This window comes from Oncorhynchus kisutch, linkage group LG4 (assembly GCF_002021735.2).
Source record: "Oncorhynchus kisutch isolate 150728-3 linkage group LG4, Okis_V2, whole genome shotgun sequence".
NCBI classification, from domain to species: domain Eukaryota; kingdom Metazoa; phylum Chordata; class Actinopteri; order Salmoniformes; family Salmonidae; genus Oncorhynchus; species Oncorhynchus kisutch.
The window spans coordinates 72,555,478-72,699,656 of record NC_034177.2 but is presented as its reverse complement, the minus strand read 5'-3'; the positions used below and the strand labels follow the sequence as shown (position 1 = coordinate 72,699,656).

Here is a 144,179-nt window from a genome sequence, read left to right as displayed (position 1 = left end):
AGTGACTGACATTATTTCAAGTAATAAAACATTACTTTGGAACAGATTATAAGAATCTGAATAATCCGAATCCATTCTACTCCAAATGAATATTTTGAACAGGACCTGCCTTTGGTACAATTCCTTGACAGTTTTGAGTGGTGTTATTGAGGCTTGCTGTGTACACACAGAGGAGAAGGCACCCAATGTTTCTCTTCAGTCAGCGTGGCCTGGCTGCTAAGAAGCCTTTTAATGGCTCTGGCAATTTTCAGTCATTATGTGTTCTTCTTTTGTGAGTGTATTGAATATTTATCCATTCTGGTGTTTCTTAAATGAACATGAAGGAAACACAGAACACTCAAGTAGGATGCCCCAGAGATACACCTCCAATAAACCTATGGGCATTTCCATGTAAAAGGACCCATGAGCACCAACATGTGAAGTTCATAGGAGTATATCAAGTTGGGTGTCAAATGAAAGCTAAGTATATGTAACAGTATAACTTTAGACCGTCCCCTCACCCATACCCGGGCGCGAACATGGGACCCTCTGCACACATCAACAACAGTCACCCACGAAGCATCGTTACCCATTGCTCCACAAAAGCCGCGGCCCTTGCAGAGCAAGGGGAACTACTACTTCAAGGTCTCAGAGCAAGTGACGTCACCGATTGAAACACTATTTAGCGCGCACCACCGCTAACTAAGCTAGCGTTTCACATCCGTTACATATACATATCTGTGAAATGAAGGCATAGGTGCATTTTTCTAACATTTTCCATCTTCAAAAAATGTTGCATAAGTAAAGGCTTTGATTTCTGGATAAACAGATGGAAAAGAAAACATCTACCAGAAAGAGTCTTAATAGGTATCAGAAATAGATCAAAACACAATAATGCTGATGGAAAGACCCCTGCCAACTAATAGCAGCACTTATATTCCATTTTACCTTGTGTAAGTTTAAGAAATATTGCCTTCCACTTGTAATTCTGTTGCCAAAAAGCCACATATCTTTAAAATATTTGATCATTTCTCACCTACATGAGGAGGGAGGATATTGAAAGTTAACAGAAGTAACAAGTAATGGTAGATCTACTAATCAGTTAGTGATGTTACTGATATCTGTTTTGTTTATAAATTACTGAGTGATTAAAACTCATAATTGTGTTACAAAATCTGTAATGGAATTACTGCAACTGAATTGGTCACTTGCTACTCTCCTCCCTTCCACTGGCATACTGTTATGTTCAGCTGATAACAGTTTTCTTTCTCTTTCTGTCTTCTGGTGGCCAAAGCAAGAGAGTTTAAACCGTTTGAGTCTCTCCCTCTCTCTCTTGAGCTGCCTTTCTTTCTCTCCAGTTAATGTGACCTCTCCCAGCTCTTACTGACACCTACCCATGAGCCCCTTCTCTTTCCATTAATTTTAACCAGCATCCTCAGCCACTGAGCACCGACACCAGACACCCATGGATGCTGAAAAATAGTTTACATTTGGTCAGTCCACCCTGGACTTGATATTAATGTCCACATGCGGACCAGACTGGACCAAATCTGAACCTATCATAGACGTACAGTCCCAGTCAAAAGTTTGGACACACCTAATCATTCCAGGGTATTTCTTTATTTTTACTATTTTCGAAATTGTAGAATAAGAGAGAATACATCAAAACTATGAAATAACACACATGGAATCATGTAGTAATTAAAAAAGTGTTAAAAAAATCCAAATATATTTGAGATTCTTCAAAGTAGCCACCCTTTGCCTTGATGACAGCTTTGCACACGCTTGGCATTCTGGGGGTATGGCCTTTCTCTTGCACTTCAAAGATGATTGGGGAAAAAGCAGTTTTTTGTTGTTGTTGTTGTTTGTATTATCTCTTTCACTAGATCTAATGTGTTATATTCTCCTACATTCATTTCACATTTACACAAACTTCAAACTGTTTCCTTTCAAATGGTATCAAGAATTTACAAATCCTTGCTTCAGGTCCTGAGCTACAGGCAGTTAGATTTGAGTATGTCATTTTAGGCAGATTTTTTTTTTTTTAAGGGTACGATCCTTAAGATTTTTGAATGACTACCTCATCTGTACCCCATACATACAATTATCTGTAAGGTCCCTCAGTCCCTCAGTGAATTTCAAACACCGATTCAACCACAAAGACCAGGGAGATTTTCCAATGCCTCGCAAAGAAGAGCATATATTGGTAGATGGGTAAAACATAACGTAAAACGTACATTGAATATCCCTTTGAGCATGGTGAAGTATAAATACACCTAGTCACTACAAAGATACAAGCATCCTTTCTAACTCAGTTGCCGGAGAGGAAGAAAACCACTCAGGGATTTCAACATGTATGAGAGAACTGAGGATGGATCAACCACATTGTAGTTACTCCACAATACTAACCTAAATGACTGAGTGAAAATAAGGAAGCCTGTACAGATTAAAAAATATGCCAAAACATGCATACTGTTTACAATAAGCCATTAAAGTAAAACTGCAAGAAAATTTGGCAAAGAATGGAACTTTCTATCCTCTATACAACGTGTTATGTTTGGGGTAAATCTAACAAAACCCATCACCGAGTACCACTTCATATTTTCAGGCACGTTGGTGGCTGCATCATGTTATGGGTATGCTTTTCATCGGCAAGGACTAGGGAGTTTCAAATACATTTAAAATAAATGTAATACAGCTAAGCACAGGCAAAATCCTAGAAGAACCTTGTTCATTTTTCTATCCAACATATTCTGAGTCACAAATTCACCTTTCAGCAGGACAATAACCTTAAACAGGCCAAATATACACTGGAGTTGCTTACAAAGACAACATTGAATTGAATGTTCCTGAGTGGCCAAGTTAGTTTTGATGTAATCGGCTTGAAAGTCTATGGCAAGACTTGAAAATGGCTGTCTAGCAATGCTCAACAACCAACTTGACAGAGCTTGAAGAATTTAAAAAAATAAATAAAAAGTAAATATTATACAGTCCTAGTGTGCAAAGCTCTTAAGAGATTTACCCAGAAAGACTCACAGCTGTAATAGCTGCCAAAGGTGATTCTACCATGTATTAACTCAGAGGTGTGAATCCTTATGTAAATGAGATGTATTTCATTTTCAATACATATGCTAAAATGTATAACATGTTTTCACTTTGTCATTATGGGGTATTGTTTGTAGATTGGTGATTCAGGCTGTAACATAACAAAAATATGGAATAAGTCAAAGGGTATGAAAAGTTTCTGAAGGCACTGTATTCAAGGCCCAATGTCTGCCCTGTTTTCCCCCAACATGTACTAACCCTAAAATATAGTCAAATAAGCAGTGGACTTAAAATATAGGCAGCAAACATGAGCTGGTAGATTTGCATACATAACTTTATGCCCTGATACATGATTTATGATGATAGTGGAGAAACAATGACGTGAATCCATGGTTGTAATGTTGTATGGTTTTGGAGTCAGAAACTGTGCTTCAAATTCTATGTATGAATACCCTCTCTTATTTAACTGTGCTTTTTAAAAATGTAAAAATGAACTGGTCTAATATACCTTATCTTTGTGCCTAATGTACCCTATCTTTATATTGATGAAGACAGATACTGAAAGATTGTTGTTGTTGTTGTTTTCCCCTTACCATTGGTGATTCATGAATGATTATGATGCCAAAGCCTCATCACCTTTTGGCAACCTCAGTCAGTTTCCTGTTGCCATGAGATGCAGCCTACATGAAGAGTTAAGTATACGCATAACGAAAAGGTGAAGCCGTTGCCAGAGTCTGACATAACGCAACCTGCAGAGAGACATCAATGGACGGTTACAATAGAATCGCATGAGCACGCTATCATGGTGTCATGGCTGCCAATCTAGCTACATATAATCAACCACGTGATCACATTCAATACATACAGTCCAGTACAGCAGTCCTTTGAAATTAAGTTATTTTATGTCAAATACGGAAATGTTACTTTCGCAGTTATGTAGTGAACACATTCAGCTACTGAATAAACTATGTCGAAGCTAGCTAATGTACGTATCTAGCTTCCGAGAAAACCTAACAAGGCACGAGTGTCACTTTTCTCGTTGACAACAAAATCATACCTTGGTCTGCTTATTCTGATTTAACATCATGTTAATGACCATTACAAAGAACACTTGTTTTTCCATCCTGTCTGCAATTAATGTACAGTGAAAAATATTTAAAAAAAATAACAAATATCATATTTTCAGGCATTGTTACTGGTAAAAAAAAATGTTAACACAAACATTTAATTTTGGAACGTGGAACATAGAAATAATGCACATAGAACGGATCTAATGGTTCTCAAACTCGCTTTCGATGAGAATGACAGATCTATAACTCACATTCTATTGGAATTTGGTTGGATCGTCCAAAAAGCTACATACTACGCCTTTAATTCAAATTAAAATGTGTTTATGAATATCACACAGTTGAAAGGCACTTGCACAGAAGTTGAAAAGTTAATCATCATCTTGGCATGGAGCTCAAAGACAGCCGAATGGAACCACTGTGAATTTGCACAGACCACTAAGCCAAAGATAACCAAATGTGAAATGGGTCACGCTTCTTAGTTTTTTCACCTCCAGGTTCCAAGTGGGAAAATTGAATTTGTGTGTACCAAAAGGGGTAGTGCAGTCAAAAATGTAATTTCCATGTGTTAGATTTTTACACACTGAGGTTGGAATAATATTGTGAAAATTATGATAATGCACATTTAACAGAAAGAGCTGTTTGAAAAGACCGCCTGAAATTTCATCTTGTTTGGCTGGGTGGGGTTTTGGACCATGCGGTAAATTAGTTAATAGACCAATAACAAAGAGTTTGCCCTCTGCTCTGCCAATAACAGCTCATTTTCAGGTTACACATCCCTCCTATTAGGATCCTACAGTTAGGGCCCTTTCTCACACCACTCCCTGACAGTCCTAGCAAAATTCTTGATTGAGAAAATGCATTTTGCTAAAAAGCTATTTTGTTTATTTTTGATCATTTTAATTGAAAGCAATCACAGTAAGGTACTTCATTGTTACTCAGAAATTATTTGATATTATGATATTAACTGCTACTGTCACGTTCTGACCTTAGTTCCTTTGTTTTGTCTTTGTTTTAGTATGGTCAGGGCGTGAGTTGGGTTGGGCAGTCTATGTTTGTTTTTCTATGTTGTATTTTGCGTTTGGCCTGGTATGGTTCTCAATCAGAGGCAGGTGTCGTTAGTTGTCTCTGATTGAGAATCATACTTAGGTAGCCTTTTCCCACCAGTGTTTCGTGGGTGATTATTTTCTGTTCTGTGTTTGTATTTCACCGTTCAGGACTGTTTTCGTTGCGTTCTCGTGTTTTGTTGTTTTTGTTAGAGTATTCGTTTTCATTAAAAGAGAATATGAATACTTACCATGCTGCACCTTGGTCCGATCTCTCATACTCCTTGTAAGAGGAGGACGAATCCCGTTATAGAATCACCCACCAACAAAGGACCAAGCAGCGTGGTAACGGGCAGCAACAGCAGCAGCAGCGATCTCAGGACTCCTGGACATATTAGGAGATCCTGGACGGCAAAGGACCCTGGGCACAGGCTGGGAATATCGCCGCCCCAAGGCAGAGCTGGAGGCAGCGAAAGCTGAGAGGCGGCGGTATGAGGAGGCAGCACGGCAGCGCGGCTGGAAGCCCGAGAGGCAGCCCCAAACATTTCTTGGGGGGCACACGGGGAGAGTGGCGAAGTCAGGTAGGAGACCTGCGCCAACTCCCCGTGCTTACCGTGGAGAGAGAGAGGGACCGTGCAGGCACCGTGTTATGCCATGAGGTGCATGGTGTCCCCGATGAGAAGGCATAGCCCGGTGCGGTACATAGCAGCGCCTCGTATCGGCCGGGCTAGAGTGAGCATCGAGCTAGGTGCCATGAAGCCGGCTCAGCGCATCTGATCTCCAGTGCGTCTCCTCGGGCCAGGGTACATGGCACCAGCCTTACGCCTGGTGTCCCCGGTTCGCCAGCACAGCCCAGTGCGGGCTATTCCACCTCGCCGCACTGGCCTGGCTACGGGGAGCATTCAACCAGGTAAGGTTGGGCAGGCTCGGTGCTCGAGAGCTCCAATGCGCCTTCACAGTCCGGTCTATCCGGTTCCACCTCCACGCACCAGCCCTCCGGTGGCAGCCCCCCGCACCAGGCTGTCTCTCCGTCTCCTCCGTACAGGTGCTCCCACCTGTCCAGTGCTGCCAGAGTCTCCCGTCTGTCCTGAGCTGACAGAGTCTCCCATCTGTCCTGAGCTGCCAGAGTCTCCCGTCTGTCCTGAGCTGCCAGAGTCTCTCGTCTGACCTGAGCTGCCAGAGTCTCCCGTCTGCCCAGCGCTGCCAGAGTCTCCCGTCTGCCCTGAGCTGCCAGAGTCTCCCATCTGTCCTGAGCTGCCAGAGTCTCCCGTCTGTCCTGAGCTGCCAGAGTCTCCCGTCTGTCCTGAGCTGCCAGAGTCTCCCGTCTGTCCTGAGCTGCCAGAGCCGCCAGTCAGCCAGGAGCTGCCAGAGCCGTCAGTCAGCCAGGAGCTGCCAAAGCCGTCAGTCAGCCAGGAGCTGCTAGAGCCATCCGTCACGCCAGCGCTGCCAGAATCGCGCTTCACTCCGGAGCTGCCGGAGTCTCCCGTCCGTCCGGTGCTGCCGGAATCTCCCGTCCATTCGGGACCCGGGACTAGGGCTCCAGTCCGAGGTCGGCGGCGAGGGTCGCCGAGGCCACGGAGGCGGATAAAGAGGCGGAGAAAAACTATGGTGAAGTGGGGTCCACGGCCAGAGCCGCCACCGCGGACAGACGGCCACCCAGACCCTCCCCTATAGGTTCAGGTTTTGCGGCCAGAGTCTGCACCTTTTGGGGGGGGGGGGGGGGGGGGCTTATTTCTAACCTTGGTTCCTTTGTTTTGTCTTTGTTTTAGTATGGTCAGGGCGTGAGTTGGGGTGGGCAGTCTATGTTTGTTTTTCTATGTTGGTTTTTGCGTTTGGCCTGGTATGGTTCTCAATCAGAGGCAGGTGTCGTTAGTTGTCTCTGATTGAGAATCATACTTAGGTAGCCTTTTCCCACCAGTGTTTCGTGGGTGATTATTTTCTGTTCTGTGATTGTATTTCACCGCTCAGGACTGTTTTCGTTGCGTTCTTGTGATTTGTTGTTTTTGTTCGAGTATTCGTTTTCATTAAAAGAGAATTTGAATACTTACCACGCTGCACCTTGGTCCTCCTCTCTATCTCCCAACGACGAGCGTTACAGCTACATTGTACCTTTAATGCAAGATCACTCCTGGTTTCAGGAACGAACAGCAGTCATTTTCATAAGAGGATGTGCCAATTGGAAAGGTCAGAAGTGTCTATAGAAAACAAATTAAGCCAGTAATGGTCATTCCTCAAGCCTTCCACAGACAGATAAACACTAGCTGCCTGTCGGAATCCGGATGATCAGCTCGGAGACAAATAAAATAAAGGCACCTGGTTTTTAACAGCTCATCTTATACTACATTGAGCAAATCACACTGTTATACAGATCTTTTGAGTTTAAGAGTTCTTCATTTGTCGATAGATTATACAGCAGGAGTTACGCTTCCGCATGCAGGAAACCTACACTTCAGAACCAGAGATATACAGAATACCATTATCTAAGTGTCACAACAACAATGTTCCCACACCCCCAAATAATCTTTGCCCGCAGACAGTCACCAAGTGCCTCTCACATTTATATCTTATTTTCTAGAATTCGTTAACTATGTGACAAGACTGTTTACTATCAGAGAATGTGTTACCTGGCCCATGTCCTGCCTGGCGATCTCAAGGTCGTCAATGGCTGTGTGTGAAGCTGTTTGTTAGGGGGATTATGGACAGCGCTCAGCTCTAATGAAGGCCTCTGATGAGGAGGCTGCATTGTCCCCCAACCACAGATCACACGCTGCCATTTGCATTTTCATGGGTGCCCAGACGCATCGCCAACGGAATTTCCTTTCTGATTTGTTGATCTATGTGCACTAGCGTGTGTGTGTGAGAGAGAGAAATACAAGATGGATTAGTGTGTGATTCGGCCTAAAAAGAGATATTTGTCTTAGTAAAATGCATGTATAATCAAATGTGTAGGGATCTGTGCACAAAAATATGACAATACAGTGCATTCGGAAAATATGCAGACCCCTTCGCCTTACGTTACAGCCTATTCTACAATGAATTTAAAAAAAATTAAATCCTCAATTTACACACAATACCGCATCATGACAAAGAGAAAACAAGTTTTTAGAAATGTGTGCAAATTCATGTTTTTTTTTACCTTATGTAAATCAGTATTCAGTTTCCAGTGATCATCCTTGATGTTTCTACAACTTAATTGGAGTCCACCTGTGGTAAATTCAACTCATTGGACATGGTTTGGAAAGGCACACACATGTCTATTTAAGGTCCCACCGTTGACAGTGCATGTCAGAGCAAAAACCAAGCTATGTGTCACGTTCTTCGTAATGATGAGACCAAGGCGCAGCGTGAGTAGAGTCCCACATCATTTTAAGAAACCGAAACTCACTGAACAAAAACAACCAAACGAAACGTGAAGCTACTGTTGTGCACTCAGGCAACTAAATGTAGACAAGATCCCACACCAGAAAGTGGGAAAAGGGCTGCCTAAATATGACAAACAGCTGTCTCTGATTGGGAACCATATCAGGCCAACATAGAAATACACAACATAGAATGTATGGGGGGGGGGGGCTGCCTCTCGTGCTTGTCTCGTTGGTATAACTCCTCGTAATGTTGCCGTTCCGCTTTCGCTGCCTCCATCTCCTCCTTGGGACGGCGATACTTCCCGGCCTGCGTCCAGGGTCCTTTTCCATCCAGGATCTCCTCCCAAGTCCACTCCTCCTATACACGCTTCTTGGTCCATTTTTGGTGGGATCTTCTGTCACGTTTGCCGTAATGATGAGACCAAGGCGCAGCGTGAGTAGAGTTCCACGTAATTTTAAGAAACCAAAACTCACTGAACAAAAACAACAAACAACCAAATGAAACGTGAAGCTACTGTTGTGCACTCAGGCAACTAAATGTAGACAAGATCCCACACCAGATAGTGGGCAAAAGGCTGCCTAAATATGATCCACAATCAGAGACAACGATAAACAGTTGTCTCTGATTGGGAACCATATCAGGCCAACATAGAAATACACAAATCAAAATCAAATCAAATGTATTTATATAGCCCTTCGTACATCAGCTGATATCTCCAAGTGCTGTACAGAAAACCAGCCTAAAACCCCAAATAGCAAACAATGCAGGTGTTGAAGCACCTTCAATGCTGCAGAAAAATGTTGGTACCCTTCCCCAGATGTGTGCATCCACACAATCCTATCTCATCGCTATTCGGACAATTCCTTAGACCTCAACAGAATGCCCACCCCAAATGACACCCTGACTTAACCAAATAGAGAAATAAAACGGCTCTCTAAGGTCAGGGCGTGACACTATGAGGTCTAAAGAATTGTCCGAATAGAGATAGGATTGTGTCGATGCACACATCTGGGGAAGGGTACCAAAAAAATTCTGCAGCATTGAAGGTCCCCAAGAAAACAGTGGCCTCCATCATTCTTAAATGGAAGAAGTTTGGAACCACCAAGACTCTTCCTACAACTGGCACCCGGCCAAACTGAGCAATCGGAGTAAAGTGCCTTGGTCAGGGAGGTGACCAAGAACCCGATGGTCACTCTGACAGAGCTCCAGAGTTCCTCTGTGGAGATAAGAGAATGTTCTAAAAGGACAACCATCTCTGCAGCACTCAAACAATCAGGTCTTTATGACCAGACTGAAGCCACTCCTCAGTAAAAGGCACATGACAGGCTGCTTGGAGTTCGCCAAAAGGCACCTAAAGGACTCACAGACCATGAGAAACCAGATTCTCTGGTCTGATGAAACCAAGATTGAACGCTTTGGCCTGAATGCCAAGTGTCACATCTGGAGGAAACCTGGCATCATCCCTACAGTGAAGCATGGTGGTGGCAGCATCATGCTGTGGGGATGTCTTACAGTGGCAGGGATTGGTAGACTAGTCAGGATCGAGGGAAAGATGAACGGAGCAAAGTACAGAGATCCTTGATGAAAACCTGCTCCAGAGCGCTCAGGACCTCAGACTGGGGCGAAGGTTCACCTTCCAACAGGACAACGACCCTAACCACACAGCCCAGGCTTCGGGACAAGTCTCTGAATGTCCTTGAGTGGCCTATCCAGAGACCGGACTTACTTCCGGCGCCGATAGAGATGGCCGCCTCGCTTCGCGTTCCTAGGAAACTATGCAGTTTTTAGTTTTTTTATGTGTTATTTCTTACATTAGTACCCCAGGTCATCTTAGGTTTCATTACATACAGTCGAGAAGAACTACTGAATATAAGAGCAGCGTCAACTCACCATCAGTACGACCAAGAATATGACTTTCGCGAAGAGGATCCTGTGTTCTGCCTTTCACCCAGGACAAACGGAATGGATCCCAGCCAGCGACCCAAAAAAAACGACTTCGTAAAAGAGGGAAACGTAGCGTTCTTCTGGTCCAGTCTCTTGACAACAAGGTTGATGAAATCCGAGCAAGGGTAGCATTCCAGAGGGACATCAGAGACTGTAATGTTCTTTTCTTCACGGAAACATGGCTCACTGGAGAGACGCTATCGGAGTCGGTGCAGCCAGCTGGTTTCTCCACGCATCGCGCTGACAGAAACAAATATCTTTCTGGTAAGAAGAGGGGCGGGGGCGTATGCCTTATGGCTAACGAGACGTGGTGTGGTCACAAAAGCATACAGGAACTCAAGTCCTTCTGTTCACCTGATTTAGAATTCCTCACAATCAAATGTCAACCGCATTATCTACCAAGGGAATTCTCTTCGATTATAATCACAGCCGTATATATTCCCCCCAAGCAGACACATCGATGGCTCTGAACGAACTTTATATGACTCTTTGCAAACTGGAAACCATACATCCTGAGGCTGCATTCATTGTAGCTGGGGATTTTAACAAGGCTAATCTGAAAACAAGACTCCCTAAATTGTATCAGCATATCGATTGCGCAACCAGGGCTGGCAAAACCTTGGATCACTGCTATTCTAACTTCTGCGATGCATATAAGGCCCTGCCCCGCCCTCCTTTCGGAAAAGCTGACCATTTTGTTGATCCCTGCCTACAGACAGAAACTAAAGCAAGAAGCTCCCACGCTGAGGTCTGTTCAACGCTGGTCTGACCAATCTGATTCCACACTCCAAGACTGCTTCCATCACGTGGACTGGGATATGTTTCGCATTGCGTCATATGTTTCGCATTGCAACATTGACGAATACGCTGATTCGGTGTGCGAGTTCATTAGAATGTGCGTTAAAGATGTCGTTCCCATAGCAAAGATTAAAACATTCCCAAACCAGAAACCGTGGATTGATGGCAGCATTCGCGTGAAACTGAAAGCACGAACCACTGCTTTTAATCAGGGCAAGGTGACCGGAAATATGACCGAATACAAACAGTGTAGCTATTCCCTCCGCAAGGCAATCAAACAAGCTAAGCGTCAGTATAGAGACAAAGTAGAATCTCAATTCAACGGCTCAGACACAAGAGGTATGTGGCAGGGTCTACAGTCAATCACGGATTACAAAAAGAAAACCAGCCCCGTCACGGACCCGGATGTCTTGCTCCCAGGCAGACTAAATAACTTTTTTGCCCGCTTTGAGGACAATACAGTGCCACTGACACGGCCTGCAACCAAAACATGCGGCCTCTCCTTCACTGCAGCCGACGTGAGTAAAACATTTAAACGTGTTAACCCTCGCAAGGCTGCAGGCCCAGACGGCATCCCCAGCCGCGCCCTCAGAGCATGCGCAGACCAGCTGGCTGGTGTGTTTACGGACTTATTCAATCAATCGCTATCCCAGTCTGCTGTTCCCACATGCTTCAAGAGGGCCACCATTGTTCCTGTTCCCAAGAAAGCTAAGGTAACTGAGCTAAACGACTACCGCCCCGTAGCACTAACTTCCGTCATCATGAAGTGCTTTGAGAGACTAGTCAAGGACCATATCACCTCCACCCTACCTGACACCCTAGACCCACTCCAATTTGCTTACCGCCCAAATAGGTCCACAGACGATGCAATCTCAACCACACTGCACACTGCCCTAACCCACCTGGACAAGAGGAATACCTATGTGAGAATGCTGTTCATCGACTACAGCTCGGCATTTAACACCATAGTACCCTCCAAGCTCGTCATCAAGCTCGAGACCCTGGGTCTCGACCCTGCCCTGTGCAACTGGGTACTGGACTTCCTGACGGGCCGCCCCCAGGTGGTGAGGGTAGGCAACAACATCTCCACCCCGCTGATCCTCAACACTGGGGCCCCACAAGGGTGCGTTCTGAGCCCTCTCCTGTACTCCCTGTTCACCCACGACTGCGTGGCCACGCACGCCTCCAACTCAATCATCAAGTTTGCGGACGACACAACAGTGGTAGGCTTGATTACCAACAACGACGAGATGGCCTACAGGGAGGAGGTGAGGGCCCTCGGAGTGTGGTGTCAGGAAAATAACCTCACACTCAACGTCAACAAAACGAAGGAGATGATTGTGGACTTCAGGAAACAGCAGAGGGAACACCCCCCTATCCACATCGATGGAACAGTAGTGGAGAGGGTAGCAAGTTTTAAGTTCCTCGGCATACACATCACAGACAAACTGAATTGGTCCACCCACACGGACAGCATCGTGAAGAAGGCGCAGCAGCGCCTCTTCAACCTCAGGAGGCTGAAGAAATTTGGCTTGTCACCAAATGCACTCACAAACTTCTACAGATGCACAATCGAGAGCATCCTGGCAGGCTGTATCACCGCCTGGTACGGCAACTGCTCCGCCCACAACCGTAAGGCTCTCCAGAGGGTCGTGAGGTCTGCACAACGCATCACCGGGGGCAAACTACCTGCCCTCCAGGACACCTACACCACCCGATGTTACAGGAAGGCCATAAAGATCATCAAGGACAACAACCACCCGAGCCACTGCCTGTTCACCCCGCTATCATCCAGAAGGCGAGGTCAGTACAGGTGCATCAAAGCTGGGACCGAGAGACTGAAAAACAGCTTCTATCTCAAGGCCATCAGACTGTTAAACAGCCACCACTAACATTGAGTGGCTGCTGCCAACACACTGACTCAACTCCAGCCACTTTAATAATGGGAATTGATGGAAAATGATGTAAAATATATCACGAGCCACTTTAAACAATGCTACCTAATATAATGTTTACATACCCTACATTATTCATCTCATATGTATACGTATATACTGTACTCTATCATCTACTGCATCTTTATGTAATACATGTATCACTAGCCACTTTAACTATGCCACTTTGTTTACATACTCATCTCATATGTATATACTGTACTCGATACCATCTACTGTATCTTGCCTATGCCGCTCTGTACCATCACTCATTCATATATCTTTATGTACATATTCTTTATCCCCTTACACTTGTGTGTATAAGACAGTAGTTTTGGAATTGTTAGTTAGATTACTTGTTGGTTATTACTGCATTATCGGAACTAGAAGCACAAGCATTTCGCTACACTCGCATTAACATCTGCTAACCATGTGTATGTGACAAATAAAAATTGATTTGATTTGATTTGAACCTGGCCGGACATCTCTGGAGAGATCTGAAAATAACTGTGCAGCGACGTTCCCCATCTAATCTGACGGAGCTTGAAATGATCTTCAGAGAAGAATGTGAAAAACTCCCCAAATACAGGTGTGCCAAGCTTGTAGTGTCATACCCAAGACGACTCAACGCTGTAATTTCTGCCAAAGGTGCTTCAACAAAGTACTGAGTAAAGGGTCTGAATACCTATATAAATGCAACATCTCTGTTTTTTATTTTTTATACATTTGCAAAAATGACCAAAAACCTGTTTTTGCTTTGTCATTATGGTGTATTGTGTGTAGATTGATGAGGGGGAAAAAACGATTTAATACATTTTAGAATAAGGCTGTAATGTCACAAATGTAGAAAAGTCAAGGGGCCTGAATACTTTCCGAATACACTGTATATCTACTTTATCATTCACATGGTTAACTAGCAAATATATTTTGTTTTCCCCTCGCATCTAGTAAAGCTGCCTGATGAAGCTCGCCAGTTGATAGTGGCTAGGATGAATGTCAGAGGCCAGCTAGCTAATGCAATGGTGGCTGTCAATGCAATGACTGGTCTGGAGTTTGCCTGTAATGTATTATTCTATTTCACATGATAAACAAACTACTGTCAAGGCTTTTCACAAAAAAAGAGACAATTACCTTCAAGATCATTTTGGTTTTATTTACCTCATCCTCTTGCTCATGTGGGAAGCTACTTCCTGAGATTTGATTGGTGGAACTATCCAGCCAATGGTTTTGGCAGTGGGTATGAATTGGTCAGGAGTTAAAGGTCCTGCCCCCCGAGCAGCATAAAGCAAATTTTAACTGGCAAATCTATTTCTACAAACTTACAAAACGTTCTACAAATGATTTCTGCGAATCTGTTGGTAACGTGGCAACAGTGACAGAACTCGAGCGTGCTCAGATGCAACATTTGTAAGTGCATTTTTGATTCACAGCAGAATATTCATAGATGTAAATGGCCTAAATTCTGAAAATAAATTGCTCTTACAAATCTTATTGAATCTATTCAAATGTGAAGTTACAAGTTTGCAACGGTTGTTAAATTTTTTCACACATCACGATACAAGCTTGCAAAATGAAATGATACATTTGCGAATAGTACTTGCAACCACGAATCTCAATGTGCGACCACTAAATTCAAAATACAAACTCACATAGTTCTGTCATCATTATAATCCTATAGAAATGTAACAAACCTAAGGTGAAGTATGCAATATGTTGAATCATTATAATTATGTTGAAATGTCCACCTTGCATCGATTAAGGTTCAAAATGTTATGGCCCCCCTAAACTGGGTCTGTGTCCCACCTTGGTCACCATATTCAAATATACCCACACTGTGAAAGTTAAGAAAACACTTCGTCATCAAGCACAGTAACTTATGTCTGATCTGGCAGCTAAAGAACAGGGATTCGGTGACAATAGTCACTTCAGAACAACTTGTCTTAGTACCCTACTTCTGAATACTTTCATTGAGCATTACAAGTGAGCGTGGGCATTATATATACTGTAGCTCAGCTAAATATATGAGGTCTTTAAACAACAGTTTATTCTACCAAAAAGCAATCAGTTTTGGACCACTGGTTTGTTTCTTTGCTGAGGCCAAAACATGCAGCAGGTGTCATTGTGCCTTTTATATCACACATAAAAATGTAAAGCAATTTGCAATCTCCTACACTGAAAACACCCCCCTTTTTAGAAATAAAAAATATATATAACTCAGGGGATATTTGGGAGTGGAGTCTATTTGACATGCAAGTGGAACATACAGTACCAGTCAAAAGTTTGGACACACCTACTCATTCAAGGGTTTTTCTTTATTTTTACTATTTTCTACATTCTAGAATAATATTGAAGACCTCAAAACTATTAGATAACACATATGGAATCATGTAATAACCAAACAAGTGTTAAACAAATCAAAATATATTTTATATTTGAGATTCTTCAAAGTAGCCACTCTTTGCCTTGATGACAGCTTTGCACACTCTTGGCATTCTCTCAACTAGCTTCATGAGGAATTCTTTTTCCAACAGTCTTGAAGGAGTTCCCATATCCTGAGCACTTGGCTGATTTTCCTTCACTCTGCGGTCCAACTCATCCCAAACCATCCCAAATGGGTTGAGGTCGGGTGATTTTGGAGGCGAGGTCATCTGATGCAGCACTCCATCACTCTCCTTGGTCAAATAGCCCTTACACAGCCTTGGGGTGTGTTTGGGTCATTGTCGTGTTGAAAAACAAATGATAGTCCCATAAAGTGCAAACCAGATGGGATGGTGTATTGCTGCAGAATGCTGTGGTAGCTATGCTGGTTAAGTGTGCCTTGAATTCTAAATACATCTCAGACAGTGTCACCCAGCAAAGCACCATCACACCTCCTCTTCCATGCGTCACGGTGGGAACCACACATGCAGAGATAATCCGTTCACCTACTCTGCATCTCACAAAGACACGGCTGTTGGAACCAAACATCTAAAATTTGGATGTATCAGACCAAAGGCCAGATTTGTACCGGTCTAATGTCCATTGCTCTTGTTTCTTGGCCCAGGCAAGTCTCTTCTTATTATTGGTGTCCTTTAGTAGTGATTTCTTTGCAGCAATTCACGCAGTCTCCTCTGAACAGTTGATGTTGAGATGTGTCTGTTACTTGAACTCTGAAGCATTTATTTGGTCTGCAATTTCTAAGGCTGGTAACTCTAATGAAATTATCCTCTGCAGCAGAGGTAACTCTGGGTCTTCCTTTCCTGTGGCGGTTTCATCATTGTGCTTGATGATTTTTGCAAAAGCACTTGAAGAAACGTTCAACGTTTTTGACATTTTCCTGATTGACTGTCCATGTCTAAAAGTAATGATGGACTGTCGTTTCTCTTTGCTTATTTGAGCCATTCTTGCCATAATATAACTTCTGTATACCACCCCTATCTTCTGTATACCACCCCTACCTTGTCACAACACAACTGATTGGCTCAAAGGCATTAAGAAGCTAAGAAATTCCACAAATTAACTTTTAACAAGGCACACCTGTTTGCATTCCAGGTGACTACCTCATGAAGCTGGTTGAGAGAATGCCAGGTGTGTGCAAAGCTGTCATCAAGGCAAAGGGTGGCTACTTTGAAGAATCTACTAAATTAAATATATTTGGATTTTTTTCAACACTTATTTTTTTTGTTGGTTACTACATGATTCCATATGTGTTATTTCATAGTTTTGATGTCTTCACTATTATTCTACAATGAAGAAAATAGTAAAAAATAAAGACAAACCCCTGAATGAGTAGGTGTGTCCAAACCTTTGACTGGTAATGTATGTCCCTCTTAAAAGGTCTCCTGGGCCCTTAGGGGAGTGGATGTACTCCATTGCATCTCAATCCCTTTCTAGACCATGTCTTTCTCTACTGTAGTGATATTTCCACAGAGCCAAAGTGCTGTGTCACTGTGATGACCGTGTGAATGTCTCCACAAAAGTCTGAGTCCTTCAAATTTGCATCTAACTGTTTATGATGGGTAGGGCTGTGACAGTCATGGGATTTTGGATGATGTTAATTAGCCAGCTAAATGACCGCTGTCTCATTAATAATGTTTGAATATCCTCCTTTCCTCCGCTCCTGACTGCATCTGCTGCCATAGAAATATAATGAATTGAGCGGAGGTCCCCATTCAAGTCAATGATGACATAATGGGTGTACTGGCAGCCATTGCGAATGTACCCATAGGAGCAAAGCAGGAAGTAAAAGCAGGAAGTGTACCCATCCATATGTGCTGTGATTTGTTGATTCAACTCAACTGACATTACAAAAAATACATTCCATGCCAGATTCGTTAACAATTTGAATGAACATTCTACATTACATTGGAAATTATTGCCTCACAATACCAGTCAGCCATTGCGGTGTACCCATGAGTTCAATAGTCAAATTTCCAGGGTTAGAAGTTCCAAACCTTTCATTTTAATCATTTGCTACAACCCCTTGCTTGTTTAGGGACAGCAAAGTTTCATCGTGTTGTTAAGAGTCTAGAATGCCCGGCTGTCCCATCTTCAGTCAGCTGTTTTTTTTATGGTTATGATGGTTATTATTATTTTCATGGTCTTCATCCATAACCGTCAGTTATACAGTAATTGTGTCAGCCGGGGACATCGTTGCAACCCTTTGACCAGTGCAAGGTTTGCCACTGTAAATAACTGTGTAAAGGATTAAAAGTGTCTTACACTACATTATATTGGGATCATGGGTTAATGTTGTGCGTTCAGAGCAGGGGTGTTGATTCTCAGGCCGTCAGTGACAATAATTAGTTCATCACAAGTAAGAGATGGAATTAGAGTTGTAATTATATGGAATCAGCTGACACTGTGGCTCTCAGAAACTAGAGCTGAGGACATCAGACAGACGCAAGCCATAATAGTGTCACACAAATGTTGACCTCTACTAAATGCTGCATTGACATGGAATTATACAAAATACTCAGGGGAATCCCTATGCAATTCCTTACATGATCAAAATACATTATCAAAATGAGTAACCTACTTATCACAAGGTTCTCAAATAGTGCTTACTTATACTGAGTATACTGTTGAAAAACAGTTTTACTAGGTTAACACTGCCCTCGTCTGGCACATGTTATGTACTACAGACAAAATCATTCTGATGCCCTGAATGAACGTTGAATTTCTCAGCCATTAGACAGGTGCAACATCAATCATTCCAAGTCTGATATAGCACATATTTCAAACTGGTCTGGATGTATAATACTTCCACTCCCTGTCATTCATCTCCATTGCTGTCCTATTGTTATGTTTTTGTCTCTGCCTGAGATTGGTAGGTGGGTAGGTAGATATGCTGAATTGAAACCAGACAACCTGGAATTAACTCCTGGTATCAGAATGACCCTGAGAAGAGCACCTGGATTGGCTGTAGACTACTAGAGATTTGTTCTATGACATTGGAGTCTCAATGGTTTGTGTTATCCCTTATTGCATAAAGGCCTACAGCAAATTAGGTTTAGTACTAATCTGACTCTAATACAAAACTGTGCAGCTGTATTCATCGACCTGGCCAAGTCATTCGACTCTGTCAATCACCACATTCTTATCGGCAGACTCAACAGCCTTGGTTTCTCAAATGACTGCCTCACCTGGTTCACCAACTACTTCTCAGATAGAGTTCAGTGTGTCAAATCGGAGTTGTCCGGACCTCTGGCAGTGTCTATGGGGGTGCCACAGGGTTCAATTCTCGGCTCGACTCTTTTCTCTGTATACATCAATGACGTCGCTCTTGCTGCTGGTGATTCTCTGAACCACCTCTACGCAGACGACACCATTCTGTATACTTCAAGACCCTTCTTTGGACACTGTGTTAACTAACCTCCAGGCGAGCTTCAATGCCATACAACTCTCCTTCCGTGACCTCCAACTGCTCTTAAATGCAAGTAAAACTAAATGCATGCTCTTCAACCGATCGCTGCCTGCACCTCCCCGCCTGTCCAGCATCACTACTCTGGACGGTTCTGACTTAGAATATGTGGACAACTACAAATAACTAGGTGTCTGGTTAGACTGTAAACTCTCCTTCCAGACTTACATTAAGCATCTCCAATCGAAAATTACATCTAGAATCGGCTTCCCATTTCGCAACAAAGCATCCTTCACTCATGCTGTCAAACAAACCCTCGTAAAACTGACTATCCTACCGATCCTTGACTTAGGCGATGTCATTTACAAAATGGCCTCCAACACTCTACTCAGCAAATTGGATGCAGTCTATCACAGTGCCATCCGTTTTGTCACCAAAGCACCATATACTACCCACCACTGCAACCTGTATGCTCTCGTTAGCTGGCCCTCGCTTCATATTTGTCGCCAAACCCACTGGCTCCAGGTCATCTAAGTCTTTGCTAGGTAAAGCCCCGCCTTATCTCAACTCACTGGTAACCATAGCAGCAAGCACTCCAGCAGGTATATTTCACTGGTAACTCCCAGAGCCAATTCCTCCTTTGGCCGCCTTTCCTTTCAGTTCTCTACTGCCAATGACTGGAACGAATTGCAAAAATCACTGAAGCTGGAGACCCATATCTCCCTCACTAACTTTAAGCACCAGCTGTCAGAGCAGCTCACGATCACTGCACCTGTACACAGCCCATCTGTAAATAGCCCATCCAACTACCTCATCCCCATACTGTTATTTTTTTGCTCCTTTGCACCCCAGTATCTCTACTTGCACATTCATCTTTTGCACATCTATCACTCCAGTGATTAATTGCTAAATTGTAATTATTTTGCCACTATGGCCTATTTATTGCCTACCTCCCTTATCTTACCTCATTTTGCGCACACTGTATATAGACTTTTTCTCTATTGTGTTATTGATTGTATGTTTGTTTATTCCATGTGTAACTCTGTTGTTTGTGTAGCACTGCTTTGCTTTATCTTGGCCAGGTAGCAGTTGTGAATGATAACTTGTTCTCAACTAGCCTACCTGGTTAAATAAAGGTGAAATAAAATAACATAAAAAATACAAATTTAAACAACAACAAAAAACAGTCTAAAAACAGACCACAACAAAGCATTCATTTGACCTGGCATTTCACAATAGCATCTACTATCCATCAAGTGTTAATTGGGAGGTGTTGTGGCAACTCCAAGGGGACAAACTCAACATGAAGGCTTAATTCCTAACCGGACATGAGAGTGATGGTGTAACACCAACCCACTTGTGGTCTGACCTCAAAGTGTCCATTTGATTAAGGCAGCAAACTGTGTGTATGTCTGAGGGGGAGTCCGAATTAGGAGTCGGGTTGAAGTTTCAGTCTCTGTATCAGTGTTTGAATAACTGCTCTGCTGCTTGATAGTAAACATTGAATCTGTTATTTTCTGTTGGCATTATGAAGGTCATTTGGTGCCATAGATGTGTGCTCTCCACCTTTTCATACAGACTTATATCCTGGATATAAAGATGGTTGATTTGTGCATAAAAAACTAACATACAGGAATCTACAGTTAAGTTATGATGTACAGAATCTCTCTCCATTAAGATTCGGGTGACTTCGGGTGAAATTGTTGCTTCCGTACGACTAAGAAAATGATTCTCTAAAAAGTGATGATGCATTTATACATTTGGATTGGAGCAATTTCATGCTCCACCCTCTCACTCAGGTTAAAAAGCATATCAACCGCATATCAGCATTATGCATAATTACTGAACTCTGATTCTGTGAATATTCATAGAATTACTGCTTTTCAAGCAGCACGCAATTGCAAAATGATACTAATGATGCAGTGGGTGAAACTTAATCTCCCCAGTTTCAGTAAGATTCATCTAGAATGTTTAATATGAGTAAGGATGAGAATATTCAATATGAGAAAATCATGGTTGGTATGGTCTAAATTAGGCCAATACAATTTGAGAAGGAAGTGTAGGCCTGCAACGTCATCCATTTCACTTATATTTGCCACCAAGCAGATTGAAACATGCATAAGCTACAGGCCCATGACCAATGTAAATTGACTAAGTATTAGGCCTCTGATGTAGCCTACATAAATAAAGTGTGTGTATGCCTGTGATGACGGCCATCATCATGTGACTGTAGTGCACCATTTTCTCTACTCTGTGTAAGCTACACTTTACACTGAAAGTTGAGTGTTTTGCAGCGTTTTACCCCCGCTAATATTTTGTTGATTTGGCTACATTTTGCATAGATTTTTCAAATGCTTTTTGCAACTAATATGAGGAGACTGCGTTTGGCAACATTATGTCTCAGCCATATCCTTTGTAGCCCATTACAGTAATGTTTTTTTTTTGATATAGGACTAATTGCATTTGAGTCATTTGAGTTACCATTCCAGTATTTAAGAAAAAATCTTACCTGTATCATTACCTTGTTCCCCAGCGGTAATTTCCTTGGCGTGCACTCCCAGAAGAGCACAGGTAATAATTTGGGAATAGATGCGGAGTCAATGGAACACAGACGCAGACGTTCCATTGACCAGATTGGCACACAGTCAACAAATCTGATCTAGCGAAGTAGATATTCATTAAATCTGTCATGATTTATGTATTGTAACTGGCCCAGAACTTCCACCTAAAATGACATGCCCAAATCTAACTGCCTGTACCTCAGGACCTGAAGCAAGGATATGCATATTCTTGATACCGTTTGAAGGAAACACTTTTTGTGGAATTAATGTAGGAGAATATAACACATTAGATATAGTAAAAGATAATTACAAACAAAACATGCATTTTCAATTTTATTTTAATCTTAGAAATGCAAGAGAAAGGCCATTCAATCAGATATGAGTTTAGGTATAATTTAGAGTCTGACTGATCCTGTGAAGCATTACATTACTATACTATATTTTGTATCAAGTCTGCCAGGAGCTTGCCCAAATGTGCTGAATTGGTCAATTGATATGACTCACCACCTGGATTCGGTCTTATGTAGCAACATTTGAAATGTTTTTTTGTTTGGATTGGATAAAAGTAGACTCAGAGCAACAAAATGATATATCCTAAAAAGCATTTTTCAGGAACCATGGGAAAGTAATGATACTTTTAAAGTTGATACACTTGAAAGTCACCTATGAGAAAAGGGCATTTGAATGTTTTGGTACCTACTGGAGAGCTCTCCTTTGTCTACACCCATTCAGCATTGTTCAGATCCTCTTAAAACAGCCCCACTCATTTCTTTAAGGATTCACATAGTGAGTAGTGTAAAGATTAAGACTAAAAGTGGTAGTAACCTACAATAAGGAACAATTCCAGGTAAATGGAAAGTGTCCAGATAAAAATTACCCAGATACACTTGTCAAGATTGATGGGTCATGTGAAATAAATGCTACAAGCCCCAGCCACATCCAGCGGTGGAAATTGTCATACTTGAGTAAAAGTATAAATGATTTCAAATTCCTTATATTAAACCAGACGGCACAATTGTTATTATTGACAGATAGCCAGGGGCACAATGTACTTAAGTATCAAAAGTTTAATTACAAATATAACCCATTTCAAATTCCTTATATTAAGAAAACCAAATGGCAGAATTTAATTATTTTTTATTGATAGATAGCCAGGGGCATGCTCCAACACTCAGACATAATTCACAAATGAAGCGTGATGATGTGTTTAGTGAGTCTGCCAGATCAGAGGCAGTAGGGATGTTCTGTTGATAAGTGGACAATTGTCAAATTGTCCTGCCAAAAGTACTTTTGGGTGTCAAGGAAAATGTATGTAGTAAAAAGTACATTATTTTCTTTACAAATGTAGTGAAAAGATTAAAAATATATATAAATAGTAATGTATACCAGATACCACAAAAAACTGCTTAAGTAGCACTTTAAAGTATTTTACACAACTGCCCAAATACCTTCACACCAGTACATTAGCATACTTTATATACTGTTACACATGCACTTATCACATAGTATTCCAAACATAAGTTAAGGCCATGAAACCTGTTGAAACCCGAGTGAGTTGTTTTTTGCACATGTACAGTATATAAACAGATGCATGCACCATATATTTATGTGGACACTTGATACTTATACATAACACAAAATCATGTTACGACCAAACATATCAATATTCATTTTATATATCAATATTTTGCTAAGTCTTGCTAAGTGGAGGGTCTCTACAGAAGGTGTAAATGGTACAGCCAAATGGTTACTTGCATAGTAGCAATATCAGAAATAGTGTCATTATAAATCAAATATACAGTATGTACAATAACGATATCAGTGATAGACGAGGTAGTTATATGCATACAATCAGGGGTAAAGTGGTTGAGCAGCAGGATAAAAACAAATAGTAGCACCAACGTCTGGCTTGTGTGTTAGGAGAGAGTCATGTGAATAGAGGCACTGCAGATAGTGCTGATGACTGGTCCGTCCAAACCACGCGTGAACAAGGAAATCTATATTCGGAGAGCCTGTTTCTGTTCTGCCCTTTTTTTTGCTGCAGGGCATGTGAACTTGTCCCTGATCTTGTCAAAAATATAGTTTGTCTAGCTGTGTCCAGTCCAGATGATGCTTTTAAAAGGCAGACCATCTATGAGAGGAAGGATGTCAGCGTTGCGCAGCAGGTGAAACCTGGTGCCGACAGTCCGAAAGCACCTTGGCGACAACACCAGGAACCAAAGCATGAAAGCTGTAAAACAGGGAATAACAACAAAACAATCAGGAGACATTTACAATCCTGCACAACATCAATTTACCTCCCAAGTTTAGATAAGAATAACCTCATACAATGAAAATCATTTTTTACCTGAAGTGCTGGTACTGCTTTATCTGTGGCAGCGGCCTGAAGTACGGAGTCAGGTGTTGTTGACAGCCATAGCTTTCCACCAGCACCGTGCCATCCTCCAGTCCAACTAGATGTGGGATATTGACCCCGTCACAGTGCTGTCCTTCACAACACCAGCAATCTCAGACAAAGTGTTCACTCTGGTCTTTCTAAAGAGCTTCTTGATGAGGCCGAAGCACCAGTCAGGGACAAACTTGGTGTGGCCTATGATCCGGAAGTGAAGGTCCAGATTGTGGTGGAGCTTGTGCTTGGTCCACCAGGCACAATACCAGAGCACAAACTTGTTCTTGTTTTGGCCACTGCAGTTACCACATTTCAGGTCCACATGTGTTTTCCCCAACTCCATACTTGCATGCATAGTTGATGACTGCGCTGCTGCCTTTGCTTGCTTTTGCCAGCTCTCTTTTTGATGGCTGGTGGATTAGTCAGGCATGTTCTACTAATTGAAGCTGAAAGACAAATTCCAGATACAAATATTATTATACAAATAGATGTGAAATGGCATTCTGAGATATAAATACACTTGATTTGATTTGTAGTCATATAGCCCTTCTTACATCAGCTGATATATCAAAGTGTTGTACAGAAACCCAGCCTAAAACCCCAAACAGCAAGCAAAGCAGGTGTAGAAGCACGGTGGCTAGGAAAAACTCCCTAGAAAGGCCAAGTCCTAGGAAGAAACCTAGAGAGGAACCAGGCTGTGGGGGGTGGCCAGTCCTCTTCTGGTTGTGCCAGGTGGAGATTATAACAGAACGATCTAGAAGAAAAAGAAACGCACATCTATTTAGGAGAGGTGCTGGCTAGCGGAGTAGAAAACATGAAAATAAAAGAGAGCCGCACACTCTAGGAGCTCAGATGCAAAAATGTAATTTCCAACGTTTCGACAGCCAAGCTGTCTTCATCAGGGTATAATGACTATAACAGAACATGGCCAAGATGTTCAAATGTTCATAAATGACCAGCATGGTAAAATAATAATCACAGTAGTTGTCGAGGGTGCAACTAGTCAGCACCTCAGGAGTAAATGTCAGTTGGCTTTTCATAGCCAATCATTGAGTATCTCTACCACTCCTGCTGTCTCTAAAGAGTTGAAAACAGCAGGTCTGAGACAGGTAGCACGTCCAGTGAACAGGTCATGGTTCCATAGCCTCAGGCATAACAGTTGAAACTGGAGCAGCAGCACGGCCAGGTGGACTGGGGACAGCAAGGAGTCATCATGCCAGGTAGTCCTGAGGCATGGTCGTAGGGCTCAGGTCCTCCGAGAGAGAGAGAATTAGAGAGCATACTTAAATTCACAGGACACCGGATAAGACAGGAGAAATACTCCAGACAAGAAAGACCACGTCAGCAACTCAACGCACTCAAGTAACGCACCCCTCCTAGGGACGGCACACAACACACAGTTCACTTTACACAACTACACACAGTTCATACATGTTAGCTACTGTAGCCAGCCAGCCATCTAACGTCAGCTGGCTAGCTAACAGCAAGCATTAACTAGCAATACAAACGGATTGTCATAGCAGGCTAAAGTTAACCAATAGGTTCAATGGTAGCTAGTTAGCAATGCAAAATGGCATTCTGAGAAAACATCACTAATGTCACACCTCATGCACATAAGTTAATGTTAGCTAGCAAGCCAGCTACCTAACCTCAGCTAGCTAACAGCAAGCTGGGGACTTTTGTTTAGACATGGCACGTTGACATTAGCTAGCTAAAACATGAACTATAATCCCAATCCACAGAGTAACGTTACTGGCAATACAAGCAGATTGTCATAGCAAATTAAAATTAGGTTCAAATAACATTACGTTCAATGTTAGTTAGCAAGCCAGCCATCCATCAAACTCCAGCTCGCTAGCTATAACAGCAAGCTTTAGCCTGCAATGAAAACTTTGACAAAATTAGAAATGCATATTATCTGTAGCTAGATTCTTACCTGTATACATGGATGAAAGCTTCACGGCAGGCTGCAACCCCTTTTATAAGACATCCTATGTTTCCATTTAGTTTGCACAGCCTGTTTGGCCTGTTCCACTGATTTCAAAACGTGTTATTTTCAGGGTGAGAGAGTCAGCATTGCATGGCAGACAGCAGGGATCCGAACTGTAGATCCCAGTTCCTACATTTAGATATAAATCTCTTTATTATTTTGGTTAGGCCAGGGTGTGACATGGGTGATTTATGTGGTTTGTTTTGTCTAGGGGTTTTGTAGTTTATAGGATTGTGTTTAGTTATGTAGTCTAGGAAAGTCTATGGTTGCCTAGAGTGGTTCTCAATCAGAGGCAGGTGTTTATCGTTGTCTCTGATTGGGAACCATATTTAGGCAGCCATATTCTTTGGGTATTTCGTGGGTGATTGTTCCTGTCTCTGTGTTTTGCACCAGTTAGGACTGGTTCGGGTTTACACGGGTCTTGTTTTTGTAGTTTGTTCATGTATAGTTTTTCTTATAAACATGAACTTCAACCACGCTGCATTTTGGTCCGCCTCTCTTTCACCGGAAGAATACCGTAACAACATCGCGTAAAAATCAATACATAATAGTAAGTAAGGTTATCTAAACAATAATAACATCCCTAGACCATTAAAATAATAGACAGACAGAAAAAAAGGAAACAGAAGTAATTTGAACCCAGTCTGGTAAGAGAAGATTCATGTAGAAGTTGTCAATTTCAGGTTTAGAAGAAGTGACTGCTAATGTCACACTGCTTGCTTAGCGAGTACCAGTCAACCAGTCAACTACACCTCTTGCACTTGTGACTTAGACCACTGCGCCACTCAGGAGCCCCTAAATGCACGTGTGGATTAAATCGACTTCAGTACATGCTGTCAAAAGGCTGCATTCTGCAATAGGGACGGGAGTAACAGCAACCTAATTGTGTTGACAACGTTGTACATAAAACTACGGAAGTCCAGAGAGGTCATGAATAAAAAATTATTCCCTTTGCATGTCGAGATCACAATTGAATTATCTCATGATCACGACAAAACAGTTATGTTGTCTAGTTGTTTAACAAGATTACCTAGCTAGCTAGTTCGCTTATAAGACTAGCCAAATTCGCTGTTTGCTTGCATGTGATTGACTGTGGTCTTGGGGGTGCCTGGGAGACAGTGCTGCATGTCAGGCATGTTCACTGCTTAAATGCCCCATGAGGGCTTAGTTCCCCCATGAGCTCAAGGTAAGGGACATTTAGCTTGCGAACATTCTAACGTACAATATCAACGGATAATGAGCTCCAAACATAAATGAAAGCATGATGTTAGCATGAAATGTACCATCGCTAAGTGTGGCAAGCAATAAAAACGTATGCACTGATCGACCGTGTCCTCTGCTGCCTCAGCCATACTGTCATCAATACGCCCACTCCTATTTATAGTTTATCTCGTGATCTCGACAAAATAACTTTTGTTATGTCTTGATCACGAGAAAATTATCTTGTGATCTTGACAAAACAACTTTTGTTATGTTGTGATCATGAGAAATAATTTGATCTCGACATAACGAGGGAATCTTTTTTAAAATTCATAAGAGGGTCAAATGCGTGTTTCACGGCCAATGCGGGAGAGTTGGCAGCTCTGCTACTTAGCCTACCTGATGCAACATGTTTACAGAATGGGGGTAGTAGGCCTACAGAGTACCACAGTTTAAGTCATAATATCCATAAAACTGAAAGGTCAAACAGGGAAATGGTTCCAAAAACATTTCTCCAATAAGGGATTTTAGAAACAATTAAAATAAAGGTTGTGTTTCGTGTAGGCTTACCCTGGTGTGATGTTTTGATAACCTTGTAAATCTCTCTTGGATATCCTTGATATCAATTAGCATTTTCGATTCTAAGAGTAAATGGAGCTGAATATATTGATAAAAGTAACCTTATCCGAGAGGGATTTACATGGTTATCACAACGTCACGCCAGGGTAAGTCTACACGAAACACAGCCCATATTTTAAGTGTTTCTAAAATATCCTATGGGATAAAGGAATGGTGGAAAAATGAGGGAACCATTTCCCTGTTTGACCACAAGGTTTTATGGGTATTATGACACCTCCAATGTAGGGCCTATGTCAAGTTAGGCCAATTTATTTTGCTCCTTTTTTTCTTGCTTTCTCCTTGGTCTTGAGCACATTAATGCAGTTGCCAATGATAGCTCCCTAAACCTTAGTTCAATCAATTCGGCACCTATTGGAAATACTCTTGCATCCTGTTCTACCAACCTATCACCTCCTTTGGTCCTGAGACACTGGGAGATTGGGAGAATCTCAATTGTATACTCCTCACATCCTCTCTCCTCACCACCTTCTCAAAACCGATTTAATGAGAAAGCTAGTCCCTCCCCTCTGACCTTCTCCTCCAATGGGTCTTGAGAAGGAGAAGAGGAGAGGGGACGTATGCAATTGAGATTCTCCCACAGTAGGCCTATTGTGTGTGTGTGAGTCAAATCAAATGTAATTGTATTGGTCACTTAGGCTTACACATACTGTATTTTGCTGAAGCTATCAAAGGTAGCTCCAATAGTGCAGTATTACCTAACAATACACATAAATAAATAAATATCAGTACGAGCAAGGTGCAAGTCTGTAATAAAATGAGAGAAAAAAATAAAAAGATATATATATACAGTACCAGTCAAAGGTTTGGACACACATACTCATTCAAGGGTTTTTATTTATTTATGTACAGTATATATATTCGGGACTCGGATGTTTCTCATTCTAATATTTATTTTAAAAAATGTGTATTGTTAGGTATTAATGCACTGTTGGAGCTAGAAAAATAATAATTTCACTGAACCTGCGATAGCATAGGCAAAATACACTACATGACCAAAAGTATGTGGACACCTGCTCATCTAACATCTCATTCCAAAATCATGGGAATGAATATTGAGTTAGTTCCCCTTTTGCTGCTATAACAGCCTCCACTTTACTGGGAAGGATTTCCACTAGATGTTGGAACATTGCTGCAGGGGACCAACTGCTGCTTGCTTCCATTCAGCCTCAAGCATCAGTGAGGTCGGGCACTGATGTTGGGCCATTAGGCTTGGCTCACAGTAGGCATTCCAATTCACCCCAAAGGGGTTCGATGGGGTTGAGGTCAGGGCATTGTGAAGGCCATTCAAGTTCTTCCACACCAATCTTGACAAACCATTTCTATATGGACCTCGCTTTGTGTACGGGGGCATTGTCATGAAACAGGAAAAGGCCTTACCCAAAATGTTTCCACAAAGTTGGAAGCACAGAATCTAGAATGTCATTGTATGCTGAAGCGTTAAGATTTCCCTTCACTGGAACTTAAGGGCCCACAGTAGCCCAAACCATGAAAAACAGTCCCAGACCAGTATTACTCCTCCACCAAACTTTACAGTTGGCACTATGTGGGGCGACAGGGTAGCCTAGTGGTTAGAGCGTTGGACTAGTAACCGAAAGGTTGCAAGTTCGAATCCCCGAGCTGACAAGGTACAAATCTGTCGTTCTGCCCCTGAACAGGCAGTTAACCCACTGTTCCTAGGCCGTCATTGAAAATAAGAATTTGTTCTTAACTGACTTGCCTAGTAAAATAAAGGTAAAATAAAAAAAATAAAAAAATGTATTTGGGCAGGTAGCGTCATCCGCCAAACCCAGATTTGTCTGTTGGACTGCCAGATGGGGGAGCGTGATTCATCAGTCCAGAGAACGTGTTTCCACTGCTCCAGAGTCCGATGCAAGCTTTACACCACTCCAGCTGACGCTTGGCTTTGCGCATGATGATCTTAGGCTTGTGTGCGGCTGCGGAAACCCATTTCATGAAGCTCCTGACTAACAGCTCTTGTGCTGACTTTGCTGTTTGGAACTTGGGAGTGTTGCAACTGAGGACAGACAATTTTACTCGCTACATGCTTCAGCACTCGACGTTCCCCTTCTGTGAGCTTGTGTGGCCTACCACTTTGCGGCTGAGCTGTTGTTGCTCCTAGACATTTCCACTTCACAATAACAGCACTTACAGTTGCCCGGGGGCAGCTCTAGCAGGGCAGAAATTTGACAAACTGACTTGCTGGAAAGGTAGCATTCTATGACAGTGCCATTTTGAAAGTCACTGAGCTCTTCACTAAGGCCATTCTACTGCCAATGTTTGTCTATGGAGATTGCATGGTTATTTGCTCAATTTTATACACCTGTCAGCAATGGGTGTGGCTGAAATAGCTAAATCCACTCATTTGAAGGGGTGACCACATACTCTAGTATATATATTTGTATTTTATTTAACCTTTATTTAACTAGGCAAGTCAGTTAAGGACAAATTCTTATTTACAATGACAGTCTACCGCGCCAATCCTTAACCTGGACAACCCTGGGCCAATTGGGACTCCAAATCACAGCCGGTTGGGATACAGCCTGGAATCGAACCAGGGTCTGGCTCCCACTCGGGGGCCCCATATGTAGTGTATGTGTAAGCCTATGTGACCAATAAAATGTGATTTGACCCATGCACACTGTAGGCCTACTGTGGGAGAATCTCAATTGCATTCTCCTCGCATCCTCTCTCCTCACCGCTCAAACTCCATTGTAGGAGAAGATCAGAAGGGAGGGACTGGCTTCCTCATCCAATCGGTTTTGAGAAGGAGGCTTTTGGATGATGGTGTGTGTGTATACACAATATGGACAGCATATGAATAGAAAGTGTGTGTGTGTATGTGTGTTTTATAGTTGCTCTCGATTTTAAGTAGGCCTAATCCTACCAGCAGATGGCGCTGTTGACACTGTAGTATAGGTTTTGTATGAGAACTGGATGACAACATTAATTTACCTTGAATAAACTTGATTTAAGCTAATAATTAAGTGTGTCGCCTTAATTACTTATTAATATACAACATTTTAGATAGGCCTTTACATAAAACAAAAACGACACATTTAGGCTACCAAAATAATAATCTCATTTTAATTTTCTTCACTTTCGGCTAGTGTGCCTTGTGCCTGCTTATAATATCTTTATTACACTTATGCCGGTACTCGTGCGATATCACTTCAAAGCGTAAGGCAAGGTGGTTACAGCAAAAATACTTAATCATAGAGAAAATATTATCATAGAACGTCCAAGATCCTATCAACATCAGGAATGTGGATGATGCGAATGCTCTGCTGCGGTGCTCACTTACAGATTAATGTATGCACCCCGGGGAGGGACTAGTTCGCTCGTATTTCTAATGTAGGGACTGTCATAAGGCTTCTCTATCCGCCGAATAGCAAGATAAATCCTCTCCTAAGAGGTTTACGTCATGGAAGATAGGCTACATTTCCATATGCACTTCTCATAAACACCAGTGAATTAAAACATTAACGGAGCTTTTTTTTCCTCAGACACGAAACCATATCATTCCTCAAGACGCCGCGAGATCACATTTCCGACATCTACGGTAAGAATGCCTCTTCTTTGATGATGACTGTTATTCATATGCCAGCCTGAGCCTCGTTAGCATAAAACCAATTGAAATTGTATTATTGAGATATCACTCTAATGTAGGCTAACCATAGCCCACCCAATCATGTTTGACAATTAAATCCGCGTCAACGAGCTCTGTAAATAGGCCTACCGCATTAAGGCTAACGTTATATGGCAGATGTCAAAACATTTATTATCAGATTGTCCATGTAGCCTAGGTATATTGTGTGCTGTCTTCGAATGCAACATGAATCAATCGATATTTTGCATACCGCTGTTCCTTACATTGGCATGAGACAGAGGTTACCCCATGTAGGCAACGCCTACACACAGCCATACAGTAGCAGCCTACGCTACAGTAAATGTGGGTTAGTGGAGCAAGCCCGTGCCTCTTGCTCCCACCAATAATATTCACAAATGCATTCATTGATAACGTTGGATAACTGTGAATCGAAACATTTTTAAATGGCACATTTCTGAGCCTTCAGTAGCTCATATTCACCAGCAGTAGACTTTCACAAACAGGGCCGGCTCCAGGCAGAAGCGGTCTCTTTGGGCCCCCGCAACTCAGTTGGGGTCTCAATTTACAGTTGAGAGTTAGAATAGGAGAGTACACAAAGTTCAAGTTCAGAATTTGGTTGTGCATGAGAAGTTGTACTCTTGTTTTGTCAGCTACTGACAGTCGCTCAATAAGCCATGTCAGCTACTCATTATTAGATTGGTTAGTTAGTCAAGCCAATTATCTACACATCTAGTAAACATGCCCTAATACGGACCGGGCACACAGGGCACATGCCCAGGAGCCCTGACATCCAGGGGGTCCCCATTTTGATTTTGTGAGTTATCTCACTCAGATATCATTAATATGGCATAAGTCGTGGCAAAATGTGTAGAATTGCAGGAAATTTGCTTTAAAACTGCAAAAATGTCTCTCCACCCGATGGCAAAATATGTACAATTACAGGAAATGAACTTTAAAAATGTACATTTTTCTCTCCGCCGTCAAGAGAGGGACCACAAAAATATTTGCCCGCTTGATGGGAGGGCTTCTCAAACAAATATTGCTTAGGGCCCCCAAAAGGCTAGAGCCAGCCCTGCTCACACCTTCAGTGAAGGATGTTGAGGTTAGTCCACCTGGTCTAGACAGAGTTGTGAAGGGGTGAGGAGCAGAGAACACATTAATGCATATTTATTAGTAGGCTACCCAATACCGCAGGTTGCCTAATGTCTAGCTGTGCGTCTAAAAATGTGCTTGATACTGTAATTGTTAGGGGTGCAGTAGATATGTTATTTGTCAAATAAGTATTATACAAATTATTTCTGTTCATTTTTATTGTCAGTTAAGAACAAATTCTTATTTAGAATGACGGCCTACACCGGCCAAACCCGGACAACGCTGGCTGGGACAATTGTTCGCCGCCCTATGGCACTCCCAATGATGGCCGAATGTAATACAGCCAGGATTCGAACCAGGGTGTCTGTAGTAACACCTCAAGCACTGAGATGCAGTGCCTTTGACCACTGCGACACTCGGGAGCCCCAAGTACATAAGGACATGGAATTGTGTAAATACTTCAGCAATAACTTGTGCTCAACTCTGCATATGTTTATGTGCTCATCAGTGAGGTAATGTTGACTTTTCCATCTTGTGCATAACAGGAGCCTGCATTAAGCTTATCAGACAGCTTTCGGAGGGATTGGTTGATTGAATGAGTGAGTGAGTGGATTTGTTTGCATACCTTTCTGAAAATCCGATCCTCTTAACAAAGGCACATAATTGAAAGGATATACCATATGCAATGAGTAATTGCTCTGTGTAATGTAAGGAAAACTCTATTAGCCTGTATAACAGTAAATAGACTATGCGGCCCCATTTGGCAGTAATTGGTCCATTATTTGACGTAGGCCTAGCATTCAAATTAATCAATGTTCTCATGCATGAATTATAGATGTTGTTCATTCACAATATCAGTGTAATGTCCTTCAGCACTATCCCTGATCAAATGACCCAATAAAGCTATATAATTTTAGACTGATATACAGACACTTTATCCAGAAGTCTATGACTAATTTATTGGCTGTGACATTCTTTCTCAACCTGGAGATATGTGGGATGGAATTAGATACAGTGTGTTGCTCAAATGTAGATTATTCATTTCATGATTACTTTTTTTTCCCCATGTCAAGAATTCACAGTCCGGGGGTTGGTAATCACTTCAATAGCAGTGTCTTGCAGGTTTGTCTTTTGCTCAATTGCAATAAAGTTAGGCTGCGTTTAGACAGGCAGCCCAAATCGGATAATTTGTTTTTACTAATTGATATTTTGCCCAATCAGATCAGCCCTGAAAATGTGATTGGAGCCTTAAATACTTTATCTGAGACATTTCAAACAAATGGCATAATATGTGTATTTTGTGGGGAACTTGGACCTTTGCAAATGCGTACTATTCCCATGGAGTAACAACAATACCCTTCATGCTTTTGCTTGGACAAAATATTTTACCAACTGGTTTCTCCTCAGCATTCAATATGCTATGTCTACTCTTACAAGAAAGCAGAAGGAAAGGCTGATTGAAACAGCTTATCAGACGTGTCTACTGGTTTGAGTTTCCTCAAAATGGTTTAGCATTGAATATGTTTACAGTTTCTTCAGACAGTATTCACCTGCTTAAGAAGTCACATAATAAGTTGCATGGGCTCACTCTGTGTGCAATAATATTCCTTCATTTTTGAATGACTACCTCATCTCTGTACCCCACACAGTGCAGTCGAGCAGTGTATTTCAACCAGTAAGACCAGGGAGGTTTTCCAGTGCCTTGTGAAGAAGGGCACCTATTGGTAGACGTATAAAAATAAAAAAGCAGACATTGAATATCCCTTTGAGCATTCTGAAGTTATTCATTAAACTTTAGATGGTGTATCAATACACCCAATCACTACAAAGATCCTAACTCAGTTGCCGGAGAGGAAGTAAACTGCTCAGGGATTTCACCATGAGGCCAATGGTGACTTTAAAACTTAGAGTATAATGGCTGTGATAGGAGAAAACTGAGGATGGATCAACAATATTGTAATTACTCTACAATATTGACCTAAATGACAGAGTGAAAAGAAAGAAAATATCCCAAAACATGCATCCTATTTGCAATAAGGCGCTAAAGTAAAACAAAACAAAAATGGCAAAGAAATTAACTTTATGTCCTGAATACAAAGTGTTATGTTTGGGGCAAATCCAACACAACACATCACTGAGTACAACTTCATATTTTCAAGCATAGTGGTGGCTGCATCATGTTATGTGTATGCTTGTCATCGGCAAGGACTAGGGAGTTTTTTAGGATAAAAAAATGGAATAGAGCTAAGAACAGGCAAAATCCTAGAGGAAAACTTGGTTCAGTTTGCTTTCCAACAGCCACTGGGAGACAAATTCATCTTTCAGCAGGACAATAACCTAAAACACAAGGCCAAAAATATCCTGGGGTTGCTTACCAAGACAACATTGAATGTTCCTGAGTGGCCGAGTTACAGTTTAGACTTAAATCGTCTTGAAAATCCATGCCAAGACTTGAAAATGTCTGCCTAGTAAAGATCAACAACAAACGTGACAGAGTTTGAAGAATAAAACAAATAATAATGTGAAAATATTGTACAATCCAGGTGTGCAAATTTCTTAGACTTTACCCCGAAACACTCACAGCTGTAATAGCTGCCAAAGGTGATTCTAACATGTATTTACTCACGGCTGTGAATACTTACAGTTGAAGTCGGGAAGTTTACATACACTCAGGTTGGAAACATTAAGCATTATTTTTCAACAACTCCACAAATTCCTTGTTAACAAACTATAGTTTTGGCAAGTCTGTTAGGACATCTACTTTGTGCATGACACAAGTAATTGTTTACAGACAGATTATTTCACTTATAATTCACTGTATCACAATTCCAGTGGGTCTGAAGTTTACATACACTAAATCCAGAAAATTATGTCATGGCTTTAGAAGCTTCTGATAGGCTAATTGACATAATTTGAGTCAATTGGAGGTGTACCTGTGGATGTATTTCAAGGCCTACCTTCAAACTCGGTGCCTCTGCTTGACATCATGGTAAAATCAAAAGAAATCAGCCAAGACCTCAGAAAAAACATTGTAGACCTCCACAAGTCTGGTTCATCCTTGGGCGCAATTTCCAAATGCCTGAAGGTACCACGTTCATCATACAAACAATAGTACGCAAGTATAAACACCATGGGACCATGCAGCCATCATACCGCTCAGGAAGGAGGCACATTCTGTTTCCTAGAGATTAACGTACTTTGGGGTGAAAAGTGCAAATTAATCCCAGATCAACAGCAAAGGACCTTGTGAAGATGCTGGAGGAAATAGGTACAAAAGTATCTATATTCACAGTAAAACGAGTCCTATATCGACATAACCTGAAAGGCAGCTCAGCAAGGAAGAAGCCACTGCTCCAAAACTGTCATAAAAAAGCCAGCCTACGGTTTGTAACTGCACATGGGGACAAAATATCATACTTTTTGGAGAAATGTCTTCTGGTCTGATGAAACAAAAATATAACTGTTTGGCCATAATGACGATCGTTATGTTTGGAGGAAAAAGGGGGAGGCTTGCAAGCCGAGGAACACCATCCCAACAGTGAAGCACGGGGATGGCAGCATCATGTTGTGTTTTCTTTTTTGCTGTAGGAGGGACTGGTGCACTTCACAATATAGATGGCGTCATGAGGACGGAAAATTATGTGGATATATTGAAGCAACATCTCAAGACATCAGTCAGGAAGTTAAAGCTTGGTTGCAAATGGGTCTTCCAAATGGACAATGACCCCAAGCATACTTCCAAAGTTGTGGCAAAATGGCTTAAGGACAACAAAGTCAAGGTATTGGAGTGGCCATCACAAAACCCTGACCTCAATCCTATAGAAAATGTGTGGGCAGAACTGATAAAGTGTGTGGGAGCAAGGAGGCCTACAAACCTGACTCAGTTACACCAGCTCTGTCAGGAGGAATGGGCCAAAATTCACCCAACTTATTGTGGGAAGCTTGTGGAAGGCTAACCAAAACATTTGACCCAAGTTAAACAATTTAAAGGCAATGCTACCAAATACTAATTGAGTGTATGTAAACTTCTGACCCACTGGAAATGTGATGAAAGAAATAAAAGCTGAAATAAATCACTCTGCTATTCTGACATTTCACATTCTTAAAATAAAGTGATGATCCTAACTGACCTAAGACAGGGAATTTTTACTAGGATTACATGTCAGGAATTGTGAAAAACTGAGTTTAAATGTATTTGGCTAAGGTGTATATAAACTTCCGACTTCAACTGTATGTAAATTTTATATTTCTGGGGGTGAGGTGCTTTGGATAACTACTGGCTGTATGCGAACGAGTGATGCGCGTTTGGACCAATACTGGCTGTATCCGAGGCTCAGCCAATCATTCACATATAAATAGAATGCAGCATGCGACTGAAGAGAGAACAAACAATCAATTTGCTAGTTACAGCATCAGCGCCCGTTCTGGAAAGTGGAGAGTGGAAAGGCAGTTTGCCAGTATAAACCTGTTTGGGTGCATTGAACCGCTATAGCGGGACACCTACGACAACATCCGGTGAAATTGCAGAGCGTGAAATTCAAAATACAAAAATCGTAATATTAAACATTCATGAAAATACAAGTGTCATAAATCATTTCAAAGCTTAACTTCTTGTTAATCCAACCACATTGTCAGATTTCAAAAAGACTTTACAGTGAAAGCATACCATACGATTATCTGAGGACAGGGCCCCACATCAAAATACTTTTTCAACCATCACAGGCGTCACAAAATCACGAATAGCGATTAAATAAATCACTTACCTTTGAAGATCTTCCTCTGTTTGCAATCCCAAGGGTCCCAGCTACACAATGAATGGTTGTTTTGTTCGATAAAGTCCTTCATATCCAAAAAGGTCTGTTTAGTTGGCGCCAAAGATCTCAGTAATCCAGTTGTTCAACATGCATACAAAAGAATCCAACAAGTTACCAGTAAAGTTTGTCCAAACAAGTCAAACGATGTTTCTAATTAATCCCCAGGTACTCTAATATCTAAATAAACGATAATATTTAAGACGGAGAATAGTATGTTCAATAGGGAAGATAAATAACGAAGGGCACGCAACTCAAGACTACTTTTCTAATGAGAGACACCTTGTAGTTTTTCCAACTACATGCTCATTTTTCAAAAAACAAGCCTGAAACCCTTTCTAAAGACTGTTGACATCTAGTGGAAGCCATAGGAACTGCAATCTGGGTCCTATCTATTTGTATTTCCCATAGGCTAGCACTGAAATGGCCTGTGACCTCAAAAATATATATATTCCACATGGATTTTGCCTGCCATATCAGTTCTGTTATACTCACAGACATTGTTTTCTGTCCAATGCTACCAAATATATGCATATCCTAGCTTCTGGGCCTGAGTAACAGGCAGTTTACTCTAATCGAATTCTCCGTTAGCTAGCCAGAGAAATGTTGAGCAACATTAACCAACGTTACAACATCAGATGAGCTAATGCTAGTAACCTAATACTTTAATTCGCTATAGTTTTAACTGCAATAGGACTGCTTGCTGTTCCTCAAGTTATAACGCGTTAGTTGCTTACTGGACCCTGGCAATCTGTGTGAAAATTTAACTAGCTAATGAACTAATGTTTTCCCTCTACAGTATGTGGTTATTTTTAAGAATGAGAGAATTAGGTGAAAATGGGGCGTTGCTTGTTAAACAAGTAGATTCAGAGATCAAGCGGAGCTGGAGCTGTTTACTTTGGGCTTTGGCTTAAGCTGGATGTCACTATAGAGTTGAAACACCACACACTTTCCCTCTTTCTCACCTTTTCAATACAGTGGATGAAAAGGTGTATACTCTCTGCCTGAAAGAGATCAATTATGCCAACAAAGGTTATCATTCTCTGTGGCACATTGTAGAACAGATGTCCACAGGCAGAAAGTGTACAATGTAATAATGTGCAGTGTAGCCCAAATATATATATATTTTTGTGTTTAACTTGACAGTAACGTGTGTGTGATTGAGGGGGGATTATTCAATTTTTTACCCGGTGAACGTTATTTATTTTTTTGTAACACAACAAAATGTGGCGTAAATCAATATTAATACTTTCTGAGGGCACTGTATACACTTCCTCTTTTTGACTCAACTAACCAGTGACCACATTCAGGCTGAACCATCAGCTACATCCATGCATGAGTATGTCAAATGTTTTAAAAAGGAGCTTCCTGTCTTCATCTCCTTTTCTTTATCGGCACCAATTTGACAACACAGAATATGTTAAATACATGTGTAGTTGAATGAATCCCTTGTTGCTCTTATCTTGAGATACTCGTTGTTTACTACAGTTTGTTCATACACTGAAACACATACAGAACACGCCCATGGTTGCCTGCCTGAAAGAGATCAATTATGCCAACAAAGGTTATCATTCTCTGTGGCACATTGTAGAACAGATGTCCACAGGCAGAAAGTGTACAATGTAATAATGTGCAGTGTAGCCCAAATATATATATATTTTTGTGTTTAACTTGACAGTAACGTGTGTGTGATTGAGGGGGGATTATTCAATTTTTTACCCGGTGAACGTTATTTATTTTTTTGTAACACAACAAAATGTGGCGTAAATCAATATTAATACTTTCTGAGGGCACTGTATACACTTCCTCTTTTTGACTCAACTAACCAGTGACCACATTCAGGCTGAACCATCAGCTACATCCATGCATGAGTATGTCAAATGTTTTAAAAAGGAGCTTCCTGTCTTCATCTCCTTTTCTTTATCGGCACCAATTTGACAACACAGAATATGTTAAATACATGTGTAGTTGAATGAATCCCTTGTTGCTCTTATCTTGAGATACTCGTTGTTTACTACAGTTTGTTCATACACTGAAACACATACAGAACACGCCCATGGTTGCACAGAGTTGTTATATGAATTTCAAGATCCACTTCCATGCTCTGACATTGTTTGCTGAAAAAAATTCAGATTGCAGTCTGTCTGAGAAATAATTCAATGGTTGCCATAGATGTGCAATTATATTACAGCTATAAAATCTCTTCCTGCTACCTTTACAGTCCCATCAGGCATGAGGCTGGACAATAGAGCATTAGGGTTGGATGGATGAAAAAGGTATGGTAGGGGAGGATGACAGGGAGAGATTAGATGAGAGGAAGTGGATATCGATAAATTGGCCATCTCTAAGTAGAATGAGTCCAGAGAGAGGTCAAACAAGCCATTTTCCATGCTAATCTGAAATGTGAATTGGCTGTAAACTCAATCAATCAATCTAATGTATTTATAAAGCCCTTTTTACATCAGCCGATGTCACAAAGTGGTATACTGTTTAACATTCCATGATATGTTGTCAGTGTTATCAGATTTACAGACAATAACACTAGGGAGGACACTGAGAACCATGTTGACATCACTGTGTTTGTAAATGGCAGAAAATAAACAGAGGCTACCTCATCCATCTGTCATTATTCATATTTTTGAGTATGCAGAAGGGTTTTGTGTTTCAGTCATTCAAATCTTTGCAAAGATTGAGTTGCATAGTATTGGCAGGAAGTGTTAAGATGGCTCGTGTCATGTCTTTGGCTATGCCGGATTAAGTGATATGACTTGCTATTCTATAAAATCCTTTCTCTGTAATTAATATTACCTGATTGAGCTAATCATGTCAAATGTAATTAACTAGAGAGTCGGGGCACCACGAAATAATATTTATAGAGCTGTTATCTTCCGAATAAACTCTTAAAGACCTAGTAATATATAGCAGTCAATATTAATCGTCACCTTAATTCAGTCACATCTGAAAGTTGTAAATTCTTGGTTATCTCCACGAACCCTGGCTAACAAGATGAATCAGCAATACAAAATTGGGTTTAATTATTTATTTACTAAATAGCTAACTAATCACACAGAATTACATATACAAAGAATGAATCATACCTTGATTATAAATTACGTCATAAAGGAAAACGTCCCTAGCGGACGGAACAGATATGACAGCTGGTTACACAAAAGAAAAGGGTCTGGGTTTGAGTGAAAGAGCGGAAAGACTGAGGGACAAAGGGAGAAGCTGTGCTATTGTAAATCCAGTATCTTATGCATTCTAAATTACCGCCCATTTGGAAAAGGAAAATGCAATAAATATTTACTCTGAGCTGCGCCTCGATAGGTTGGTGGTAGATGGAAGGCCGTGTTGCCAAACCGAGTCCTTTGTCCTTTGAAGAATGTCTCTGGTGGTCAATTGGATACGTTGTAGTAACATCATTGTGTGGTAGACAGAATACTCTGTCTGTTCTTTCCTAGCCCGCGTTTGCAGCTGCTGTGGCTAACTCAACGGCTAGGAGGAATCACTTCTGTAGTGAATTACAGTTCAAAGTTCATACCATTCACAACCAAAGCTCACACTGAGGTTGGCTTAGTTCTGTAGTTGACATGTTAGTCCTTTTAACGCAGAGGCTGCAGACCTCACGTACTTGGAACAGGAGGTTACATTTTCGTCAACTTTATATAGTGGAGCGATAAGGGCGTGTCTGAAAAGTTTTATTATCCATGTCTCTTCACTGATTGAGCAGAGCCCTAACCATATGAAAATCCAAATCTCTCATAATGGAAGCTAAAATTACAGTTCATATCCTCACCAATCATTTTATATTCGAACATTTAAATTGAACAACAATTCCATGTGACTCCAATAACTACAATGTGCAGACATTCCACTGTAGAGTTTATGTCATACTGTCATTGATGAGAATGTCTCAGAGAACAACCGAACTGACATCATATTCATTAAGTTCCACCGCATATGTTCAATTGGTCTGATTACCAGAATATAGTTCATTTCCCCCACCTTCTGATGTTCCCAGAATCTCTATGTTAACCAAGGGGTTTTCAAATGTCACAACAGTAGGGTAGAGAGAGGAAAAACAGGGGGAAGAGGTATTTATGACTGTCATAAACCTACCCCCAGGCCAACGTCATGACCCTCGCTTATATCAAAATTGATTAATTCTCAAAGAAAATAGACCTTTTTTTATTTTAACTGCTCTGTATACCCAAAGGTGCTGATACAATCCACACTGTTTATTTTTCAACCCCTGGTAGTAAGCGATTTGGCAAATATTGCAGACCATACATATTGAGTGACGCTTGCAAACCACCCTGGTATGTGTTCTACTAAAGCTGACATAGGGGGTGCATCTGAGCTTATTGCTACTTTAAATCTGTCTTTGAGCGGCTGGTAATTACAATTGGGAGGATAAAGTTAAGAGGCTCTAGAATGTTATGCATTTGATTTAGTCTGCCTTGCGTCATTGAAATAAGATGCTCCTGTCAATAGGAGGCCTGTTGGCATGAGAGAAAAGAAGAGGGAGAGAAACCTTGTATGCATGTGCATAGGCTACATCTGTTTATGGGGGAGTGAAAACATGACACGTTGAAGTATCAACCTCAATGTGCATTTTACAATGCATTAGTCACCCTGGAGCAAACCAAAATAATGAGGTACGCCTGGCCTTGCACTGTCCCTGTAGTATAAGCCGTGGGAGGAGGTTGGCTTGCCAAAGGATCACACAACAAAGTTTCCTTGTTGTCATAATGATGCATTGTGTGGGAATGGATTTGCCTATGTTCCTTATATGGCTTGTGGGACTGGGATGTGTTGGTGATACCAACCCTATATCCTCTGGTATAATAAATGGACCTTGCCATAGCATTACTGTAATAAACGCAGCATCACAGTGAGAGGCAAGGTCATCAACAGGATGACCACCGTCAAGTCGTGATTTCATGTGTGTTTTACATCAGATATCGTTCAACAACTTGATGTGTGCTGATCTGACTCAGTGGAGAGGATGTTCATTAATAGGGGATGCCAGTGGTTTCAGTGAGTAAATGACGGGGGAGAGAAGGAAATGTCTATTCACTTTAATGAGCCCGTCTGCATCATAACACGAAGAGCTGTTTAGCAGTCATGAAACCCAACTTTGAGAAGCTAACTTGGAACATTAGCTTGACTTGAAAACTTGAAACTGTAAAGTGTGTTTTATGATTATGACACTAGTTACCATGCATTTCTGTTAAAGTTGGAACCCACATTGTAGGATGATTTGTTCAGTTGTTATGCTAATGATCATGTTTTTCGGTTCCTGGCCCCGCCTTGGCTGTGGCCTAGAAGTGTCATTTTTGGTCCGCAAAACTCGAGGGTGGGATCTCTGGAGTCAGTGGTTGAGGTTTGCTCTTCCATCCACACTCTAACTCAATCACAGTCATTCATGACATGATATGCAATATCTGTGATGATAAATATGTATCCCGTTAGCATTTCAAATGCACACATCCACTTTGCAAAAACTCCACAAACTTCTCCACACATCCGTGTTCAGTATCTTTCTGGAAACTGCATACCACAACTACAGATGTTAGTAGCTTATGTTATGACAAGGAATGTTAGACACCAGTCATTTACTGTAAAATACAGGTTCAGATCCTCCTCCACATGTACTGTGATGAGGAGAATCTGAACCTGTATTTTATAGTAAATTACTGTGTAACTTGTTTATTTGCATGTCACAAATTCTGCTTGGTAACTGCTATGCCATTTTTGCTGTCAAACTTCACTATCATTTAACAGGATGTAATTATATACACGCATTAATCAATATCGCAGTTCTTATCTTGTCATTGAGGTTTGGACCATGAGTAAAATAGCAAATCAAATCAAATTGTATTTGTCACATGCGCCGAATACAACAGGTGTAGTAGACCTTACAGTGAAATGCTTACTTACAAGCCCTTAACCAACATTGCAGTTTTAAGAAAAATGGCTACAAAAAATTTGAAATAAAAGTTCCAACTAATTAAAGAGCAGCAGTAAAATAACAATGGCGAGGAAATATACAGGGTAGAGATCGACCGATTATGATTTTTCAACACCGATACTGATATTGATTATTGGGCGGCCCAAAAAAGCCGATACCGATTAATTGGACGATTTTTTGAATATATATTTGTAATAATGACAATTACAACAATACTGAATGAACACTTTTATTTAATATATACTTAATATAATACATATATAATACATAAATAAAATAAATGTAGTCTCAACTAAATAATGAAACATGTTCAATTTGGTTTAAATAATGCAAAAACACAGTGTTGGAGAAGAAAGTAAAAGTTCAATATGTGCCAAGGAAAAAAGCCCTTTTAAGTTTTAACTTTTAAGTTCCTTGCTCAGAACATGAGAACATATGAAAGCTGGTGGTTTCTTTTAACATGAGTCTTCAATATTCCCAGTTTTAGGTTGTCATTATTATAGGAATTTATATAGGAATTATGACGCATCGACTATTTCTCTCTTATACCATTTGTATTTCATAAACCTTTGACTATTGGATGTTCTTATAGGCACTTTAGTATTGCCAGCCTAATCTCGGGAGTTGAGAGGCTTGAAGTCATAAACAGAGCTGTGCTTCAAGCATTGCTAAGAGCTGCTGGCAAACACAGTAAAGTGCTGTTTCAATGAATGCTTACGAGCCTGCTGCTGCCTACCACCGCTCAGTCAGTCTGCTCTATCAAATATCAAATCATAGACTTAATTATAATATAATAAACACACAGAAATACCAGCCTTTGGTCATTAATATGGTCAAATCCGGAAACTATCATTTCGAAAACGAAATGTTTATTCTTTCAGTGAAATACAGAACCGTCCCGTATTTTAACGAATGGGTGGCAACCCTAAGTCTAAATATTGCTGTTACATTGCACAACATTGTAATTATATACACTACTCAAAAAAATAAAGGGAACACTTACACAACACAATGTAACTCAATGTGAAATCAAACTGTCCACTAAGGAAGCAACACTGATTGACAATACATTTCACATGCTGTTGTGCAAATGGAATAGACAACAGGTGGAAATTATAGGCAATTAGCAAGACACCTCCAATAAAGGAGTGGTTCTGCAGGTGGTGACCACAGACCACTTCTCAGTTCCTATGCTTCCTGGCTGATGTTTTGGTCACTTTTGAATGCTGGCGGTGCTTTCACTCTAGTGGTAGCAACCCACACAAGTGGCTCAGGTAGTGCAGCTCATCCAGGATGGCACATCAATGCGAGCTGTAGCAAGAAGGTTTGCTGTGTCTGTCAGCGTAGTGTCCAGAGCATGGAGGCGCTACCAGGAGACAGGCCAGTACATCAGGAGATGTGGAGGAGGCCGTAGGAGGGCAACAACCCAGTAGCAGGACCGCTACCTCCGCCTTTGTGCAAGGAGGAGCAGGAGGAGCACTGCCAGAGCCCTGCAAAATGACCTCCAGCAGGCCACAAATGTGCATGTGTCTGCTCAAACGGTCAGAAACAGACTCCATGAGGGTGGTATGAGGGCCCGACGTCCACAGGTGGGGGTTGTGCTTACAGCCCAACACCGTGCAGGACGTTTGGCATTTGCCAGAGAACACCAAGATTGGCAAATTCGCCACTGGTGCCCTGTGCTCTTCACTGATGAAAGCACACTGAGCACATGTGACAGACGTGACAGAGTCTGGAGATGCCGTGGAGAACGTTCTGCTGCCTGCAACATCCTCCAGCATGACCGGTTTGGCGGTGGGTCAGTCATGGTTTGGGGTGGCATTTCTTTGGGGTCCACACAGCCCTCCATGTGCTCGCCAGAGGTAGCCTGACTGCCATTAGGTACCGAGATGAGATCCTCAGACCCCTTGTGAGACCATATGCTGGTCTCACAATCCAGTTGGCCCTGGGTTCCTCCTAATGCAAGACAATGCTAGACCTCATGTGGCTGGAGTGTGTCAGCAGTTCCTGCAAGAGGAAGGCATTGATGCTATGGACTGGCCCGCCTGTTCCCCAGACCTGAATCCAATTGAGCACATCTGGGACATCATGTCTCGCTCCATCCACCAACGCCACATTGCACCACAGACTGTCCAGGAGTTGGCGGATGCTTTAGTCCAGGTCTGGGAGGAGATCCCTCAGGAGACCATCTGCCACCTCATCAGGAGCATGCCCAGGCATTGTAGGGAGGTCATACAGGCACGTGGAGGCCACACACACTACTGAGCCTCATTTTAACTTGCTTTAAGGACATTACATCAAAGTTGGATCAGCCTGTAGTGTGGTTTTCCACTTTCATTTTGAGTGTGACTCCAAATCCAGACCTCCATGGGTTGACAAATTTGATTTCCATTGATAATTTTTGTGTGATTTTGTTGTCAGCACATTCAACTAGGTATTTAAAGTATTTAATAAGAATATTTCATTCATTCAGATCTAGGATGTGTTATTTTAGTGTTCCCTTTATTTTTTTGAGCAGTGTAATATTAACCTAATTGACAGAGTGAGAAGAAGGAAGCCTGTACAGTATACAAATATTGCAAAACATGCATCCTGTTAGAAGCAAGGCCCTAAAGTAATACTGCAAAAAATGTGGCAAAGCAATTCACTTTTTGTCCTATATGCTAAGTGTCCAATACAACACATTACTGAGTACCACTCTCCATATCAAGCATAGTGGTGGCTACATCATGGTATGCATATGCTTGTAAACGTTAAGGACATGGGGAGTTTTTCAGGATAAAAAAAACTAACGGAATGGAGCTAAGGACAGGCACAATCCTAGAGGAAGACCTGGTTCAGTCTGCTTCCCACCAGACACTTGGGGGATGAATTCACCTTTCAGCAGGACAATACTGCCCTACCAATCAAAACTGCAGTAACTGTTCATTTGGTCAAAAACTAATAACAAAGGAGTTGAAAACTCATTGACTCAAGACATTTCAGCTTTTCATTTTTAATCCATTTGGTAACATTTCGAAGAACAGAACATTGACATTATGTGTTATTGTGTGTAGGCCAGTGACCAAAAAAATCTAAATGTAATCCATTTTAAATTCAGGCTGTAACAACAAAATGTTGAAAAAGTCTAGGGGTGTGAATACATTCTGAAGGCACTGTGTATACACATGAATATTTGGTCTTTAATATCACTTGCACTTCTAGAGGCCTTAACAAACGCTTCCAAAGTTGCCGTGACTACAGGGCAAAACAAACCAAGGACATGGCAAAACGATGTGCATGCTTCAATGGGGCAGAAGGCTGTGTGTTGTGATTTTTTAATGGCAAGATCGGGCCAGATGGCTAGCAACAATGACAAGAAGCTGCCATGTGAGGAATCGTAGGTGGTTTGTTTCGGCTAGTTTTATCTTGTTCATGATAACATGTCTTGTTTTCAGGTGTTTTGACTGATGTCATGTCTATGCTAATATAGCTCAAATTCGCTATCTCAGGGGTCTTCAACCTTTTCCTGCCCAGGGACTCCCTCCCTTGCAAACCGGCGACCTAGCCCCATCATACCTTAGCAAAACATTTTTTTCACATGTCTTGTCATCAGGTGATTGATAATTTTAAGGAGTAATGAACATTTTAAAATGAATACTTTTTTTACTCACCACATTATAATTGGAAGAGGAAGTGTAACTCTAACATAGCCTATTAGCTAGACTGTTAACCCCAAACACATTTTCACTTATAGCAGCTGTTTAATCATAATCAGCCATGTGTTGGCAAAAATGTATGTTCAAGTCAAGAAAGCTTACCAGCAGCTAGCCTCTTAGCTACGGGAGACATGTATAACGTTACACATATATCTGTAGAGATCTCTCGGAGCAAAGAGGCTAACCAACAATCAGCGGCACTTGCCACACTCAGGGGCGTCATGCACCAATTATTTTAGAGGTGGCACGAAGTACGTGAGGATGGAGGGTGTTTTGGAGATTTTTTTTATTTTTAAACACCTGAAACAGCATTTTCTTGCAATCTAGAGCCACAATCATTATGCCTAATTCTATGTAAAAAATATATATTTATATTTTTCTCCATAGGTTATCTAGGCATACCTCTTTTCCTGTTCAATTGTGATTTTAATGAGGGTGTCATTCGGATTGTTATAAATCACACAGTATTAATCTGCAGGTAAAGTTAACCAACTTTAGCTAGCTTGCTAACAGTAGGCTTTAACTAACAATGCAAATAACATTGTAACAAAATTAGATACAAATAATATCTGTACACGAAGCTAAAGTTAGCTTTATACTTGGATGAATTCTTCCCCAGCAGACTGGAACTCATTTGATTAAGTAAAATGACCTCTGTCTGTTCAGCTTTTATCGTGTTTTTCCTTGCTTGTTATTGTTCATCTACAATTTAGTTTTTCACAGTCTTGTATGGAGTGTGTCAGTAATTACTATATTTGTGACTTTCAGTGCTGTTGTACTTGTTTGGAAAACTCACTTATTTGTCATGGGGCAATCCTTTTTATGTAATTATGTTGCCATTACAAAACCTCAACTCACAGAAAGTAAAATCACACCCATCTTTTTCTGTGGGGGGTCCAGGGAGATTATGTATGCTTTGGCTATCCAGAGTATTTCATTAATTGTTGGAAACATCCTTTGTCATGGTATAGAAACAGACATGCACAATAGACACAATGTTGTAATGTGTATATTTAAATCCTTAGGACATATACTAGGACCTCATTGTGATTTTTAGTAATGTTGCTTTATTTCAGACATGTATGTTGTAGTCTCAGCAGTAAACTGGTCAGATTAAGATATGGACTTAATCCACACTGCTTCAATTAGAAGATGTATACTTCAGCCCAAAAAATGATTAGTAGATGTATTAGTTTATATATTTTTGTTCTGAGATTAGTCAGTGTACAAAGATTCATTCAGAAACATTCAGCCAGGGTCAATCCACTTAAAACCATTTTAAGAATATTAAGTAAGTTTTATGTTTTCATACATTGAAGAATGTAAACAGCTGTCTTATGTTGTGTAAGCTAAATGTAGTGAAATCGGCAAGTATTCAGACCCCTTGACTTTTTCCACATTTTGTTTACGTTACAGCCTTATTCTAAAATGGATTAAATACATTCAAATCTTCAGCAATCTACACACAATACCCCATAATAACAAAGACAAAACACATTTTCAAAAATGGTTGCACATTTTTCAAAATAAAAACGGAAATACCTTATTTACATAAGTATTCAGACCCTATGAGACTCGAAATTGAGCTCAGGTGCATCCTGTTTCCATTGATCATCCTTGAGATGTTTTTACAACTTGATTGGAGTCTACCTATGGTAAATTCAATTGATCGGACATGAGTTGGAAAGGCACACACCTGTCTATATAAGGTTCCACATTTGACAGTGCATGTCAGAACAAAAACCAAGCCATGAGGTCGAAGGAATTGTCCGTAGAGCTTTTAGAGAGGATTCTGCCGAGGCACAGATCTGGGGAAGGGTACTAAAAAAATGTCTGCAATATTGAAGGTCCCCAAGAACATTGTGGCCTCCATCATTCTTAAATATAAGTTTGGAACCACCAAGACTCTTCCTAGAGCTTGGGAGATGACCAATAACCTGATGGTCAGTCTGACAGAGCTCTAGAGTTCTTTTGTGGAGACAGGATAACCTTCCAGAAGGACAACCATCTCTGCAGCACTCCATCAATCAGTCCTTTATGGTAGAGTGGCCAGACGGAAGCCACTCCTCAGTAAAAGGCACATGAAAGCCCACTTGGAGTTTGCCAACATGCACCTAAAGACTCTCAGACCATGAGAAACAAGATTCTCTGGTCTGATGAAACCAAGCGTCACATCTGGAGGAAACCTGGCACTATCCCTACGGTGAAGCATAGTGGTGGCATGCTGTGGGGGTGGTTTTCAGTGGCAGGGACTGGGACACTAGTCAGGATCAAGGCAAAGATGAACGGAGAAAAGTACAGAGATCCTTGTACAATTGATTAGCTGTTCAGCAGTCTTATAGCTTGGGGGTAGAAACTGTTACGAAGCCTTTTGGACCTAGACTTGGCGCTCCAGTACCACTTGCTGTGCAGTAGCAGAAAGAACCGTCTATGACTAGGGTTACTGGAGTCTTTGTCAATTTTTAAGGCCTTCCTCTGACACCGCCTAGTATAGAGGTCCTGGATGGCAGGAAGCTTGGCCCCAATGATGTACTGGGCTGTATGCACTAGCCTCTTTAGCGCCTTGCGGTCAGATGCCGAGAGCAGTTGCCAAACCAGTCAGGATGCTCTCGATGGTGCAACTGTAGAACGTTTTGAGGATCTGAGGACCCATGCCAAATCTTTTCAGTCTCCTGAGGCGGATTAGGTGTTGCCATGCCCTCTTCATGACTGTCTTGGTGTCTTTGGATCATGATAATTTGTTGGTGATGTGGACATCAAGGAACTTGAAGCTCTCAACCTGCTCCACTACAGCCCCGTCGATGAGAATGGGGGCATGCTCGGCCCTCCGTTTACTGTAGTCCGCGATGATCTCCTTTGTCTTGATCACTTTGAGGGAGAGGTTGTTGTCCTGGTACCACACTGCCAGGTCTCTGACCTCACTATAAGCTGTCTCATCATTGTCGGTGATCAGGCCTACCACTGTTGTGTCGTCGGCAAAGGAGGATCAGTGTGGCAGATTAGATTTTTTCTACCCTCACTATCTGGAGGTGGCCCGTCAGGAAGTCCAGGATCCAGTTGCAGAGGGTCCCAGGGTCCTTAGCTTAGTGATAAGCTTTGTGGGCAATATGGTGTTGAATGATGAGCTGTAGTCGATGAACACCATTCTGAACACCAGTGGATAAGAACACGGAAGCCCTTTCATGTGGAGGCATTTCAAATAAGTTAATGAAGATGGAGGGTATCAGTTAATGTGCAATTACTGCTCAAAAGAAGTTTAGCAAAAATGATACAAAGTTGCAGTTTCATTTGAACAACTGTAAAAAGGGCCCAGGAAGCTTTAAAGAGAAGTCACTACAACCCTCTACTTAACCTTCAACTCTCAGCACAGCATCAACTTCTGAGTCAGCAGCAACTACCCATGGTTTGGATAGGGCTCTCGAGTGGCGCAGCGGTCTTAGGCACTGTATCTCAGTGCTTGAGACGTCACTACAGACACCGTTGTTCGAATCCAGGCTGTATCACAACCGGGGGTGATTTGGAGTCCCATCTGTTGGCGCACAATTGCTGCAGTGTTGTCAATGTGTGTGGCTGATGTAGGCCGACATTGTAAATAAGAATTTGTTCTTAACTGAATTGCCTAGTTAAATAAAGGTTCAATATAAAAAAACAAGCAGAAAGCAGATGAATGCCTGGCTTGAGCCGTCTATGCCACATGCTCCCTTCTCATGCTTACAATCAATGTTCACTGGAAAAGATTCTTGAACATTCTAAGTCCTGCATACTCCCCTCCAACCAGGCATGCTTTGTCAACCAACTTGTTGCAGTCAGAACATGTCAATGCAAGAAAAGGTCACTATTGACAAGGCAGAATGTGTTGCTGTGATAAATGCTCCAATGTAAGTGGGGAAGGTATTATCGATGACATTTTTTTGCACTCCCCAGCCAGTGTTTTACAAAAGCATTGGTAAGTATGTTTTGCCGTAGTTACAGACAATGTGGTAAATATGAAAGCAGCTTGGAGACAAGTCGAAGAAGCCTTCCCTCACATCACTCCAATTTGCTGTGCAGCACATGGTCTCAATCTTCTCCTGGGAGACATCATGGGCCTGGAAACCATGCAGACCCTGTACAATAAAGCCTGCAAGGTAGTGAAATATGTCAAAGGGAAATGGATGGCCTTAGCAATGTTTAGAGAAAACAGTGTGAAAACCAGAAAAACACCTCTCTCAAACTGCCCTGCAAAACCAGATGGGGCTCCTCTGTAATAATGTGCACAAGCCTTCTAGTAGGGAAAGTGTCCCTGCAAGATATGGCCATCTCAGAGTCCATAGAAATTAATTCTACCATCAAGAAGACATTCCTTGAATATGTGTTTTGGGAGCACATTGACAACAACCTGACCTTACTCACCCCAATTGTGTCTGCCATTAACCAGGTGGAGGGAGATGGGGCAGTCTTATCAGATGTTTAATGGCTCTTCACAGATCTGCGTGAGCAGATTGGTGCTGCACTGACAATGTCTTTGCTGGATGAAGCAGAAGAAGAGGCAGTTTTGGAAAAGATTGACAAAAGGCAAGACTTCTGCACCAAGCTCATCCATGCAGCTTTTTGCTGAATCCAAAATGTGCCAGAAAGCCTCCAATCCTATCTGCGGAGCAGATAATGTCAGCATACGACATGACTTCAGCCATGGCACACCACCTTCAGCTGGATGAGGGAAAGGTTCTGGGGAGTTTGGCCATATTCAGGACGTAGGATGGCTTGTGGAAAGATGATGTGTTTTGGAATTCCGCTGAACACATCTCTACGTCAAGCTGGTGGAATGTACTCTGCAGCTTTGAAGCCTTGTCCTCCATTGCCTCAATTATACTGCAGATGTAGTATAAACCAGATGTAGTATCTGCTGCATCAGAGCGCAATTGGTCACTCTTTGGGATTGCGCACACCAAGGGAATTTTAGTTTTTATAATGAATTGATGATGCGCTGGTTTTATTGTCACTGTATTTGTGTATTTATTGGTGTTCTATGTATTGTACGCATTTTTTCTTGGTGTCCAATAAGGCTGACCAACGAAAGGATCCAGCAAATGGTGGCATTTCGTTCCATTCTGAAACTGTTTGAGCCAATAACAGATGTCACAACACAAGATGAATGTGACTCAAAAGAATATACACTTGAAAGTGACTCAGAAGAATATACGTACACTTGAAAGGGACAAAAGATACACTTGAAAGTGACTCGGAAGGAAATAAGGATGACGGAGGCCAATCCCCCGAGTACTAATGTCTGGAAAGGAGAATGCAATAAAAAAGTAAAGCCCTGAATATATTTGATTTAATTTAAGATTATTTTCAACAAGAAAAGCCACATTTCCATATATCAGAAATACCTGTACACTGTATTTCTAAAAGCTATTTTTGTTTTACTATGTTAATATATCTTTGTTGCAAAAGTTTTGTGGCTGCACTGGTGACAGTAGTTAAAATTCATGATGTTCTATATGATCTACCTATTCATGGACAAGATGGACACAGATGTAAATAATGTGATCAAAATATGAATAAATATATTTTTTTAAGGATTACAAAAGATTGCCATCAAGTCCATGTGAATTATCAAAGTTACTGAATATTCCGGTAGCTTTGGTAAACAACCGGTAGCTTTGTAACCCCAGTCCCACCCTTGTTCCTAGAGGCCCCATTCACCCATCATGGCTCTGTATGAGTGGGCTTCTCCAACTGGGATCACTGGTTCACCTCTGCTCTGACTCAGTGGCCGGTCACTAAACAATCTGGTTTTGTGTCTCCACCTGTGGGTAGAGGAACCCTGTGTTGGGAGAGAGGGAGTATGTGGGCACTCAGAGCCATGTTCTCTCCTTCATACATGGCTAGAGCCATAGAGTAACGTCACAGTCAAGGCTTTGTTTTGGGCACTCAGATTCCAAAATGCTACAATGTGTAGCAATACTTAGCTTGAATAGACCACATTGGAATGAAACACTGCCAATTCCAAATATGTATAGAATTGGATATGTTTTGTCTATGCCATGCCAATCACAGTATTGTAAAGGTGTTAGTCTTGGCTATTGTGTATATTTTTTGTGAGTATTTATTGTCTCTATTTTTGAGAGTTAACATAACGGATTTTATATTCCTCACACTTTTCCTCTGAATTTCTGTCCGTGGGTGGGATTAGATTGGTATGCTTAACAATTAATAGCTCTTGAAATTGACATGTATTGCTTTGCCATGCTGTGGGGGCTAGATTAAAGTGGTTTGTCACAGTCCAGACAAAGAAACAGAATAACACACACACAGAAACATACACACACACATGTGTGAACACTACACCACTTCTCTCTTTCTCTCGCTTTTACCACCCTCCCTTCTCTCTTACCCACAAAGTCTAGAATAGTACAATCTCTTTCTCTCTACGGTACAGTTCACTCAAGTAGACAGACTCCCACTCCTTCTGTACACAGGAAGTAGCTTCATTAGTTTGTTAATCCCTTAGACTTTTCCTCTGTCAGGCCCAAACAATGAACAGGAGAAAAATTCCTATGACTATCAAGTAAACAGATTGGAGTCCAGGTCATGACTTTATTAATTTAATTCCCCGGTCTTTTTAAAGCTACTTTGAATGTACTATTTCTGGGGGTGTCACCATGGTGAGGAAGTTATAGAGCTTTCTATAGCAGCAACCATGGTATTAACTGGGATCTAACCGTTTTTTCTTGTCTTGTCTTTCTTCAGGTGGTATGCATTTATGTAGGTCACTGAACTCGAGCCTACTTTACTCTGTGGCATGACCTAAAACCCTGAAGTCCCCTGAAACCCAGCTACTGGACCTTAGCTACAGGACTAGTGTGTCCTGATCACATCGACTACTCTCCCACCAGACCCTGTACCTCCCGAGACAATGTGAATGTGGACTGGGTTGTGGGTACTGAATCCCAAGGGGCCAGTCAGGAAGAGAACCAGACCTCTGGCTGCTATGGACTATTGGATTAACTCCTACTGAATCCGGTCAGCTCTGCTTTTAAACTGTGAGTAACCCCTGAGTCGATTTCATTTCAACTCAGGCCATTTAGGACATCAATCTAAATTCATTATTTTAATGTAAAGGGACCCTTGTTTTCCATTAGGATTTCAATTCAATTCCTGAATTGACTTTGTTGACCCTGACCATGCTCCCGACATAATGATTAGTGATGTATAGGAGATTACGAAAATAAGATTGTCACAGCTTCAATATTAATGCATATTATGCTGTGATGACTTGTATGTATGGATGCTTAGTGCATGTTGGCTGAAAACAAAGCCCATAACCGAGAGGCTCAATACAGTATCATGCTTCTGAACAGACAAATATTCAACCTTCCTTCATACCACAACAACAGAAATATAACAGTTCTTAAGACAATGGATTTCATCGAGTTATGATCTGGTGATCCAGATTTTTATCAGTAGCATGGCCTGCTACTTGCCAGTGAAGCCACCCTTCGCTTTAGTACTGTTGCTGTTTGTCTAATAGGGAAGTTTCTCATTATAGCTGCTAATACATAGCTTCTGAAGCCTCTCATCTCTCCTCTCATCCTCCCCTCCTCTTTTTACTCGCTCCACTGACATGTATTTGTTCTCCAGGTCCAGTGTCTGCTCTAGCAGACAGCCATGCTTCTGTGGTTGCTCTCCACTGTCTTTGTTCTCTCTCTCCCTGTAAAAAAAAAAAAAAAACATTTTGTGTGTCATCCATCTTTAATCCCTGAAGCAAAGATGCTGCTTTTAGGTTTTATTGATTCATGAAGAAACCTGAACTTCAATGGATGTGGGTAGGGATGTCACATAAAGATGAATGTTTTCTCTTTGTTTCCTAAGACAAAGGGTACACTAGTCTAGCCTGTCTGATGGAATCTCTTTGAAATTGGAGATAAGGAAAGATTTCAAGGGCAGTAAATGGATTGCTATATTTTGGGTGCCTTTTTTATGCTTGGATCAAATGTTGCAATCCCTGTATGCTTGTATCACCATGTTCATTGGTAAAGAACATACACAGAACATATTTATATGCCTGTGAGTACAGTATCCATTGTCCTCTGACATTGGAACCTGTAAAAATATGTTTTAATAATTTATAAATCATGATGTTTTTAATCTAAGGTTCACTCATCACTATGTGCTCTTCAGGTGGGTTCATTAGGATTCATGTCAGGCCATAAACCATATTATACCTATAGCCACTTCATGTCAGGGTGGATATTGTGGTCACAGTAATGTGCAATTCAGAATTCAATGCATCCTGTTTGTCAGATGAATGTGCCGTTCAGTTATCCATGCAATCCTGGTTGTGTGTGTTTGTGTGTGTGTTTGTGTGTGTGTGTGTGTGTGTGTGTGTGTGTGTGTGTGTGTGTGTGTGTGTGTGTGTGTGTGTGTGTGTGTGTGTGTGTGTGTGTGTGTGTGTGGTGTGTGTGCAGATGTGCAATAGCTTTTCAGGGCTTCCTGGAGTAAAGTAATGATGAAAAATAGGATTTTCCACTCAGGGTTATGGCTGGGATTAATATTTACCCACCTATAACCGTCAGTATTTCTGAAGGTCAAAATAGATTAGAGTGGATTCATCACATTTAAACAGTTACTTTCACATCATTTGAAGCACATACTGTACATTTGTCCACAGTACAAATTTACATAAACAATTTTTGCACAGCTTAGTGGTGAATCAAGTGAAATAAACCAGTCATTGGCCATCCAGAACGAATGAGATGAAATGTGACTAAAATATGAACAAATGTTCTGGGCGATTCCATGCCAGGATGGCCCGAAAATATTTTTGGGTATCTCAGATTGTTCTGGAAATGATCACTTAGAAACATGAGAGAAAGCATGTTTGATATGCTTTTATATTTGTATCGCAAACCATTTTTGAGAAAATCATGATGAAAGTGGCCATTTTAAACCTATACACACACCTCCTGTAAGACCCTAGGATCTTTGAACCGTACATGATACAGACAACATCATTGTGTCATTATACTCCATATAGTGTGCGCTAAAATATGGAGTATGTCTGGATTCTGAAACACAATTTTTCACATTAATTTATTCAACATCAAAACAATATACTCTACAAGTACATCACATTTCCAGAGTGGATGCACTGCGAATTTTGCAGTTATGATACATTTTATGAGCACCACCAACACAGTGAATGGGAAAAATGTATTCAAGGGTCTTTACACCCTCTGCTGGTGATTTGCTGAATGTGATTGGTTAATGACCTAATGTACATTTCTATGTAGAAAATGTAGAAAATAAGCAAAATCTAAAAAATATATATATATATATTAAAGAATAAGGCACAAGAGGTAGTGCTATGTAATGAATACAGTCACAGGTAAATGGTGTTGTTTGCATCAGGCCAGTCAATCCATTTACCTTACTGTATTAATTATATAGCACTGACTTGCATGCCTTGTTGTTTTTATAAAACTGTTTACCAACATATTAAAAGAACAATGATTTGCATATTTTCAGTAGAACTGTTATTTGGATAAGTTCATTCATACAATTTCATTCTTCTACCCGAAGTATTCGGGACAAAAATCTGGTTGTCAGTTTTTTGGGTTATGTTGCAATGCAAATCGTATCAAATCAAATAAGTGTATTGGTCGCGTACACAGTTTAGCAGGTGTTCTAACAGTGCAGCGAACTGCTTATGTTACTAGCTCCTAACAATGCAGTCAAATGGCAAACAGCTCAAATGTAAACAGAATTACAAAAAAGGAAGGCAATAAAGCAAGAAAGGCAGGACAAATCCAAAGAACAACCCAAATAACACTGTAGCAGTATCAAAAAATGCAATCTATTCATATATATACTGGGGAAATGTACACAAGATAAACTATGTACAGCAGTAGATATATTAGAGTGAGCTATGTCAAGAATCCCTTATATAAATAATTATGCGGTGCTTAAACAGTGTAAATACAATACAATGTACTGTAGTAGAAATATCAAAATAAGTTATGTTCCTCAGATTTCCTCAGAATAAGTGTTTTTCTCAGATGTCCTTTATTAAAGTTCCCAGCTACAATAAATGCAGCCTCGGAATATGTGGTTTCAAGTTTGCAGATAGTCCAGTTCCGTGAGAGTCGTTGCGTGTCTGCTTGGGAGGGTATGCAGGCTGACTATTCAGGCTGACTAACGTTCGTGTCATTTTCAAGCTAGCCAACTTCAGCTAGCACAGTCATGTCAAACATTGCACCTAGAATGACAGTAAACTAGCCGTATTTACTTGGACATATCCATAATAATGACATTGATGCGTGATTTCGCCTTGCTCAGAAAAAGTTAAGTACAGGGGAGATTGCATTTCAAAAGTGAAACATTGTTTCTGAGGTCGAACAGGCAGACAGCAAGGCTTATTTTAACCCCCGTTTATACAAACCAAATGGTAGCCTAGAAGCAAAGGGAATTAAAGATGCACTATACAGAAATCGCTCCACCATTTCCTGGTTGCTAAAATGGCAAACATTTCAGTTTGTGACAAAACAAGCAAGTATAGTGTAGATAATCATTGTACCATCTAAACTGATGTGAATATATATTTTCCATAACCAAAAATATAGTATTTTCAGCTGTTTGAAGCTGATGTACAAAACCGAAAGTAAAAGACGCAAAAACAAAACTTAAGAACGGGAAGTATAGAAATAGCGCACATCTATGTGAATTTGGTCATCATCCAAAAAGTGACATATTGCAGTTTTAATGTGCAAGTTGAGAGGTTATTCCAACAGCAACATGAACTAGATTATATTGTTATGGAGGTGCAGTGATAATTCAGATGGAACTGTTAGCAGGCATATGTGTGCCTGTGTTGCAAATACAGCTTGGCTTGGAATGCTGCTCGTCCAATCAGCATCCAGGATCCAAACAACACGTCTTTTGAATAATATGTAAAATACATTTATTTAGGAAAAGTTGTATTATTACATTTCCTTTAAAAACGGCTCATATATATTTTTGTACATCATTTTATACACCTAAAAACTGAATAAAAGCATAAAACACAGCATTTGAATATTACATTTAAGTTTCTTAAAAAGTACATGTTAAAGACAATAGAAACAACCATGAATAAAAGTATTTTTCTTTGTAAAAACCTCAAATCTATAAAAGCCATTTGAAATGTGTACAAATGATTTAACAAAAGTAAAACATTTTTAAGACATGAAAACATGTTTTAAAAAAGTCACATTGTTAAAAAGCTGTCCTCTACAGGAGCGGGGTGGGGTGGTGGTTATCAAACTCGCCTCCTCCTGCTCTTCCGAATCAATTACCATCCTGTCCTTCAGGGCCCAGAGGAGATCTCTCCCCTAGGCGTAACGCCCTAGGTGCCGCAGCGCTGTCAGCAGCGCTGTGGGTGTGGTGGAGGACCCTTTGCTTGGGGTCAAGGCCCCCTTTCTTCTGTAGCACCCCAGGGCTTCTGTGGCTACCATGGACACTGCCTGGGGGGTGGTCTCTACTCATTTAGCTACGAGCAGGTTGCGGGAGGACAACAGTGCTTCCTTCAGACACGTGAGGGTGGGCCAGAGCTTGGTGAAGGCCTTTTATGGAATAGGCCTTCGGCCCACCCCATACAGCATGAGCTAGGACGTTAGGTCCTCCCCTGCTGGCAGACACGGGGAGATCAGGGGGCCTGCTTTCTTCCACAGCTCCCTGGCGGCTGTGCACTCCCAGAGCAAGTGCCTCACTGGTCGGGGGCACTTGTGGTCGGGGGCACAGCCTGGTCGGGGGCACGCGGATATCCTCGCCATGCCCCTGGAGTGCATAACGGCCCTGACTGGGAGGATCTCGTGGGCGACCGTATATGTGTTTTATACCTTTTCTACATAGAAATTGACATTATAGGTCATTAACCAATCAAAAGCAGAGGGAGTAAGTACCCTTTGAATCTATTTTCCCATTCACTGTCTTGGTGGTGCTCATAACTCTTATCATAACTGCAAAATTAGCAGTGTAACCACTCTGGAAATGTAATGTCCTTGTAGAGTCTATTGTTTAAAACTATGTCTATAAAATGTTTTATTTTGAATAAATTAATGTAATAAAATTGTATTTCCGAATCCAGACATACTCCATATTTTAGAGCACAGTATACAGAGTATAATGACACAATGATGTTGTCTGTATCATGTACGGTTAACAGATCAGGAGGCATGTGTATGATTTTCTGTGAATTGGTTTGTGATACAAATGTAAAAAGCATGTCAAGCATCATTCCTCCCAATGCAGTTTCTATATGAGAATTGTGTCATGGTAAATTCCTGTATTACTAAACACTGAGAGAGCAAACCACACACAAGTCAGAGTATATTATAAAGTCCATCTTTAATTATATATGAGCTTCACCATAGCCCTGTGACTCTCAGATCAATTCAGTGTCTATAAACAAATTCTCTGAGAGTGCTTACAAAACAGTTCTTAGTATCATTCATAGCCAAGACACACCCATCTCAACTCACATGTCGAAACACAGATCTCAGGAACAGTTCACAAATAACCTCTTACTCGAAAGAGGAGTATCCCATAGCCAGATAGCATTAGCTATAAATTATCGTTCAGTTTGGTCTCCTAAAATAAGTTCTTGGTACAACATAGTACCAAACCATTACCTCATCCAATGGCATATATCAATTGTCAATTCTAGATACTCCCATCTCAAATACACCTCTCCTGGACAAGATCAGAAAAGACAGTGAGCCTCTTAGGTCATATACTAGATCAAGATAAGGGCAACTTCAGAGGGGACATACAATAGTTACAGACACATTCCCATAAGAAGACAAGCCTCCATTCTGTCCTCCTCCCCTTCTGATATTCTTCATAGCATCACATGGTTTAAGAGATACATTGACATATGAAGACAATCCTGACCTCTCCCCTCTCTGAGCCCCAAGTGACTAAGCCCTAGCAGAGAAGGGATAACTGCAAACGGCCAACAGTAGTATCCAAAATAAGACATCCTAATGACAAATATCTCACGTAAGCATTATAATGAAAATAAAACTTGTGATTCTGATTCTGCTACCACAATTGCCAGAACAATCTGACATAACCCAAAACAATGTGGGTCTTCCTGGCGTGGAATCACCCTTCTTGTTCATGGGCTCTAATGGACATGAAGGGAAAAACCTCTCAAATCTGAAAGCTCCTGTACAATACGTATCCAGTTGGAATGGAATGCATACTTTTAACTGCACATCTCTGCTTTAATTAACAATACAAATCTATTAAAAGGTTACAAGTCTGCTGTAGGGAAGGATACATTTGTATGACCATGCTATTTTTCTCAGGGTCCGTCATGCTCACTTAGGTTTGCGTGTAAGAGTTGAGGTGAGACCGAGTTGGTCCTTTTTTGGATGCGGCTTTCATCCATTTTACACATCCTCCGTCTTTCTTATAAATACCACTCATTTATTGAGTTACTTTATAATATTGAGTTTTGCAACTTTCCCCTTTTGTTTTTGATGCATTGTTGTAGATATATACATCTAATAATATTTAATGAATTACATTATGTATTAATAACATTACCTGCATGGAGAAATCCTTGTTTAGGTAAATGCATTTTTGATTATGGTAATAACATATCATGCAATGCTTGAGAATTGCTACTGCAGCATGCTAAATACCATTGAGGCCGTCTCGTTGAGTTTGGGAGCTTTTATAATCAGCAATAATAATTACATTGTAGTTCTGGGTCCAACTCTTAACATACTTTTGATAGCACTGAGAAGGACTGCTGAGTTGAAGGATTTAAATAATGTAGCTTTGCCCTCCTTCTTTCCAAGTTATCCTGCCATAGCCCAAACATGTTTCATTACGGGGCCGAATTCAATCAAACATGCACTCTGGCAAACAAAGACTGCAGTGCGGGAAGGAAGCCTAAATGTGCCTAAACCGTGTGATATACAGTGTTAGGCTGTATAGGAATGGCAGAATCATTATTGCCTTCATGGTTAATGTTGTGTGTAGCCCAGTATGGTGGAATGCCAACACTGTGAGTGAATGTGTTTTTGCCCAGTGGAGTTCTGCAGGGAGCAGGTGTTGACACTGTCAGCTTGTTAACACTGGGGAGAGATTGGGCACCTTCAGCACAGTGTGGCACATATGCAGTACATGCCCCTTGGCTTTGAACATATGTGTGTGTGGGGGGGGGGTGAGATTGAGAGAGGCATATGTGTTTCCAAAATGTCATGAATAAGGCCTTTCAGGATGATCCACTTCTAGTGAAGCTACTAGATATGAAGTATGAATGATGATGTCTATGCAAAACAGCTTTTTCTAAGGCTAAGGAGACATGTAATATAAAGTGATGCTCTCAAGTCTGCGCATGGATAAAACACTGGGCAATAACTGTTCTCGTATATAATACATTGCATTTAAATAGATTTGCCCAGGAGTGAGGGAATTATAGACAGACTGCCAGCAAGAAAAAGGCTACAGAGAGGTAGAACTGCATAGTTTGTGATAGAGATGCAATGCAGGTAATAGTGATGAAATAGAGAATTGCTTCACGCTACATAGTGCTACTCAATGGGACCAGGAGTTTCCTCATTCCTCTTCCTTCAGATGGATCATTCTGGGAAAATGATATTTTTCTCTCTGTTTTCCACTGTTTCTCACTCCCCCTATTCAAGCACTTCTCATAGCTATTTCTCTGTGTGTGAGACTGCAGTGTGAGATTCACATCCTTTGAGCTTGTTTAGCTCTTCTCCAGTCTGTCTAGGACTACAAGGGATCTGATTTCTGCCGTCTATGAGATAGTGCTTCCTGTTACCATGATATGTGTATTTTAGGGTTGTGAGATCTGAGGTGATGCACCATACTGCTAAGTGCATATGGACAGGACAGGGCAAGAAATGGATAGGATACAAGGAGTTACACAATCATACGGTCAGAGGGCCTGACATCATCACCTTATTTTCACAGACAGCACTGTCATCACCAGGCCAGGATTTGCTTGTATCGTGGACGCCCTCTAGTGGAATTAATGAAGCATCACAGCTTCTGCATTTTCTTACAGTGTTATGTATTCACTCATGTTCTGTTTATCTCCACAGTCACAATGGTGTTGTTTCTGATTGCAACTACAATAACCTTGAATAACTCCTCTCGTGAGAACCAGACTTTAGGTAACTAACTCCCGCACGAATAGTGAATTAAACAGAACAATCTGCATTAATGAACTTGATCATAACTTTAAACAACAGGTAGACCAATAGCTCAAGTATCTATTAAAATGGTTACATGTAAATATTGACAACACTTGTTGTATATGTAGTATACAAAATAATGTGTGTATCTTTGTTTCCCAGAAAACCCCACCTCCCAGGGTGCCCATGTCCTTCCCCCTACGCTGATCTCTCTTCTTCTCATCATCATCATTCTCCTGATTGTATACTTCCTAAGGTAACAAACAACACTGGATGGCTTCACCCCACCCCCACCGTGCTCTTATCAGCCCAGCCTACCCCCACTCTGTGTGTGTGTGTGTGTGTGTGTGTGTGTGTGTGTGTGCTCCAACAGCTGCTCTACCAGTTAAATAGACAACAAATGGCTAGCTGGGTCATATCAGACCATGCTCTCACCCATTCACTCACTCAGTATCCTCACCACTGAGAGAGGAGTTAACAATCTGCTTCTCATGAGAAAGAACAGCTTTCAGTTCAGATGGTGGGTTTCTATTTCTACTGACTTGTTGAGCTGAAATATAATTTTTCTGGGGTTATGGTCAGATAACGTTTCCTTTTTCTGTTCTCTCTCTCACCCTCTGGTTAGGTTTAGAAACCACAGGAAGGCTCTTATCTCTCAGAAGACTCCAAATGGCTTCTTGGAAGATCAAGGTATGTCTCGACTTCATTATGTTGCACATTGCCACGTACATCTTACGTATACAATATTGCATTTGAACCATTGAGTATGTGTTGTGGAATGTGATGCAAGTCTTAGGTTGTGTGTGTACAGTAGTCCTTTTTGAAATTCCATACGGATTGAATCTGTGCTCTAGATAAGTCATCACAATCAAAACAGAAAGTCAAGTCTATTCTGTAGAGATATCCTACTGTTGGCGTATGCTGGTATTGAGAGCTGTCAAGACATGAACCAGACAAGTCTAAATAATAATAAGATTCACAGTCTACATTGCCACAGTTGAAGCAAAATACCTTGTAATTAATGTAACTTTCACATGTAATGTACAATGTTGAGTAAGTGAAGTGTGAGTGAAGAATTGAAGGCCCAGACAGTTGTTTATATACATCTCTTGTATGAGGTCACCCTCCTTATGGTCGCCTCGTAATTTTTTACATTTAATCATTTAGCAGATGCTCTTATCCAGGGCGACTTGCAGTAGTCACCTGTGTGTAATGAGGTGACCTGGTTCTGTCTCTAAAAAGAGAGGCAGAACTTTATTTATTTATTTCACAATTCTTGTACTGAATGTAAAAACATTGACGTTCCAATGTTTTTGTTCCACACAGGAGAGCAGACAGTGGTCCTCCTCCCACGATCCCCTTCTCCATCCAAGAGGTACTTCCCCATCCCCCTGGACTTGCTGGAGGACGAGTTCCGAATACGCTCGGCAGACGACTGCAAGCTTTTCAGAGAGGAGTTCAATGTGGGTTGCTTTTCAAACAACACATAGTGCTTACAGTAGTAATGTGATACCTTCATAGTGTGATACCTAATAATGTCAGGAGGAGTTCATACTTCTTTATGCTGTTACATATCATGCTGCATGTCTGAAGGCTTCATGACTGGCTTAGTTTGAACCCCTGTGTTTGTGTCTGTATAGTCACTGACCTGTGGCTACCACCATGGCTCTTTTGAGGAGGCTAGCAGGGAGATCAACAGGGACAAGAACAGATATCCAAACATCCTACCATGTGAGTGATGGAATTGTTATGGGAATACGTTTTGTAACCATTAAACCCACTTAAAGGGCAATTGCGCTACTTTTCAACTTCCTATTCATTGTCTCAAAAACATACATGAACACGGCGCATTTCTATGGTATTTCTGCTTTTAAAAAGATGATAAGAAAGCTCCTAAAAAATGCTTGTCTGTGACATCACGTGGTAGGATTAAAAGTAAGAACAGGGATTTTTCAAAACCTGCAATGCATTTCTAGCCAGCGGGAGGGTATTTTCTTACTGATGTCATCGAGTAGAACTTTTTAACTTCATACTTTTTTCTACAAAACTTCGAAATGCGCCATTTTCAAATATGTAGACACTGTTATTGTGCTAGAGATAATGAAAATCACGTTGAAAATTGTGGAATTGACCTTTAAGAGTAGCTTGAACTTTTTAGAGATAAAGCAGTTTGATAACATAATGAACATTTTAAATAGGCATACTTATTTTCCTAGTACAATTTTGTCTCTTTCTTACATTTTCAACAGATGACCATTCCAGAGTATTGTTAACGCAAATAGATGGGCATTCTTGTACGGACTACATAAATGCCTCCTACATAGATGTGAGTTGTTGATATTTACTATGTATTTCGTTCTGTCCCATTACGGATAACTTAAATGCGTATAGTATAACTTCCTTTCTCACTATGGTCTAATAAACTCACCAAACACATTTTCTTTTTAACCAGGGTTATAAAGAGAAGAACAAATTAATTGCAGCTCAAGGTGAATATAACTTTGTACAAACATTTTGTGCAAAATACTGTACTACTAGAGGATTACGGAATGGAAATCAATTATATGCTTACATAAAATGCGTTTTTCTAGCACCATAGGCCTATTGTATAACTAGTATGTCCACTTACATCTATGTAGTAAGTGTCACTCTCTTTTCCATAGGCCCAATGCACGACACAGTGGCTGACTTCTGGCGGATGATTTGGGAACAGAAGACTGCTACTATAGTGATGCTCACTAACCTGAAAGAGAGAAAAGAGGTGAGTTTCTCTTCTCTCACTTTGGCTGCTCCATTATCTGCTAATACAACCAGTAAAGAATCTTCAGATTTGCTCATGGGCTCTCGTGTTAGATGTTCTTAAGGGGTCCTTTGCTCTTTCTTGTCTTCTCACACCTCAAGGTCATGAGTATAATTGATTTGACCCTTTCCTAACTTTCCCAATCCATACAATGTGTCACCCCAAATTACTTGGCATCACATTTTATTGAACCTCAAGGGGCTGATCAATAAAGAACAAAACAGGGGGCTTAGCTCCACCAAACAGAGATGGGGGATCGATAACTAAATAATTGTTGATAAAGTTGTCCAAGGCTTGATTATAATTAGTCTGAGACTCTCATTAACAGTCTAGAAGATCAGAGTGATGAACTTATTGACTGACAGACAATCACCTATAAATAGAGTTACTAGTCAGGAATATGAATTCCCATAAAAGTCTCTGCCATTCATATTGGTGAACTATAGTTATTTATTTTTTTGCTTTGCTGAATGTCCATTTTTCCTCTCTTCAGGACAAGTGTTACCAGTACTGGCCAGACCAGGGCTGTTGGATGTATGGGAGTGTGAGGGTGTCAGTGGAGGACTTTACTGTACTGGTGGACTACACCATCCGCAAGTTCTGTGTACAATATGTAAGTATCATTGTATGTGCCTACATGACAACCCTGCACAGGATCCCTCACTTTGAAATACACAATGTGAGAAACCCTGTGACATTTACATTATATTTTTCTAAACGATTGATGTGTTTTCCTGTTGTTGTAAACAGCAGGGGAATGATGGCCCAAGGGCCCCCCGCTTAGTCACCCAGCTCCACTTCACCAGCTGGCCAGACTTTGGGGTGCCCTTCTCCCCTATCGGCATGCTCAAGTTCCTCAAGAAGGTGAAGACAGTCAACCCGTCCTATGCAGGACCCATCGTAGTGCACTGCAGGTACTGAACCAGGGGAGGAGACTAGGGATTCTAACTGGGAAATCTTGTCTACATGCTGTACTCAATGAAGGCTATAGTAGTTCATTTAGTTCCTTATGACATGTATAACTTAACACAATCATAGTGTCAAATTGACCTATCGTGGTGTCTAAAAAAGTATGCCAACCCGCTTCCCTTTATTTTGTATTGGTATGGCTGGAATTTCAAAGCACATGTCATGTAATATGAAACCACCACACCACTGAAGTCAGAGATGTGCAGGAACAACTGTTGAAACAGGTGTTGGTATTGGGGCTTTGCTTTCTGAATGGGCCTCATTGATTGGTCTCCAACACCCTAAGCTGGCATCCCTGACTGCTGTCTGTGACACTGGTCCTTAAATCACTATGGATCTTGTTGGCTTGTAGACATGTAGCAATTTAGAATATTGCTGGTAGACGTAGCAATTTAGAATATCGCTTGTGGACATGTTTCAATGTAGCATTTTTATGCCATACCACAATCAACATTCCTGTGGAAAACTCAGCCACAGAAGTACAGTTGCATTTGCTTTGAATTGAATCATCAGACTTTCCTCGGAGGTCTATGACAATGTAAGGGTCACTCTTCTCTCCTGTCCCTTGTCTTTCCCTAGTGCTGGGGTAGGTAGGACTGGGACGTTCATCGTCATAGACGGCATGATTGACATGATGCATGTAGAGAAGAGGCTGGATGTCTTTGGGTTTGTGACCAGAATACGGGAGCAGCGCTCTCAGCTCGTCCAGACCGATGTAAGTGTTCCCTGACAGTTCAATGTGTTAATGCAGCACAAACCAGCAAAGATGCCTCATTTACCCTATCTCTCTCTCTCTCCCGTTCAGATGCAGTACTCGTTCATCTATCACGCTCTGCTGGAGTATTATATGTATGGGGACACAGAGCTGGATGTGTCCTCTCTGGAAGGCCACCTGCAGAAACTCCACAACACCAGAACACCCCTTGACAAGCTGGGCCTAGAGGAAGAGTTCAGGGTAAGTCCCAGTCACACAATTTTCTCACCTTTTTTAAGTTGTCTACCAGTTCTAGTCACATTTAAATGACGGAAGCCATCTCTCTCAAGTAGTCCTAATTTCACCCCATATCCTCTCCTCAGAAACTGACCAATGTACGCATAATGAAGGAGAACATGAGGACTGGAAACCTTCCTGCAAATATGAAGAAGAACCGTGTGCTTCAGATTATTCCATGTAAGGAATACTCTAACACTCTTAAATTTTCAGTAATACGTCACAACCCTACCACCATCAAACTCTTAGTGTTGTATCAAATATTATACATTTTAGACCAAGTTACCTCTCTGAAGTAGTTTTACTTTTGGAATGAATTTACTGTAGTTAAATGACACAAATGACACAAGTAATTAAACTATTGTTGGAAATAAAGTAAGTTGTTAAGTTATTTGCTTGAACACAGATGACTTCAACCGGGTTATATTATCAATGAAAAGGGGCCAAGAGTTCACGGACTACATCAATGCATCATTTATTGATGTAAGTATTTACTGAGCACATTTTAACACCTACGGCCTAACTTTCTCCAGAGCCCTTTATGTAAGTATATGATGCGCTAAACAGTATGTTATTTTCCAGGGATACAGACAGAAGGACTACTTCATCGCTACCCAGGGTCCCCAGTCTCACACGGTGGAGGATTTTTGGAGGATGGTGTGGGAGTACAGGTGTCACTCTATCGTCATGCTCACTGAACTCAAGGAGAGGGAACAGGTACAGACCCCACTGTGTTTTACTTTAGTAGCAGTCATCAAAATTGTTCATAGGTTGAAAATACAATTCTAATAAATGCAACAGTTGGACAATGGATGAAGATACTCCAAACTTTTGAATGTTTTTAAATCCATCAGATATTGACAGAAATATAGCACATAAAACATTGTACTAGCACAGACAAATAATTAATTGAGTTCAGCTATTTTGATGAATGGAAAAATGCTTTTCTAATGCACTCATATGTGACCGACCACCTTGATTCGGTCTTACAGTGGTTCCTCCTTTAAAAGTTGTGTCATACTGCAGCACACCTTGCAGGCTGCTGCAGCATTCTGTGGCACATTATTTAATTGCCAGCCATTTTTTCGGGAAAATGCAAGTTAGTGCTAGTTTGACCACTAGAGGGCATCTTTGAGGAGCATTTTATAGTCTTCCATATTGGCATTACCGGAGATTTTTAAACCTTTTTGTAATAACATAGTATATGGGATTGATTTTAAGAAATTTGTCTTAATTAATTTGATTAATATTATGGTGTTTCTTTCCGGTAATTTTTTTTACAACTAAAATATGGCGCTGTACAACGTGACGGTCAGGAGTAAGCTACAGCATAAGAGGATTGAAGGATTCTAAATTGTTTGCCTTCATTAGACAACTTTGTTCCAATATTTCTGTAAGTCAGTGATATTTATTCCCATAGTAATTCATTATGGATCCATAACTAAATCCACATCTGCATTTTGAAATAATATTTTTATCATTATTTATTATTTAACGAAAGCATAAAAATGCTGATGAAGAAATACAGTACTGTGCAGTATATGCTTTTACATTTGGATAATAAAGCATTTTGAAGATATAAGCCACCTGCATTTGTTTATTAGGCTACTGTGCAGTCTGACAAGTAACCGTAGCCTACCATACATACTGTAGTAAACATGGGAAAGTGCCTAATTCCTTAAATAAGGGAGAGCAGGCCATATCTGTACTAGAGAATACGGGCACGCGGGAGACTGGGGTTCAATTCCCTGTCGGGGAGGAAGGAGTAGGCTGTCCTTGTAAATAATAATTTGTTCTTAACTGATTCCATATGTATTATTTCATAGTTGGAATGTCTTCACTATTATTCTACAATGTAGAAAATAGTAAAAATAAATAAAAATAGTGGAATGAGTAGGTGTGTCCAAACTTTTGACTGGTACTTGCTTAATTAATTAGATTATTATTATGGTGTTTATATTCCAAGATAAATGAAAAACTCTCTGGGTTTCTGTTAGGATGGAAAGGAAAATATGGGGCTGTACAACGTGACGATCGGCAGTACTGAGATATTTAGCTAAAGAATCCCTGTGTCGTGCAGGCAGGGCACGCTGGAAACCAGGGTTCGACTGGGAGGAAGGAGTAGGCTGTCCTTGTAAATAAGAATTTGTTCTTATCTGACTTGCCTAGTTAAATAAAGGTTACAATAAGAGCATATAATTTCTGCACCCAAATTTTCTAATTCTAGTCTAACCAATACCCAAACAGAGATTAAGTGAAAATTAAAATCTCATTGATTTATCAAGACCAGTCCCCATGCTTGTCTCAGAGCAGCGCGAAATGGTGCTAAAATAGTTGTAGGCTTTTGCTTCAAATCCTACTGCTTCTAACTTCATTATGTTCTTTAAATAAATAAGACCTACACCACTTTTAACAGCACATTACTCAACACTAGTGAGACTCATTTCGCCTATGGTAGGCCTACAGTATATCTACAAATATTTTTTTCAATGACGTGACTCTCCGCCAATAATTACATTTAGAGGATTGGAGGACTCTTAATTAATATCTAAGAGGCAAGGGAAGCTGAGGGTTGGGATGTGGAATTGGAGACATGGTGGTCAAAGATATAGAATGATGGTCAAAATAAAGTATAAAAAATAAAGTCTAAATAAAACATAATAAAAAGTCAGTTTGAATGACACTGAGGGGCATTGTTTTCACAGCTAATGCCGGTTTGCCTGAGGCTGATGCTGTGCAGGTGTTTGTACACATGCATATACACTCTCATTCAAATACACACATACACGGACACACACATATGTAAATAGTGCCAGACATGCACTCAAACATATACAGTTGGCCTTGCTGTTATGATTTTAGTTGTCCTTGATGTCCTTTTTTTGCATTGTTGTTTTCTGTTTTTACTGTAGTCTTTTTATTTTTTCTCATGAGTTCATTTTCTTGCTTGTTGGTGCATTGGGGGGGTTCTTGGGGGTGGGGAATGGAATTAACTAACGTTTTCATTATTATTTTTTATTATTATTTTTTTTAATTTTTTTTTCTTGGGGGTGACTGTGGGAGGCTTCTCGGGTGGTTGAGGGACAGCTATGAGGGACTGTGGGGGGGTCTTGGAGGGCTCGCGTCCCTGTTTTTTTGGGCCTTGTGGGAGATCTGTCGAAGTGCCCTTGAGCAGGGCGTTGACCCTGGAGGCTTCTGTGTGTCGCTCTGAATGGGAGTCTGTTGGATGACTGGTGTGGTGTAGTTGTTGTGCGGCTTCACTGCAAGTATATTGTATGTTTTGAATATTCAATAAAAACTTTTTTTTAAATAACAAGAAAAATATATAAAAAATATCAAAGGGGCATTATCCGTTAGATATTCTCAGATATTTATAAAGGCCAAAATATAGCCTTGCAAATATCCATAATGGCACTGTACAACGTGACTGTGTTTGAAAGACTATTTTCCAGTCAGCAACCATTTGTTTACCTTTATTAGACAACGTTGTTCCAATATTTCTGTAATTCAGTGATATTTATTCCCATAGTAATTCGTTATGGATCCATAACTAAATAAACATCAGCATTTTGAAAGAGTATTTTTATCATTATTTTATTAACAAAAGCATAAAGATTCTGATGAAGAAATACTGTACTGTACAGTATAGGCTTTTACATTTGTCGATACAACAATGCAACAAATACATTGACCATCTCAGCAAGGTTTTACCTGTGGTCGTAGAGCTGGGTGGAAGTGCGACTAAAATGGAGTTTAAATAAACATCCACATTTGAATGTCTTTTTTCTCGTTATTTTATTAACGAAAGCTTAAAGATGTTGATGAAGAAATACTGTACTGCTGTTTTGAGTTAGAAATGTAACACTTTGGAGTACTTATGCATCAAATACATTGCAAGTTGAGGGATTTTCAATACAGTAGACGGGCAAAAAAAAAGTATGTTGTCTTTCTAATAGGAAACATTTGCATGATGGGCTACACCTGCTACAGTACTACAAGTGTTTGAAAACCTGTTTTCAAAATGCCTCCAGTTGTCCATCACTACTGTAATTAGTGTTTATATCTTGTTTTAATTCTTTATTGTAACCACAATGTCACAAATAATTTGTATCTACTTTTCCAATTACTTTTAGAGTTTGGGATTTACAAATGCGCTCTTTTCATTATTAGTTCATTTTTTTTAGTTTGAACGTGCAGACTTTTTTTCTTTAAATTATTGTTTTATGTAGAATGCTACATTTTTGATCAGTTGCAATTGTAAGTAGGCCTAATAAAAAAATCCTACTTCTATTAGACTGGTAAGCCTCACAGCCTACCTCAGCCAGTTGTTATATTATATAGGTCTAGGCTCCAAAGAAATAGACTCCAATTAAACCCTCTTGTTATTTGTAAAGTAAAATTAAAATGAAGATAATTGTTGAAATTAATTGCTCAACTGGTGTAGGTTTTCTCCGTCTGTTGGTGTGCAACACTTGCATAACAAGTTAGCTATATTTTCAGCGCCAGCCAATGTTCACCTCCTATTGATTGTGCTGCGGTTGTCGCTAGTTGTTTTTAAAATGTAACCTTTAACTAGGCAAGTCAGGTAAGAACAAATTCTTATTTACAATCCCAGCCTACCCCGGCCAAACCCGGATGACGCTGGGCCAATTGTGCGCTGCCTTATGGCACCCCCAATCACAGTCGGATGTGATACAGCCTGTATTCGAACCAGGGACTGTAGTAATGCCTCTTGCACTGAGATGCAGTGCCTTAGACCGCTGCACTATATGGGTGCCATGACCAATATAAACTCAGCAAAAAAAGAAGAAAAATTTTCAGTACCCTGTCTTTCAAAGATAATTTGTAAAAATACAAATATCTTCACAGATCTTCATTGTAAAGGGTTTAAACACTATTTCCCATGCTTGTTCAATGAACCAAAGAACAATTAATGAACATGCACCTGTGGAACAGTCGTTAAGACACTAACAACTTACAGACGGTAGGCAATTAAGGTCACAGTTATGAAAACTTAGGACACTGAAGAGGCCTTTCTACTGACTCTGAAAAACACAAAAAGAAAGATGCCCAGGGTCCCTGCTCATCTGCGTGAACGTGCCTTACACATGCTGCAAGGAGGCATGAGGACTGCAGATGTGGCCAGGGAAAAATTGCAATATCCGTACTGTGACATGCCTAAGACAGCCCTACAGGGAGACAGGATGGACAGTTGATCGTCCTCGCAGTGGCAGACCACGTGTAACAACACCTGCACAGGATCGGTACATCCGAACATCACACCTGCGGGACAGGTACAGGATGGCAACAACCACGGCCAACACCAGGAATGCACAATCCCTCCATCTGTGCTCAGACTGTCCACAATAGGGTGAGAGAGGCTGAACTGAGGGCTTGTAGGATAGTTGTAAGGCAGGTCCTCACCAGACATCACCGGCAACAATGTCGCCTATGGGCACAAACCCACCGTCGCTGGACCAGACAGGACTGGCAAAAAGTGCTCTTCACTGACGGGTCATGGTTTTGTCTCACCAGGGGTGATGGTCAGGTTCGCGTTTATCGCTGAAGGAATGAGCGTTACACCAAGGCCTGTACTCTGGAGCGGGATTGATTTGGAGGTGGAGGGTCCCTCATGGTCTGGGGCAGTGTGTCACAGCATCATCGGACTGAGCTTGTTGTCATTGCAGGCCATCTCACCGCTGTGCGTTACAGGTACCCTTCCTGCAGGCTCATCCTGACCTGACCCTCCAGCATGACAATGCCACCAGCATTGCTCGTTCTGTGCGTGATTTCCTGCAAGACAGGAATGTCAGTGTTCTGCCATGGCCAGTGAAGAGCCAGGATCTCAATCCCATTGAGCATGTCTGGGACCTGTTGGATCGGAGGGTGAGGGCTAGGACCATTCCCATCAAGAATTGTCCAGGAACTTGCAGGTGCCTTGGTGGAAGAGTGGGGTAACATCTCACAGCAAGAACTGGCAAATCTGGTGCAGTCCGTGAGGAGGAGATGCACTGCAGTACTTAATGCAGCTGGTGGCCACACCAGATACTGACTGTTACTTTTGATTTTGACCCCCCCCCCCCCCCCTTTGTACAGGGACACATTCTCCATCTCCTTAGCTATCATACTTGAATTACACTGATTTCAAAACTCAGTCTTCCAGAAAGTGGAGAGGAACACTTATGCAGTTTTACTACGCAATACATATTTTTAAAGACCGCGTTAGACAGGGTTACCTAGACATACTGACCAGCTCAAATAGACAGAAGCATGCTATATGGCAGACCAATCCATACTCATCTCTCGGCATGTCCAGCCCACTTATTATCTCAGCCAATCATGGCTAGCGGGAAGGTTGCTGACTTTCTTTGTGTCTAAACCAACAAGGCTCTTCATTTAACTATTTTATTTGTATTTACAAGTTTGTTGTTAAGACACATTAAAGTTTCTGACAAAAAAAACATATTTGGATCACATATATACATTTTCTTAGTATATCAGGTATTATGTTTTGTACTTTGTGATAAAATAAAGAATTATATGTGCCTCATTTGCATATAGACTGAGTATACCAAACATTAGGAACACCTTCCTAATATAGAGTCTAATATAGAGTTGCACCACCCCTTTTGCCCTCAGAACAGCTTCAATTCTTTAGGGCATGAACTCTACAAGGTGTCGAAAGCGTTCCACAGGGATGCTGATCCATGTTGACTGCAATACTTCCCACAGTTGTGCCAAGTTGGCCGGATGTCCTTTGGGTGGTGAACCATTCTTGATACACATGGGAAACTGTTGAGTGCGAAAAACCCTGCAGTTTTGCAGTTCTTGACACACTTCTTGGCTCCCGAGTGGCGCAGAGGTCTAAGGCACTGTATCTATATCTATGCAAGAGGCGTCACTACAGACCCTGGTTCGATTCCAGGCTGTATCACAACCGGCCGCTATTGGCCCAGCTTTGTCCAGTTTAAGATTTGGCCATGGAAGGCTGTCATTGTAAATAATAATTTGTTCTTTAACTGACTTGCCTAGTTAAAGAAAGTTTTTTTTTTTTAACTACACTGATTGAAGTGTATTTAACAAGTGACATCAACAAGTGATAATAGCATTATACCGGCAGCAGAGTTGCCACCAAATTACTGTGACATCAATAAGGGATTATAGCTTTCATTTGGATTAATCTATTCAGTCTATGTCATGGAAAGAGCAGGTGTTCTTAATGTTTTGCACACTCAATGCATATTTCCACACTGAGGTTGGAATAATACTTTGAAATTATGAACATGATGATACTACCCTTTTAGTGTAAGAGCTGTTTGAAAAGACCACCTGAAATTTCTGTCTGTTTTGATGAGATGGAGTTTTGGCCTTCCTGGTGACATCACCAGGCGGTAAATTAGTTAATGGACCAATAAGAAAGAGAGTTCCAAACCTCTCTGCCAATAACAGTTGTGGGACTATAGTAAATGAAGAATCAATATTTTTTAGATTGAGTATTTATTGGGTCATTATGTTAGTATATTATGTATGTTTGTAATAGTGTGTTATATGTGAAAATGTGTTTGTATTATAAATTGTATTTTAATGTTTAAGGACTCTTGGAAGATTAGTCCAAATGGGGACTAAAATAGATCCAAATCTAAATCAAATCAAAAAACAGCTAGTTTCCAGTTTTCCCCTCCCCACTCAGACCACTCCCAGACAGTCCCAACAAAATTCTTGCTTGAGAAATTGCTCTTTGTTAAGATGCTATTTTTGGTTCTTTTGACCATTTTAATTGAAAACAATCACACTAAGGCACTTAATTCTTAACCAGAAATGATTTGATATTGGGATAAAAAATGTCTGTGTTGCCTTCAGTTCGAATTAACACCAGCCCTGGTATAGAGGAACAGAGAGACTGTATAAATGTAGGTCCATTATCATTACCTTTTCTTTTAAACCATTATCATTTCTACACAGTTTTGATGTGTTATTTGTCATTTAAATGTAGATTGACGTCGTTTTTCCCACCCGTGGGCCATATGTTTGACACACCTGCCTTTCCTCAATCTGTCACTTTCCCCAGGACAAGTGTTTCCAGTACTGGCCAGCAGAGGGCACTGTGACATTTGGAGACTACACTTTGGAGCTGAAGGGGGATGCACTATGTGACACTTTCACTCTGAAGGACATGGTGCTCACATATGGACCAGTGAGTTTCCTTCACATAAACAAGCTACCTGATGTGCATTTTAAATATATTATTTGTGATGTAAGTCATTTTTGTCCTTGTGGATGACTGGGTTTGGTTCTCAATCAATGGCTTTCTGCTATCTCAATTTGTGTCTTATCTTGAGCATGTCAAGTTCAAGTTATGTTTATTTTTCATTATCAGGTATACTAATGTATATAATGATGAAACACATGTTTCCAATCACCAGGAAAAGCAGTCACGGCACGTCAGGCACTTTCATTTCCATGGCTGGCCTGAGATCGGAATACCGGCAGAGGGAAAGGGAATGATCGACATCATTGCTTCAGTGCAGAGACAGCAACAACAGTCTGGAAACCACCCTATTATAGTACACTGCAGGTAAGGAACGGATACTGTTAACACAAACCAAATCTGGGAGCCGCAAAACACTCCCATTACTCTTTCAACTGACCTTTTTTTCTGACATAAAATATTAGGATCATACCAAACACAAAATTATGTTTCAAAGAATATAGATTACTTTTTACATTTTTGGCACTCTGTAATATCGGTTTCAATACATTATACAGTACATTTAGCCTTTGTAGACTCTGTTTTATAGCACAACTCTTTATAAAGACTTTGCTGTGAAAGCTATGATCAGAACGTACATAGCTCCAGGTGAAGTACTTCTAATGCAGCACGGCCCACTGGGATTGATCCAATCCACTGATTCACAGTCAATTAAAACCTCTCAAAGTGAAATCTCCTACGACTCCTGCTTTGATTAATCTGATAGAATGAGCTAACGACAGGAAATGGTGTCTTCACTCTCTCTCATATTCATTCATCAGGGCCTGTCTAAAGAGGGGCTTTTTAAAGCTTTTTCTCCTCCGCTGGGAATGGGGGCTTGCCCATTACAACACCCCTCTCTCCTCTACCTCTCTCGCTGGCATTGTAAGAACAGACTCAATCCAAAGAGGCTGAGAGAGCTACCAGACACGTTAGTGTTAGTGTTATTAGTACTATTAGTCAAAGGTCACCTTTTCTCCAGCAAATTATTTTCAATATAAATGGGAAAAACTGGGGTAAGCTGTAGGGTTCACAGTATAGCCCTATGACTAGGGGAATGGGAGACTAGGAATCTATAGATCCATCAACTCTACTGTTAGAGATCTCTCCTATCAACCACCAACTAGACAACTTACCTGTGTTGTTGAGCACTAAGGAAAACCAGCACTGTAAAGACAAATGTTGTAAAATCGGTGCCTTTCTTTGGCGCTCAATGAAGTGCAATCGGCATGATGGCGAACTGGTAGACCCCTGACAGTGTACGGAATGTAGTATACTTCCTTGACTCACGTTCAGTTCTAAGCACATATTAAAGGTCCTCTAATGGTAGTTACTGGGTTTTAGAGCAAGCGTAGCTGTAGATGCTGATGGTTCTGTCCTGGGTTTATTTCTCAGTGCTGGTGCGGGTCGGACCGGTACATTCATCGCCCTGAGTAACATTCTGGAGCGGGTGAAAGCAGAGGGCCTACTGGACGTGTTTCAGACTGTCAAGAGCTTACGCATGAAGAGACCACACATGGTTCAGACTGTGGTAGGTATTATATATTGTAGTATAAACGCATTGTTTTTCTTGGTAGGATACCATTTAGTCATAGAGATTCAATGCATGAGAGAGAGGTGAAATACATTACAATTATCTTCGAAAGATTGACAATGATGCTTTATTCAAATATTGGTTTTCCAACTGTATTGTAAGTGATTTATGGTCATGTTGTTTGTAATTTTTGTCATTTCAGGAACAATATGACTTCTGCTACAGAGTGGTTCAAGATTTTGTTGACATTTTCTCAGACTATGCCAATTTTAAATGACAATATCTGCTATATACCCATGTATATTTCCACGTAACATATGCAATTTTGTCAGAACCTTCTTTTCTAAGCTCTTTCAAGCTCTTTTTACACTTTGCACTTACCCACAATACTTAAACATATTGTACCATATTTTATTATACAGGTAACTGCCAAAATAAGGAAATGAGGGATACAAAGTATATTGAAAGCAGGTGCATCCACACAGGTGTGGTTACTGAGTTAATTAAGCAATTTACATCCCATCATGTTTAGGGTCATGTATATTCATCCATTATTTTGGCTACCATGACAATGCCCCCATCCACAGGGCATGAGTGGTCACTGAATGATTTGATGAGCATAAAAACAATGTAAGCCATATGCTATGGCCGTCTCAGTCACCAGATCTCAACCCAATTGAACTTATGTGAGATTCTAGAGCGGCACCTGAGACAGCGTTTTCCACTACCATCAACAAAACACCAAATTATGTTATTTATTGTGGAAGAATGGTGTCGTTCCAGACACTTGTAGAATCTATGCCACGGTGCATTGAAGCTGTTCTGGCTCGTGGTGCCCAACACCCTATTAAGACACTTTATGTTGGTGTTTCCTTTATTTTGGCAGTTACCTGTATATGTTTGCTTATCTGTCTGTTTGTTAAAAAGAGCCCAAATGAAAATGGATTATTATCTCTATTTAGTCACGGACGTTTCATCATTCATCTAGCTTTGTCTCCTCAGCATTTGTATGTCAAATGTTTTGAATTGAAAACATAAGACCAAAACCGGCGTGAAGGGTTTAATTGAATAGGTTCTCGGACTCAAGACAATACTGAAAATTATGTTATTATGTACATACTGTGTGTATTAATTAAGTTATGCATATAATCTTTTTCTATTTATATAATGTAGAATTTTATGTACATTTTGAGTTTTACTGATAGTCTATGTTGAAGAAATGACCATGAGATTGCCTTTCGTTGCCTGTGGTCTGTACTGTAGACATGGCACATACTGTAGAACTCCTGCTGTTGTAAAAATACACAACCTGTCATGAGAGTTTGTGACAAGTGACTTAACAAATTAACATTCAGTTTTTGGTGTGTATGTTGTCTGTTTCATCATAACAGTCTATTGAGTATCCAATGGAAAACAATCCATTTGGACAACTTTGAATTGCCATCTGTTTCAAACAGCAATTTTGATCTGACCTCACTCACAAATGGCTGTTCATATGTACACGGTTGTAATAACTTTTGTACAACTTATTTTTTAAACTATGTTGGACCTTCCATTTCAGCATTTGCATGTTTGAATGAAACAGTGCCATACAAAGATTAGAAAAATGTTCTGATCAAGTTCAAATTGTCCCCAAGTGACTTCAACTTCAATATACATAACTAAGGCAGCAGATTGTTTAATGTTTCTCAAGACTAACCTAAAAAGGAATTAAATTTCAATCAAATGAGTTGATTTTCATGATATCCTTATGGTGTATAGAACATGATTGGGATTAAAGCAAATGATTATAATGCTCATATACCCCCCAAAATGTGTATTGAATGTATAGAGTTCTCAATTAGAGAAGTGTCATTTAGAGCCAGGCAGCAATTTTCTGCTTGGTAAGTATTTATAGCCACAGTGCTCTCATACCACTAAATAACTGGGTTATTGATAATAGTAATTGATTCATGGAAGTTTCAGGAAGATATTTTATTGATTTTCATTGTGCTGTAGTTTACTGTGAAATCTATATTTTAGCAATGATCATAAATAAATAGAATTTAAATCCAAATGACCTGGTTACCCAGTTATTAAGTGTTAAGGCACTCCACAGGGCTATCCTTTTCATGCCAAAGGTACATTTATGGATTCATAGCCTGTTAGGTAAAGATACAAGTGTAAGGATTATGTCTTCTTACAGAACATTTAGAATCAGTCTTGTGTACAGAGTATGAAATTGAGCCATAATGTAGCGCTCAAGCATCTTGTTCCTGTATATCTCTTGTCTGTATGAAGTAGAAATTTCATTTGTCAAATCTGTCTGCAATAAATGCATTGAAAATAAACAAATTTGCCATTAATTTCTGAATATTTGTAAAAGATACAAAACATGGGTATCAAAGTCACTTTTTTGTTGACTACCGTTCAAGTTTGAGGTCACTTAGAAATGTCCTTGTTTTTGAAAGAAAAGCAACATTTTTGTCCATTAAAATAACATCAAATTGGATCAGAAATACAGTGTAGACATTGTTAATGTTGTAAATTACTATTGTATCTGGAAACGGGCAGATTTTTTATAGAATATCTACATAGGCGTAAAGAGGCCCATTATCAGCAACCATCACTCCTGTGTTCCAATGGTATGTTGTGTTAGATAATCTAAGTTTATCATTTTAAAAGGCTAGTTGATCATTAGAAAACCCTTTTGCAAATATGTTAGCACAGCTGAAAACTGTTGTTCTGATTAAAGAAGCATTAAAACTGGCCTTCATTAGACTAGTTGAGTATCTGGATCATCAGTATTTGTGGGTTCGATTACAGGCTCAAAATGACCAGAAACAAAGACTTTTCATCTGAAACTCATCAGTCTATTCTTGTTCTGAAAGATTAAGGCTATTCCATGCAAGAAATTGCCAAGAAACTGAAGATCCTGTACAACGCTGTGTTCTACTCTCTTCACAGAACAGAGCAAACTGGCTCTAACCAGAATAGAGTGGGAGGCCCCGGAGCACAACTGAGCAAGTGGACAAGTACATTAGAGTATCTAGTGTCTCACAAGTCCTCAACTGGCAGCTTTATTAAATAGTACCCGCAAAACACCACATCTCAACGTCAACAGTGAAGAGGTGACTCCGGGATGCTGGCCTTCTAGGCAGAGTTCCTCTGTCCAGTGCCTGTGTTCTTTTGCCCATCTTAATCTTTTATTTTTATTGGCCAATTCTGAGATATGGCTTTTTCTTTGCAACTCTGCCTAGATGGCCAGCATCCCGGAGTCGCCTCTTCACTACTGACGTTGAGACTGGTGTTTCTGGCCATTTTGAGCCTGTAATCGATCCCACAAATGCTGATGCTCCAGATATTCAACTAGTCTAAAGAAGGCAAGTTTTATTGCTTCTTTCACTGGCACAACATTTTTCAGCTGTGCTAACTTAATTGCAAAAGGGTTTTCTAATGATCAATTAGCCTTTTAAAATTATAAACTTGGATTAGCTAACACAATGTGCCACTGGAACACAGGTGTGACAGTTGCTGATAATGGGCCTTTTAAGGCCTATGTAGATACTCCATTTAAAAAATTGCCGTTTCCAGCTACAATAGTCATGTACAACATCATTAACAATGTCTACACTGTATTTCTGATCAAATTGATATTATTTTAATGGACAAAAATGTTGCATTTCTTTCAAAAACAAGGACATTTCTAAGTGACCTCAAACTGTTGAACGGTAGTGTTCACTGACTTCACCTCTTAACACATTATAAATATGTTTGTTTCCATCAAATGCAGTTTGAAGCTTATGCACTAAGCAGGTGCCATTAGTGACATTTGGTGTCCATTAGGCACTTAGTGTGTCACACCTGTGGAGAAGGGATTCTAATCCTGATGACACAGACTGTTCCATGTCTAACGACCCCTATAAAAGGGACTCATGATATTCCCACCACAGTGTAGGAAGGAATACACAGAACGGAGAAAGTATGTGATTCATATAAGTATATTTAAAATTGTTAACTAATGTGCATTTGTGGGTAGTTCATATATACTGTACAATGTGCATATTCAATAGGTAATCATTGCAAGATGATCGCAAACTTCTGCTTGATGTAAAAATACATTATTTTTGACGATCACATTTAGCTGGTATTTGACTAGCTTTCTTTCCAGCTCCCATGGATCTTAGCAACAGAACGGTCGTGCGGGTGGTGGTGTTGGCGTTGGTAGCGCAGGTCACGCTCTCTCAGCACTGGTCGTATGGCTGGCTACCTGGAGGGAAGAGAAGTGTTGGGGAGCTGGAGGCCACCATCAAGGCAAGTACTATTTACCTCTACCTGTAACTACTGTTACAGCTATGTCTACATGTGCATACTGTACATGTAATTGTCCTTTAAGGAAATCTACTGTGTCTTGAAAACCTGTGAACATTTAAATGTGGCATTTATAGGGATAGTTTGTGTGGAATATTAGTTCAAGAGGCATTTTCAAGAGTATATTGGCAATGTATATTAATTCAACTCTGTAAGGGTGTTGCATAAAGGGTATATGGGTAATAGCCTTACAAATTCCTCCTACATATTGCTATCCAGATGATGGACACAGGAGGTGTAGTGGCTCTTCCTGAGGAGACAAGTGCACATGTCTCAGAGAGACTGAGACCATATGATGTAGTAAGTAGTCATATTAATTTATTAGGTTAGATATTGTATTCATTATATTCCTAATGGCCAATTATTTATGGTTCATCTGAAGATGCTAAATTTTCTCCTGGTAAAATATGTTGTAAACAATATACCAAAGTATCTGAAATAAATGTTTAGTTAAGAGTAATGGCTGACAAATGGAAATCTTCCCTGAATTTAGCAAAGTGATACCTATAAATGTAGGGAGACAATGTTGCTCATGTCTGACACATCAGTATAATATACAACATAAAGTAGACTTCTGAAGTTAACGCTTTGATTTCCCTAGATATTGAAGAAATGGATGCCCCATAAATAAACAACTGAGACCATTATTCACAAAAGAAGCGAGAAGACAACATCAAGCAGACATACAGCATCACTATCAACATCAATGATGGAGCATTCAACTACAGTTCTGTCCATATCCAACAAACATCACATTTAGATTGATGTTATTTACTTGAAGTATAACACTTTAACCTTCTGTAAAAGTGTAATAAAGAAGTGATTCAAAAGGAGAAGTATCTTTGTATGTCTATTGAACGTCCTTACAATACAGGAGCTTAAGTGTCCTATCCCAAATTTCAATTGATCAATTCGTGATCCATCCAAATCTTTAGGTGGAGTTGACAGACCATTAATTGATTATTAACATACATTTGCTTGCTATGACCGACAAGCATGATCAACTTGTGATGCAACGATCGTAGCATGGCAACAGCAGGTAATTAAGTCAATTTATAAAACATCTATGGTGTCATTAGATTGAAACAGGGGTTTATGTCCCTTTTGTAATTAGATTATAGATTATTGCTTGTCAGTCATGCATCATTTCAAAGGGAAAATCCACACTACCAGGACATTTGTTTCCCCTCAAATTTCTGTGAGAGTATGTCACTTGTTGAATAATTGAATTTGCATAGTTAAAAATAATTCTGAAATGTCATGAGGGTTGACATGTTTCTCATAGTTTTGCCAGGACCATAGGCATCACAAAAAGAAAATGTGTTAAAACTTTCATGTCGTTCAATAAATTGCTGTTAATTATAAAAATTGGAATTGCATATCAGGCAAGGAAAGGAATTAGCAGGGGCATATGTTTTAAAGAGAACTCATTTCTGGCAAAGCCCCACAGACAGGGTACCGTACTAATCGCGTAGTGTATTAGGGGCCCATGATTCATGAACTGTACTGACACGAGGGACACCCTACACTGTTAGCGTGTGGTTGTGATGCACACCAATGAACCCAGACCACTGGTACTTTTGGGAAAAGGTGAACCGTAAAAGCATGTAGAATTGGAAAGAAATAAAACCAATTTCCATTGCACTTTCAGAACAATGGTTATTAATTTGTGATCCCTCACATTGTTAGTTTAATATTCATGGTCCAATTTGCATAATGCAATACTTTTCTTTGATAGGGAAAGACATGTATTTTACTTTAAAAGCGTACTTTACTCATTTTTGTTGCTGAAGAACATGCTCCAACTATTGCAACTAAACACATCTATGATTTTGCCGGTTGTAGTGAAGTTATGCCTGTTTTGCCTGTGTGATTCTTGGGTTATGTTTCTCCAGCTCATATATTCTTGTTTTTTTTCATACTTTTTCACTCAAATAACACAGAATTGGTTCATGAGGCAGGTTAGTGGTATATATATTTGGTTAATATATGTTTAGGTCTACCCACACATTCATTATATAATGTTCCAGTTGTAACCACCACCTTCTTAAATCCCCCTTGCAATCTTTTGTTTGAAAATATAACTTTCTTTTCCAGTTTAATTGCACATCTTTTAATGCATTTTTATTTCTTTTTTTAGCTGGTTTCTATGTTCCCAAATTGGATTTAACCTCACTTTCTCCTTCCCAGACCCCCGGGTGGATATTCACTTTGTTTACCTCAAATTAAACTTCATATTGTTTACAACCTCTTAGTCCCTGAACATTTTATAGCATTTTGGAATTATTTATTTATTTATTTGTGGTAATGATTGGAGTGTTGGGATTCATTTCAATGTTGCCCTCATCTGCATGAAAATTATATAATTAACTTTTGATTAACCAGCTCGGCAGTTTGCTCCCCTATGCACACTGGTGAATGGTACCCACCGCATTCTAATGACTGTTTTCCAATTGAGTGGTGACCTTTTCATCAAAGACCTGCAACCGGAGTTAAACAACAGTGGCAAATAATCATAGTGGAGACAATGGTAGAGGCCGGCAGGCTAGGATGTCATCTTTAAATATAACAACAGAGATGAAAGCAACCTTATTGGGCTTTAGTGATGGTGGCGGAAAGCCAAGTGCTTGTTGGTTGGCCATTGTTCAAGCTTTGGAGGTCACATCCATTGGCGCATTGAGAGGGAAAGGACAGGAAGGTAGAATGGTGCATTGTTACTTGTCCTCGCTCGGAGGGAATACTATTATGAAGGGCAATACATTTTGATTCTTTGTGCCATTTATTAATCTTCAAAACAATACTTTTTTTTGATAATAGCTTCAGGGAAGAAAAAAAAAAGAGTCTGAAAACCCGTCCATCCAAGGCTAAAGCATTTCATAGAAGTGTATCCGTCAATCAAGTACATCCAACAAACATCCATAATTTCATAATCAGTTTCGACGATTATCTACAGTATAACATATTGTCTCAATATGCTATTTTCATACATTCATCACTTAGACCAGTTAAGATTGAGTGTATGATAAAGTTGTATTCCATAGTAGGTGACTTATTACAATGTCTCTTATTATTAACAGCTTGGTGAATATCCCATGAGGTAACTGTGAGACGGAATATGAACTGAAGTTTCATGTGGGTAGTAGGCTACTACGTTCCCGCAGGCTATAGAGAGAAGCAAAGTCAGTGTTCAGAAAGAGTTTAAATGCCAGAAAGGTCTTGATACTTCAGAGGGTACTTAAAGGGATTTTAGCAACTCATAGTCAGGATGTCCATCAAGGAACTTGGGATGACAAGGTTATGTGGTGGTATGAGGACTTTGTGAAATCATTAGCCTATTTGATGAGACAGTCTATATTATTTGGCATTTCAACTACGACAGCAGTGCTGAAAAAATTAGAATAATGATTATGTTATTGTTATACTTTGGACTGTGAACAACGAAGCACCATTGCAATAATGTAGTTACTATGCCCCCCTCCAAAAAAAAAAATTTGCTCAATGAATGAAAATGGTTTCATAATGTGCCACATATTTATGTTAACGTTTTGTCATATCCACATTTCCCCACATGGTGACACTCTTGAGCTGTCTGATTATGAATCTGGTTTGTACCTCATCCAGCACTTCAATCAATACAAGTTGAACATTCCTCAAAATCAAACAAAGAATTCAATCAAACGACTGTCACTTCAACCGATTGCAACATGCATGTTGTATATGTTGTTGAAAACATGAAGAATACACACTATATATACAAAAGTATGTGGACACACATACAATTAGTGGATTCAGCTCTGTCAGCCATTCCCATGGCTGACAGGTTAATAAAATCAAGCACAAAGCCAAAAATTGGCAGTAGAATGGCCTTACAGAAGAGCTTAGTGACTTTAAACATTGCAACGTCATAGGATACCACCTATCCAATAAGCCATTTCGGCAAATTCCTGCCCTGCTAGAGCAGGGTAAGTGCTGTTATTGTGAAGTGAAAATGTCTGGGAGCAACAACTGCACCACTGTGAAGTGGTAGGCCGCACAAGCTCACAGAACTGGACCGCCAAGTGCTGAAGCTCATAAAAATTGTCTGTCCTCGGTAGCAACACTCACTACTGAGTTCCAAACTGCCTCTGAAAGCAACGTCAGCACAAACTATTCGTTGGGAGCTTCATGAAATGGGTTTCCATGGTCGAGCAGCCGCACACAAGCCTAAGATCCTGCTCAATGCCAAGCATCAGTTGAAGTGGTGTAAAGCTCTCCGCCATTAGACTCTGGAGTAGTGGAAATGCGTTCTCTGGAGTGATGAATCACACTTCACCATCTGTCAGTCCGATAGACGATTCTGGGTTTGACGGATGCCAGGAGAACGCTACCTGCCCCAATGCATAATGCCAACTGTAAAGTTTGGTGGAGGAGGAATAATGGTCTGGGGGATGTTTTTCATGGTTCGGGCTAGGCCCCTTAGTTCTAGTAAAGTGAATTCTTGACGCCATTCTAGACGATTCTGTGCTTCCAACTTTGTGGCAACAGTTTGGGGAAGGACCTTTCCTGTTTCAGCATGACAATTCCCCAGTGAACAAAGCGAGGTCCATACAGCAATGGTTTGTCGGGATCGGTATAGAAGAACTTGACTGGCCTGCACAGAGCCCTGACCTGAACCCCATCGAACACCTTTGGGATGAATTGGAACGCTGTCTGCGAGCCAGGCCTAATTACCCAACATCAGTGCCCGACCTCACTAATGCTCTTGTGGCTGAATGGAAACAAGTCCCCGTAGTAATGTTTCAACATCCAGTTGAAAGCCTCCCTGGAAGAGTGGAGGCTGTTAAGGCAGCAAAGGGGGGAGCAACTCCATATTAATGCCCATGATTTTGGAATGAGATGTTCAACGACTAGCTGTCCACATACCTCTGGTCGTGTAGTGTATTTTTTAATTGTTGAGGTAGGGTTGTACTCCGCTTGCAATCCGTTTGAGCGGCACAGGATGCTGTTTTCACAGAAGGATTTGCAAAGCTGAACAAAAGTACATAAAATACGTACTATAAATGCACATGTTCATTTCTTAGTTACTGTAACGACAGGGCATTTGCTACAAGAGGAATGTTCTACGGCATACGGCAGTTATTACACTAGACTAAGGCTCCTTTATACTTCTATGCTGCCAGGGAACCTTCCCGTTGAGAACCGAGTTCTATCCTTTGATCACAGAACAGTGTTAAAGCACTGGGAGAAGGAGTAGGTATGAAATATGAATGAATACAGCTGTGTTCTGATGGATATGTCTCAAAGTACCCCAGTAAGGCACTGCTAAAGGCAAGGAAATCTGTGTTTTGGAAATATTATCTCACCAGTGTGTTTCTTACAACCATCCTAATGTGTGGTAGTTTTTTAACGTATGTTAGCATTGTTTTGTTTGCACATACAGTGCATTCAAAAAGTATTAAGACTTGACATTTGACCCTTGACTTTTTCACATTTTGTTACATTACAGCCTTATTCTAAAATTGATCAAATATTTTTTGCCCTCATCAATCTACACACAATACCCCATAATGACAAAGTGAAAACAGTTTTTAGAAATGTTTGCAAATGTATTACAAATAAATAACAGAAGTACCTTTCTCAGACCCTCTGCTATGATACTTGAAATTGAGCTCTTTGACTTGATTGGAGTCCACCTGTGGTAAATTAAATTGATTGGACATGATTTGGAGGCCCACACCTGTCTATATAAGGTCCCACAGCTGACAGTGCATGTCAGAGAGAAAAAAACAAGCCATGAGGCACATGGTAACTTAGTGGTTAGAGCGTTAGTGGTTAGAAGGTTGCAAGTTCAAACCCCCAAGCTGATAAGGTACAAATCTGTCATTCTGCCCCTGAACAGGCAGTTAACCCACTGTTCCTAGGCCGTCATTGAAAATAAGAATTTGTTCTTAACTGACTTGCCTAGTTAAATAAAGGTTAAAAATATATATTAAAAAATCTGGGGGAGGGTACCAAAAAATGTCTGCAGCACTGAAGATTCCATCATTCTAAATGGAAGAAGTCTGGAACCACAAAGACTCTTCCTAGATCTTGCCACCCAGCCAAACTGAGCAATCAGTGGAGAAGGTTCTTGGTCAGGGAGCTGACCATGAAACCCAAAGGTCATACTGATAGAGCAGGAGAACCTTCCAGAAGGTCTACCATCTTTTACCTTTATTTAACTAGGCAAGTCAGCTGAGAACAAATTCTTATTTACAATGACAGCCTAGTGGGTTAACTGCCTTGTTCAGAAAATCTGATTTTTTACCTTGTCAGCTCAGGGATTCAATCAAGCAACCTTTCGGTTACTGGCCCAACGCTCTAACCACTAGGCTACCTGCCGCCCCTGAAGCACTCCACCAACCAGACGGAAGCCACTCCTCAATAAAAGGCACGCCAGCCCGCTTGGAGTTTGCCAAAAGGCACGAAAAGGACTCTCAGACCATGAGAAACAAGATTCTCTGGTCTGATGAAACCAAGATTGAACTCTTTGGCCTGAATGCAGAGGAAACCTAGCACCATCCCTACAGTGAAGCATGTTGGTGGCAGCATCATGATGTGGGTTTGTTTTTCAGTTGCAGGGACTGGGAGACAAGTCAGGATCGAGGGAAAGATGAACGGAGCAAAGTACAGGGGGATCCTTGATGAAAGCCTGCTCCAGTGGGCTCAGGACCTCAGACTGTGACAAAGTTTCATTTTACAAATAACAATCCTAAGCACACAGCCAAGACAACGCAGGAGTGGCTTCGGGACAAGTCTCTGAATGTCCTTGAGTGGCTTCAGCCAGAGCCCGGACTTGAACCCGATCGAACATCTCTGTAGAGACCTGAAAATAGCTGTGCAGCGATGCTCCCCATTCAACCTGACAGAGCTTGAGAGGATCTGCATAGAAGAATGGGAGAAACTCCCCAAATACAGGTGTGCCAAGCTTCTAGCGTCATACACAAGAAGACTCGAGGCTGTAATCGATGCCGAAAGTGCTTCAAAAAATTACTGAGTAAAGGGTCTGAATACTTATATGAGATACATTTGCATACATTTAAAAGCCTGTTTTTGCTTTGTTATTATGGGGTATTGTGCGTAGATTTATGAGATGTTTTATTTTTTTAATACATTTTAGAATAAGGCTGTAACAACCAAATGTGGAAATAGTCAAGGAGTCTGAATACTTTCCAAATACACAGTAGATCAGACATGAAACATCCAGAGTGTGGAAGGAATTGACCCAAAATGACTGTGAATAACAGTACAATTCATTTTTGTTTGATTTTGAAATCTCTTTTAGACAAATGGAACATGAGTTTTAAGAACAAGCTGTAGTGCCAGAGTTCCTATATATGGTATGAGATCACTTAACAGAGGATGAGGTGTTTGAGGCGTTGTCACCACCGTGTGTAGCTTTTCATTTCCTAATGCCCATTAGAAGCTGTGACTCATTGGAGGGTATAAGTTAATAATGTACTGTAGAACTGATGATGTAATCTGAATTAAGGGGGATATCATCATCACATTAACTTTTTGGAATGAAACATTAGTATATGCTGGTGACCTCGTACTTTTGAGACATATCCTTCTCTTGTTGCCCACTCTTTCATCTTTTCAACTTGAAATGCCAGCCTTTGGACCAGAGATTAGATAATGTCCCTGTACTGTTAGAGGGAAGCTCTGTGCCTGGCTTGATTACCCTTACTGACTGTGTGGCTGCCCCCATGCCAGGGCCAAACCACGCTTAGATCCTTTCAGAGATAGGTCATAACAGTAACAGTACTTACGTGATAATTTGGGTACACCAATTCCCATGACCCACTACATCTAACACTGGGCCCATGCCATAAACCTTCCTCCCAAGACTCTTCCACCTACGCTGGCCTCTATGGCATGTCCCCTAAGTATGTTTTAGCCCGTCGCTACACAGCAATTAGCAGTATATTGCAAGCTGTGAGGGAAGACAGAATCCCTGTCCACGTTTCAACTCCAGATCACGAGTCTCCAACCCGACTTCAAGGCAAGCCATGCAATTAGCCACATAATGATAATGTGTTATAGTGGAACAAAGATGGGGGGAAACCGTGCTGGGGTGAGGGCGAGGGGGATGCTAATAGGGGAGGGGGATATGGAGACAAAATGAATGGGATTATCAAACATACAGTATGCAGTGATGAATTACATTCTGGCCTCTAATTATCCATTCCTTTTATGTGTGGACCAACAGTGTGTTTTTTGTATACTAGCCATCTGTGGCCATTGGTCTTCAGATAGCACACTGGGGTTCTGGCTTTTATTTCTTGTAAGAAAGTAGTTCTAGAGGTAGCTCATGCAGCTAGGCCGCTGAGAAGAAAAGGAGAGATCCACTGACACGTCTCTCATTTGACCTTGCACAGCTAATGAAACTCATTTGAATATATTTTGTATTAGTGCAGAAATATGAGCGATGTGAACCATTTTGTATGAATATTTGACCATTAGAGATGTTGTATGTCGATTCTATGTCCCAACATGTTTCAAATGACCCAAACTGTTACCACTATATCAGAGGTTCAACTCCAGCTTGCCAACAGAAAGAAGAACAGACTGCCTTGCTCAGAACACTAAACACAGCTGTATTCGCTGTGCTCTGAGAACAGACCGTTCTTCCAGTCTAGCATTGGACTTTATGGATGATATTATTTCACTGGGTGTTGTGCAAAACGAGTCCATTCCCCGGAGTGGTTGCAACTTCACCTTGGTGGGTTAATGCTGTGATATTCTGTGTATTCTTCACTCACTTCATTTTACTCAGAGCAAAGCCCCTGGAGATGGCTTATCTTGGAGCTGGAACAGGTGCACTCTAATTTACTCCTATTGCTTGGGGAGCCCAGGGGCCCCTGTAAAGAAAAAAGTAGCGATATAGCTAGTGCACTCCACTGTATGCCACAAACAGCCAGAGAAAGAGCATTTAATGGAAAACGAGCAAACTGCTGCTTTTAAAAACACTTTATCCTTAGAATGCGGAAGTTCTTTCCAAAATGTTCTATCTAATCATTTTAGTGAGCTACATTCACACAACACAGTCTGATTGTGTCCCCGTCCACCCATTTTTAAACAAATGTCAACTCCCAGAACAATGTAGAGAAGGTTCAGAGGAAACCATACATGGAAATGTATATTTTTTGTATATATGTATATTTTACACTTTGTCCTACATGAGCACATTACACAAGACAAATTGGTGTGATTTTGTTTCCCAGAAACCAAACTACTCCCAATATTTTGATCTGCTAAATTGTCTTGATGTGACATTAGGAAGGTGACTTACAGTAGTAGTGGAGCTTTCTGTCCTATTGGCTTGTATCACAGTGTTGATCCTATTAGGCAACAGACAGTCTGGGTTATGGCCTATATGCTTTTCAGAGGGGAGAAAAAGTTTGGATCTCGTGATTATTCTCCAGTGCTTTCAGAATGAGCAAAGCTTTCAAGTTAGAATTTAGTTTCCAATTCCTTCTCTTTAAGGAACCATGGATTCGAAGAGTAGAGCTGGTTTGTTATTTGTTCGGTATATTATAGGTCTGAATTCAGTCAGTATTTTTGTTTTGTGTTGTTCTTCTCTGGGGAATTATGCAATCAAAGCAGACGCTTCAAGCAGTCTGGAAAGTGCCCCTTGTGAATAAGAGAAAAGCTTGTACACAGCAATTTTTGTGTGTGTGTGTGTGTGTGGGGGGGGGGGGGGGGGGGGGGGTGGCAACAAAGCAAACATATATGTTATTGTTCCATGTACAATATAAGCCTACCTGTATACTGCTTGTTTTTCAAAGAGATACGGTATGCCAACTCTCTACATTATGTGGAACAGTCCATAACTGTTTGAGTATAAAAGGAATACACATTCATCAAATAAAAAAACACAATTTGCTTTTTAATTATTTGTATTACAGTGCTTGTTTTCTCAAGGTTCTCACAGATGGCAAATGTAACTTCTTCAAGGATGGCTTGGTAACCTAGGATGTCAGTGTGAAAAAGTAGAGGACGTTCATTTTAAACAAGACAGATTCATTCAGGACAAGAGAGAATGTGTATGGTGTGTGTGTACGTACGCACGTGTTTGTATGTGTGTGTATGTGAGAGATGAAAGATTATATGCACTTTTAATGAGTGTATGTACTCTAAGCTCTTGTTTTTAATTACCTTGCCATGACATAATTTGCTGGGAGTTTATATATGCCTGAAAGGTTTTCACTTTCGCTGTTGTCAACTCAACAGCATTTGAACCAATCAATACCTGTCTGTCCTGTGGCACACTCATAGTTGGCCATTAGGAGAGAGCTGCTTATAGTAAGCTCAGCCAATACCATTAGCCCTAGCCTGAGGGCAGTTCCATGCCTTAGTCAGGGTAGGCACCTGCCTCGTCACCCCCACCGCACCCCCTTATCCACCCCTCACCCCTCCACCACCATTAAGCAGCTCCCACTGGACATCATTTGGACACATCGGCCAAAGAGCACTTCTTTATTCCCTCTCTTTTCTTTGCCTGGCTCCACCAAAAATCAATACATCTCCCCTTTTTCTTAGTTTCACAATTTTGCCTCAATATGATTCACCTCTCAGCTGAATACAGGATCAGCTTATTTTATCTACTACTTCCTGTGAGTAATAGGTCCACAGCTCTCAGTTAAAGAAAAATAAATAGAGAAATTAATACAAAACAGATCCTATAATCATTATTTTATAAAGCTACTAGGTAGTTCATTTTCTCCTTACTGGCACCTTGTGGACCGGTCTCTCGGAACATTTGATGTTACCATTGGAAATACACAAATGACTGCCATTGTAACAATACTAATTCAAATCATCATGAAAAAATAATAATCTCCAATGATAATTTTACCAACACTTTGTTCATGGCATATGAAATCCATCAACACTCAAATATATTCCCAGGGATTATTAGACTCTAGTGTCCTGGGCACTCTCACTAGGGCCAGGATTCAATCCATATAACCCTGTTGACATGCATGGTAAACACTGCATATTTCGGCTCAATCGGATATGACCTTTAATTGGCGCATTGTCCACAATGTGCGAACACATTAAATCTCAGCCTAGTTTTCTCTTTTCCTAACGATGTGACATACCAAACCCCATAAACAAGACAGGAGACCAGAACACCTACTTATTACATCCATTTTTTATTGCAGGGTGCCAATACACTTTTGCAGACCATAACACAAAAGAGTAGTGTATATATTCTCATTATGGTAGCTACAGTCATTCACTTACTCAAGTCAACCTTCCTCATTTACAGCCCTAAGTCTTGGACACTCCTGTTTACAATAATAACTCTGAACAGTGATATAGCTGGCTGGTGGTTTCGCAGCGGTGGCGATCTCTTTGGTCGCCTCTATCGATCGGGGTCCTAATGAGCAGCAGTAGGGTTGTGGCTAATGGTGTTGTGTCTGGCACCCGTAGTAAACGCCCACACTGAGATGATCATTCCCAGTGGGCTGTGGGAAAGGTTGGGCTGAGCCAAACCCTCAGGGTGGTGGCGACACACTTCATGGGTCAAGGTAAAGGATCAAAATGAACAGTCAGGGCTTCCCTTGCTGTCTTGAGAGGGAAAAAAGATCTAGTACTGTGTACGCAGTTGTCTATCTCAATCCTACAGTCCATATTCCCAGGATATAACTACGCTATTTGGTTTCACAGTAATAAGAACAAAGCTCGGATTTGAGATGAATTCCCTCTATCACACAATTATGATGGTCACATTTTCTCCCTCTAAACAAGTCTAATCTTTTATTAAACCATCATTTTCATAGCATTGTGGTATTGTTTCGTGCACGCCAAAAATGACTTATCCACTGTTGCATTCCAGTCTTTGAAACGAATACTGCACCAAAGTGAACGAGATTCCACTAAACTTTCTAACTGGTATTAAGAGACCCTGAAAGAGACCTGTCTTGACAGACTGCTAATGGCTTATATGACTTCAGAGATTGTCCTGGCACAAACACAGTCATCCCCTTCAGATAGCAGGGGAGTCTTTGTGCTTTTCGATACATGGACATTCTGTCTTTGTTGTGAGACAGCCAAAAAGTTCAGTACAATCGGTAATAAGTACACATTACACAACGGGTGGGTCTAATCCTGAGTGCTGATTGGTTAAAACCACATTCCAGCCTGTGTCGATTCCACAAGTTACCACCGGCTAAATCTATGATGTTAAAATGCCAAGAATAAAATATATTCTGTGTTTTTTCAATCAAACCTGCACTTTATAAGTAAAATAAGCTTTTATGTTTCTGGGCCCTGTCAAATAATTGTTATCATAATCAAAGTAACCTTTATTTTTTTGTATTACTCTTCCTATGAAGTGTACTCTACTCCACGGTAACAGCAACCTTTCCACCAGTGCAAGTTTGATTGAATTCATCCCCATAGTGTATTAGTATGCCTCCATTGTAATGAAGTCAGCCTACCCCATGCCCTGATGGAGCCAGTCATGCCCCATTCGGAGTCACACTGCCATGTCCTAGCAAATGCTGAGCATGTAAAACAGATCTGTCAATTATTCAACATGAACAGGAGGATGTGTGGAGTGACATGGGGGATGGACTGTGCCTCGGGCAGATGGGGGTACCGCTTTGATGTGAGCGTGTGCAAGGTGTGCTGGGTAATCTGGTTGCCCCCTCAACAACTCTCTTGCTCACTCTTTATAATTTCTCCCCCTCTCCCTCTATCACTCTTTCTCTCTCTCTCTCTCTCTCTCTCTCTCTCTCTCTCTCTCTCTCACTCTCTCTCTCTCGCTCTCTCTCTCAATTCAATTCAATTCAGTTTGCTTTATTGTCATGACGTAACAATGTACATAGTATTGCCAAAGCTTACTTTGGATATTTACAATATGAAAATAATAAGAATCAAAAGTGTCAACGGGACCAGAGTAACAACAATAACCAAGGGTCAAAATAACCATACATTGAACAATGAGCATAGAGTACATGTGCAGGTTGGTTGGTCTGTCAGACACTGTCCCACATCTTATGGCTGGCAGCAATGCAGTGTGCTGCCATCCCACAGCTCTCTGCATCCTCCCCCAACAGGACGGTTAGCCTACTCTCATCAGAGAGGTCTTTCAAATTTGGGGAAATGACACTCTCTAATTGTTTTATATTTTTTACATTTTGTCAGGGAATGCAGCTCCGTCTCAGGTTCTGCTGTTGTGCAGTGGTTTCACAGCCTTTCCTCTACAGGGAGTCAGGTTTTCCTGTGTCTACCCTTCTCAATGGTAAGGCTGTGCTCACTGAGCCTGTACTTTGTCAAGGTTTTTCTAAGGTTTTGATCAGTAACCATGGTCAAATAGTTAGCCACGGTGTACTGTCGATTTAGGGCCGGATAGCACTGCATTTTGCTTTGTGTTTGTGTTTCCCAATATGCAATGTAGTTTTGTTTTGACTGTGTTGTAATTTGGTTTATTCTGATTTATTGGATGTTCTAGTCCTGAGGTGAACTCAGTCCCAGGACCAGCTGGATGAGGGGACTATTTTATTTTCTTAGCTCTTGACATTGCAGGACTTGGTGATGATATGAGAGGGGGTTACTGTATTTTAGGTGTTTCTAAAACTTAATTGCTCTTCTTTGAGTTTTTATTATTAGTGGATATTGGCCTAATTCTGTCCTGCATGCATTGTCTGTAGTTTTTCTCTGGAAATGTAGGAGAATCTTACAGAACTCTGCATGCAGGGCTTCAATGGGGTGTTTGTCCCATTTGGTGAAATCTTGTTTTGCAAATGTACCCCACACCTCGCTGCCATGAAGTGCAATTGGTTCAATGACACATTTAATTCATTTTAGCCAAATTTTAATAGGTATTTCAATTTGAATTAGTTTTTTAATGGCATAGAATGCCCTGCGTGCTTTCTCTCTCAGTTCATTGACTGCCTCATTAAGATGTCCAGTTTAGCTTATTTTTAAACCTAAGTAATTGTAGTGTGTGCAGTACTCCATATATTTTGTACAAATTGAGAACTTTGGTCTAATTCCCTGAGATCTGGATCTTCTCTGGAAAATCATTATTTTAGTCATTTTACTGCCAGGGCCCAGGTTTGGCAGTACTGCTCTCTGCTCTAGCAGATCCAGGCTCTTCTCTCTCTTTCTCGCTCTCGCTCTTTCTCTTTCTCTTTCTCTTTCTCTTTCTCTTTCTCTTTCTCTTTCTCTTTCTCTTTCTCTTTCTCTTTCTCTTTCTCTTTCTCTTTCTCTTTCTCTTTCTCTTTCTCTTTCTCTTTCTCTTTCTCTTTCTCTTTCTCTATCTCACTCTCTCTTTCTCTCTCTCAGTATCTCTCTCTCTCTCTCTCTCTGTCTCTCTCTTTCCCTCTCACACACACACACACACACACACACTCTGACTCTCAATTTCAATTTAAGGGATTTATTTGCATGGGAAACATATGTTAACATTGTCAAAGCAAGTGAACTAGATAATTTAAAAAAGTGAACTAAACAATATAAATTATCATTAAACATTACACTCACAAAAGTTCCAAAAGAATAAAGACATTACAAATTTCATATTATGTGCAAATAGTTAGAGTACAAAAGAGAAAATAAATAAACATAAATATGGGTTGTATTTACAATAGTGTTTGTTTTTCACTGGTTGCCCTTTTCTTGTGGTAACAAGTCACAAATCTTGCTGCAGTGATGGCACACTGTGGTATGTCATCCAATATATATGAGAGTTTATCAAAATTGGATTTGTTTTCGAATTCTGTGTGGATCTGTGTAATCTGAGGGAAATCTGTGTCTCTAATATGGTCATACATTTGGCAGGAGGTTAGGAAGTGCAGCTCAATTTCCACCTCATTTTGTGGGCAGTGTGCACATAGCCTGACTTCTCTTGAGAGCCAGGTCTGCCTACGGCGGCCTTTCTCAATAGTGAGGCTATGCTCACTGAGTCTGTACATAGTCAAAGCTTTCCTTAGTTTGGATCAGGCACAGCAGTCAGGTATTCTGCCAGTGTGTACTCTATGTTTAGGGCCAAATAGCCTTCTAGTGTGCAGAGTTTTTTTTGTTAATTCTTTCTAATGTGTCAAGTAATTCTCTTCTGGTTTTCTCATGATTTGGTTGGATCTAACTGTGTTGCTGTCCTGGAGCTCTGTAGGGTGTGTTTGTGTTTGTGAACAGAACCCCAGGACCAGCTTGCTTAGCAAACTATTCTACAGATTCATCTCTCTGTAGGTGGTGGCTTTTGTTATGGAAGGTTATTGTTTCCTTTTATGTGGTTGTAGAATTTAACGTCTCTTTTCTAGATTTTGATAAGTAGCTGGTATTGGCCTAATTCTGCTCTGCGTGCATTATTTGATGTTTTACGTTGTACACAGAGAACATTTTAGTAAAATTCTGTAGGTGCACAATTGGCCCAGCATCCTCCGGGTTGAGCCAGGGTAGGCCGTCATTGTAAATAAGAATTTGTTCTTAACTGACTTGCCTAGTTAAATAAAGGTGAAATAAAAAATAAAAAATTAATGCAGTCTCAATTTGGTGTTTGTCCCATTTTGTGAATTAATGTTTGGTGAGTGGACCCCAGACCTCACAACCATAAAGGGCAATGGGTTCTCAAATCAAATTTTATTTGTCACATGTGCCAAATACAACAGTGAAATTACTTGCAAGCCCTTAACCAACAATGAAGTTTAAGAAAAGAAGTGTTGAGTAAAAAAATAAAAATAAAAGCAACAAACAATTCATTAAAGTAAAAAATGTGGAGGCTGATACAAGGGGGTACCGGTACAAGAGGTCATATGTGGAGGCTGGTATACAGGGGTACCGGTACGAGTCAATGTGGTAGGCTGTATACAGGGGGTACCGGTACAGAGTCAATGTGGAGGCTGTATACAGGGGGTGGTACCGGTACAGAGTCAATGTGGAGGCTGTATACAGGGGGTACCGGTACAGAGTCAATGTGGAGGCTATATACAGGGGGTAACCGGTACAGGGGGGTGAGTCAATGTGGGAGGCTATATACAGGGGGTACCGGTACAGAGTCAATGTGGAGGCTATATACAGGGGGTACCGGTACAGAGTCAATTGGAGGCTATATACAGGGGTACCGGTACAGAGTCAATGTGGAGGCTATATACAGGGGTACGGTACAGAGTCAATGTGGAGGCTATATACATGGGTACCGGTACAGAGTCAATGTGGAGGCTATATACAGGGGTACCGGTACAGAGTCATGTGGAGGCTATATACAGGGGACCGGTACAGAGTCAATGTGGAGCTATATACAGGGGGTACCCAGTACAGAGTCAATGTGGAGCTATATACAGGGGGTACCGGTACAGAGTCAATGTGGAGGCTATATACAGGGGGTACCGGTACAGAGTCAATGTGGAGGCTATATACAGGGGGGGTACCGGTACAGAGTCAATGTGGAGGCTATATACAGGGGGTACCGGTACAGAGTCAAGTGTGGATGCTATATCAGGTGGTACCGGTACAGAGTAATGTGGAGGCTATATACAGGGGGTACCGGTACAGAGTCAAGTGGAGGCTATATACCGGGGGTACCGGTACAGAGTCAATGTGGAGGGCTATATACAGGGGTCCGGTACAGAGTCAATGTGGAGGCTATATACAGGGGGTACCGGTACAGAGTCAATGTGGAGGCTATATACAGGGGTACCGGTACAGAGTCAATGTGGAGGCTATATACAGGGGTACCGTACAGAGTCAATGTGGAGGCTATATACAGGGGGTACCGGTACAGAGTCAATGTGGAGGCTATATACAGGGGGTACCGTACAGAGTCAATGTGGAGGCTATATACAGGGGGTACCGGTACAGAGTCAATGTGGAGGCTATATACAGGGGGTACCGTACAGAGTCAATGTGGAGGCTATATACAGGGGGTACCGGTACAGAGTCAATGTTGAGGCTATTACAGGGGGTACCGGTACAGAGTCAATGTGGAGGCGTATATACAGGGTACCGGTACAGAGTCAATGTGGAGGCTATATACAGGGGGTACCGTACAGAGTCAATGTGGAGGCTATATACAGGGGGTACCGGTACAGAGTCAATGTGGAGGCTATATCAGGGGGTACCGTACAGAGTCAATGTGGAGGCTATATACAGGGGGTACCGGTACAGAGTCAATGTGGAGGCTATATACAGGTACCGGTACAGAGTCAATGTGGAGGCTATATACGGGGGTACCGGTACAGAGTCAATGTGGAGGCTATATACAGGGGGTACCGGTACAGAGTCAATGTGGAGGCTATATACAGGGTACCGGTACAGAGTCAATGTGGAGCTATATACAGGGGGTACCGGTACAGAGTCAATGTGGAGGCTATATACAGGGGTACCGGTACAGAGTCAATGTGGAGGCTATACAGGGGGTACCGTACAGAGTCATGTGGAGGCTATATACAGGGGGTACCGGTACAGAGTCAATGTGGAGGCTATATACAGGGGGTACCGGTACAGAGTCAATGTGGAGGCTATATGGGGTACGGGTACAAGTCAATGTAGAAAATAAAGGGGGGGTACAGGGGGGGTCGGGGTGGTGGAGGGGGTATACAGGGGGGGGGGGGGGTACAGGGTGTGGGGGTCATAGGGGGGGGGGTGTAGAGTCAATGTGGGGGTATATAGGGGGGGGTGGGGGGTATATGGGGTTGGGTGGTACGGGGGTACCGTAGGGGGGTTGGGGTTATAGGGGGGGGGGGACGGGGGGGTCAATGTGGGGGGGTATATACAGGGGGGTGGGTGGGTACATCAATGTGGGGCTATATACAGGGGTACCGGTACAGAGTCAATGTGGAGGCTATATACAGGGGGTACCGGTACAGAGTCAATGTGGAGGCTATATACAGGGGTACCGGTACAGAGTCAATGTGGAGGCTATATACAGGGGGTACCGGTACAGAGTCAATGTGGAGGCTATATACAGGGGTACCGGTACAGAGTCAATGTGGAGGCTATATACAGGGGGTACCGGTACAGAGTCATGTGGAGGCTATATACAGGGGTACCGGTACAGAGTCAATGTGGAGGCTATATACAGGGGGTACCGGTACAGAGTTCAATGTGGAGGCTATATACAGGGGGTACCGTACAGAGTCAATGTGGAGGCTATATACAGGGGTACCGGTACAGAGTCAATGTGGAGGCTATATACAGGGGGTACCGGTACAGAGTCAATGTGGAGGCTATATACAGGGGGTACCGGTACAGAGTCAATGTGGAGGCTACTATACAGGGGGTACCGGTACAGAGTCAATGTGGAGGCTATATATGGGGGTACCGGTACAGAGTCAATGTGGAGGCTATATACAGGGGGGCCGGTACAGAGTCAATGTGGAGGCTATATACAGGGGGTACCGTACAGAGTCAATGTGGAGGCTATATACAGGGGGTACCGGTACAGAGTCAATGTGGAGGCTATATACAGGGGGTACCGGTACAGAGTCAATGTGGAGGCTATATACAGGGGGTACCGTACAGAGTCAATGTGGAGGCTATATACGGGGGTACCGGTACAGAGTCAATGTGGAGGCTATATACAGGGGTTACCGGTACAGAGTCAATGTGGAGGCTATATACAGGGGGTACGGTACAGAGTCAATGTGGAGGCTATATACAGGGGGTACGGTACAGAGTCAATGTGGAGGCTATATACAGGGGTACCGGGTACAGAGTCAATGTGGAGGCTATATACAGGGGTACCGGTACAGAGTCAATGTGGAGGCTATATACAGGGGGTACCGGTACAGAGTCAATGTGGAGGCTATATACAGGGGGTACCGGTACAGAGTCAATGTGGAGGCTATATACAGGGGTAACGGTACAGAGTCAATGTGGAGGCTATATACAGGGGGTACCGGTACAGAGTCAATGTGGAGGCTATATACAGGGGTACCGGTACAGAGTCAATGTGGAGCTATATACGAGCAGGGGTACCGGTACAGAGTCAATGTGGAGGCTATATACAGGGGGTACCGGTACAGAGTCAATGTGGAGGCTATATACAGGGGTACCGGTACAGAGTCAATGTGGAGGCTATATACAGGGGGTACCGGTACAGAGTCAATGTGGAGGCTATATACAGGGGGTACCGTACAGAGTCAATGTGGAGGCTATATACAGGGGGTACCGGTACAGAGTCAATGTGGAGGCTATATACAGGGGGTACCGGTACAGAGTCAATGTGGAGGCTATATACAGGGGGTACCGGTACAGAGTCAATGTGGAGGCTATATACAGGGGGTACCGTACAGAGTCAATGTGGAGGCTATATACAGGGGGTACCGGTACAGAGTCAATGTGGAGGCTATATACAGGGGGTACCGGTACAGAGTCAATGTGGAGGCTATATACAGGGGGTACCGGTACAGAGTCAATGTGGAGGCTATATACAGGGGGTACCGGTACAGAGTCAATGTGGAGGCTATATACAGGGGTACCGGTACAGAGTCAATTGGAGGCTATATACAGGGGTACCGGTACAGAGTCAATGTGGAGGCTATATACAGGGGTACCGGTACAGAGTCAATGTGGAGGCTATATACAGGGGTACCGGTACAGAGTCAATGTGGAGGCTATATACAGGGGGTACCGGTACAGAGTCAATGTGGAGGCTATATACAGGGGGTACCGGTACAGAGTCAATGTGGAGGCTATATACAGGGGTACCGGTACAGAGTCAATGTGGAGGCTATATACAGGGGTACCGGTACAGAGTCAATGTGGAGGCTATATACAGGGGTACCGTACAGAGTCAATGTGGAGGCTATATACAGGGGGTACCGGTACAGAGTCAATGTGGAGGCTATATACAGGGGGTACCGGTACAGAGTCAATGTGGAGGCTATATACAGGGGGTACCGTACAGAGTCAATGTGGAGGCTATATACAGGGGGTACCGGTACAGAGTCAATGTGGAGGCTATATACAGGGGGTACCGGTACAGAGTCAATGTGGAGGCTATATACAGGGGGTACCGGTACAGAGTCAATGTGGAGGCTATATACAGGGGTACCGGTACAGAGTCAATGTGGAGGCTATATACAGGGTACCGGTACAGAGTCAATGTGGAGGCTATATACAGGGGGTACCGGTACAGAGTCAATGTGGAGGCTATATACAGGGGTACCGGTACAGTCAATGTGGAGGCTATATACAGGGTACCGGTACAGAGTCAATGTGGAGGCTATATACAGGGGTACCGTACAGAGTCAATGTGGAGGCTATATACAGGGGGTACCGGTACAGAGTCAATGTGGAGGCTATATACAGGGGTACCGGTACAGAGTCAATGTGGAGGCTATATACAGGGGGTACCGGTACAGAGTCAATGTGGAGGCTATATACAGGGGGTACCGGTACAGAGTCAATGTGGAGGCTATATACAGGGGGTACCGGTACAGAGTCAATGTGGAGGCTATATACAGGGGGTACCGGTACAGAGTCAATGTGGAGGCTATATACAGGGGTACCGGTACAGAGTCAATGTGGAGGCTATATACAGGGGGTACCGGTACAGAGTCAATGTGGAGGCTATATACAGGGGGTACCGGTACAGAGTCAATGTGGAGGCTATATACAGGGGGTACCGGTACAGAGTCAATGTGGAGGCTATATACAGGGGGTACCGGTACAGAGTCAATGTGGAGGCTATATACAGGGGGTACCGGTACAGAGTCAATGTGGAGGCTATATACAGGGGGGTACCGTACAGAGTCAATGTGGAGGCTATATACAGGGGGTACCGGTACAGAGTCAATGTGGAGGCTATATACAGGGGGTACCGGTACAGAGTCAATGTGGAGGCTATATACAGGGGTACCGGTACAGAGTCAATGTGGAGGCTATATACAGGGGGTACCGGTACAGAGTCAATGTGGAGGCTATATACAGGGGGTACCGGTACAGAGTCAATGTGGAGGCTATATACAGGGGGTACCGGTACAGAGTCAATGTGGAGGCTATATACAGGGGGTACCGGTACAGAGTCAATGTGGAGGCTATATACAGGGGGTACCGGTACAGAGTCAATGTGGAGGCTATATACAGGGGTACCGGTACAGAGTCAATGTGGAGGCTATATACAGGGGTACCGGTACAGAGTCAATGTGGAGGCTATATACAGGGTACCGGTACAGAGTCAATGTGGAGGCTATATACAGGGGTACCGGTACAGAGTCAATGTGGAGGCTATATACAGGGGGTACCGGTACAGAGTCAATGTGGAGGCTATATACAGGGGTACCGGTACAGAGTCAATGTGGAGGCTATATACAGGGGGTACCGGTACAGAGTCAATGTGGAGGCTATATACAGGGGGTACCGTACAGAGTCAATGTGGAGGCTATATACAGGGGTACCGGTACAGAGTCAATGTGGAGGCTATATACAGGGGGTACCGGTACAGAGTCAATGTGGAGGCTATATACAGGGGGTACCGGTACAGAGTCAATGTGGAGGCTATATACAGGGGGTACCGGTACAGAGTCAATGTGGAGGCTATATACAGGGGGTACCGGTACAGAGTCAATGTGGAGGCTATATACAGGGGGTACCGGTACAGAGTCAATGTGGAGGCTATATACAGGGGGTACCGGTACAGAGTCAATGTGGAGGCTATATACAGGGGTACCGGTACAGAGTCAATGTGGAGGCTATATACAGGGGTACCGGTACAGAGTCAATGTGGAGGCTATATACAGGGGGTTCCGGTACAGAGTCAATGTGGAGGCTATATACAGGGGGTACCGGTACAGAGTCAATGTGGAGGCTATATACAGGGGTACCGTACAGAGTCAATGTGGAGGCTATATACAGGGGGTACCGGTACAGAGTCAATGTGGAGGCTATATACAGGGGGTACCGGTACAGAGTCAATGTGGAGGCTATATACAGGGGGTACCGGTACAGAGTCAATGTGGAGGCTATATACAGGGGGTACCGGTACAGAGTCAATGTGGAGGCTATATACAGGGGGTACCGGTACAGAGTCAATGTGGAGGCTATATACAGGGGGTACCGGTACAGAGTCAATGTGGAGGCTATATACAGGGGGTACCGGTACAGAGTCAATGTGGAGGCTATATACAGGGGGTACCGGTACAGAGTCAATGTGGAGGCTATATACAGGGGTACCGGTACAGAGTCAATGTGGAGGCTATATACAGGGGGTACCGGTACAGAGTCAATGTGGAGGCTATATACAGGGGGTACCGGTACAGAGTCAATGTGGAGGCTATATACAGGGGGTACCGGTACAGAGTCAATGTGGAGGCTATATACAGGGGGTACCGGTACAGAGTCAATGTGGAGGCTATATACAGGGGTACCGGTACAGAGTCAATGTGGAGGCCTATATACAGGGGGGGTACCCGGTACAGAGTCAATGTGGAGGCTAGTATACAGGGAGGTACGGTACAGGTCCACGCTGTGGAGGCCTATATACAGGGGGTACCGGTACAGAGTCAATGTGGAGATATACAGGGAGGGGTACCGGTACAGAGTAGTCAAAGTGGAGGCTATATCCAGGGGGGACCGGTACAGAGTCAATGTGGAGGCTATATACAGGGGGTACCGGTACAGAGTCAATGTGGAGGCTGGATATCAGGGGGGACCCGGTACAGAGTCAATGTGGAGGCTAGTATACAGGGGTACCGGTACAGAGTCAATGTGGGAGGCTGTATACAGGTGGTACCGGTACAGATGTCACATGTGGAGGCATGTATACAGGGTGTACCGGTACAGAGTCCAATGTGGAGGGCTATATACAAGGGGGTACCGTTACAGAGTCAATTGCTAGGAGGCTATATACAGGGGTACCGGTACAGAGTCAATGTGGAGGCTATATACAGGGGGTACCGGACAGAGTCAATGTGGAGGCTATATACAGGGGGTACCGGTACAGAGTCAATGTGGAGGCTTATACAGGGGGTACCGGTACAGAGTCAATGTGGAGGCTATATACAGGGGTACCGGTACAGAGTCAATGTGGAGGCTATATACAGGGGGTACCGGTACAGAGTCAATGTGGAGGCTATATACAGGGGGTACCGGTACAGAGTCAATGTGGAGGCTGTATACAGGGGGTACCGGTACAGAGTCAATGTGGAGGCTATATACAGGGGGTACCGGTACAGAGTCAATGTGGAGGCTATATACAGGGGGTACCGGTACAGAGTCAATGTGGAGGCTATATACAGGGGGTACCGGTACAGAGTCAATGTGGAGGCTACCGGTACAGAGTCAATGTGGAGGCTGTATACAGGGGGTACCGGTACAGAGTCAATGTGGAGGCTGTATACAGGGGGTACCGGTACAGAGTCAATGTGGAGGCTGTATACAGGGGGGGGTACCGGTACAGAGTCAATGTGGAGGCTATATACAGGGGGTACCGGTACAGAGTCAATGTGGAGGCTGTATACAGGGGGTACCGGTACAGAGTCAATGTGGAGGCTATATACAGGGGGTACCGGTACAGAGTCAATGTGGAGGCGATATATATGGTGGTACCGGTACAGAGTCAATGTGGAGGCTATATACAGGGGGTACCGGTACAGAGTCCATGTGGAGGCTGTATACAGGGGGTACCGGTACAGAGTCAATGTGGAGGCTGTATACAGGGGGTACCGGTACAGAGTCAATGTGGAGGCTATATACAGGGGGTACCGGTACAGAGTCAATGTGGAGGCTATATACAGGGTGTACCGGTACAGAGTCAATGTGGAGGCTATATACAGGGGTACCGGTACAGAGTCAATGTGGAGGCTGTATACAGGGGGTTACCGTACAGAGTCAATGTGGAGGCTATATACAGGGGGGTACCGGTACAGAGTCAATGTGGAGGCTGTATACAGGGGGTACCGGTACAGAGTCAATGTGGAGGCTATATACAGGGGGTACCGGTACAGAGTCAATGTGGAGGCTGTATACAGGGGGTACCGGTACAGAGTCAATGTGGAGGCTGTATACAGGGGGTACCGGTACAGAGTCAATGTGGAGGCTATATACAGGGGGGTACCGGGTACAGAGTCAATGTGGAGGCTGTATACAGGGGGTACCGGTACAGAGTCAATGTGGAGGCTGTATACAGGGGGGGTACCGGTACAGAGTCAATGTGGAGGCTGTATACAGGGGTACCGGTACAGAGTCAATGTGGAGGCTGTATACAGGGGGTACCGGTACAGAGTCAATGTGGAGTGCTATATACAGGGGGTACCGGTACAGAGTCAATGTGGAGGCTGTATACAGGGGGGTACCGGTACAGAGTCAAGTGGAGGCTATATCCGGGGTACCGGTACAGAGTCAATTGTGGAGGCTGTATACAGGGCGTTGGGGGTTACCGGACTAACAGAGTCAATGTGGAGGCTGTATACAGGGTGGTACGGTACAGAGTCAATGTGGAGGCTATATACAGGGGGTACCGGTACAGAGTCAATGTAGAGGCTATCTACAGGGGGTACTGGGTACGGTACAGAGTCAATGTGGAGGCTATATACAGGGGGTACCGGTACAGAGTCAATGTGGAGGCTGTATACAGGGGGTACCGGTACAGAGTCAATGTGGAGGCTATATACAGGGGGTACCGGTACAGAGTCAATGTGGAGGCTATATACAGGGGGTACCGGTACAGAGTCAATGTCGAGGCTGTATACAGGGGGTACCGGTACAGAGTCAATGTGTGGGGGTAATATGTACACATAGGTAGAATTAAAGTTACTATGCATAAATAATAAGCAGAGATAAGCAGCAGCGTGGGGGGGGGTTAATGCAAAAGTCTGGGTAGCCATTTGATTAGCTGTTCAGGAGTCATATGGTTTGGGGGTAGAAACTGTTTAGAAGCCTCTTGTACATAGACTTGGCACTTCGGTACCGCTTGCCGTGCAGTAGCAGAGAGAACAGTCTATGACTAGGGTGGCTGGAGTCCTTGACAATTTTAGGGGCTTCCTCTAACACCACCTGGTATAGAGGTCCTGGATGGATGGAAGCTTAGCCCCAGGCCAGACGCACTACCCTCTGTAGTGTCACAGGCCGGCTCATAGCCTGTGGCAAAAATGAGGGGACGTGAGCAGGTATAGGCCAATTAAAAAATGTTCTTTATTGTAAACAAAACGATTAACTTTAATCTAAGAAAAAGGAATGAGGTGTGGAAGTATCATAATAAGGTGTATGTAAAGTGCATGGATGCTTGAATCTGTGTGTGTGAATGACTGAGTGAAAACTATGCAAAACTACAACAGAACAAACAAAACAGGTTCATACCTGGAGGAGCAGAGAGAGAGAAGTGATTAGTGACAGTTTAAATACTTAGAGCCCAGGTGACTCCAATCACTAACGACCCTCCTCTGCCTGCAGGAGGAACCGCCCCTGCACTGCAGAGGAGGAGCCGTGGCACCCCCCTCCTTAAAATGAGGGTCCCACCCTCAACCCAACTTCCTCCAACATATTAAAAACAATTCAACCCCCCCCCCCCCCCAAAAAAAATAGGATACCAGTCCCGGCTCCTAGTAGTAGCCCCGTGTCCCCCAACTGACTGTCCACCCCTCAAACTCGGCAGCCCTGGTACCTGGGGACCAATTGAAGAGGAAAGCGGCACAGACAGCCCGTAGGGGTCAGCAGAGAGAAGATACAAACTAGGTAAAAGGAGCACGGGACAGAGCATCAGCAATGATATTATCCTTACCACTAATGTGTCTAATATCAAGGTTGAATGGTTGCAAGAACAAAGCCCAACGCATCAGCGCTGGTTGGGATTTTGCAGGGACCTCAGAAAAATAAGTGGGTTGTGGTCAGTGAACACAGTTAAAGGGGTCAAACCAGAACCAACATAGACCTCGAAGTGCTGTAAAGCCCAAATGAGACCTAAAGCCTCCTTTTCAATTACAGAATAGTTTTTCTGATACTTATTACATTTCCAGGAGAAGAAACTGACTGGACACTCAACATTGTTGTCATTCTCCTGGAGAAGCACAGCCCCAGCGCCGATTTGACTGGCGTCTACCTGCAATTTGAAAGGTTTCCCAAAATTTGGTGCTGCCAATACAGGTGCCAAACACAAAAGAGACTTAACTGCATCAAATGCCTCTTGACACTGGGTGGACCAGATAAATTCAGCCTTGGCCTTCAGATTGGTCAGGGGGGAGACTACTGAAAAGTTTTTACAGAAAGCACGGTAGTACCCCGCCATTCCCAGGAATCGCATCAGTTCTTTCTTTGTGGAGGGCTGTGGGAACTGCTTCACAGCCTGGACCTTGGCTTCCACAGGACAGACAAAACCCTGACCAACAACCTTGCCTAGGTATGTGACTGTAGCTTTGGCAAACTCACCTTTTGCCAAATTAATAGTCAACCTGGCCCACACCAGTCTTTCGACCAGGACTTGCACTCTCCAAACATGCTCCTCCCAGGAGTCTGAGTAGATGACCAAGCCGAAAGGCATCACTGTATAAGAGAACAAACCAGATGAAGTTATAAAGGCAGCAATCTCACAAGCTCTTTTGGTAAGGGGTACTTGCCAATATCCCTTTAAAATATCAAATTTGCTAACATACTTTGCTGACCCAACTTGTTCAATACAGTCCTCCATCCTAGGAAGAGGGTAAAGGTCTGCTTTAGTAACATTGTTAACTTTTCTATAATCAGTGCAAGGTCTGAAAGTGGAATCACACTTTTTGACCAAAAGACAGAGTGAAGCCCAATTTGAACAACATGGCTCCGCAATACCATTGTCCAACATATACTGTTTCCAGTTTCAATCTCTTCTCCTCAGATACACGATAAAATCTCTGTTTGATAGGCTTAGCATCTCCGATGTCTATATCATGCTCAATTAAGTGGGTTTGCGATGGAGTGTCAGAAAACAAAACAGGGTAGTTTCTAATAGGAGCTACCAATTCATCACGTTTCTCAGTCTAAATGATCTACCAAAACCCCAAGGTTTTGCAAAGTCTGGGAGTTTTTCAACTGACCTTGTAAGACCTCATCCGAAACCCTAACGTCCTCCTCTTCTCCCCACTCCACCAAATTAAAGCCACAAGATACAGTGACTGGAGCAGCAGTCAAAAGCTGACCTCACAGCTGGAGTGTCTTCAACTTTGCTTAGATCACGGGCGTGACAACATTTTAACAGGTTCACATGGCATAATTTAGAGGACTTCCTATGACTAGGGGTTTCAATAAGATAGTTCAAATCTGACACTTTACGCAACACATTGAAAGGACCACAATATTTTGCCTGAAAAGGTGAACTTACAAGAGGCAGAAGAGCAAGTACACGATCACCGGGACTAAACTCACGCAGCTCAGCCTGTCCATCAGTTTCATTTTCCATTGAGAACATTTTAGTTTTTCTTTCGCCAGTTCACCAGCCCTATACAACTTCAACCTAAAACCATTTACATAGTCAATAAGGTTCTGAGGTGGTTCCTCAGGCAAACAACCATCCTGCAACCATCCTGCAACACGCACCTTATGACCAAACACAAGTAATTTGGGCTAAACCCTGTGCTTTCTTGCACTACTTCACAAGCAGCTAGTAACAGCCAAGGTAACCCCTCCTCCCAATCTGCAGACAGTTCTGTACAGTATGCACGAAGCAAGGATTTTAAAGTTTGATGAAAACGTTCCAAAGCCGAGGACCTGCCATCAAGAGCATACAGGTCACAGTGGTGGGTAGTATATGGGGCTTGGTGACAAAACGATGGCACTGTGATAGACTGCATCCAAATCGCTGAGTAGAGTGTTGGAGGCTATTTTGTAAATGATATCGCCAAGGTTAAGGATCAGTAGGATAGTCAGTTTTACGAGGGTATGTTTGGCAGTATGAGTGAAGGAGGCTTTGTTCGCGAATTTGGATTGGAGATGCTTAATATGAGTCTGGAAGGAGAGTTTACAGTCTAACCAGACACCTAGGTATTTATAGTTGTCCACATATTCTAAGTCAGAACCGAAGGATTCCCTTAATGATGCAGCTGTAGAACATTTTGAGGATCTGAGAACCCATGCCACATCTTTTCAGTCTCCTGAGTGGGAATAGGATTTGTCGTGTCCTCTTCACTACTGTCTTGTTGTGTTTGATGTGGACACCAAGGAACTTGAAACTCTCAAGCTGCTCCACTACAGCCCCATCAATGAGAATGGAGGCGTGCTCGGTCCTCCTTTTCCTGTAGTCCACAATCATCTCCTTTTTCTTGATCACGTTGAGGGAGAGATTGTTGTCCTGGCACCACACGGCCCGTTCTCCTCCCTAGAGGCTGTCTCATCATCGTCGGTGATCAGGCCTACCACTGTTGTGTCATCGGCAAACTTAATGATGATGTTGGAGTCATGCCTGGCCATGCGGTCATGAACAAACAGGGAGTACAGGAGGATCCAGTTGCAGAGGGAGGTGTTTAGACCCAGGGTCCTTAGCTTAGTGATGAGCATTGAGGTCACTATGATGTTGAACGCTGAGCTGTAGTCAATGTATAGCATTCTCACATAGGTGTTCCTTTTGTCCAGGTGGGAAAAGGCAGTGTGGTGTGCTATCTAGGGTTTCTGGGATTATCAAGTTGATGTGAGCCATGACCAGCCTTTCAAAGCACTTCATTTCTACAGACATGAGTGGTACGAGTCAGTTCTCATTTAGGCTGGTTACTTTAGTGTTCTTGGGCACAGGGACTATGGTGGTCTGCTTGAAACATGTTGGTATCACAGACTCAGTCAGGGACAGGTTGAAAATGTCAGTGAAGACACTTGCCAGTTGATCAGTGCATGCTCGGAGTACACATCCTGGTAATCCGTCTGGCCCTGCGACCTTGTGAATGTTGACCTGTTTAAAGGTCCGACTCTCATAAGCTACGGAGAGCGTGATCACACAGTCATCCGAAACAGCTGACGCTCTCATGCATGTTTCAGTGTTGCTTGCTTGCTTCTAAGCAAGCAAGCAACCAGCACACTGGTTCAAGTATTTTTAGCCAGATCCTAATTGGTATGTTTCAGTGTTGCTTGCTTGCTTCTAAGCAAGCAAGCAACCAGCACACTGGTTCAAGTATTTTTAGCCAGATCCTAATTGGTATGTAAACTTTTATATTCCTTTTGATTGCATAGAAGGCCCTTCTTGCCTTTTCTCTCAGCTCATTCACAGCTTTATGGAAGTTACCTGTGGCACTTACGGTATGTTTACGCCGAGGTATGCATTGTTTTTTGTGTGCTCTAGGGCAGTGGTTCGCAAACTTTTATAGTCCCGTACACCTTCAAACATTCAATTTCCAGCTGCGTATCCCCTCTCAATTTTTTTTATTTTTTATCTATGCATAGCCACTTAAATAATTCTACCTACATGTACATAATTACCTTAATTACCTCGACACCGGTGCCCCAGCACATTGACATGTTGACTCTGTACCGGTACCCCCTGTAAATAGCCCAGCTGTTTACTGGTGCTCTTTAATTATTTGTTATTCTTATCTCTTACTTTTTGTTTGTATTTTATTAAAACTGCATTGTTGGTTAAGGGCCTGTAAGTAAGCATTTCACTTTAAGGTCTACACCTGTTGTATTCGGCGCATGTGACAAATACAATTTTATTTGATCTGATTTGATTTATTGGAGAGAGTCTCAGTCTTAAATCCTTTTCCACACAGAGTCTGTGCCTGTATTTAGTTGTCATGCTAGTGAGGGCCGAGAATTCACTCTCACATAGGTTGCAAAGGGCATCAGAGTCTTAACAGCGCGATTTGCCAAGGCAGGATACTCTGAGCACAGCCCAATCCAGAAATCTGGTAGTGGTTTCTGATTCAATTCAATTTTCACAGAACAGCTTGTTGCAATTTTGGTGAGGCTCTCTTGTTCAGATATATCGGTAAGTGGACTGGAGACAGGGCATGAAAGGGATAACAAATCCAGTTGTTTGTGTCATCCATTTTGGGAAAGTACCTGCGTAATTGCGCACCTAACTCACTCAGGTGCTTCACTATATCATATTTGACATTGTCCATAAGCACACAAAACATCATACAATGATGGAAAGACCTGTGTGTTGTCCTTGTTAATGCAGACAGAGAAGAGCTCCAACTTCTTAATCATAGGCTCAATTTTGTCCCGCACATTGAATATAGTTGCGGAGAGTCCCTGTAATCCAAGATTCAGATAATTCAGGCGAGAAAAAACATCACCCAGATAAGCTAGTCGTGTGAGAAACTCGTCATCATGCAAGCGGTCAGACAAGTGAATATTATGGTCAGTTAAGAAAACTTTAAACTCGTCTCTCAATTTTAAAAAACGTGTCAATACAATGCCCCTTGATAACCAGCACACTCCTGTATGTTGTAAAAGTGTTACCTGGTCGCCGCCCATATCATTTTATAGTGCAGAAAATAGACGAGAGTTCAGGGGCCTTGCTTTAACAAAGTTAACCATTCTCACTGTGGTGTCCAAAACGTCTTTCATGCTGTCAGACATTCCCTTGGCAGCAAGAGCCTCTCGGTGAATGCTGCAGTGTACCCAAGTGGCGTCGGGAGCAACTGCTTGCATGCGTGTTACCACTCCACTATGTCTCCCTGTCATGGCTTTTGCGCCATCAGCACAGATACAAACATGAGCAGTAGCTACATTTGGCTACAATTCGTTGATATATATGTTGAAGAGGGTGGGACTTAAGCTGCATCCCTGTCTCATCCCACGGCCCTGTGGAAAGAAATGTGTGTTTTTTGCCAATTTTAACCGCACGCTTGTTGTTTGTGTGCATAGATTTTATAATGTATATTTTTCCCCCAACACCATTTTGATAAATTTGTATAACAGACTCTCGTGCCAAAATGAGTCGAAAGCTTTTTAAAATCAACAAATCATGAGAAGAATTTGTCTTTGTTTTGGTTTGTTTGCTTGTCAATTAGGGTTTGCAGGGTGAATACGTGGTCTATCGTACGGTAATTTGATGAAAAGCCAATTTTACATTTCCATTGTTTTCACTGAGGAAATGTACGATTCTGCTGTTAATGTTGATGCACAGGTTGTTCCCAAGGTTGCTGCTGACGCATATCCCACGGTAGTTATTGGGGTCAAATTTGTCTCCACTTTTGTGGATTGGGTTGATCAGTCCTTGGTTCCAAATATTGGGGGACGATGCCAGAGCCAAGGATGATGTTAAAGATTTTAAGTACAGCCAACTGGAATTTGTGGTCTCTATATTTTATCGTTTTACTCTCTCTCTCATTCTCTCTTTCCCTCTCTCTCATCTACTTCCTCTCACTCCGGGCCGCTCTCCCTCATACATAATGTTTTTGCTAAGCTTATATCGAAAATTTGACAGAAAAATTGCCAGCAGAGACATCAGAAGCAGAATTGTCAGAAGTTGACGTCTTATTAAGTACATTAAAGTTGATTTGGAAGGGAAGCTGGCAGTTTTACAATATCAGGCTTAATTACATTAAGTTCATAGCAAAAAAAAGTTGATGGTTGACATTTAGCTCCACCAAGAGTGCTCCTTTCAATTACAATAGAAACCCAAATAAGACCTAATTAATATGCATGACGGTGCCCATGAACTTAATTGTCAAGTTGCTTTTATCAACCTGTCTAAGGATTGACAATTAAAACAGACCCCTTTAAAACTTTAATGAGAAGCAAGTAAGAGAGAGGGAGGATGGAGGACTAAAAAAACGCGAGCTTCATCCGTCATGAAAGACGCTACAAGACAACCACCCATTATTATTTCCTATCAGGAGTAAAACTATGCAAATCATATTATGCATTTTTAAATAGTGAGTCAATGAGTAATATTTAATTTATTACCTATACTCTTAGAATGAATATTTAATGCTGTTTTTAAGTTGATGAATTCATTAGATAGTAAAGCTTTATCAGCAAGTTTCTTATTTCGCTTCCATGTCCTTAACGTCTGCCCCACTTGCTGAAATCCAGTTGTCCATAATAAAGTTAAACTGGCTAACTTCTGAACTCTATAGCATAGAGAAGGAATATCTCCCACCAACACATACTGAAAGCTAGAAGAATGGTAAAATCTTACACCCTACGAAGAAGACAGAGGCACCATTTTGATTTAACTTCTTCCCACATTGACTCCAGCATGTCTATTTTCCAGTAGGGATTTGGAAGTGCTGACTCACTCCCAGTGTGCTGGTTGTTGTGCTCCCTTACAGATGTGACCGTTAATAGGCTTGCATCCATAATCATTAGTGTGTCTCAGTGCACAGGTAACGGATGGGGCCCAGTGCGTCTGCCATTTTGTCTCGGTTCACTGTGCTCCCCTGCAGATGTGAGCGAGACACACACCTGCTCAGGGGCTCTCAAACGGACCGGCGCCATCCGTCACAGCTCACGCAATGCTTGCTCTGTCAGAACAAGGCTCTGGTTCCAGTCCAACAGCCCTCAGACTGTAGGTCAATGGCCGTCTCTGGTGGTAACCCTCCCACACCATGAATCAAATCCTATCCCTACACAGGCATGCAGTCTCACACACGCACACATGCACACACGCACTCACACACACACACAAACACACAAAACATACACACACAAACAGTCTTGAACAAATTCACTCCATTTCAAATTCCTATTTTCCCTAACCCCGAACCTAACTGTAACCCTTACCATAACCTTAACCCTAACCCTTAACCTAGCCCTAGCTCCTAACCCTAAACCTAAAACTAACCCTAGCTCCTAAACCTAATTCTAACCCTAACACTAATTCTAACCTTAACCCTAAACCCCATAGAAATAGCATCTGAAATTGTGGGGACTAACAAAATGTCCCCACATTTTGTTTGTTTACTATTCTTGTGGGGACATCTGGTCCCCTCTCGTAACAAACACACACACACAAACATCTCTTTCCCCAACTAAGCTCTCAGGTGAAGCAGGGAAGACAGAATATAAACAAATGAATTCACAGAGTCAAGGATGTTCTCCTCCCTGCTTGAGTAACTCAAACTTTTCTTCAGGTCTTTCATGGACATGAATGACTTGCATTCACATTTGTTTACACACACATATGAATGCAGCATATCTCAAGCCCGCTGGCTCAGAACCCAAACCAAACCAAACTGGTGACAGCACAGGACTGGCCTGCTCCTCACATCCAGATATCTTGGTGAACCACGTACCATTTGGAAATAAGACGTGTTTGTCTAAATGTTTGTCTCCAGCTCTCACAGCCAACTATAAGAATGTCCAGAAAGACATAATATACATGGCAGCCCATAGTTTACTGCCGCTCCAGGATCAACTTATCAGGTTGGAAAGTGTTGTTGAACAGCAACAAGGGGAGAAATACCCTAAGGCGTAGCCAAGGGAATTGCTGTCTGTGAAGTCACTGAAGCACTATCAAAGGATGCTACTGTACAGTACATGCTTAGACCAACAAACAGAAATCAGTCAATGATGTGCCATGCTTTGTTAGAAATACATTCATATGAAAATCCTGATAAAGGCATCAATGTCCTTTGAAAGGTGTTTTGTATCACTGATTCAACAATAAGATAGATCTAAGAGAGAGTTTATAGAGCCTGTGAATTAAGTCACAGGTAATCATTGTTAGCTTTAATACACTGTAGCTCTCCATTTGACACAACAGTAGGTTGGGGGGGACAACAGGGTGGCATTGGGGCAGGTAGACAGCTTCAAGTTCCTTGATGTCCAAATCACTAAAGGCTTAAAATGGTCCAAACACACACGCACAGTTGTGAAGAAGGCACAGCAGTGCCTCTTTTTTTTAAAACATTTTTTATTTCACCTTTATTTAACCAGGTAGGCCAGTGGAGAACAAGTTCTCATTTACAACACCGACCTGGTCAAGATAAAGCAAAGCAATGCGACAAAAACAACAACACAGAGTTACACATAAACAAACGTACAGTCAATAACACAATAGAAAAAAATAGAAAAATCTATGTACAGTGTGTGCAAATATAGAAGAGTAGGGAGGTAGGCAATAAATAGGCCATAGAGGTGAAAAAATTACAATTTAGCTTTAATACTGGAGGGATAGAAGTGCAGATGATGATGTGCAAGTAGACATACTGGGGTGCAAAAGAGCAAGAGGGTAAGTAATAATATGGGGATGAGGTGTGCTATTAAATGATTGGCTGTGTACAGGTACAGTGATTGGTAAGCTGCTCTGACAGCTGACGCTTAAAGTTAGAGAGGGAGATATAAGGCTCCAGCTTCAGTGATTTTTGAAATTCGTTCCAGTCAATGGCAGCAGAGAACTGGAAGGAAAGGTGGCCAAAGGAAGTGTTGGCTTTGGTTGTGACCAGTGAAATATACCTGCTGGAGCGCGTGCTACGGGTGGGTGTTGCTATGGTGACCAGTGAGCTGAGATAAGGCGGGGCTTTACCTAGCATAATCAAAACAAATCAAATCAAATTTCTACAAGCATAGACTTGAAGATGACCTGGAGCCAGTGGGTTTGGCGACGAATATGAAGCGAGGGCCAACCAACGAGAGCATACAGGTTGCGGTAGTGGGTAGTTTATGGGGCTACAAAACGGATGGCACTGTGATAGATACCATCCAGTTTGCTGAGTAGAGTGTCGCCGAAGTCAAGGATCGGTAGGATAGTCAGTTTTACGAGGGTATGTTTGGCGGCATGAGTGAAAGAGGCTTTGTTGCGAAATAGGAAGCCAATTCTAGATTTAATTTTGGATTGGAGATGCTTAATGTGAGTCTGGAGGGAGAGTTTACAGTCTAATCAGACACCTAGGTACAGTTGAGTCGGAAGTTTACATACACTTAGGTTGGAGTCATTAAAACTCATTTTTCAACCACTCCGCAAATTTCTTGTTAACAAACTATAGATGCGGCAAGTCGGTTAGGACGTCTACTTTGTGCATGACACAAGTAAAGATGCTGGAGGAAACAGGTGCAAATGTATCTATATTCACAGTAAAACGAGTCCTATATTGACATATCCTGAAAGGCCGCTCAGCAAGGAACAAACCACTGCTCCAAAACCGCCATACAAAAGCCAGATTACGGTTTGCAACTGCACATGGGGGCAAAGATTGTACTTTTTTGGAGAAATGTCCTCTGGTCTGATGAAACAAAAATAGAACTGTTTGGCCATAATGACCATCGAAATGTTTGGAGGAAAAAGGAGGATGCTTGCAAGCCGAAGAACACCATCCCAACCATGAAGCACGGGGGTGGCAGTATCATGTTGTGGGGGTGCTTTGCAGCAGGAGGGACTGGTGCTCTTTACAATATAGATGGCATCATGAGGCAGGACAATTATGTGGATATATTGAAGCAACATCTCAAGACATCAGTCAGGAAGTAAAAGTTTGGTCACTAATGGGTCTTCCAAATGGACAATGACCCCAAGCATACTTCCAAAGTTGTGGCAAAATGGCTTAAGGACAACAAAGTCAAGGTATTGGAGTGGCCATCACAAAGCCCTGACCTCAATCCTATACAAAATCTGTGGGCATAACTGGAAAAGCGTGTGCGAGCAAAGAGGCCTACAAACATGACTCTGACTCTGGGCCAAAATTCACCCAATTTATTGTGGGAAGCTTGTGGAAGGCTACCCAAAACATTTGACCCAAGTTAAACTATTTAAAGGCAATGCTACCAAATACTAATTGAGTGTATGTAAACTTCTGACCCACTGGGAATGTGATGAAAGAAATAAAAAGCTGAAATAAATCATTCTCTTAACTATTAAGAACATTTCACATTCTTAAAATAAAGTGGTGATCCTAACTGACCTAAGACAGGGAATTTTTACTTGGATTAAATTTCAGGAATTGTGAAAAACTGAGTTTAAATGCATTTGGCTACGGTGTATGTAAACTTCCGACTTCAACTGTATTTGTAGATGCCCACATATTCTACGTGTTTTAGGGAGCTTTTGACAGTGATCAGAGGTGGTAGTTTGACCGCGGACCCATTTCGCCCGCAGGCAATGAGGCAGTGATCGCTGAGATCCTGGTTGAAGACAGCAGAGGTGTATTTAGAGGGAAAGTTGGTCAGGATGATATCTAAGAGGGTGCCCATGGTTACAGATATAAGGTTATACCTGGTAGGTTCCTTGTTAATTTGTGTGAGATTGAGGGCACCTATCTTAGATTGTAGGACGGCCGGGGTGTTAAACATGTCCCAGTTTAGGTCACCAAACAGTACTCTGAAGATAGATGGGGGGACAATCAATTCACATATGGTGTCCAGGGCACAGCTGGGGCTGTAGGGGGTGTATAACAAGCGGCAACTGTGAGAGACTTGTTTCTGGAAAGGTGGATTTTTTAAAGTAGAAGCTCGAATTGTTTGGGCACAGACCTGGATAGAATGACAGAACTCTGCAGGCTATCTCTGCAGTAGATTGCAACTTTGCCCCCTTTGGCAGTTCTATCTTGTTGGAATATGTTATAGTTTGGGATGGAAATTTCAGGATTTATCGTGGCCTTCCTAAGCCAGGATTCAGACAGGCTAGGACATCCAGGTTGGTGGCGTGTGCTAAAGCAGTGAATAAAGCAAAGTTAGAGAGGAGGCTTCTAATGTTAACATGCATGAAACCAATGCTTTTACGGTTACAGAAGTCAACAACTGAGATCGCCTGGGGAATGGGAGTGATGCTGGGGGCTGCAGGGCCTGGGTTAACCTCTACATCACCAGAGGAATAGAGGAGGAGTAGGAGAGGAGTACGGCTAAAGGCTAAAAGAACTGGTTGTCTAGTGCGTTCAGAACAAAGAGTAAAAAGGAGCAGAGCCTAGGCATTGAGTGATGATGAGAGAGGTTTTGTCTCTAGAGACACCATTTAAGCCAGGTGAGGTCACTGCATGTGTGGGGGGTGGAAAAAAGGGCTAGCTAAGGCATATTGAGCAGGGCTTGAGGCTCTACAGTGAAATAAGACAAAAATCACTCTCCAAAACAGCAATAGATAAGGCATATTGACATTAGGGAGAGGCATGTGTAGCCGAGTGATCATAGGGTCCAGTGAGTAGCTAGGTGAGCTGGAGGCACGGCGATTCAGACACCTAGCAGGCCGAGACTAGCAGACTATTAGATGGGCCTCAGGGGGACGTCTCAATGGGAGAGCCTGTTGAAACCCCCTTGGACGGTTACGTCGGCAGACCAGTCGTGATGGATCGGCGGGGTTCTGTGTCGGCAGCAAAGGGTCCAGGCCAATTGGCAAAAGAGGTAATTGATGCCCAGGAATTGTCTGTTGGATCTCTTCAGCTAGCCTGGAGATGGTCCTAGTTCGAGGCTAGCTCCAGGCTAACTGGTGCTTGCTTTGGGACAGAGACATTAGCCATGAGTAGCTACTCGGATAGCAGCCAGCTTGCTGTGATTATCCAGAGTAAAGGTTCAGAACTTGCAGTAGGAATCCGGAGACGTGGTAGAGAAAAACAGTCTGATATACTCTGGGTTGATATTGCGCTGTGCAGACTGGCAGGAATTGACCGGGCTGAGGCTGGCAGATGTCTGAGTTAACTTCTTTGGGATAGTGGGTGGTATTTTGATGTCCGGATGAAAACTGTGCCCAAAGTAAACTGCCTGCTTCTCAGGCACAGAAGCTAGAATATGCGTATATATGGTTTTGGATAGAAAACACAACGTTTCTAAAAGTGTTAAAATAATGTCTGTGAGTATTACAGAACTGAAATGGCAGGCGAAACCCCGAGGACCAACCATAAAAAAAAAGAATTCAGCATACCACTGATTTCAATGGCTAGCACTTTTATAATAGGGTGAAATCGTCCCCGATTGCAGTTCCTAGGGCTTCCACTTGATGTCAACAGTCTTTAGAAATAGTGTCAGTCTGGTTTTTGGAATAATGAGGGAGAAGTTGTAGTTTTTCTAAGTGGCTCCCATTTTGGCAGTAGTGTTTCCAAGCGCATGGCAGAGAGAGCGCGTTCTATTTGTTTATCTCCACTAAAGACAATAAAGATTCTCCGTCTTAAATTTGATAGTTTATTTGCGGATTAGGGTACCTAACATTTGATTATAAAAGTTGATTGACTTGTTTGGATAAGTGTATTGGTAACGTTTGCGATTAGTTTTGTATGCATTTTGAAGGAGGGAAACCGAGTGGATATTGACTGAAGCGCCAGCTAAACTGAGTTTTTATGGATATAAAGAAGGACTTTATCGAACAAAAGGACCATTTGTAATGTAACTGGGACCTTTTGGAGTGCCAACAGGTCCCAGTTGTCGCAACTCCATGCAACTCCCTGGTTGAAAATGATTTGTTATGCATTTGTGAGCTGAGCGCTGTCCTCAGATAGTTGCATGGTTTGCTTTCGCCATAAAGCCTTTATGAAATCTGCTGCTGAATTAACAACAAATTAAGCTTTATTTTGATGTATCGTACTTGTGATTTCATGAAAGTTAAATATTTATAGTAATTTCATTTGAATTTCATGCTCTGCAATTTCACCGGATGTTGGCCAGATGGGACGCTTGCGTCCCAATGATCCACAAGAAGTTAATGGTGATGACCACTAGCAGTGGCTAACTGACTACTAGCTAGTAGCTAGTTAGCTGGATAGCTCTGAAGGGGGTTCCGGTTTCGGTTCTAAAGTATAAAAAATAGCAGATTCATACCACTTTGGGTGAGGCGGGTTGCAGGAGAGTATGTTCAGTCCTTTCGGAAAAGCTGACCACGACTCCATTTTGTTGCTCCCTGCCTACAGACAGAAGCTAAAACAAGAAGCTCCCGCGCTCAGGTCTGTTCAACGCTGGTCTGACCAATCTGATTCCACGCTCCAAGACTGCTTCCATCACGTGGACTGGGATATGTTCCGCACTGTGTACAACAACAACATTGACAAATACGTTGATTTGGTGAGCGAGTTCATTAGAAAGTGCATTGAAGATGTCGTTCCCATAGCAACGATTAAAGCATTCCCAAACCAGAAACCGTGGATTGATGGCAGCATTTGCGTGAAACTGAAAGCGCGAACCACTGCTTTTAACCAGGGCAAGGTGACCGGAAACATGACCGAATACAAACAGTGTAGCTATTCCCTCCGCTAGGCAATCAAACAAGCTAAGCGTCAGTATAGAGACAAAGTAGAGTCGCAATTCAACGGCTCAGACACAAGAGGTATGTGGCAGGGTCTACAGTCAATCACGGATTACAAAAAGAAAACCAGCCCCGTCACGGACCAGGATGTCTTGCTCCCAGGCAGACTAAATAACTTTTTTACCCGCTTTGAGGATGATACAGTGCCACTGACACGGCCTGCAACCAAAACATGCAGACTCTCCTTCACTGCAGCCGACGTGAGTAAAACATTTAAACGTGTTAACCCTCGCAAGGCTGCAGGCCCAGACGGCATCCCCAGCCGCGTCCTCAGAGCATGCGCAGACCAGCTGGCTGGTGTGGTTACGGACATATTCAATCAATCCTTATCCCAGTCTGCTGTTCCCACATGCTTCAAGGGGGCCACCATTGTCCCTGTTCCCAAGAAAGCTAAGGTAACTGAGCTAAACGACTACCGCCCGTAGCACTCACCTCCGTCATCATAAAGTGCTTTGAGAGACTAGTCAAGGACCACATCACCTCCACCCTACCTGACACGCTAGACCCACTCCAATTTGCTTACCGCCCAAATAGGTCCACAGACGATGCAATCTTAACCACACTGCACACGGCCCTAACCCATCTGGACAAGAGGAATACCTATGTGAGAATGCTGTTCATCGACTACAGCTCAGCATTTAACACCATAGTACCCTCCAAACTCGCCCCTACTGGGTCTCGACCCCGCCCTGTGCAACTGGTTACTGGACTTCCTGACAGGCCGCCCCCAGGTGGTGAGGGTAGGTAACAACATCTCCACCCCGCTGATCCTCAACACTGGGGCCCCATAGGGTGCGTTCTGAGCGCTCTCCTGTACTCCCTGTTCACCCACGACTGCGTTGCCATGCACGCCTCCAACTCAATCATCAAGTCTGTGGACGACACTACAGTGGTAGGCTTGATTACCAACAACGATGAGACGGCCTACAGGGAGGAGGTGAGGGCCCTCGGAGTGTGGTGTCAGGAAAATAACCTCACACTCAACGTCAACAAACTAAGGAGATGATTGTGGACTTCAGGAAACAGCAGAGGGAGCACCCCCCTATCCACATCGATGGGACAGTAGTAGAGAGGGTAGTAAGTTTTAAGTTCCTCGGCGTACACATCACAGACAAACTGAATTGGTCCACCCACACAGACAGCATCGTGAAGAAGGTGCAGCAGCGCCTCTTCAACCTCAGGAGGCTGAAGAAATTTGGCTTGTCAACAATTGCACTCACAAACTTCTACAGATGCGCAATCGAGAGCATCCTGTCGGGCTGTATCACCGCCTGGTACGGCAACTGCTCCACCCACAACCGTAAGGCTCTCCAGAGGGTAGTGAGGTCTGCACAACGCATCACTATGGGCAAACTACCTGCCCTCCAGGACACCTACACCACCCGATGTCACAGGAAGGCCAAAAAGATCATCAAGGACAACAACCACCCGAGCCACTGCCTGTTCACCCCGCTATCATCCAGAAGGCGAGGTCAGTACAGGTGAATCAAAGCAGGGACCGAGAGACTGAAAAACAGCTTCTATCTCAAGGCCATCAGACTGTTAAACAGCCACCACTAACATTGAGTGGCTGCTGCCAACACACTAACTCAACTCCGGCCACTTTAATAATGGGAATTGATGGAAAATTATGTAAAATATATCACTAGCTACTTCAAACAATGCTACTTAATATAATGTTTACATACCCTACATTACTCATCTCATGTGTATATGTATATACTGTACCCTATATCATCTACTGCATCTTTATGTAATACATGTATCACTAGCCACTTTAAACTATGCCACTTTGTTTACATACCCTACATTACTCAACTCATATGTATATACTGTACTCGATACCATCTACTGCATCTTGCCTATGCTGTTCTGTACCATCACTCATTCATATATCTTTATGTACATATTCTTTATCCCTTTACACTTGTGTGTATAAGGTAGTAGTTTTGGAATTAGGTTAGATTACTCGTTGGTTATTACTGCATTGTCGGAACTAGAAGCACAAGCATTTTGCATTAACATCTGCTAACCATGTGTATGTGACATATAAATTTGATTTGATTTGAGTCCGTAGATGGAAATTGAGATTAAAAATATAAAAAAATATATACTAAATATATACAAAGAAAAACGATATATACACAGGATGGGACAAGACAAACAAAACAGACATCCGACTGCTTACGCCATCTTGGATCTTCCCCTTTAGGAGGTTGAAACAGTTTGGCATGGGCCCTCAAATCCTGTAAAGGTTCTACAGCTGTACCATTGAGAGCATATTGACTGGCTGCATCACTGTTTGGTATGGCTATAGCACCGACCTCGATCACATGGCGCTACAGAGGGTTTTGCGGACAGCCCAGTACATTACCGGGGCCGAGCTCCCTGCCATCCAGGACCTCTATATCAGGCAGTGTGAAAAGAAGGCCCGGAAAATCGTCTAAGACCCCAACCACCCAAGCCATAGACTATTCTGTCTGCTGCCGCACGGTACGGGATGCCGGTGCATCAAGTCTGACACCAGCAGGCTCTTGAACAGCTTCTATCCCCAAACAATATAACTGATAAATAGCTAACAAAATAGCTACACGGACAGAGTTTATCTTGTGTATTTATTTACCTTTTATTTCAGTATTTTCTGTATGCACACTCACAGGGCCCTACACACTCACACACACTTTCACTCAAATACACACACACACACTCCATCATCTGCCCACTCACACATAATATGAATATATATTTATACTGACTCTACACACCGGCACACCCACTCACATATAAGCTGCTGCTACTCCGTTTGTCTATTATCCTGTTGCCTATTCCCTTTACCCCTATACATATCTACCTCCATCACTTCAGTATCCCTGCACATTGTAAATATGCTATTGAAACTGGCGTTCTAAAATATTTCCTGTATGTAGTATGCTTACTTACTTACTTACTTTATTGTGTATTTCATATTTCTTATTCTTATTTCTTGTGGGTTTTTTTTCTAGTGATGCATCATTACTGATTATTGCATTGTTGGGTTTTGAGTTTGCAAGAAAGGCATTTCACTGTACTTATGATTGAGACATTAAAACTTGAAACTTGAAACATCTCATCAACATCCAGGTCTCATTCAACAAGCTCTGGAGACACCTGACGACATGTGAGGTTCTCGCCCAGGAAGAAAGACCGGACCAGGGGATCACCTTAAGAGGTAGCCTTGGGGTAATGACCGGGGCTGGGGCAGCCGGGGGAGAGAGGCTGTACAACTGTACCACCACGCTGACTGTGTTTGTCTGTGTGTCTCTGTGTCTGTGTGTCTGTCCAGTGATAATGAACAGGTCCCAGACGGGTGCCTTCAGGAACCCCCCAGGCTACTCACAGCCACCCTCTCCTCTGCTACGCAATCTGTCTAGGGATTTGACTGAAGTATGGAACGTAAAGAAGTGTATTGGAGACAGACACAGAATTCTAAACAGGTAGCTACAGATGTAGGATCTTAATTTGAGACAGTTTGCTACAGCAGGATAACAACAGGAAATGTGAATTATTATGTGGATTATCATTCATATATATTTTTTGTGGGGTTGATACATTTTTGAGTAAGGCAAATCAAGTCTGATGTTTTAAAGTGGAAATTATAAACTTTAGAAGCCTTTGAAAACCTTGAATATACTACAAGTTTGCAAGTCAGCAACAAAAGAGTGATCAACTTAAGATCCTACATCTGTATATCAATACTTTTCTAGTCTTTTAGATTAATTCTTGATTATACATTAATAATATACATGGATATATATTATACATGAATCCCTATCTCTAATTCAGTAAATGTGCTATTTGTAATGTTTCGGTTTTAAACAACAGTTGGACAACAATAACCCTTCACAGACTGATAACATATCCAGCCTCACAGAGCCCTCTGGCTTAACAGTAACATGCTCTATTTATTATAGAATGTGAAAATCCAAGAAATCATAAGTAATGAGTCCATTTAGTGCCCAGCACCTGACTGGCCAGCGATCTGCAGGGGACATCACATGCAATTTTCCACAGACTTCAGGGCTCTGCTCCCAAACGTTATCAATGAGCTTGTCAGGTAAAGGCCTAACCTCCTTTTCTTCCCTCCACCTCTCCCCTGTCTTCTCTAGTCCCTGTGCCTGTTCCCCTGGCCCCTGAAGAGGAACCAGCGGCATGATGTCACACACCTGTTTGGCTGGAGGCAGGGGCCTGGAGACTCTAGGAGCTGTGGGGTGTCAAGTTGGCACCCCCGCTACGCCCTGTGGATGTGTCAAAATGGCAGATGATGGTCGGGGTGTGTGCAGCTGCTGGGGAACAAGAGTGCCAAGAGCGCACGTTTCCTGCGGTGAGTTTTAATTTGCTCTACCCACTCCTTCTGAAGAGCCCTTCCACACACACACACACATTACGCTGGCATACACCTTGCTGCCACCACTGAAGCTCTGGTGGGGGCCATCACCCAAGGACGCAGTAGTTCCATATGAACACATACAGCAGAGGATAACTTACCAATCTAAGATGAATCCAACTCAAAAACAAACTTGCTGGCCCAAATCCATGTTCTTGTTTGTAAGATACTTTTTGTGTCATTCAGTTGAAGCAAAAAAAGAAAAGACATCCCGAAACTTGCTCATAGAATTTGTGGCTGGCGTTGCTGTTATGCCAGTGGTGCATCTTCCCTGACTCCACTTATGCAGTTGTCGCTGGTAACTTAAATCCCCATTGATCAGACAGTGTCAGTGCATTTGTGTTGGTGTTTTTTTTTCTAACTCCCACTTTGCGAACAAACCCATTTTCACACGGGACACACACAGATACCTGACAGTTACACCCAAACAAGCCGTGCTGTTTACTCGAGAACAAACACATAGATGCCAACCAGCAAATCTATTCTCAATACACACATCACCCTAGACGTAAAGAGATTCCATTTCTGCCTTACTGGGAGTGTTCCCTATTTGTATTTTTTTTAGACAGCTACCTTTGATGCTAGCATCTACTATACAGGTCTAAAAAACTATAGTTTCCTGTGAGCTGACAGATAAAACAGAGCAAGACGCCATTACCCTGCAAAGCTGAATGATGAGGAGACCTGAACACGCAGAAGACAGAAGCCCAGTTGAATTACCGCGGTCTCTCATCCAAGGTGGGAGCTTTTTGACAGCTTTCCAGGCAGCACAACACATTTCCATACTGACTCTGCTCTGAAGTGCCAAAGAAAAGCTTTGATGAAAACATAACTGGGAAACTGGGAAATCTTTTTTTCTTCTTGCGTGGAACAACAAAGACCGAACGACAATGGGAAACCAAGCAGTGTCAAGCTGCAGCTTTCTGTTCTCTAATTACAGTGCCGATATGCACATACACTTGAATGTTTTCCTAGTATTGCACTCGCACACATAGTATACGGTTTAGCAATGTCTGACGTTTTTATGTATTAAAGTGTTTTTACACATCAGTTACATGAATAGAGAGCAACCGAACAACACATCTCTAGGCCTGTTTATACCTAGTGTTAACATGGGTCCTTTGTCCTGATCTTGTCTACATTTCCAGATATGTGTCTACACATGGTATTAAAATGTGTCTGTTATCCGTCCACTGTGTCTGCATTGTGACCAGATTTCCTGGTCCCTTCCTTTATGCAAATTATTTCACAGCTATACTTTGAAAATAATATTTATTTATTCATTGTAAGATCAGTCAATGGTGCCAAATGTCAATGATTTTAGAGGGGAGAATAAATATGATTTAAATGGTTTCTCTGTCCAGATCTGTCTACACTTGTAAGATATCCAGACACTCCCTCCGGAGGTGGGCAGGATGATCTGATCACAATCAGATCACAATGTGTCTTTTGTTTGTCCACACCTGTCTAAAAATGTGGGCACAATCAGAATGCGGACAAGATCAGGACAAGGGACGCAAGTTACAACTAGGTATAAACGGGGCTTATAAATCGTTGATTTCACTCCAATAGGAGACAGATATTAAACACTTAGTACATCACCATCGTATAGTGTAGTTAGCACCTATATTCTGTCTGGTTTGGATATTCGATTTTTGGCAAGGACGTGGTGTACTGTCTTGTTGGCAGGGTGCTGTGCCGCAGTATGTTGCTGACTCTGGGTCTTAACGACAGGCTAAACGAAGCAGGCGTTACGGCCCCCTGGATAGGTCATTACCCGTCCGTGGCCAAGAGCTAAACTGGAGCAGGGCTCTTTAAAGAGGGGAGCAGGTGTGTTTCACCATAGGGGCTGGACCCGGCCCAAGACCAAACAGCCTTAACAGTCTTTATCTCCTTCATAATGAGGCAATGGTCTCCAGTCTCCACAAACCCACCCTAACTCAGCCCACAAGGGCTAAGGAAGGAGGTGTGGACACCCCCAACCCGCTCTCTGGTTAAATGGTGACGGCATCAAATGATTTGCCTCCCATGCAACTAAATGACAATAGAATGCCATGAATACTATTATGCATGCTTACATAGAGTTGTTCACCATATGAGTCATTATTCAAGGAAGTTTTCCAAAAAAATGTCTATGGAGCGTAACATCTCAACACGTTATCAGGAGGTAAAATCCAATAAACCAAGATTTTATGTTAAATACCATTTGGCAGTGGGGAGAATTTTCCAGTTTACCGGTGTGTGTGTGTGACAGAGAGAGAGAGCGAGAGAGAGAGACAGAGAGAGAGAGAGAGAGTGTGTGTGTGTGTGTGTGTGTGTGTGTGTGTGTGTGTGTGTGTGTGTGTGTGTGTGTGTGTGTGTGTATGTGTGTGTGTGTGTGTGTGTGTGTGTGTGTGTGTGTGTGTGTGTGTGTGTGTGTGTGTGTGTGTGTGTGTGTGTGTGTGTGTGTGTGTGTGTGTGTGTGTGTGTGTGTGTGTGTGTGTGTGTGTGTGTGTGTGAGAGAGAGTGTGTTATTGTCCCTCTCTTCTTTCACCTGTCTGAGTGTGCTCTCTGGTATGGTCTCTCAGCTCCCCACAGTCTTCTCAGCCCTGTCAACCAAGTTGAACTTGATCAACATCAAACGGCATAGCATTCAAAAGTATTAGTGTTCCCTGTTGATGGGCGCTCTTGCTATCACAAATCAGTCCCTGAGCTACTTCATAATTTATGTCTAATTCATCAGTGCTGTCTACTTGTACGCATGCAGGAACACACGTACTGTACACACAGCCACACGCACACACATCCACCAATGCAACACAAACAAGCACCCCTACAATCTTAGACTTTGTTTCCATTTAGTATGATCAAATTTTTTTTTTTTATTGTCAATCTGTTTAATTTTCAAAAATATAACATGACTTCTGAATGCCTGAGATCCGTTACAGTATAAAGAGAAATATATTGAGGTCAATTGGGCCTATACACAATAGATCTAGATTAATTCATAGATCCAGCAGCTTTTGTGTTTTCCAAGTTTCCTGTGGTGTGAGTCCTTGGGTGTGAGTCCTGGGGTAGCCCCATGGTGCCTTGACCCCTGGCCTAGTGTGGGCGATCCCACCAGATGTGGAGTGTGTGTTGGGACAGAGGAGAGGGGCCTCTCAGTCTCACACGGTGAGGCCCTGTCTCCCCATTCTGCCACAGAGAGCATGGCCAGAGGGCCTCTGTCAGCACCGTTATCAATCATACCTTCTCCCTCTCTCTTTCTCCCGCGTTCCCCCTCTCACTTTCTGTCCTTCTCTCTTTCTCACTCTCTTTCTTGCTTTCTCTCTGTTCCTATCTTGCTCTCTCTCTCTCTCGTTTTCATTCTCTCTATAATTCTCTCAATCCATCACTTTCTCTGGCTCGCAAACTCTTCCTTTTTTTGTTTAACTGTCATTATTGTACTAGTATATGTTAAAGAGTGTCATAGTATGTGCTGATGAAGCATTCAATTATCAACCTCATTAGGAGATTTATAAAACATCTGAATAAAGTGCATCACCTGGTGAGGACTCTCTGTAACTGTGTGTGGAGGTCATGTGGGTTGAGGGATAGGTGCCAGTTGTCCCAGCCTACCAGTCTGGTGTGGTATGTTCTCTGACACATGGCTCTTTGAAGGCCTGGGGCCCCTCCTCACAACAACCCCTCACATCTGCAATCAGAGCAAATGGGTTACAGCCAGAGGAACAGACAACAACAAAATAAACAACATACCTGGGGTGGATCCCTTCCAATTCCGGCCTGCCAGTCTGGCTTTGGTGCATTTTTAAAACATCACTAGGTAATTGAAGCCGAACACTCCGACTGACACATTTGCATGGGGGTGTAGGCCGCAAAGCAGCTGGTACGTACCAGTACGACTCCGGCTCAACCAGTCCCTCTGACTTCATGTGTAGCACTTAATTGGTTCCCAAGGCAAGAATGAAATATTTAGCTCGCACGTCCTTTAAAATGCGATTGATTTTGATCTGACAGCTGTGCCTGTCCCAAGCGAGGGGGAGAGCGAGAGAAGGCAAGGAGCTGTCTGGGCTCATTGCCTGCCTATAGCACGACGTTGTCGCCCGCTCAATGGCACACAAACAACACCATGGCCATAGCGTGTAAAGGATCATTCATAGATGCCATAGGTTTTCAACTCAAACCTTTGTCTAATAGACTCTAAGGTGTAGACATGACCCATGCCCTTAGCTTAATACATAGTAAAGTATGCAATCAAGCCACGTTAATCCATGCATAAATTAATGCTTTCTCCAGATATTTGATACCTTTTGTTACTGCCTTGAATGTGCGCACTGAGCCAGAGCATGCAGACAAGAGAGTAAGATGTTACGTGAACTGCAAATCACTTTAGCAGCACTTATCCAATGTGCACTTATCATGAATCCACTATGCTCACAGAACATACTATTTACAGTGAACCAGACGTCTAGTCAAATTGGATTAATCCAATGAATTGTATGTGAGAAGTGAGCTACGCAAAGCAAAGGCATGGCATGACATAATAGAAGTGCATTAAATAGGATCCCATGCACGGAATCCAAACCTGAGACCCTCCCCCCTGTCAAATGTACTGAGCTGCAAATGACTTCGAAACGGATATATCCTTAGTTTAACCGCAGCCATTTCCTCCACTTTATCCTACCTGTCAAGCTCCAAACATCACAGGCTAATTCTTTATTAAGTGAAAGGGCATTAGGGAGCAGATGATCCAATTTAAGTACATTGGGCAGAATAGAAGACTAATTAAAACCCATATTTTTACATTATTAATTTTGGAGCTTCACTTTTAATGAATGTGAAATGACAGGCCTTCCATTTTTACACACACACTGTTTGGGCTGTCCAACAAGGGAATAGAGGCCAGGGTAAAAAGATTTCCAAACTGCTTTATGTTTTTGGAGTAATTGTTTATTTTCTACCATGAATTGAATTACGCCCTAAATGAAATTGAGAGGATCGCCAGAATGATGCATGCTTATATCAGAGTGGTATAAAGACCATGGGTAGATTGGTATAAAGACCATGGGTAGAGTGGTATAAAGACCATGGGTAGAATGGTATAAAGACCATGGGTAGAGTGGTATAAAGACCATGGGTAGAGTGGTATAAAGCCAATGGGTAGAGTGGTATAAAGACCATGGGTAGAGTGGTATAAAGACCATGGGTAGAGTAGTATAAAGCCAATGGGTAGAGTGGTATAAAGACCATGGGTAGAGTGGTATAAAGACCATGGGTAGAGTGGTATAAAGACCATGGGTAGAGTGGTATAAAGACCATGGGTAGAGTGGTATAAAGACCATTGTTAGAGTAGTATAAAGCCAATGGGTAGAGTGGTATAAAGACCATTGTTAGAGTGGTATAAAGCCAATGGGTAGGCTACTGAGGTGATTGTGAGACAAAGTAATCAGGACATGTGTAGCCGCGAGTGCGACCTTGTCATCGGCACTCATTCTTCCTGTGTACCTGGAGAGGCACCTGCATAGTGTTTAATGATGTGCCCCATTTCCACTCACCTCCGTACAAACCCTCTGCTATTTTAGCAGCGTCATCCTTAATGGTCCATCCTGCCCTCTAATGTGACCATTAGGAACATGACCCCATTTTAATGTTCTGCTTCATTATCTGGCTGGTCGAGCATTGGAAAATCTGCATTGGATTTCAGCACATTTTCTTCTAATTCCTGTAGAGCTTACTGTATGGTAAAGCCAATTAAAAGGGTGAAAGTAAGTAGTATTATGCTCACTGTAGGCATTCAAAGCCTTCAGTGTTAGTACTTATTGTTTAATGGCTAGACTGGAAACTGGAGGTAAAATTGTGAGCCGGAGTTGTTTTGAATGGGCGGCTGAAGCATTATTTCTGAATTGTATTGAACAGGAGGTGGGTGGATCTTGTAAACGCCCAATGTAGGAATAATTCTTCTTGTGCAACTATGGTCCCTAAGGTTCCCGCATCCTCGTTTCCACAAATAGGAACGAGTCAGAGCGTAGTACTGTACAGCGTACATTTGTAACGTGCGTAAAACATTTTTAATGGTATTTCTTTTTTAACATAAGCTGACCCCTGCATGGAAACAGATATTTTTTTCTCGAGTTTCAGGAAACTCTTGGAAGGCAAAAGCAACATCCTGAGTTGGTGAGGAGACAGGAGAGGTGCTGACACGTCGACAGGCAGGGGATCCTGGGAAAAGTCACAGACAGGAAGAGCCTGACTGACTTTGACCCCTGGGGTCAAGGCTGGGGGTTCGGCTAATGAAAGATGTTTCCAAGCCACACTCTAACTATCGTATAGTTTTACAGGAGAGAGGCTGGGAATATGGGAGATATTTTATTGCTTGTTTCTTTTGTTCTGCTCTGTGCATCATAAAACATGTTTTGCCACAGAGCTGTATTTAATAAAGCTGTGTATTGAATGTCCACTGGTGTATATTTGAGAAAATAGTATTAAGGTCAACTACACTTCTGTCCATTCACCAATGGGAATAAATACTGTAATACTTGATTATGCAAACTTTGATAAGAGACAAGAGACAATGTCAAAAGAAACGGCAAGGCACACTGTACCTTGCAATAACTACTTAGATAGACAAAAGCACATTGTGTTACCTTCTTGCTGTTTTGAATGGAGAAAGTGTCTCTACTTTTTCAGGACTGTTGGATAATTCTCTATAGGCCTTTCACATTGAAACCAAATTGGGTGGGAACTTGTCCTTACCCCAGTTAGGCAGGGGAACCCATAAATCAAGGCGTCTATCGTCTGTCACCTCTCTGTCTCGCCGCTTCTCAGCTGAGGTCCACCACGATCCAACCCAGAGTTTTTTGGGGTACAAACGTATCCATTAAAACCAGTGAGTGGCCGCCAGGCTGCTACAGCCCCAGCGATCGATGGGTGTGATGTTCTCTCCCTCTCGGCCGGTGTGTGTGCTTGCGTGTGTGTACGCCTCCCTCCATATGGGACGGGCACCTCATTTTAGCTGGTTTTAGCCTGGGGCCACTACAGTGATTTTACCCTGGCCTGACGTCATTAAAGATGCATGATGATGGATACCATGAAGTCAACCACTCCGAGGGGGTTGGAGGTGGGGGAAAACACTTTTTCCCTTCTTGTTGTTTTTAACATCACACTAATAATATATCAAGACTGTTTAGATTTAGAAATGGCAATGGAATACATGTGAGTAATCTTTTAGTGAATAGCATAAGAGGTAAAAGTCAGTTCGTTTGTAACGGTGAGACATAATTTGGCCAGTTGGTGGGGCTGCAGTTACAGTCATTGCATGGGTTCTTTTCAGAATCAGTGGAAGCTTAGCTGTAGAAAACTGCCTGACAAGATATGGAGTAACCATGCAAATTTTGATTTGAATATGAAGGATTAAGAACAGTTATTTCAAAACAATGTTTTCCGTGTACAATCCGAATATGTTTTGAAATCACCAACACAGGGCTTGTATATCTAACATCTAATGTCCTCCTCCCCTTGTTCTCCTCTTCCAACTTTTTAGTTGTGGGGTTATTCATGAAACTACATCCAATGTTTTCAAATAATTGTTGCTATCCACAGTATTCTGGGTTTTGTGGTCTAGTTTGGGGACTGTGTGTGCGCATTTGCCTGCGTCCGTGCATCTGGCATGTGTGCGGGGGTGCGTGTGTGTTTGGGCTGAGTGTGTGGGGGCCTGTGAGGAATCAGTGTGTCTCTGAAGGGAAAGGCAGGGGGAACAATTTGACAGCTGTGCTCCTCGGGTTCAAAGGTCATGTCAGATCCTCGATGAGCCCAAGGTAAAATGTTTCACAGGAGCAGAACCAGTCTGTGAGTATCAGTTGTCTCAATAGCTAACAGGGTGGCAGTAATAGGACCTCGGTCATGTGTCAGCACCTAAAAGGTAAGTCTAAAACCATGAGGCAAACCATACCCCTCGAAAACAAGAAGAAAAGTTAAATAAATTAAATGGTAAACTACCAAACTAATGTGTCATATGCATTGCAAACTCTCTCTCTCTCTCTGCCCCCTTCTCACCCTCTCACACACTGTCTCTCACCCTCTTTCTCTCTCTTTCTCTCTCTCTCTCTATCTGCCCCCTCTCCCGTTTCTAGTGTCAGCCTGCCTTAATGTCTGTCCGTGTCCCTTATGGGGAATGGGATACAGACTGACTGGAAGGCCCTGCAATAAGCCTTTATCAGCCAAGGCCACACAGTACCAGGGGGCCCCGGTCTCCTCCAGCAGCCCCTGATGTGGAAGGGAGATGGACAGAGCTCCGTGGTCCTCTGGTAGGGCAGCCTATTGTGCCATTCAAATTAAGCAGGCATCAAAAGGGAGAGCGGAAGCTGTTGTGCCTGTATTGTCTTGTGTTATTTTAACCAGCTTAACTCAAGCCTCTTCATGGTCGAGTGTGCATGGTGTTGGATGCCGACGATGATAACTGGTGGATTGTGTGTTAAGACTGCTAAGCTGTCGGATTGGCTGAACTGGGTTGCTGGCTCAAGTAGCTGTTGTTGTGCCTGATTTTGGCTGTAGTTGAACCGTTTCAATAGGTTACCGTGGATTTTCCACTGGAAATCATTGACTTGGCTTTCCATGTATACTGTCCCTTCATGTGACCTTAGGGACTTCTGTTTATTTCATGATGAAGACATGTTTTATTTCATATCTGGTGAACAAAACAAAACAGATTTTCCCAGTAATTTCAAAATAAGCCCATGGCATGGATGTCTATAATGTCCTTTTATTTTAAGACGAGTTAAACAATGAGTCAGAATGCTATGATGGATATCTACAATGCCTGTTTTATTTGACGTGTTCCATTAAATACAGTCTGCTCTGTTGGCAAAATAGAAAAAAATGAAAGCTGTCCCCACTAATACTGATACCAATAACATCTTAATACAATAAACATACACACAAAGATGAAATATGTTTCTTATTGTCTTGGTACAGAAAACGTGTTATCTCAGCTCAGGAAATAATCACTGTGTTAAACGAAACAGCTCTGTCACTGCAGAGTACTTGCGATAGCTCTCTCCATTTCCCTCTGAAAGCTGTCTATTTAATTTTACTCCTCAGTCCTCGGCGCTGTAGCTTTTAACTGCCTTCATATGTCAAGTCAGTGACACCTCCTCCATTCTCCTCTGTTTGTTTAAGTGTGGCCCCGCATTGTTTGCCTCCGTACTTGACGTGTTAATAGCTTAATAACCTAATCTGGCAAATAATGGCACCTCGTCACAAAGGCCGGGGCCAAATGTTTACAAGGGAAGCGGCAATGTATGATGACAGTAATCTGAATAAAAAGGAATTTACTGGCGTCGTCTCATTTGCAGTAAACGTTCACTTCTTCTGCAGACAACTGGTGTTCCGTGGACAGTCAGTCAGACACCCTCACACAGCCTTCTCATTGCACTGACTTTCAAGTAGAGCAGAGAGGAGAGAGAGAGAAAGGGAGAGCGCAAGAGGACGAAATGGAGAGAAAGAAAGAGAGAAAGAAAGACATTGACAGGAGACAGATAAGCATTGATAATGCTTGCAACTTTCAAAGCCATTTCCTCCTCTATTGTTCATGGAAAGAGAGGAGTAAGTAAGTAAGGGAAGTTGAGGTTCACACCGTTTTCAAAAAGTCTCACATCCTTTTTGACAGATGTGGCGTCAGCTTTGCTGTTTAATTAAAAGGAAATGGAGGTGATGATTGCGACACAGACGTGATCTGATATGATAATGTATTTACTATCATCAAGATGACTGTCATTAAGGATGTGTCAGGGACGTATTCATTGTGGGATTCGAGGTCCTGAGCTGTCAAGTGTGTGTTGCTGCGGCTGTCAGAAAAGAGAATGTTGTGAGGATGATTTGACTATGCCAGTCACAATTAATAATTTATTCCAAAAAGGAGAATGAGCCACAAATAGAGTTTTGTTGTTTCTTTGACAAAAGCACAGAGCAGTTAAGCCAATACTGACAAGTTCATCTGAAGACCAGAGTACAATTCCAAAGAAGACAAAACATTGTGTATTTTCCATAGTTTTGTTAGAAATATCTTTGTGACTATTACTAAGTCGCTGAAGTTAAGGAGAGACTAAAACATTATGAACGAACATATGAATATTTGAATACTGAAAATAACAAGTACATAACATTTTCAGCTCAAATGTACGACATTTTGAAGCAATCCCACTCTCCTTTTTGCTGTACCTTTCTGAAAATGAATAATTTGTAGTCATTTTAATTGCTTATGTGACGGCTAATCATCAAGGCATTAATTAATTAATTAATTATTCATTTGAACAGCCTCTGTGATAACATATCCAGACTTACTCTCTAGGGTCACAAGATACTGACTAAATCATAGTAGCCTCCTTCACTATCAAGGAGACAGAGAGGAGTGCACATCAGGGCCAACCATAACATCCATTGGAAGCATTATCACAGCACTGAAAAGAAACAGACACACACGGGTACTCAAAACATGACTTCTAATTCCTATCCACATTAGTAAGAAAGTTCTGGCTGTTAAGATTACAATAACTTTATTATTCTCACGAGGGAACGTCTTGTCCATGGCACCTTTCAATATCAATCAAAGTATATTGTTGATTTACATTAAATCAAACCATTCAAACAAGACCAACACCAAAAGACATTTGGAGAAGCCATGGAAAAGACAGTGCAGTGAGAAACATCTGCCCTCAGCTCCTCTGAGAAGTGGAGCATTAGCTGGAATGGTCTAGCTGCTGGTGGCTCATCTGGAGAGGGTGGTGAGCTGGGATTGGTGCGCTGGCTTTAGGGAAATCAGCCACTGTTCTCTCTCTGCCTCCCAAGCTTGGCCATTAACTCACTGCCAGCAGCTCAGCTCTGGGATGAGGAACAACAGATGCCAGCCACTGAAAGGCCTCCAGCGCTCCAGCTAACCAATCCCAACTGAGTCGGGACGAGCCTCTGTAGATTTTTGGACATCCAGCGAACAAATGTGGACATGAAAAGGGGAAGAGGAGGGCTGTTCTGGAGGTAAAGATTTGTTAACCCTCTTGAACTTGACAAGCGACGAGGCTGGAGCTCAGATTAGCCCCTCAAAGCCCAGCTTTCACAAAAGGTTAGTGTGTGTGTGCGCATGCACGCATGCCTGTGTGTCTGACTGTGTCCAAGTAAGTTGGAATTGTCAAAACAATTCAAGGATATGTAATTGCAGGTAAGCAATATAGTTACCTTGTGGTTACACCTTTTGACATCCAATATCCTAACATGGAAAAAGCAACACTGCCTCCACTGTAGAGGATTTATGGGGAGATTAAATACGTAAAACGGACATAAATTCACATCATAACTTTTTCTATGCTGCCGCACCCTGCCCAACATTGGACCGCCACAACTCGCACTTTGCCAATGACACGTGTTAGATTTTTAGCCCCTGTTTTAGTCCCCTCATGTCCAGAGAGCTGAGGTAAATGGTGATGTACTTGGCTGATACATCAAAATGGGGACACATATGAGATGATGACTACGCCAAGCAAAACAAAAAGGTGAGGACGAGTGAACGGAGAAAGGGAAAGGGAGGAGGAAGGGGGGCAATGTGAAACGCACAAAGGCTGGGTAAACACAGCTAGGCCTGCATCTGGAATCAACTAAAAAGATGCTTAATAATGCAGAGCCGAGCAGGCGGGCCCTCTACAGCTGTTCTGTGTGCAGGACCATGAAAGACTCTCCTCCATCTGACAGCTGGCTCCATCTCCTCTATCGTCTCTTTCCATCTCTCTCTCTCTCTCTCTCTCTCTCTCTCTCTCTCTCTCTCTTTCTCTCTCTCTCTCTCTCTCTCTCTCTTTTAGTGGTCCAGAGTGGCAAGGAGAGCAGAATAGGGATTAGCCAATCCCTGCTATCCTCATCTGCCCCATCTGCCTGCTAGGCTGCGCATATAAGCGGGAGGAGGGATGAGGAGAAGAGGAGAAGTAAGGAAGGAAGCGGGGACGGAGTTGGGTCGAGTGGTGTTAGTCTGTTTAGTGTATGTGACCTCATGGAGAGAAAGTGATGATGTCTGACCAGCTGGTTCTTTAATCAGTCCGCGGTCGTCCGCACAACTCAAGAACATGTTAGTCTGTAAGGCCTGTACTCTGCAGTTTTAGTGCTTGGCAGTTTGTTGTTTAATGATTCTTTGCTACACTGACAACTGGTTCATTGGTTTTAAAGGGATTTAGGCATTTACAGGAGGCATTTTTATTCAGTTTGTAATGCTGAACTTCCGTGAAGTGGATTGAATGGTAGCATATCGTTATCTTAGCGCAATTTCTGGAAGTCTCTAGGAACTACTAGCCGGCTCCTCTCAAAAACAGGGAAATATACCTTCTGACCTTCTACTACAAAGGTCATTTATAGCTAGTAATTCATATTTTATAAATCCATTCTTTTTTGTTGTTGTTGTTGAATTTGTTGTTTTTTGTTGTTGTTGAATTTGACCCCTTTTTCTCCCCAATTTCGTGGTATCCAATTGTTTTAGTAGCTACTATCTTGTCTCATCGCTACAACTCCCATACGGGCTCAGGAGAGACAAAGGTTTAAAGTCATGCGTCCTCCGATACATAACCAAACCAAGCCGCACTGCTTCTTAACACAGCGCACATCCAACCCGGAAGCCAGCCGCACCAATGTGTCGGAGGAAACACCGTGCACCTGGCAACCTTGGTTAGCGCGCATTGCACCCGGCCCGCCACACGAGTCGCTGGTGCGCGATGAGACAAGGATATCCCTACCGGCCAAGCCGTCCCCAACCCGGACGACTCTAGGCCAATTGTGCGTCGCCCCACAAACCTCCCGGTCGCGGCCGGTTACGACAGAGCCTTGGCGCGAACCCAGTCTCTGGTGGCACAGCTGGCGCTGCAGCACAGAGCCCTTAACCACTGTGCCACCCGGGAGGCCCTTAAATCCATTAATTTTGACTGATAATTGGAAGAATCACGATTCTGTCCACTTCCTCATTCTGTCCCGTTGTCGACTATAGATGTATAGAGATCACAATGTTGTATCTGTCCGATTAAGCGAACGGGCAACACCATTGAGACATATACAACATTCCAATCTATACTGAGTGTACAAAACATTAGGAACACCTGCTCTTTCAATGACATAGACTGACCAGGTGATTGTTAAATCAACTTCAATTAGTGTAGATGAAGGGGAGGAGACCGGGTAAGAAGGATTTTTAAGCCTTGAGACAGCTGAGACATAGATTGTGTATGTGTGCCATTCAGAGGGTGAATGGCCAAGACAATACATGTCAGTGCCTCTGAACGGGGTATGGTAGTAGGTGCCATGCGCACCGGATTGTGTCAAGAACTGCAATGCAGTTGGGTTTTTTATGCTCAACAGTTCCCTGTGTGTATAAAGAATGGTCCAGCACCCAAAGGACATCCAGTCAACTTGACACAACTGCGGGAAGCATTGGAGTCAACATGGGCAAGCTTCCCTTTGGAACGCTTTTGACACATTACAGAGTCCATTCCCCTATGAATTGAGGCTATTCTGAGGGCAAACTAAATATTAGGAAGGTGTTCCTGTCTCAATGGTGCTGCCCGTGCGCTCACAGACGCCATAATGGGACAGATACAGCGTTGCAATCCCTATACATCTTTAGCCGACAACGGGATAGAATGAAGGAGTGGATAGAATCTTGTTTCTTATGATTATCAGTCAAATGAACACATTTATAAAATATTGATTACTGTATTGCTTTGTAAGACTATAAATGACCAACCACCCAGCTTTAGACTAGTTAGAAGTACTATTTCCCTGCTTCAACTTCCTTCAAACTGCACACGGAGACATACAAATGTTATCCATGAGTTCATCTGATTCTGGCTAAGTAGGAAAAAAGGCTTAATATCCTAAATCCCGAAGTGCCCTTTTAACTTTCACATACGTAGCCATTTAAAAAATAATAATCCATACAAAGGTAATTGTTTACCGTTTAAATTACAGTTCATCATTTGATATACTCTGTGTATTCACTTTTAATTTAAATATTCAACCTGAACAAAGCTGGCAACTTAATATAGTTGATTTTAAAAAAATACTCCCTTGTATTTTATCTGTGTATCAAAGTGAATCACTTGTCTTTTTGTAAACTGCCAACTTGCATTTGGCAGAGTTTAAAACACACACTCACTGAAAATAATCGCTGTTATCTGTTAAAGCTAGTAAAAGCCTCTAAAACATAGCCATTTGAAATAAAATAATATGCAGTCCACCATGTGTGACATTCTGCCAAATGCTTTAGATATGCTTTAGAAATAATCCCATTTATTTGACATAAAATGTGTTGGTTGTAAGCTCTTGATCAATCAAGCTACACAGAGCGTAAGTAAGAGGTATTTTGTACATGTATTTTAAAATGCCACTAAACACACAGTAGTATTGGAACTTAAGTCAATGACGTGTTACTTTGGCTAACCCTTGTAAGATTTCCAATACAGGGGAGTGGAAAAAGTTCACTTCCTCCAAATTCCTTTCCTGACACAAGCCCAGGACCGTACCGAGCCCACAGCTATAGCTTCAGTACCTAGCTAGCTCCCTGTGTGCACACCTTCAATCACTCAGTGGATAGTTTCCCTCTCAAAGCTCCCTGAGTGAGCCAAGAAACTGAAGAACATTAAAACACTTCCTCATGGAAGCCAGGCTCCCACAGGGCAATAGCGAGCAGGAGCAAACCCACTCTCTCCTTGGCCATGTGCCTGCCGAGGATACTGCACTGTACCAGGAGGAAAAGGCTCAGCTCGGACAGACAGCGGTGGTTAATATTTTAATAGCCTACGGCAGACACACTTCTCAATCCCAGTGTATCTTGTTGGTGGATGTAAAACACCACTCTTCTCACAGTTAAGATCCAGATTTGAGTTTTTAATTATTCTTTTTTTGAATTCCCCAACCAGCTCCCTCTGTTCTTTTCCATTTGTGCTGTACAGTTTTTCTGAGACTCGAGCCCTGGGAGCGTCTGACAGTGTCCTACTTAACTTTTCACTTTCTTTCCTGTGATTTTTCTTTTTCCAGTGTGAGGGACGATTACTGATCAATCCACAGCTTCTTTCCAAACAGCCACATTTATATTGATCAATGATCTCCTCTCTCCCTTTGTGCTGAAAGAGGAAGCTTTTCAGAGCAGGTAAAACTGATCAAATCCCCTTATGACATTACTGCTCTGTACCGTGAGATGTTTCACAGGGAAAACATGTTTTTCTGCCAGTAGGAACTCTTTGGAGTTCAATGAAAGCCACTTGTTTTTTTTAGAGCTGAAGTGGTCTCACAACGCAACTTTGCCACAACAACAACTTTGCCACTTTCAGTAATCAGCGTTTTAAACTCATAAAACCTCTGAAAAGTGCCTCCTGCATTTCTCTGGTGACTAATTCCTGTATTCATCTGGTGAGTAACAGTAACTTGACTGAAAACAGAGTGAGAAAGAGAAATGGAGAGAATGAAAGTGTGTGTACACACACACACACACACACACACACACACACACACCTGGACATCACCACTGGCTTCATGGTAGAGAGTGGCTACCGGCCACTGTGGAACACTTTTATCTGGCTCCTCTTGGTTCTTGATTCTTGTAAGAAGCACTGTAACCGAGGCCTCATCCCTTGGGGGTGGTGTGTGTGTGTGTGTGTGTGTGTGTGTGTGTGTGTGTGTGTGTGTGTGTGTGTGTGTGTGTGTGTGTGTGTGTGTGTGTGTGTGTGTGTGTGTGTGTGTGTGTGTGTGTGTGTGTGTGTGTGCGTGTGCGCGTTCGCGTGTGCGTGTACCTGGTCTAAACTAGCCTTCAGCACTGCCTGCAGGAAAGGAGCTGTGGTTAGAGCATCAGCTGCAATCAGGAATGAGAATGGGTGAGAGTCAGACAGACACTGCCCTGGGTTATTATGATGGAGTTAGACCACGCACTCAGGGGATCACTGCAAATATTTCTGTTACATTTATAACATTACCACAATTGGAAAAAGGGAGGGGGACACCCCAGGATAAAGTGAAAACAAGAATTCTAAACAAATCTGAAATGCGTAATTAGGCCTACAGCTGTAGGATCTTAATTTGTTCACTCTTTTGTTGCTGAGAATTTTCCTGCACTGCTTGAAATGCAGATGAGCTTCGTGATTTACTTAAATTCACAGTAAACCCACACTAACACGTGGTTATATTAACAGTATTTTACTTCTCATTTAGACTACTTTTGACCAGCTAATAGCCTAACCACAGATCAAGCAACATATTGGACTAAATATAAAAATCCTGTTGTGGCAGGGTTATTTTTCTATGACAATACAGGTCTCATTAAGATCCTACATTTGTTTATCAATTTCCACATACTAGCAAATACATTGGAGGGCGCTAACAATGCTACATAACGAAGTAACTATGGTAATGCACGCCATCCTTTTGTTTTGAGAATGGGACAGGACCTTCCCCACTATGACAAATTGACAAAGTAACACACAGAACCTCAAGCAATTAGAGGGTCTAAATTGTGGTGAACAAGCTGTGGCCTCTGCTACACTCCTGACCCCCAAAGCCCTGGTGCCCCATGGGAAATAAGACCTTATTAAAAATGGAAGAATATTGTCATCCCAACTGAGGCCATGCTATTGTAAATCAGTTCTTTCCAGAAATGTATCATTCAAACAGTTTTGCCTGATTCTAGTGTTCTACTTGTATCAAAATGACTTAATTTGCTGACCAAGATTGAGGAATAACATTATGGATATTATCTAAATGAGATCTTTTTTTACGTTTTAAGTAGATATCTTCAGCTAAATCTGACTTAGTCAGTTAACCAAAAAAAAAAAGTTGCTCTTTAAGGGATTATCCTCCTCATTAAGCAAAGACAGGCAAAAACATATAAAACGTACTTTACTGCTCAATTTGATCCCTCCTTTCACAAAAGTCCTGGGAATATTGGTTGCACACTTTTCGAGAATAACTGAAATCCCTTGGCATAGATGCTCTTTCTTTGTGCTGTGTTGCATCACTGAGAAAAAACATTCTGTCTTTGATTGTTTTCCCCATAGAACCCCAGAGTTTTAAAAGTATTTTATAATGTTTTTTTAACTTCAAAATGAAATGCAGGTCAGTGTCCTATATACTGTAGGTATGCTGTAAGTTTTGGATTTGTTCTCTTCCCTATGGCATTTCAGATGTGTTATACAGCACTTTACAAGCTAAATTCTGATTTGAGATCTGCGTTTGGAACTTCAATTTTTGTATAAATAGTAGACTGTATAAAAGCACATACTGCCCATCCAGAAGTATGTGCCAGATGATTAAGCTGTTTGAGTATGATTGTCTTAAACAGAGAGATATGTGCTGGGAGGAATGAGATGAAGAAACCTCTCCTCCTTGAGGATGCATGTGTGGTTGTGTTTGGTAAAGGGGCCATGCCCTGTGGACAGATAAAGGAGTGATAGGACACCAGGGGATAGGCCAAGGACACGTGGCAGCCCGCCCCTGGTCGTTGGTGACAAGAGCAGGGGGACAATAAACACACAGCGGGCTGACTCCACACTTTGATTTAGCGCCTTGCGTAATGTTGCAGAGGGGGGCTACAGAGGGGGGCTACAGAGGCCCACTGGAGATGGGATCAGCAGATCTCACTTGTCTGCTCCTCATCATAAAGAGGCCGGTGCAAGGGGAGTCCTCATTTCTCGCCTCCCATCTGATCAACACAGGTCTGAGAGAGAGAGAGAGAGAGAGAGAGAGAGAGAGAGAGAGAGAGAGAGAGAGAGAGAGAGAGAGAGAAAGAGAACGAGATAAATAAATTACACTCTTGTAGATTAACTATAGACAGTGGTGCCGTATCTACCCAAAAAACTATTTTTCATCTAATTGATATTCGTATATTCCATCATTGTCTTGATGAAATTGAAAAGGCAGACACAATAGCAGTAGATTGTCTGACTCAGAAGACATACACATAGAATGTATATTGTCAAACAAACTCATGGCACAGTGTATTCAATTTAATATGTATCTCCAAAATATCACATAAGTAAATATTCTAATGTATGTCTAACAGGAACAGGTAAATAGCATTTTATTTTTTCTCAGCCATGCTGTTCCCCTTGCTGTAGGCCGATGGCTGATCACTCCAGCAGACACTTTCAAGTCGACTTAATGTAGCCTACACTGCCTCTTAGGGTATTTCATGCTCTTATGGAAAACATCCCTTTGAAATCCCTGAGCAGCCTAATCTTAATCTCATTTGTGAATATGAGCGAAGCTCCGACAGGACCAGGGACTAGTAGAAACATCCTCCTCCTCCTAAAGCACCGTTTCATTTGTCAGGAGACTTTTTCGGTTGACACCAGGAGGAGTGATGTAATTGATTTTAATCACACACCTGAGATGACGAGAATGGGGGGGCCCTAATGATTATTCAGAGCCCGTCAAAGATCATGTCTCTCTTTTTGGGGCCACTGTTTTCCTGTATTGGCATCTAAAAGGATGATTCTTGCATTGTTAGTTTGGAAAGATCTGAGATGAAAAAGGTGGCCTTGAACTTGATGTTCCATTGTTATTTCATCACTGGAATCAGACTTTCACACAAGAAAAACAAGTATTATGAATGAACCTCCTAATACTGATTAGCAAAATATTGATTTTCACTTTTCAAATGGTGCTTCAGGGCTCTTGACAAAAATTACTTTTCCACAGTTGATTGTCTACTCAATGTTTAACGGACACACACTGTGAAAATATTCCATCAGCAATGCTCGACTTTGTACCGCTTAAAGGGATACTTCGGGATTTTGGCAATGAAGCTCTTTATCTACTTCCCCTGAGTCAAATGAACTTGTGGACACATTTTTGTCTCCGCGTGCAGTTTGAAGGAAATTGCTAACTAACGTTAACGCAATTGCTAACTAGCAGTAGCGCAATGACTAGAAGTCTATAGTATCTGCTAGCATGCTAGTAGATACCATAGGCTTCCAGTGATTACACTAATGCTAGTTATCATTGGCTCATGAAACTACCTCTAACTTCCTTCATACTGGTATCCATGAGTTCATCTGCCAAAATCCTGAAGTATCCCTTTAAAGACAGATTTTTCCCTCTTGCCTCTTCAGGAAGTCTGAGTATTCTCCCTCCCCTCAGAGTACCAGGGTAATTTGTTATGAAAATCTAGACCAAAATCAAGGGGAAAAGCAGGACCACGTTGTTGCAAGCCATTAGCTGGGAAACTGTTTGGTGAACATTATAATGCAAAAACCCAGAAAGAGAGGGAAAAACTGCCTGGGGAGAGAGATTTAAATATGTAATAAACTAATATTTCATTTATTTGGCTCACATGGGAACCTGACCATTTAGCAGCAGCATTCTCAGATCACAACTACACTGTAATGAGTAATACTAGAAAATATGAATGTCTTTTGGATCTTAAACTGCAATCAGTTACACAAGGAAATACTGCAATAAAAGCAACTAATGTTGCTACTTATCTATCAGTATGTAATTGGTCCTTATATTTGTAAAATATGGATCTTGGAAAGTGAGTTTTGGAACAACGATACCCATTTAATTGTTTATGTCTATCACTGAAAAGATATTAAGAAAAATATATATTGTCTTTGTTACTCTGTTTTCAAGGATTTGTAGGTGTCCTCAACGTTTCACTCAGATTGCC

At 42.0% G+C, this 144,179-nt stretch overlaps 1 protein-coding gene and 1 long non-coding RNA gene across 2 annotated transcripts; one reads left to right on the top strand and one right to left on the bottom strand.

Moving 5' to 3' along the window:
* Nucleotides 1-22,760: 22,760 nt before the first annotated feature.
* Nucleotides 22,761-24,571, bottom strand: LOC116373899 (uncharacterized). The gene is made up of 3 exons (XR_004209612.1): nucleotides 24,523-24,571; nucleotides 23,927-24,414; nucleotides 22,761-23,809 (listed from the first exon to the last, which is right to left on the bottom strand). It is a non-coding gene; the product is annotated as an uncharacterized LOC116373899 (long non-coding RNA).
* Nucleotides 24,572-30,961: 6,390 nt separating this feature from the next.
* LOC109889968 (protein tyrosine phosphatase receptor type E) lies at nucleotides 30,962-78,251 on the top strand. Its single transcript, XM_031823580.1, has 21 exons — nucleotides 30,962-31,356; nucleotides 53,715-54,007; nucleotides 62,084-62,155; nucleotides 62,339-62,432; nucleotides 62,802-62,866; nucleotides 63,503-63,639; nucleotides 63,817-63,907; nucleotides 64,426-64,502; nucleotides 64,629-64,665; nucleotides 64,840-64,937; nucleotides 65,470-65,589; nucleotides 65,727-65,890; nucleotides 66,525-66,660; nucleotides 66,751-66,900; nucleotides 67,023-67,116; nucleotides 67,343-67,419; nucleotides 67,519-67,653; nucleotides 75,005-75,130; nucleotides 75,360-75,511; nucleotides 76,580-76,715; nucleotides 76,921-78,251. The coding sequence occupies exons 3-21, from the start codon at nucleotides 62,089-62,091 to the stop codon at nucleotides 76,993-76,995; spliced, it is 2,031 nt and encodes a 676-aa protein (XP_031679440.1). The 5' UTR covers nucleotides 30,962-31,356; nucleotides 53,715-54,007; nucleotides 62,084-62,088; the 3' UTR covers nucleotides 76,996-78,251.
* Nucleotides 78,252-144,179: the final 65,928 nt, after the last annotated feature.

What these genes read in the sequence shown, in the direction of transcription:
- LOC109889968 (XM_031823580.1), top strand. Translation starts at nt 62,089, where the DNA reads ATGGTGTTGTTTCTGATTGCAACTACAATAACCTTGAATAACTCCTCT. An exon ending in GCAAGTTCTGTGTACAATAT is followed by an intron (nt 65,590 to 65,726) that starts GTAAGTATCATT and finishes TGTTGTAAACAG; the next exon opens with CAGGGGAATGATGGCCCAAG. An exon ending in CTCAGCTCGTCCAGACCGAT is followed by an intron (nt 66,661 to 66,750) that starts GTAAGTGTTCCC and finishes TCTCCCGTTCAG; the next exon opens with ATGCAGTACTCGTTCATCTA.